The following is a 127,375-nucleotide window of genomic DNA, read 5'->3' as shown; positions in this document are numbered from 1 at the left end:
AGGTTGGGGCCATGTGAATACTTCGGTACGGGCTGGAATCCTGCAGAGCGAGTGCCTGAGAGCAGAGAGTGAATGGAAGGCATTAATATTAGTGCAGAACTGACCAGGAAATATAAAGTCAGAGCGTTAGAGCCAATCATCTCTGCAGGAGTCAGCACTTATGTTTTCAACTTGGTGCATTTAAATAAGTGTTGTTGGAGCTTTTCTTACATTTTTCTTCAAGGCATTTTCCGATTTCCCAGTAATTAGCCCACCACCAGTGACAGCAGCAGTAATCATGGAAACAGCTGTTAACTCTTGCCTTCATTCAGCCAAGTTTTGACGGCAGATACAACGTCGCCTCACTAAAAATCATAGCCTGTCTTAGATTCTTTTTCCTGGTAAATGAGACCAATGGGTGTGACCTGCTCAGGCAGACACCCTGCCTGCAGCTGAATCACAGGCCTTCATTACGCTTTCCTGTTAGCTCAGATAAACCGGGAGGAGAAAGGGACAGCCTAAAAGTAAATTTCTGTTTGAGATAAAATCCTCTAATTTCTTCTGTAAGCCTTTTCTGGTCCCCTTAGTTGTAGAGAGGGAGTAAATGCTTGGTTATTGAGGTGGTGAGAGCAGATGAAGTTGTTAAGAGGAAAAAAAGCCATGCCCCACCAGGGAGAATCAGATTCCTCCCTGTCCAGAGAAAGATGGATGGCAATAAATGGCCCTCTCTGCCCCCTGAGCTAAAGACAAACTAAGTACAGTGGTGGACAACATTGAGGTGGCAGTGATCTGGCCAATGCTGGACTATGTTGCATTTTAAAGTTCTAAATCTAGATATATTCGCAAGATTGAAATGCACATGATGAAAATAAGAATAATTTTTCACATATTGAGGTATATAGAGAAGCCATTCTGGTTTAAATCTGATTTGGCCTAAAACTTGTTTTTCCCAGAGCAGCCTGACTTATGGCCCACCGAACATGCATTGTACATCTGCTCAAACATTTTCCCAAAGCAAAGAATGCACTCCTTACAGAGATGAATGTCTCCCTTTCTCTGGCGCCACTACCAGTACTTCTCTGAAGATAAGTTTTTCTTCCCAGAGAACCAAGGTCAAGTTGAACTGCTGTGTACGTGCTAAACTGTGGCAAAACATCTCCTTGTGACTTTGGAAAAAAGATTCTCTACCTGTCATGCTTGATATCTGTTCTTTGTTCATATAACCATGCTGTAAGCCACACTTCCCTGAGTGCTTTCTTCCGGGGTGGAGACAGGGCTTCCTGGTTACTCCTCAGCTCAATAAATATCACTCTATCTTATCTATAGATTTCGGTTACTGATTATTTGCATTGACAAGTGTATTAAACTGGAGAGCTGGGGGCAAACTGTTGCCCTTCAGTCACAAATGTTGATCATCTAACAGTTATAAAAATGCTGTCCATGAAACTCCCGCAGACTAATCCAGCATATATTAGGTGCATAGTGAAAATCTGTCACATTGAGGTTGATTGTCATTGTTTTGCTGAGCAGCAGCATAGTACAGAAGAAAGCTTGGGTTCTTCTATGCGAATGAGTACAGCACAGCATCCAATAGGCATCCTTTCTTTGGGAATTGATTAGTCCTGGAGGTTGTCTTTAGGACTAGTGCCAGAACATCTTTCTAAATTCAAGTAACTCGGTTTGCCCTTCTCTGGGCCATTCTCCTGAATCTTCACTCCTTTGACTCAGCAACAAGTAACCCTAGGGCTACAGGAAACTGAGAACAGCTGAGGGAGGACACAAAACTAGAGGCCAGACTCCTCTCCCTAGAGTCAGCCCTTCCACTGTGCTCATAGACCTGGCAGAGGAGAAGCTTCTAGGTTCACTGGACTGGGGTGTGAGGATGTAGATTACTGTTACCTGCTTGGATTCTCAGCCACAGTACCAAGAATCTGGAGTTCAATGGTTTAACTCTTGAAGGTCATTTGGAATCCTAGGCAAGGTAGTATGTCAGCAAAGGATACGGGACCCAATCCTGGAGCCCAAAGACAAGCTTTGGCCCTGGTGAAGAGGGTGAGGTTACAGGCTTTACCATTACCTGACATCTTGACTTCTGCCTGAAACAGCAGTATTATTTCTCCCAGGCCAATACAGACTTCCAGGGCAGCTCATAGGCCCTCAACGTCAGGTTTAGAGCAGAAATGCTTCTCACTTTGGACTTTACATGCCCTTTCCAGAGCCAGACGAAGCAGACTTTTTAATTTATTCTGTGCCTTCCGTTAGACTCCCAAGGTCTCTTCAGGCCCACCAGGGTGGCACAAAATCTTAATTCCAGAGTTTCCCTCAGACAAATCCTGGACAGAAGAAAGATGGCCTTTTGGAGTTAGGGATAAACAGAGAACAGGCTGTCTGTGAAGGAGAGGAAAGGTTTCATGGAGGAAGAGACAAGAGAGTTGGTTATGATAGAGATGGGTATGGGAAGGAATAGTAAAGAATGTTTTCTGAATGCAACTGTGTATCTAGGTCTCTCCTCCCTCTTTTCTACCCCTACTTGAGAAAATGCCTCATCAGCACTTACAAGCAGGAGGGAAGAAGCTTGAAGAGTCCTGTTTATTCCAGCAGAAATACTCTCTCAGCCAAGGTGACCTTGTTAGCCGAGGACCTCCAGCAATCTTTCTCTAGCCCAGAACCACTAGGGCTCACAGAACAAAGCCTCTTTAGGGTGCATTAATCCTATCCACCAAGCCACTACCTTGGAAGCCCTGTGCTCTCTCCTTTTACCCTACAAGTGCAGCCAGAGCTTAGGCTCCCTACAATGCAAGTGGAATTGTAAGCAGACCCTGTCCCCTAAAGTAATCAAGATTTGGAAGAACAAGAAAGGCCTCAGTGAACAATGGATCAAGTGCCCCCTCCCCTAGCAAGTTCTGCTGCTGCAGTTCAAAGTCTGCCTTCTCCTTGACACGATACTTCTCATCTTCACCTCCACGCTCACTGGCTCCCAGCTAGCAGGACCCACGTATAGCTAGGACTAAGGAGATTGGGGGTTCTCCCCTAATTTTTATAGGCAATGCTTTAACTTAAAGGGTGGTGTCTCTGGCCCCACTGCAAGGGGATTCTGAAATTTGTGAAAAATCCTATACCAAGAGAGACTGATGCCCCTTCAAACAAAATGGACCGTACTTTATTCCCACTCCTTCTGGGGTAATTGTGTGACCAGTGAAGTTTCCTCCCACCACTCCCAAAGTGGTCCCAGAAGCTGAGACATCGCCCAAACTTCCACCTCAGAATCCAGCCTGTGAGAAGCTAGTAAGTAACCCAGTTATGACTCAGCACCAGACTCTTCCCTCCGTCTCCACCCCTGGCCAGAATGAAAGGCAGAATCAAGCAGAAGGCTCCTCCCCCATGGAGGGCCACATCCTCCCCACAAACTGAGTCATGGCCACACCCTGCCTGGATGGAAAATTCCCATGACAGGAAGCGGAAGTTTAAACTCCAGGCGTTTTTGAGTTCTCAATCCAGAAATCATAGCCATCTTCCCTCCACCTGGAACTAAGTGAGAAAAGTAGTTCTTTTCCTGGTCCTAGCCCTCACTAAGCACGTCCAGGTCTAAATGAAGTGAGGCTGCTTGAGCACGGGACTGTGTGGAATGGAGAAGGCCACTGTATTTGTAATAGCCTTGGCACCTGTGAAGGAAGAGCTCTTGCTCAGACCTGGCTTTCAGACCTCCTCACCTCCAAGGCAGCCAGGCCTGGGGTTGGGGAATGGGGCAATCCTCCCTCAACTCCCCCTCCAGGCTGCGGAAAGATTGTTCTCAGAAACTCAGGGCTCATCCCTGCAATGAAGCGTTTGTTATAGGAGTGCTGTGGGTTTTAATTAGATGTGTGTTACACCATAATCATTTGTTCAGATATGATGATGTATGTCTTTCAAACTTCTCAGATTCATAAAGTCCTGTTGCTTTTATTTGGAATACTATAAAATGGTATATTTAATTTCATTACAATTCTACTGGCATAAAAAAGTCATTATGCATATGCTATAAAAAAGTGACACCCATGAGGTTATCTCAAGTATTTGAGTTTTTCTGGTAATATATCCTACCTGTTCATTACTTCTCACTCCATCATTTGCTACTACTTGCTATATCAGCTACCACTGATAAAGAAAAACTATTAAGAAATGCTTCCACCTGAGAAAAATTAATAATTTCTGAAAATTAAGCAAAAATGTCGTTCCCATTTGAGTATCCAGGCACCTAGGTTTAGTTGCTGCAACACCAGTGGGAAGAGTTTGAGAAGCTCTGGGGAATTAACAGAATGGTTAAGAGCTCGAGTCCTGGAGTTGAGCAGATCTGGTTCAAAACCCAGCATTGCCACTAACCAGCTGTGAGACCTTAGACATATTATTTAAGATCTCTAAAGAAAACCTATCTTCCACCTTTGTTGTCAGGATTAATGAAAAAATATTTGTGAAGTTTGAACGGCTATTTGGCATAGAACCAGAACAGCAATTCTGGAGTCAGGTTGCCTGTCAGTCACTAGGCAAAGAATATGGGCAAATCACTTGTCCTCTGTGCCTGTTTTCTCATCTACAAAACGGGAATAACTGCATCTACTTCATAAGCTTTTTGTGAGAACTGTATTCATCAATACATGTAGAGAGCTTACAACAATGCCAAGCACATGTAAGTCAAAGTGTTAGCAAATTATTAAAGTGCTTAGCATAATGCCTAGCACCTACCTAGAAAGAACTAAAATTTGCTAGCTATCTCTGATAACATACAGATAAGCTGCAGGGGTCCTCCCAGGAGGCAGGAATTTCAGTTAGGTGGGTTCCCGGATGGGGTCATTTACTTAGTGAAGAGATACTTCTAAACCTGAAACCAGAATGGGGGAAAGAGCCTTAGGAGACTGAGTCAGAATGCAGTAGTCTTGATGAAGAAGGGATAAAGAAATTTAAGAAACAGCTCCTGGGGGGCACGTTAAGAATGGACTTTAAGGATGGTACTTTCATGGTAAGGCAGGTCTGACCTTGAGATAAAGAGAACAGATTAGTGGTTACCAGAGGGCAAGGGAGTTGGGGGGTGGGCAAAAGGGATAAAGTGGCACATATGTATGGTGATGGATAAAAATTAAGACTACTAGGGGTGAGCATGATGAATTGTATTCAGAAACTGATAAACAATAACGTACATCCGAAATTACACAATGTTATAAACCATTATGATCTCAGTAAAATTACTTGGGGGCAGGGAGGAAGAATGGTACTTCCATGTTAAGTTCAGGCTTTGTAGTCTGAACTAAAAAGCAGGCAAGGTACCCAGGCAAAGTTATCTCCAAAGCAGTGTGAAGCTAACGAAAAGACAACAGTAGTCTGGTGCAGGCTTTATAAATCAAGAAGCTATAAAATAATTAAGAATCTATACTTGAAAAGGAAGCCAGATTTATTTAATGCTTTTTGTATTTTCTGGGCTTATATTCCTGTTTTTCTTCATTAATATATTTTTTTAAAGATTGGCACCTGAGCTAACATCTCTTGCCCATCTTTTTTTTTTTTTCCTTCTTCTCCCCAAAGACCCCCCAGTACATAGTCGTATATTCTGGTTGTAGGTCCTTCTGGTTGTGCTATTTTGGATGATGCCTCAGCATGACCTGATGAGCAGTGCCATGTCTGCGCCCAGGATCCGAACTGGCGAAGCCTCGGGCTGCCAAAGCAGAGTGTGCGAACTCAATCACTCAGCCACGGGGTTGGCCCCTCTTCATTAATATTTCATAAAATATTTGGCAATGTCCAACCTATCTCTTAGAACTAACTTAGGGATTTAGATACATGGAGCATAGCCTACAGGGCCAGCAGAAAGTTGGCAGTGGGAATTCCAACAGGGAGATGGGTTTCACTGAAACAATTATGTCTCCTAGAAACAGTTGTCTTCCCTCACCTTGCTAACCTTGGAGAATTTGAATTTTGTTTCATTAAGGGAGGCTGCATATCCTTAGGATCTCTTTATATCAAGTAGACACCAACCCAACTTCCTGTACCTGCCAGTTCTCCCCTGACCTCCTTTATCACAAATAGCTGGCAGGAGGAAGAGAGTAGGGGCCCAGCCCCTGAGACACAGAGCAAGGGAGAGTGGCTAGGTTTTGTCCAGAAAGCAGAGGCCCTAAGAGTAGGAAATCTGAGCTTCTTTGCCCTCAATGGTCCTTTTAAATCTTAAGGAATAGTCATCAGTGGTGTTCTAGATCCTTCTCAGTTTGTGTCATCTGCATAACTGATCAATTTCCTTTCTTTATCTAATCCATTGATAAAAACTGTGGTGTAGTGATTAAGTTCAATGTGCTCTGCTTCTGGTGGCCTGGGTTTGCAGGTTTGTGGGTTCAGATCCTGGGCGTGGATGTACACAACTAGTCAGCCATGCTGAGGTGGTGACCCACACAGAAAACACAGGAAGACTGGCACAGATGGTAGCTCAGGGCAAATCTTCCTCACCAAAAAAAAAAAAAAAAAAAAAAAGTTGACAAATCTGTAGTACACTACACTAGATGGACTTGGTTGGCTTTGATTCCATCCAACATAAATAGTCCCAACCCTCAGGATCATCCATTATCCCCACCCCCGCTACCCCCAAGTGGGGGCTTGGGGTAGGTGCTGGGCCAAGGCTAGTCAGACCACAGTGATCATATCCAGTCCACAGCACCTTCCATTTTATTGTTTTATTTACAAACAGGGTGAAGTCAACTGGGAAAATCAGGAGTAGGGAGTCAGTCTGGGCCATCCAAATGTGGAGTGGTTCCTGGGTCAGTCTCCACCATGAAGGCCGCCTCTTCTATCCTTTTCCTGACCCTTGGTAATGGCCCCTTGATTCCTCAGGACAGCCTCGCCAGCTGCTCCTGACCCCTTTTATGAGGGCAGATGGATCCTGGGGGAACAGGGGTGGTACGAGGGCTGGGGCCCCCTCAGTTTGTGTAAACCTGAGTTCCGATCACACGCATGATTTCCTTCTGTATCTTGGGGTCCTGAGTATTAATGTTGGCATCGCCCACCTGACCATCCTCATATCTGCCAAAGATAGGGCAAGTGTGAGCATAAGAGGGAGACAATACCAGGATAATGTCAACCAATGGAACTGTATTTGGAGGTGTAGCCATCCCATCCCAGAACCCTTTTGTGCTACTTTTTAGGGTGGAAGAGATTCAGCTTATTTGATTTCCTCTAAACGGATCCTGATCTATACTCATCCCCATCCTCCAAGGGGAAAGTCCCAGTGCCAGCTCCAATGAGGCAGCCAGGGACAAGTCTCAGACTCCCACTTTCCCAGGAGTCACACACCATCACACCCCCACCCTCACTCCTCAGAGCAATGCCCAAGGTACCCTCCTAGACTTACACAAAGAAGAACCGTGTGCAGACATGGTCAGACACAGGGCACACCCAGATGTTCCCATGCTTCTGGAGGTCCTTAGATGTAATCACTGGGAAGAAGGGGGCCAGAAATTATATATATAATGCTTAAGTCACAGCATCGAGGCAGGGGAGAGAAGACATGATGACTCAATGTCACCCTTAGCTAGATCATGCGCCAAAGCTGCACCAAAAATAAAGGTTGGGGACCCAGAAAAACAGGGACTGGGGGAACTACCTACCTTCACAAAGTGCTATACAGTTTAGATTCCGACTCTGCAGGAACCTCGACTGAATGGATCGGGTCTGGAAGAGAAGGAGAGCAGAGCCAAGTAGACTGGTATAGCTTTCCCTGGAGAAGCTAGTTAGCTGGTGATGGTTGGGAGTGGGGCTCAGAGATGTCCTCGGCTCCCAGCCACCCTCCCCCCACCAAAATTTTGCTTTCCCATAATCAGTCTGGATGAGTCCACAGCTTCCATCTTTACATTTTCATGTCACTACATTTACACTCAGTCTCTGCTTCCATACTTATGACTGAGGCCATATATGACTCTGGAAGTATGTTCATCTAAGAACATACCTGATTCCTTCAAATGATCTTTAAAATACCCACCTCCCCCCGTACTGTTTCCCCATCCATCTCTGAAGCCTAAACTCATCCCAGGGGAAGGGTCCTGCCTCACTGGAGCAAGGCCAACTAATACCTGGGGAATGGTATTCATCCTGTTATATCTCTGGACCAGCTCATCCTTGGAGGGCATCCTGTGCTGTCCTTTTCCCATTCCTGTCACAGAACAACAAACCCAGTTCATTCACCCATTTCTTCATTAAATATTTACTAGAGTGCCTACTATGTGCCAGGCAATGAGCTAGACACTTGGCGATACAGCAGTGAATAAAACAAACAAGATATTTGCCCTCACAGAATTTAGTCTGGTGGAGATTACAGGCAAGGAACAAGTATTTATAACACAGCATGGTGGGGGTTGTGATGGGGAGAATACAAAGCAGTGTGTGAGGCAGCACAGGGGAACTAACCTAGCCTAGGAGTTTAAAGGTGGCTTCCTGGTGACAGCTGAGCTGAGAACTACAGGATTAGAAGAGTTATTATATGAAGGGGGGGAAGTGTTCTGGGCAGAGGTAATAGGATATGGAAGGCCTGGGGGAAAGAAAGCAGTGTGCGTTAGTTTGTATGGAGCATAGTTAATGGCAGAGGAGTGGCAAGAGAGGATGTGAATCAGGTGAGCTGGGATCAGATCATGCAGGCGCTGTAGGTCACGTTAAGGCAACTGGAGTTTATCCTGAGAACATCAGGGAAACATGTGGTTCTAAGACAGGGTAGTAACACATGAAATGAGCTAGGAATGAGGGGCCCAGAAGTGTGGTGACATCAACACCTAGGATCAAATGCCAGGCTAAGTGAAATGAGTGGAGAGGAAGCAAGCAGAGAAAGTCAGATCTGCTCTAGTCTCAAAGTTACACAAAAACTGACCAGAGTCATTCAAGAAAAAAGGGAGAGAGCACAGCAGTTAAGTGATGAATAATTTTCCACAGGGAGCTATCTTGAAATACACTGCTTCCTTCAGAAAGTCTTCCCAGACTCATTTCCATCTATTTAAATCCATAAATCCTCCATCATCCTTACCCTTAGTGAATAGCCCTGTTTTTAACATTTAATAGACTCATTCTGGATTTTCCCTATTTAAGCATGAAACAGTGCTTGTGTGCCCCTACCCCAACTCTTTGTGGCTTGTGAATAAGACTGCAGTCTCTGTACTCAGCTTTATCATAGGCCCAGCCCTTCACAGTTAGGGATAAAAGTCTGTGTGTATGAGACCAAGAGGGAGATGAAGATGGGAAATGATGCCATCATTACAGGCCATAAGCAGGGCCCTGATTTCAACACTCCACCCCAAACTTCCTATTATTACTAACTGCACTCTGCGTCAGTTCTTGGTTTTGTGATAGCCATGGTGTAGAGGTGGGGGTGACAACTACTGGACTGACACTCTTCACTGCTGAGGCTGTCAATGCATCATGCACTCACACCAAAGTCCTATGACAGATCTGAACAAAACTCAGGGCAACGAAAGCCTCAAGACTTGAACTGCCAATTTCCTTCTCCTAAAGGACACCCAACTCCTCTGTTTCACCTTCTCCCTTAGCCTTAACTAGGTTTAGCTCTCTATCCAAACCTCATGATCTTCTCAGCCTGGGTATTTCAATGAAAGGTTCTACCCAAGAAGATGAGCAAGAGCAATCTGATTTTTCTGGCTGAGCTTAGAGATGGCCCTTATGAATTAACCCAAATCTTGATCCACCCCAATCCTGTTGCACTGTCCTGTCCATACTGACCCAACGATTTTCTGTCAGTTTCCTGAGCCCAGACCCTGAGAACATGGTGGCTAGAATAATCCTTGGATACTTTGTGTTCAGAGTATATACTCATCAGAGGTCTCTAAACAGGGCTAAACAAACAGATGGAGTTTACCATCTCCTTTAACACTGTCTCTCGTTTTAACCTGCACACTATGGCCAAGTCATTGGAGGGTCTACTAGTCAAACAGGTGCTCTCGATTTACCCCCGCCCAGCGAAGGCACCCAATGCCACTAGGCCAAGAATAGGAAGAACAGAGAAAACCAGAGCAGAATAGGGTGGAAGAAACCTACAAAAAGATAGAGCTGGCCAAATGCTAGTGTAACTACAGTATGTTGGACATTTGCACACATCCTGCCCACTGTTACAGAGACTCTCACATATCTGTGGGGCCCTCAGAGACTCAGTCAGCCAGCAAAGCCTACTCTGTCAGTGCGATATACTAATAACAACAGTGGCCAAGAAGTTAGGAGACCTGGATTCCGGTCCTAGCTCTGCTACTCATAGCTGTGTGACTCTGAGAAAGTCATTTAACTTTTTTGTGTATCATCTTTCTTATCTATAAAGTAAAAGGGATTGGTCAAGATGATCTATAACTCCAGTAGTAAAATCCTATGGTATTTTCTACCTATAATCAATCAACCTCTTCAAGAGGGAGAAGGATAGTGTCATATGATGTTTTTATGTAATCAGTCAAGTGATGAAGAAAGGTAAGAAGTTAAAAGAAATTCCTGGCTTCATCAACTAAAGGTATTCAGGCACTTAGTGGTAAACAAAGGCCAGTGGGAGAGGCAACAGGGAGAGGCAGGGAGGAAATAGGAAGAAAGAATCTTGCGGGTACCAAGAGCCAGGAGAATCTTACTACTCAGAAAGTAATAAGTTAATCTACACAGAATTTGAAATACATTATGATGTACATACAAAAATAAACAAATAAATGAAAAAAAAAAAAGAAAGTAATAAGAGCTTAATTAGAAGGAAGCTCAGGCTGGAATAAAGACTGAAGAACCTAGACAAAGAAGCCAAAAAGACTACCCCAATCCAACCCCCACTTTGGACCCCAGGCACACAGAATAAGATTCATTCACACATGCAATACATATTTATTGGGCACTTATCCTGTGTGGATTAGTCATATAACCTTTGACACTACCATTTATTTAACAGAACAATGAATACCTACAGACCCAACCTAAGACCTAAATCCAAGAGCTAAAACATTACCAGTGACCTACATTTAGCTATGTACACCTAACCTATGCCAACTATCTTACTCCCCTTGGGAGGTAATCACTCTCCTGAAATGTAGGTTGTCATTTCTTTTTTTGTTGCTTTAGTTTTATCATAAAACACACTCATACCCCCCCCCCAAATAACAATTTTGTTTGCTTTTGAACAATATGAAAAAAGGCATCATACAGGGGGTCTTTTTTCCCTCAACTTATTACTAATATTGTTCCATGTTGTTGAATACCACTCTTCATTAATTTTCATTGCCGAATAATAATCCATTGTGAGAATTTTTTTTTTTAATTTTTTTTTTTTTGAGGAACATTAGCCCTGAGCTAACTGCTGCCACAATCCTCCTATTTTTGCTGAGGAAGACTGGCCCTGAGCTAACATCCATGCACATCTTCCTTTACTTTATATGTGGGATGCCTACCACAACATGGCTTGCCAAGCAATCCCGTGTCCGCACCCGGGACCCAAACTGGCAAACCCCGGGCCGCCAAAGGGGAACGTGCGCGTTTAACCGCTGCGCCACTGGCTGGCCCCCATTGTGAGAATATATTAAAATACATTTACTCATTCTCTCGATGATGTGCATTTGGGTCGTCTCCAAGATTTGCTGTTGCAAACAGCATTGCTTTGAACATTCGTGTACACGTCTCTGGGTGCACACATGTAGGAATGAAAATACTGAGTCACAGTGATAAAATTTCTCAGCTTTATGGAATTTAACACCAAAAATTGTTTTCCAAAGTAGTTGTACCAATTTATATCCCTATAAGCAATAAAAGAGATCCTGCTGATCTACAACCTCTGATACGATCAGAGGTATTATCAGATTTCTTAATTTTTGCCAATCCACATGAGTGCTAAATGGTAAGTCATTTTGGTCTTGATTTCACTGCCTTGATTAATAGGGGTTGAGCAGCTTTTCATATTTTTTGATCGTTTCCAGTGAAATGCCCAGTCATGTCACTTGCTTATTTTCATAATTTCATAATATTATTTTATAATAAGCTTTTGCTTATTTGGTTTGTCTTTTTCCTCTTAATATGTAAGAATTTTTAAAATACATTTTTATTACTGATCTTTTGTGGTTATATATGTTGCAGATGTCTTCCCCCAGTTTGTAGCTTATCTTTCTTTTTTCATTTTCTTAAAGTGTCTTCTGATGAAAAGAAGTTTTTAGCTTTAATATAGTCAAATTTACCAATCTTTCATGACTTGTAATTCCATCTTTTTCTATTCTCTGGATAATTTTGTGTAAGATTGGAATAATTTGTTCCTTGAAAGTTTGATTTAATACTCACTGTAAAACTAGCTGGGCTTGGTGGGGTTTTAGTTTGTTTTCTTTTTTGTGGAAAATTTTAAACTACTATTTCAATGTCTTTTCTAGTTTTAGGGCTATTCAAGCTTTCTATTTCTTCTTGAATTGATTGTGTTAAGTTTTCTAGGAATTTAAACCTTTTGTCAAAGTTTTCAAATTACTGGCATAAAGTTGACAAAATTCTCCCATTACCTTTTAAAATTTTGCTATATCTGTAGTTATGTTCCATTTTTCACTCATATTGTTATTTAATTGTGTTCTTTTCCTTCTTGATCAATCCAACTAGGGTTATCTGTCTTGTCAGTTCTTTACAAGAATCATCTTTTGGCTTTTTTGGCTCTATCTATTGTAACTGTCTTTATTCCACTACTTAGGTGCTCACCTGTGTTATCTGCTTTCTTCCACTTTGTCTGGTTTACTTTGTTGTTGGGGACTGTTCTAGCTCTGTGACGCTGGACCCAGGTTTCCTTACCTTTATGACATTTACAATTGCTCAAGAATACCAAGTAGTCTGTAAAGAATCTAGCACTGTCCCCTTCACAGACAGGCAACTACATGTGGCTATCCTTCACAGAGACTACATAGAACAAGAACAAAAGACTGGAAAGCAACTAAGACATGAACCTGGAACACTGAGAGAGCTCTAGGCCAGATTCGTTTTCTGAGCTGGACAAAGCTGGACTCACCTCCTGACTAGAATCTGGACCTCATTCATGACTTATCTTCGGAATAAAATGTTTTCTCTTGCATTTAATGTGCCTAATATAACACTGTGTAATTATAGACAGTTTAAATTTTAAAGGTGGTTCACAGGGAGAAGAGCAATGTCTCCCGAAATGTAAGCCAGTGGAAAGGACTCAAGCCTTCAAGTGTATTTACATATAAACTCAGATGCACATGTGCACACACACAATCTATGATGACAGGCTATTGCCAACATCAAAAATGTAGTCTAAAAAAAGCCTTGTTTCATCTCCCAGTTATTCCCTAACCCATTTCCAGAGACAAGCCCTTACAATGAATAAAACAATCCCCATGGAGAAGAGGACTACCTAAAAGAAAGGGAGATAACTGGCCTCATCTTGTAAAGAATCTAAATTCCTAATGAGAGAAAGCGGAGAGAGACAGACTATGTATCCATGATTGGGGAGAGAGCTGACATAGACCAAGTATCTATGATGGAGGAGGAGACAGCATAGATCACATAGTCACAAAACGGATGCAATGTAAATAGAGTCAAAGTGGCCAGAGAGTATTTCTTACCTGAGTATCCAAAGGAAATACTGGAGATGGGGCTCAGGTAGATGCCTTTGCCATAGGCTGCTCCATGCAGCTTGCAGGGAAACACCAGGATGAGCAATATGAGCCTGGGCCCTCCCATCGGTGCATATTACGCAGCCACAAGGCTTATCCAGCCCTCTGTCTCTCCATTTACCCTCTCATTCATTCAGATAACTCTAGGGACCTACTCTTAAAAAGCTGATTGGCTGAAAAGTGGATGCAGGTTAACCCCTTTGCCTATGAAATACTAGATACTGATGCCTTGGAGAGTAAGAGTGGCAGAGCCACTGAGTCAGTCCCTCAGAATCCATGCTCCTGTCCCCGGGCCTTGGGATATATGCAGATTCCACAAAAGGGCAGTACAGAATAGATAGCCAGGAAGAAGGACAATAACCATTCCTTGGAGTCTCAGAGGGCAAAGAAATAAGTCTCCTATATAAACTCTCTGAATAAAATAGACACATAAATTGAAAAGCTCTAATAGGTTAATTCATCACAGTGGCTGCAATCAGCAATTCATATTCCTGCCTATAGCTACATTCTCATTTCCAAAATCACCAAAAAACCCAGCCTGGGGTCAAATATACAACAGCGACATTTACTCTATACACGCAATTCCAACTTCCTCTCTAGGGAAGCCCCACGGCAGGCTAGGTTTGAGGATGCTGAGGCAAAAACAGCTGAGTACTCTAGAGCTGCCTTTCAAAACTTCAGTGGGGCAGGGAGGGAGGTTGAGAGAAAGAGAAAGGGACACAGCCTCACCTGCAGTTTGGTGTAGGATGCATTGACCAGCCCATTGCGAAGGATCGAATGCCAGTTCTCAATGTGGGACCCACTGTAAGGCAGGGTAGTATACATGTCTCCTCATTGTATGAGGTTCCCAGGAGTATTTCCAAGACTGCCACTCCCACCCATTCTCACTCACACGGGCCATGAAGACGGACACAGATACACCCAGTGATGGACATGCACGTGGATACAGTCACAGGCATGCAAGATGCCTGCATCTTGACTTCCAGTCCCATCCTCTGTTCTGCGTTTCAGCTAATCCCATCCTAAACCCTCAACTGCTGGTTCAGTATTTTCATGTGCTTATTCTCCTGATATTTCAAATTAAACAACTTCATCTCAAACTCAACAAACTTATCATTGATCCCAAATATGGCTTCCAATCCTGACTTAACGTCTATTTTAAGAAAAGGGTACCACTACTCCCTTTAAGTTGCCTTTAATCTCTCTCTCTCTTCCCTCCCACCATTAGGCATAGATTGCTGATTTCCTTCAAAGTAGCTTTCAAACCTATCCCCTCCAATCTGTTCCTTCAATCACATCTTTTTACATGTAAATATCATTTCTCCTCAACTACATCATAACAAGTTTGAGAGTTAAGACCATATCACATGTGTCTTTTTATTCTCTACAGCACCTATCACAATAGCATTTAGTAAATATCTGTTGACTGACTGGGTGACAGACATAGGTAACACAAACTCATACACCTCAAGGGAACTTGCCCTCCCACCCCCCTACATTATTCGTTGCCCTCCTCCCCAGGCTCCACCCCCTCACTGGAAGGCAAAGGTGCTGCCGTAAAGCTTCTTGGCGGTCCGGAACCGAGCCTCCTTGGCAGGAGGGCTGCTCAGCAGGAGGAACTGGTGTGAGGTGTGCATGAACTTCAGCTGCTGCCCAGGGTGGGGTGGGGTCAGGAAAACAGAGCAGAAATGGAGATCAGGGAGGGAAGGGCTGGGGATAGGGAGCAAATCAGGCTTGCAATGACCCTAAAGAAGGGAAATATGCTTAGGCCCAAAGACTACTGTTGATGGAAAGAGCCCACCAGACAGGTCTAAAACCAATGAGGTTAGCTGATTTGGAGCCCCTCCCTGCCCCTCACTAGAAATTTAAAGAGTTGGGGGAGAATGGTCACTTACCCTGCTGAGAGGTAGTTTGACAATATGTGACCTGTTGCTAGAGATGATCCTAGGATGAAACAGAGAAAAAAGGAAAAGGATAGAACAAGTACGTGGTTAGGCCATCCTGAATAAAGCAGCAACCCTGCTCTGCCCCTGGAAGAACAAACAAGGATTCCAGGGCTGTCTGAATTGTGTGAAGTGTCCAGGTCACTGTCTGGATATTCCTGGGGAGGGTAATGCCTGTGTATAAAAATGTAAAAGGGAAGCTACTGACCAAAGAGCTAAGTACTAGGTTTGTAAATAGTGGATGAAAGAGAAGGATGGGAGGTGGGCTGCTATATCTAGGGAGAGAAAAGGATAATATAAAAGAAGAGCACAAGAGGTCAGTTACAAAACAAAAGAAATTAGAAAGGAGGGGTCTGTATTAGGACGGTGATAACTTATACCTGGGATTTAGAAACTTAGAACTGAGGCTCAGGAGCCATCCCACCTGAGTTGAGAGGAAGCCTGAGGGCTCTCTCAGGGATGGGGAGGAATGGAGAGAAAGTTACTGTTTGGGCTGGAGAAGGAAACAGAAGAAACTAGAACAAACTTTCTGAGGATTCAGGGACAGACTGGGCTGTACAGAGCCTGAACTCAGAAGACAGGAGAGAATAAAGGCATAAAACATGGAGGGTTCAGCGAGGCAGCATTATCTCCTAGAGTGGATAAAGTTTACTTTTTGTGCTTCATCCATGTACCTATGATGGTACGTGTACCCTGGATGGTCTATACTTGGTCATTCCTCATGCTAAGAGGGAGAATGCTGCACTGATAAAGTACTGATGTCAAAGGCTGATGAGGAAGAGGGCAACAAGCTAGAAGGGGAAAGCTATGTCAGGAAAACAGAACAGAAATCAACATCAGCAGGGAGGGCAGCAGCGGACGGTCAGAGTCTTTGCTAGGAGAAGGGAATAACAATAATGTCTCAAGGCTCTGGAGAGTCTGTATCAACAGGAAAGGCACTGAGACAGGGAAAGGGAGTCTAAGCGGGAGACAGACCTCTGGGTACGTAGAAAACCCAGTTGAAATGAACAGTGTTAATTCTTACATGCAAGGGGCATTCAAAAACCTATTGGGAAACATGAAACATGTAGAGAGAACTTGAGACATCATGTTAGAATTTGTGGGCTCTTTGTAGGATCTGAGTTCTTATCAAGGCCAGGTGTATTAACAAAACCCCAAGAAAAAGCAGCCACATCTATAACCTCATTAAGGATGCTGAAACTGCCTCTAAGAAAAGGTGCAGGCTCCATGTCTAACACTGTGCCTCCCTCCCCACCCGCCCTGGGAAGGATGCATCATTCTATCCATACCACTGCAGGAGAGGATGGGCCAGGGGATCCAGCTTGTCCATCTGCTTCTTGATTTCCAGATATGAGCCCTGTAAGACAACGGCCCTAAAGTTATCTACCGGGAGAGGTGGGAACCCTCCCACTTTCCACAGACTATCAGGGCCCAGGGCAAGGTAGGCACTGAAGGCCATACAAAGGCAAGAGGAGATGGGGTTCCCACCCTTAAGGAGCCCAGTCAGGTTGGGAAGACTATAAATAAATATGAAAATGACCAAAGATGCTTACAAAACAACATGCAGGTGGGTCTCCCTCATTTTATGCAATTCCTACAGCCCTAAAAGGTTGATTATAAATCAAAAAATAAATAAAATCAATGTCCCAGAAAGATTTAGGCTAAGGAATCCTGTGGTAAAACTTTACAAAAAGCAAAGAGTCCTTTGACAAGTAAATTATCCCTGCTAGGTGTCACTTATGTGTTAATCTGAACTGTGATATATAGGATTTGCTGAGAAGAGGCCCACCTGTAAATGTGAGTACAAATGAATGTCTATTCATGCAGAGATTGCAGACGAGGGGTGGGGAAGTCTGGTGAGGGACAGCCTTGATTCAAAGGATGGTCACTGCTCCATGTGGCTGCCCCACCCCTAGAAGGATAGAAGACGTAGGCCCCTGGGTCTAGTTCCTTACCTCCAAGCCCCCCTCCTCACCCTCACAACCCTGGGCAGAGGTCTTTCCCTCACTTCTCTAATTCCCTAAGAATTACGGGAAAAACATTAAATATGAACAACTTGTGAAGGAATTAGCAGCAAAGGAAAAGGTTGAGAGAGACATTAGGAGAGAGAAAGAGGAGTAACAAAACAGAGAACAAGGATTGGGAAGGCTAAAGAGGGAAGACTAAACACAACACAGTGAGGAATTAAGTAGCATCTCTAAATCTCTAAGTTCCCATGACTTCCAAGCAGAATAGGGCACTTGAGTGGGGCAACATAGAGGGCAGAGGACAGGCAGAGGACAGAATACCTGGGTCATTTCCCGGATGGACATCACACTATCCAGAGCTTTCTGAAGTCGCTCATAATTCTTCTTCTGTGGGGAATCAATGGGAAGAGAAGAACCAGATGAACAAAAGTGGAGGAGAGTAAGACATGACAAAAAGGAGGGTCAGATACACAAAAGAAGTCTAGGCCCCAGAGAAACAATGTAGTATGTCATAGAAAGAACACAGATTTAATGTCAGATAGTTATAGAATGACAAGCTAGTTCTCTTTTACCAGCTTGGAGTTAATAGCATAAGTTACTTAACCTCTTAAAACCTCAGTATTCTTGTGTAAAGGAAGATAAATATTCCCACTACCTTCATAGAGATGTTCTGAGGATTAAACAACATGTCAAGAACCTGATACAGTACCTGATACACAGCACTGACAGTAATTGTGAGACACTGTGCTGGTACTTATGATGATTAATTTTGTCAATTGTTAATCGGATCAATTTGACTGGGCCATGGAGTGCCCAAACATTTGGCCACACATTATTCTGAGTGTCTCTCTGAGGGTGATTAACCTTTGAATCAGTAGACTGAGTAAAGCAGATTGCCCTCCCCAATTCCTATGGGCCTTATCCAATCAGCTGAAGGCCTGAATAGAGCGAAAAGGCCAAGTAAGAGGGATGCCCTCCTGCCTGATGGCCTAGAGCTGGGACATCAGTCTTTTCCTCCTTCGGACTGAACTGAAAAGTCAGTTCTTCTTGGATCTCAAGCCTATCAGCTTTTGGATTGGGACTTACACCATCAGCTTTCCTGGGTCTCCAGCTTGCTGACTGCCGATCCTGGTACTTCTCAGCCTTCATAATGACATGAGCCAATTCCTTACAATAAATCTCTTCCTATATATATTTATCTCCTATTGGTTCTGTTTCTCTGGAGAATCCTGACTAACTAATACTTTACATTTGTTATCTCTCATTTTTATAACAATCTGCAAGGTATGCCCTTTTTACAGATAAGAAAATTGAGGTTTAGAAAGATTAAGTGATTTGCCTAACTATGCAGCTAGAGAGCAGCCAAACCTCAAATGGAATTCAGGTCTGTCTGGCTCCAAAGCCTCTATTCTTCTCTATCATGACATATAATATTTAATTCTCCCTTTCTTCTAACAAACTCAGTTATTTATTCACTAAAACAGCTAAAGCTTAGGGTTCAAGAGTTCCCAAGAAACAAGTGTTCCATTTTTTCTCTCTCTTATTCCAAATTGTGTACACCAGAACGATGGCCCATAATCTCCCACCATCTTTTACGATTTCTGTTTCTTAGCCCTGACTTTCTTCCCAAGCAACTATACCTTAGGGTTAAAGGCCAGAGTCTTGGGATCAGTGGGGTCCACCACAGAGGGATAAGGCTCAAAGATGATGCTCTTTCTAGGGGATTCCAAAGCTGCCCTACACATGGCCACCAGCAGATCCACCACCTTAGCGGAAGGGAGAGACAGGGAGAAGAGACTAAGTGATTCCCCAGTGCTGAGAGTCACACCGTATCAAGCAGGGGTCCACCTGCTGAAGTCTCAGCATTTCTCTGATGTTCTTTTAAAAAGCGAACATGTTCATGGCCTTTTTGTTAGAAAATATAAGCACATTATAAAAATTCAAGTAACAATGATTAAAAAAGTGATTAAAGAAAAGATGAAAATCACCCCCTTGCCCACAAATGAATCTCACTCCTCACAGGTAACTATTGCTAAGTCTGATTTATATCCTTTCAGATATTTTTCCTATGGAAATAGTTATCTTATTATACAGGCAATTAAAAAAAAAGAATTGTACTATACACACTGTTCTATTTTCTATGTTATAATTTTCTACCCATAAATAGTAGCTGTATAGTATTTCCACTGTAAGGACATACCTTAATTTAACTAGATTCCCTACAGATGGAGCTGTACCCTTTTTATTTTTTTCCTATTACAAACAATACTGTAGTGAACTCCCTTACGTGTGAAAGCACTTCTGGAGGTTAAATTCTAAGAAGTGACATTGCTGGGTTCCCCACACTTTCTTGATCCCAATTCCCCAGCAGCTTTCCCTCTCCCATACCTCTGCTCCAGTGGCCACTTCCTCTGCAGCTCCGGACATGACTCCCAGTGTGTAGAAGGAGAAAACGCACAGTTCACGAGTACAGACAGCTGGCTGAATGGACATATTAAACAGATGGTGGTGGTAGCGAGTGTGCAGTAAGAAGGTGTTGTAGGGAGAGAGAGACAATCGCAACCTCAGACAATTCTAGAATGAAGTAGGGATCTGGGACCCTCTACGTCATGAGAAAATTATAAGTAAGCGAAGTCTTAATTACATTGCCTTACTGATAGTTTGAGAGTTAATGTTATGTCTTCCATGAAGCCTTCCATGGCCTCCCTAGATATTAGATGCTCTCTCTTCTGAGTTTCCACAACACTGCTCATATTTCTTCTACACACTTACAATGAAGTGTCTGTCTACTCACCTAGACTTGGATCCTTGAGGACAGCATCATATCCAATCATCTTGATCAGTATCTGATCCCTATTTTTAAATGTTGGGTGGGGATTATCTCCTCAAAAATAGTCACATATCCTCATATTTCCAAACAGGACTGCTGAGATTTGTTTTCAAAGAAAAACATTTCTAGAGTCTCAGGGAGTGTAGACAGAATTCTACCTTTACCACAGACCCAGGAAGAAAGGAATACAGAAGAGGTAAGGAGTGAAGGGGCCTTGGCTAAGGGTCCAAGGAAGAGGGTCACAGAAGAGGGGCACGCACCTTGAGCATGGACCCATTCTGGAAGACATGCTGCTCATCACACACCACACAGTACTCGTTCAACGTAGGAATCCTCTGCTCTGCATACTTCATGATCTGGGGAGAGAGGAGATTCTACTAAGTCTTTTGGAAGTACAGGCACAGATCTGGGAAAGAATTTTACCTTCTTTTCTGGCTACTCTCCTTCTCCCTCCTGTGCCTAAGGTAGAATCTACTCCTGGGCCCTGCACTTTAGGTAAACTGATGGCCTAGGTCTAGAGCTAAGACCATATATTATAGTAAAGATGAGACCAGACATGGTAGAAGAGCCAGGTTAAGAGTCCCTGCCTACTACTTAATACCAAATATAATTTTGGGCAAGTCGGTAAACCTGAGCCTTGGTTTCTTCATTTAGAAAGTGGAACATTATTCACCTCAGAGGTATTGAGATGATTTCTGTGAAAGTATTTTATAAATGGGTACTAATCAAACTATTAACACTAGTTGTAGTAACTATAGATTGTCCCTCTGGGTATTCAGTCTATGATCAGAGGGCACCTAAGAAGCCATTTCAACTATCTAAAACAATCAGCCTGTCCACTAGTCAAAACCATAGATACAACTATGTCCTGGGAAGACAGCACAAATCCAGAGCTCATGCAGCAATATCCTCAAGTATTTTTTTCTTGAGGAAGATTAGCCCTGAGCTAACTACTGCCAGTCGTCCTCTTTTTTTTTGCCGCGGAAGCCTGGCCCTGAGCTAACATAGTGCCCACCTTCCTCTACTTTATACGTGGGACGCCTACCACAGCATGGCATGCCAAGCGGTGCCATGTCCGCACCCAGGATCCAAACTGGCAAACCCGGGCCACTGAGAAGCGGAACGTGCGAACTTAACCGCTGCACCACTGGGCCGGCCCCTCCTCAAGTACTTTTTTAAACATTGTCTTAATACAGCTTTTTCAATCAGCCACATTTTGTATATAAATCAAGTTGCTCCCATTTCATATACCTTTGGGCTGGTAAAGGGACATGCAAGGGCTTTTATTCATTCATTTAATACAGATTTATTAAATGTCTATATGTACCCAGCTCAGGGAAAGGTCTCCTCGATTATGCAATAATATAAAAGATTTTCTTCTCACTCAGACCCTATATTCCAACAGGGGAGATGTGGCATGCAAATTAATTACAATTCAAGGCATATGCTATGTGAACACAGGTGTCCTATAAAACAAAAAGCATCATAAGAGTTCAGTGAGAAGAGACATCTCCTCCAGCTAATACAGCTGGGATAATGGAGAAGATGTTATGGAAAAGGTGGCATCTGAGCCTCAAGCGCAATGGGCAGATACGAGGAGAAAGGCCAGTGGAGGAACGACATGAACAAAGGTAACAGAGATGCAATGTGAAAGCGTGTCCAGGAAATAAGGAGATTTTAAAAGGAGCAAATGACCCGTAGTGGCTGAGCAGCGACAGAGGTCTGTGGGGAAAACAGAAGACCATTTGAGCAAGGACGTTGGGGATCATAAGGAAACTAGCATTAATCCCTGTCTCATCTTGATATCTATGCACTTAAAATTTGCAGTGCCTCTTGCTTTGGCACTTGATTTTAAGTTGTCTGTAAGTGTTGTCTTCCCAAAAATACTGTAATCTTCTTGAGGATGGAAACTATGCCTTCTTTACTTCTATCCACACAACACATAGTATAGTTCTGGGAGTAGACTAACTCAGCAAACATCTGTTAACTGGCTGAGGAGCTGGGAGATGTTAGCGGATCAGACGGGTCAGACAAGAGGGGAAAGGCTTTAGACTTGATTACCTGGACAAGGAATCCATATTCCAGAGTGGGGATGTTCTTGCAGTGACCACTGACCTGATGAGAGTGAAAAGATGGACCCTATGAGCCTCCTATGAAGCTGGTGCCTCAACAGACGTCGCTCATGCCCATCACCTAGTATTCTCCCAAAATAGCTAAGCCCTAGCTCCGACCAGCTTAAGTAATGCCAAAGTTGGACAGAACACCTTCAGCTATCTTTGCTAAAAGTTCTCAAAAAAAGCTCACCTGTCCTTAACCCTCTTCAAGGTAGGTGGAATAGGTTAGCACAGCAGCTGACTACCAAATCCTAACCACAACCTAATAAAATCATACATGACATCTCCTTGGGATGCCCCACCCCAGACTCTCTGCTCCATGGCCTACTGTCAGAAAAGTTTGCCAGATAGTTTAGATGTAAGCTTTCAGCTATTAAAAATTCAGTTCCATTCCACCCACTCAGGTTACATGTCCAAGTGTGATTTATGATGCCTGGACAACCATACTTCTACCCCATTTTGAGAAGCTATACTCCCACATTTCCACTCCCACCCTCCTGACACCCAAGTCAAACTCTCCCCAGCCCATGTACCAAAGGAGAGGTCCGTGCTGGGGGAGGGAGGCCCACGTGCTGGGGGCACAGGAGACCTGCCTGGGGGCTGGGAGGGTAGCCAAACACTTCGACTTTGGGGTTCTTCATGGTGCAGGAGATGGAACGGTTCATGAGGCGCCCAACCCGAAGCTCTGGTACACCCAGTTTGCCTTTCAGCATGGAGTCCTGTATGATAGGGAAACTGGGAGACCTGAAGGGACAGCAAACAGAAGTGAAGAAAGTGGGGATTCAGTAGGAATCATAGAAGAGGACTGGAAACAAGTGGGTCCTGGGCCAGGATGGATGAAGTGAGCTATTGTGTTCTACATAAAGGACGAACAATGGGTTAGGAATACAAAGAAAAGGATATATAAGGGATAAGACCACGTAGGTAGTATTAGTAAAGCAACAGAATTCAGAGGACCTAGGGAGAGGACAGACTAGCTAAGTTTGGGTAATCTAGAAGGTGGGGTGGGTGCTAAGACAAGATTAACATGATCAGAGATGATCAGGTCCTGGGGGAGCACTTACTTGGGGATGGGTGAGAAGATGCTGAGGCCAGCTCGGAACTTCTTGATGGTACCACTTGCCTTGAACCAACTGTGCCTCTTCTCCTGCTGGGTCTTCAAGAAATCGTTGCTGAGATGTTTCCATTGTTGGGATGTGAACATACCCAGGATCCTAAGAATTCAAAGAGAACAGGCTTAAGAAAGCTCAGGCAGGGTAATAGGTCATGAAATAGAGGACTATGAAAGGCAACTAATCCAAAATTCAGACCCAAGGGACTACAAAGCCAGTCGTGGTGGGGGAATGTGTGTTGGAAGACTCCCCTGATATGACGTTAACACACAGAAATGTACTGTCCTAAAGCACCTATTTACCCTAGCGGGTAAATACTCACTCCCATTACCTAGTCTAAAGGACCAGAAAAATTCTGAGATGCTTTGCCTTTAGAGGGAAACCTCAAAGGTGAGCAAGCCTTCAAAGGGTATGAACCTTGGAATTTACTGCCAAGAATGACTACACCGAGAGTGGGATGGAGGTAAGTATCACCCTCTGCCTTGTGAACAGTGAAGAAAAGCACTAGGAACATGAGGGGTACTAACATTGTTAGGTGAAAAATTACATCCCCAAATTTATGGTTTTCAACTTGAGCTGGGCCATCAGCTACTCTTCTAATCTTTTCACTTGTCCTTGATCAGTTCTCTCTAGCATTACTCTAAGCTATTATGCCAAATCCTTATCACCTTCTTTAAGAGTCTACCTTCACCTACAACCACTAACCTCTCCTCCTCCTCAAGAGAAAACTGAAGCCATCAGATATCAGCTCCTTTCATTTTCCAACCCTACTACAAAATCTATTTCCACTTCCACCCTTACCTCAATCCCTCCATTCTCTGGAGACAAGATGACCCTCCTATTAAGGACCAATTCCTCTATTTGTAATCTAGATCTCAGCACCTTCCCTCCTCTTTAGGGAGCTTGATCTATCAATTACCTCCCTCTCCTGTCAGCTCCTTTCCCAAAGTCTATAGAAAGTTTGAAGTTTCTGCACCTCAGTCTAACTATCTCTGTCTTTCCCTCCCATCCTCATCCAAATTTCTCAATCCATACTTACTGTTTCTACTTCACTGCCAACCACTCACTTCTCAACTTACAGTATTCTGGTTTCTACTTTCACCGCTCTGCTAAAATTGGTCTCACCTTGATGCTAAATCCAACAGAAACTCCCACGATCTCCTCTTACGTATCCACTCTGGCTCTTGCCTTCCCTGAAGAAACTCTCCTCCTGGCCTTCTGTGACACCATGCTCTTCCCATTCTTCTCCAGCTTCTCTGACCTATCTTCAGTGTTTCTTCTTCTGCCTACCCTGCTGTTTGTTGGGTATTTTGTCTGGGTGTTAAAAGGTGTTTTGCTGCTGTTCCTATTTTCTTCTCGCTCTATCATGCTCTCCCTTAACAATCTCATATCATATTCTATGCTGTTTGTAATTTCTACCCATACGCTGATATGTATCTTCAACCTCAACTTCTCCTGTAAATACCAAATCTACATATCTAACAATCAATTAAGCATCTCCACGTGAATATCCCAAAGTTACCTTTAAATAACATGTTTAAAATGGAACTAATTACCTACCCTCATCCCACAAACCTGCTCCTCTTCTTAAATCCCTAAATTGGTGGTATTACAATTTACCCAGACATCTAAGCTGGAAACCTAGGAGTAATTTTCTACTATTCCTTGGCTCTTATGACCACATACAATATATCCAAATCAGTCTTCAAGTCTTTTTTTGTTTTTCGAGGAAGATTAGCCCTGAGCTCACATCCATGCCCACCCTCCTCTACTTTGTATGTGGGACGCCTACCACAGCATGGCTTGCCAAGCAGTGCCATGTCCACACCCAGGATCCGAACCAGCAAACCCCGGACCACCGAAGCAGAACGTGTGCACTTAACCTCTGCGCCACCAGGCCAGCCCTTCTCTCTCATCTATCTCTCATCTCTATTCTTACCCACAGTCATACATTGGTTCAGGCCTTCATCATCTCATGTCAGGACTTCTACAAAAGCCTCCTACAACTAGTTCTGGTCTCTCGTCTCACCGCCTTCTACCTATTTTTCACAATGCTACCAGAATGGCTTTTCTAAAACTAAATCTGACCATGTTCTTTCTTTGCCTAAAACCCTTCACTGCTCCCAATGTCTACAAGACAAAAGCCCAAGATCCTCCCTGATTTAGACTTCTTCCTACTTCTCTGGTTTCAGTTCCCACCACTCTCCCCTTGCCTTTTACTAGCAAGATTTAACTATTTGAAGCTTCCTACACACATGCTGCTTCACACGGCTGTGCCCTTGCAAATGTTACTCTCAGAATCTGTCTACATAGGCAACTCTTATCCATCCTTGAAAACTATTAATCATCTCCCTTTCATTCTTTCATTCATAGCCTTCCATCTGCCCCTAGACTGAGTCACTGCTTCCTGTGTCCTTTCTAAATCTTACATATTCACTTCTGTTACAGTATGTATCCACTGGATTCTATTTGGAACTTCTCAGGGTAGAATCTGTAATTCATTTCTCTTTGTATACCAAATACTTAGCAAGGTGCTCAACACATTCAACAAACTAAAACTGTCTGAGCTGCTAGAGCCCCACTCTGAAAAAAACACAAAAGGAAATGGGAAGAACATGGCTCTAAGTCCAAGGCTGTACTTTTCCTTAAATGCTAAATACTGATGAGCTTCTCATGTTACTTCCAGGAAGTCTCAAGGCCAGATACCCCCAAACCACAGTCTCCCCCATCTAACCATAAATTTGACTCCCCCAATTTATTTTAGTCTTTCTTGGGCATATTTCAGAAAGACATTTTTGGAAGGAAACATTCCATGCAAGGGTCTGCCTGTCCATTCACATACAAACATGTCTCTTTCCCTCCTATGTCCAAGACCAGAAAGATCAAAGTTCTTACTTTTTCAACTGAAGACCCAGCCCAAACCCTTCCTTATTCGATGGCTGGAAAACCTCAATTGACGGTTCTGTAAAGAGAAGAGAAAGCTTCTAGTATATATATTTCTCTATCTTCCTGGGAGTCCAAAGGCACAGTTCAGGGAATTAGCTTCCTCAGTTCTAATGTACTCTAAACAATAATTGTGGAGGAGGAAAACATCTGAGACAGGGGGTAGATTCTGGGAGCTGTCTGGTCAATTTCAAATATCCTCAGTAGGAAGCTGAGGGGAAGGAGAGGAAAAAATGGTATTTGGGAACCAGACAAAATGATTTCACTAACCAAGAAGACTTTCAGGGGATGGCTATCAGGTGACAGGGAATGAAGACACCAATGACAGGAGACTGAACAGCCCCTATCTGCAGATTTCACCCAGGGGCCTTGTTCCTAGTTTTTCTCTGTCTCAGTTAACTTAGGAGTTTGGATTAGACCACACTCAGAGCACCCACTTGCCCAAAGTCACTGCCTTTACCTGGTCCATCAAGGTACTGGGAGAGAGAAAATCGCAGCCTCAACACAATAGGTTCTGTCCGGAGGACCTTCCAGGCTGTAGAGACTTCCTCCTAAAAAAGTAAAGAAGATAATTTCCAGTTTAGCAATAGAGAGTAATAGACTTAAAGTTTTCCCTGTATGACATACACATGCACATGGACAGTACACACCACCGTCTGCTGATGATCTAGGAAAGACAGGGATGAAGAACATGTGCTCCAAATACGGCACTCAGGAGTAAGACTCCTGGCCTACATGACAAAATCCACAAGTCCAGCTAGACATGTTGTTAGCAGATACTAGCACCACTTACATCGAGGAAGCTGATGTTGATGTGGAGGTCAATGTCCACGTCATCGATAGTTCCATATTCTCTACAGAGATACAGGCGACCACAGGTGAGACTCATTAAGGGACAAAGACGGGAACAGAGACTCAGATAGAAGGAGAACTGAGCCTGGGGACAGGGCAGAGGAAAGGGTGGAAGGTAGCTCTGTATCTAGGCTATTAGCTACAGCTTCAAGCCACTTAGTATGACTAGGGCCTTCTCCAAGCCACAAGCCCATCTTACCTCAAAGGTGAAACTATCAGCCTAGAAGGGTCTTCTCAGACCCTTCTAGGGTCTAAGTGTATAAGCGGGAACTTCTCAGAAAAGTGGCTATACTTTCCTACTTATTCCTGTCGGCAAGCTTAAGTATTCTGAGCAACTCCCACTATCATTAAGCTCATAATTTATCAATGTCCACAGAACCCCTATCACACCATAAATGAAGAAAAAACCTCTAGCCTTTTAACAACTCAAAGAAACGGCTTGCTGCCCTGCCATTCCTGAAGTGGAGTCCCACCTGATGGACACAGAGTTCTCACTGTAGATCTCCTTCACGGCTTCAATGTCTGCATCAAGCTGTGGGTGTCGATACAGGTCAGCTGCACAGCTCCCCTGAGTCAGCAGCAAAAATGGTGTGACGGTGGGGGGAGGGATGGGGGAAAGAGAGAGATGAGAACATGAAGAACATAAAAAGAACATGAAGAAAAACCAGGAACAGGGAAATCAAACAACAGCAGCACATACAAGCTCAAACCCACTTATATGAAGGGGTTCTTGGTGGTGGCCCTAGCTGGGGATTTTACTGACACACAGGTCTTCCTTCAACACCTTTCTTAAGAAGTTTTGGCAGACTAGCCGCAGGCTTTGAGGAGTTCACATCCTTAAGTCTCCTGCTTTTCCTCTCAGACTGTGACTAGGATCCTTACGTATCCCTTCTATGACAATCAGAACAGGCGGAAGAGAATTTAACTCAAGCTGGTTCTTTCTGCAAAGCCCAACAATCCTGCTGAGGATCACACCCTGGGTAGTGATGATATCAGGCAATGACTGGCAGGGTAATATTTTAAAAATCTGACCCAATCAATGAAATGACCCCCACTGGCTAGTGAGGGAAGGGTCAGAAAATAACTATTTCCAACTAAAACATATGGGTAGCCTCCATATACAAAGGGTATAGTTTACTCTGGGAAAGGTATGAGTCCCAGGCAAGAGCAAGAAGATGAGATCAGCTCTGCTAAGACCATGCTCAGACCACACCAACATTATATCCTCATCTCATCTCTGCTCCAGAATAATCTTTCACTCCTGATGTATCCAAAGTACACATCAAGACCATCCAACTTGGGTCTTAGGGGCTATAGCCTCACCTGAACTCCATAGAGAAATTCCTCTGATTCATTATCTCCCTCCGAATCATCATCATTCCAGAACTGGCCTTTGATGTCCTAGTGATGAGAAATAAGGATATAACCCTGTTGGGTCCCTGCTATCCCACAGAATGGGGTGGGGTTATAGGATGGGAAACACATTCCCACAAAGAATGGGAGCAGGTCCCTTGGGATAGAATAACTGAAGCCCTAATCCCTTTACTCCCTTCACCTCAACCTTTGGGAGTATCTCAGTCTCTTCCTGAATCTGGTCATATCCATGGCCTAGCTCTGACTTGGTGGAACAGGGGAAAACAATAGGGAATTTCGGCCTTCGTAAGTCTTGGTATGATGATTGAGGCTCTCGTAGCCAATGAGGAAGGATTCAGACTTCAATGTCAAGGTTGATTCCTAGGCAAATCTAGGTTCTAGTACAAGCTGGCCTCTTCTAGGATCATTACCCAAGGCAGCAGCTCCCACATATACCTAAGCTCTCTTGTCTCATCACTCCCTTCCTATCCCTTAAAGTATTCAATTCACCCCTTCCTTCCCAAGAAAATCCACCTACACAAACAGCAAATAATACTCTTTCCATGAACCTTCTCCTTCCTTTAACTTCAAATAGCCACTCTACCTTCCAAAAGGGTGGGAGGGAAAATACCAGGGAAATGTGAGGCCTGCACTTCGTCCCATCTACCCCCTGGAGGATCAGTTGTTCTCACCATTGGAGCAGTGGGTCACACACACTCCCAGGTCAGTGCTAGGCAGCACCCCTCCATACCACCGGCTGAACCCAGGCCAGTGAGATGGGCATTTAGGAGGCCACAAAGGGAGACGGGGGAGGGGGTGATGTCAGGGGATGACTGAAGATCTGGTGAGGATGGCAGGCTCTGCTGTTGTAGTGGTAACAAGTCACTGTCCTGTGGAAAGTAGACAATAGGTTTCGTTATCACTTAATGGCTGGGTGGTATATAAGCAGGCACTCATTTACGGATACACTCTTATTATACATATGTACAGACACTTGCACACAGAGACATACTTGCATGCATGTACACATACACTTGTACACATAGTTCTTTAAAGATAATGAACTGTGAAAGCACTATACAAACATAAAACACTGTTGTTCCATTTAAGCCAGAGAGCTGGGACAGGAGCAAGTCCCTGCTCTAGTTCATAATGCTATATCAACCCTGGAAGCCAAAAGTGATGGCGGCAGGACCAGATGCTTATGCTATTCTATCTAGTCAGTTCATTTTTGAACATTCTTCACAGTACTAACCCCCATCAGAATCAGATTTTTTTGGACTCTCTTCCTCTAGTTATTTCTCCAGATTGAGTCGTTATCTCTTTTTAAACATCACTATCACTAGCCGCCTTTATATGACAATCATAGCTAACTTTAAAAGTCCTCAACACTGAGCATCCTAAGGTAGACATGGTCTGAGTGGTCAGGGCCAAAATAATGCCCTGGACTCCTCTTGGAAACTACTCTTCAAATAAAAATGTAATCCTGATCCCAAAAAAACACTCACAAAAACACTAACCCCTAGCCCTTTCACATAGTTTCCCTGTTCCCTTCTAATCTTAAAGATCCCCAACCCTACACCAGCAAGTTTTAGTCCCACTGAAGCTTCCATATACAGCAGGAAAAAATATATCATCTGTCAATTTATGAAGGTTTTAATGGCAGAGGATGGCAAAGCTACCTTAGGAGCAGGCTAAAAAAGCTTTTTATTGCTCTCTAAATCAGTAGGTCATAAAAGTGGCTTTACATTGCAATCACCTGGGGAGCTTTAACACACATCAGTCCACAACGCCATCCCATAACCAATTAATTCAATTTCAGGGGCACGGATCCTAACTAACGAAATTGTAAAAAGTTCTCCAAGTGATTCTACTGCAAAGACAAAATTAAGAACCACGGTTCTAGGCCTTCCTGGCTCTGCACACACCTCAGTCTAACCTATTTCAACCTTAAACAGTGGTGTTTTTGGTCTCACATGGATCTACTGAACCTTAGGGTTCTAGATCAGTGGTTCTGATGGGGTCTGTGGACCCGCAGCATCAGTATCAACTGGAAACTTGTTAAAAATGTAAATTCTCAGGCCCTTCTTGAGACCTACTGAATTAGAAACTCCAAAGATGAGGTCCAGTAATTCGTGTTTCAACAAGCCCCCCAAGTTATTCTGATGCATAAAATTTGAGTACTGCTCCAAATCCTGGTGTGTTCCAAGAGACTGTGGTCTGTACCTTGGATACCAACTTAAGCCTGGTAACCGACCCAGGATGGGAACAGAAGGCACGAGGCAGGGCAAACAGCATGCAGTCCTCCAGGTGACAGTGCTGCCTGGCCCATCAAAAACAACACGCAAAAGGAAATTGCATCTGAAGCTCTTATAGATGAAATTGCCTGACATCTGAGATCTGCTTTAAAATACTACTCCAGCACACACAAAAAAGGGGGTAGATAGATTAAATACGGCAAAATGTCGATTATTGATGAAGTTGAGTGATGGGTCCCTGAAGGTTTCAGAGGCTACTTGTACTCTTGCAGGGGCTTTCCCTAGAATGTTAACTCTAAATGTGAACAGGAAGATTACCCAAGACTCCACAACTGCCTCCTTGCTGTTCTTCAACCATATTCCCACCACAGGGCCTTTGCCCCTAGCTGTTCCCCCTTAGAATGCTTCTCACCCAGATATCCACATGACTCGCTCCTTCACTCATTCAGCAGCTCAAAGGTCAACCTGACCATCCTATATAAAACAGCAACACCCCAACACACACATACTCGCACTAATACTAGCACTAACCACCTTCCCTACTTCATTTTTTTCCACAGCACTTACCATGCTGTGACATACAACTTGTATGTTTATTGTATTTATCTTCCACCAGAACATAAGCTCTATGGTGACAGAGCTTTGATTGTTTTCACTGTCTATACTATCAGTCTCTCAACATGTATTTATTCAATGAGTGAATGAATGAATGAATTGTCTGCTGGTTACCTAAGCCAAATGGGAGACACATACAAGAACCTAAATGCGTTCACACATAGACAAAATCACAAAAAAATAATTTTAAAAAGCAAGACTCCATTCACCTTCAAGAGCAGCTGACAACCAGAATATGAAGACCCAGGGGCTGGGTTTGTCAGATTTGAAAATAAACAGTCAGGTGCTGATCTGGATGATCACACAGGAATAAAGAGGGAGGCACTAATGTCCAGCTTGGGCTGTCTTGGGCTGGGCGGTAGGCCGATGGCAGCGTAGGCCAGAAGTACCAATTTTCTCAAGGTCTTTGTCACTGCAGAAGTCAAGAAACACTTAGCCTCTCTCCAAAGGCTGTTGCTGCTTGGCTTCTGCTGTTATCACAAGGAGAAAAATGTAGTTCAGAGGGAGTTTTTCTTATCCAGGGAAGAGACAACTCAGAGACTACCATCTTTTTCAAACCAGCCTGTTTCAGTGAAAGGGATGCCCACCTTCTACTCTCAATGCCCTTTCTTCTGGGGAGATGGAGAATGGGTTTAAAAGATGAAGAGTGGGAAAAGGGGAGTGGTGGGTCATGGAATTCACACACATTTTAAAGCCGAATAAGCCTGAAAGATGGCCTGTTTCAAAGCTTTCATGTTATACATAGAATACTCATGCTTAGGGAGGTCAAGCAACTCGCTTAAGGTCAGGAGTACAGCGGAACTGGGACTTAAGCACATTTAACAGTTCCTAATTACATCCAATCTTCTTGTGACGTGATTATAACTAATTAAGGGTCTCGTTAATGAATTAAGCAAGTAAGACCTATCTGACTTATCTAAATGAGGAAAAGGAGGGAACCTTTCAAGAGATGATGGGCCAAAGACAGATTGTGAGAACAGTGCCCAAAGAAGAGTGTCGTTCGGCTCAGTGTTTAGTTTGGATGATGGCAGCTAACATAGAACACTTTATGAATTGGCACGGGAATAGGCCAAATGTAAATAAGCCTCAATGTGGATCTCAAAGGTCTTTCCCTGGGTCCACGGGCGCTTCTCGGCCAAACAACTTCACATCTAGCCAAAAAAGCCTCGGATCTCAATGTTTAAACTCTGGATTTGACTCTCAGCTATGTGGTCCTGGGAAAGGAGGTTACTCCACTCTCTATCGAGTGCTCCCTTCTCAGGAAGACTAGGCCACTGAACAAAGAGTGCGGGGGAGCACCCGCGGCGGGGCGATTCTCGCAGCGTAGCGCTGTCTTGGATACCCAGTAGAGGGAGACGACAAGCTGAGCCCCCAAAACACTTTTAGGACAGGCCCTGAGGCCTCCCTTGGGGGAGCAGTTAGAGCTCTTCTCCGGTTTCCTCTGGAAACCCCAAAGACACCCAACACCTGCCTCCCGGGGAAGAAGCTCTGCCTCATCGGTGTCGCCAGCCGCCCGGCTTCAGCAAAGCCTGTCAAGCCTACGGGCACCTACGGCCACCCGGTCCAAGCCCCTCACTTCATCCACCCCGGCCGAGGCGGGGCGGGCCCCGCACCCTGCCCGCGGCCCGGCCGCCCCGCCCCGTCCCGTCCCCTCCCCGTCCCCGTCCCCGTGGCGGCCGCCGCAAAGGCGAGCATCGCGAGTACTCACGGCGACCCCGGGCCGCGCGCTGCCGCCGCCAAAGGGACGAGCGGCCCGGGACGCCCCGCGGGGGCGGAGCAGCAGGCCAAGGGGCGGGGGCCGGCCCGGAGGGCGAGGTCGTGCACCCCACGCCTCGTCGTTCCGTCACGGGCGCGCTGGGCCACTCTGCGCACGCTCGCGCAACGACACCGCGGCCACGTGCCCTGCTCCCAACCAACTGCCACGTGGCCCGCCCCTGGGCGCGGCATCCTCCCCGATGCCAGGCTTGGGGCGCCTGCGCAGTGGCCGCTGGTGGGGAGGGGTTGTGGAGCGGGGGAGGGCGCCTGCGCTGTGGGTCGGGGCGGGCGGGTGCATGAAGAAACAAGAGGGGCTCCGGGGGTGCGCGAAGGGCCCTCCGAAGAGACTGTTGGCGTTTGGCGCCCCGTGTGGTTAGGAGGAATGAGGAGGGAAGGAAGTCTTGGCTGCCTCTTGTTGGAGGCCTGGGCCGGGCCTTCTGAGACCCTGCTGACTCCAAGAATCTCTGGTTTGCAATGAGGTGTCGAACGCCTGAGGGTCTTTTAATTCTTAAGTTTAACTCTCCTGCGCCCTTGATAGCTGTGGTGTGTTGGGGGATAGCACTGTGGCCTTCTATTCAGACAATCTAGTTTCAAAGCTTGGTTTCAGCTGTCTGTTCAGCTTTAAACTAAGACTTTCACTTTCTGAGTCTTAATTTTCTCATCTGTAAAGTGGGGACAATAATAGCTACTTAATGAGGCTGCTGTGTGTGTGTGAGGTTCATCCTGAAATGAGATGGTAGGTTGAACTGGATGCAATTACCGTTTTGTGGGATATAAAGAGGCAAATACCCACAATTTCATATGGTTCAACCTCATACATATAAAGTAACCAGCAGAGGACTAGAAAGTAGTCCATAAATGGAAGCTGTAATTGTGGTTATTGTGTTTCTTAACCTCAGACATGACCAGACCTCCTCATCCTTATCAGAATTTGGTGTCTTGGGGCTCCCACAAGCCCCTCATTTCCATCAGCACGGATGGGGAAAGACTTGTCTTAGATCTACTCTCCTTTCTCACTCCCTCTGTTTTGCGGGACACAGCACACAGAAGGAAGGCTTTGGCCCTGAGTGATATAAACACGTGTCATATCTCTCCCTCCTGAGCCGGCCTCACTCACAATTTTCACAGTGGCATTTTTACATTTGAATATCCTCCGCATCTTCTTTCAGACTCCCTCTCCTTTTTATGCCCCTCTCTTCTCACCTTGCCACTCAGCCTGGGCCACAACACTGTCTCAGTATTGGTCTGTTATACCCGTTGCTTATAATAAGTGAAAAAAGTGAGGGATATAAAGTAACAGGACTTATAGTCTTAGTCTCAGAGTACAGAAATTCAGAGTAGTTGGGGCAGGAGTTGGTTCTGCTGCCTAAAACAACTCACCAGCAAGGGCCCCATAATAGCTCTTTGGAGCCCTGCATGCATAGAAGTGTTTGAACATTAGCACTTTAAGTAAGCACAGGGGGTCTGTCCCAGTGAGTGAATTGTCAAACTCCAGTATTCTCTAACCTTCCAGGATTTCCTCTCCTTACCCCCTCTCATCTCACACCACTAGCTCTTCTACTTATCATGAATCTCATGAATCTCCACTGCCTCATGGTTTATCAGTATCTTCCTGGCTTTACTTCTTTTCCTGTCTGGTCCAGATCCTATGGTCAGTTACTTTACTCACATTTTTGTTAATATGCTTGCCCTTAAAATCCCTGTATCATTCCGGTCATTTACCTTTTCTACTCTCACATCCTAAACCAGGACAAAGGAAATCACCCAATCCTACAGAATTGAGCTCGTGAGTGGACACTGTTTTCGGTTAGTCCAACCCATGAGCCCCATCCTTTAGGAATTATATTTTCCACACTCACCCTTCAGATCTACAGGCCTCAGGACTATATTTGTCTTGTGTGACCCCTGGGGCCCCGGCTGCAGTTTATTGAACAGTGAGTGGATTCCTAATCCAAGCTGTGCTACACAGATGGTATCAATTGGGAATCTTGGATTAGGGCTGAGAGATTATGATTTTAACTGGACTGCTTTCTTGAGTAGAAGAGACATAAACTTGGGAGCTATGGTGCATCCGCCTCCCAACTACTCTGAGGAATGAGAAATGGAGAAAGACTATCTACAGAGAGAGAATGAAGCATGGAGAGGTAGAGACTAGAAATGACGAGACTGCTGTCTGGTTGCTGGAATCTTCCCAGGCCCTTCCTGAGGCCCTCTGACCTTGAGGTCTATGAGTTACCTTTATCTAGAATAAAATGCTTAAGTTGACTTAACTTGTACCCACACAGAGCTACTACAAATTGTCTCCTCTGTTGGGCCCTCAGTGCATCCAGAGTCCTTCCATACATCAGCTTCTGCCACCCATCCCCCATTCTGCTTCACAGAGAAAATAAAGGCCATGAGGGGAGATGCTGTCAATTTTCAGCACCCTCCAAACATTTGAATCTCTCTCATCCTTTTTTCCTGGGAGGTAGAGAGGTCTCCCGTCAAATCCAAGGTTAATCCTTTCACTGTGATACGTATTTCATCCCCTTTTGCCTCTTAAATTAAGGAACTCTGCTCCTTCACTTACCCCTCTCCTTCACGGATATTCAACTTTTTTTCTTACTCTTTGACCCCAGCATATAAACTTGATCAATTTGCCCGATCTTTAAAATAATCCAATTTTAATCCCACACCTTACTGACTACTGCACATATTTTCTTGCCTTCAACCAAGCTTCCAGGGAGTAGTCTGCATTCTCCATCTCCACTTCCTCACCTCCCATTTATTCCTTAAATCTAGTACCATCTGACCTCTCCCCAAAATCTCTACCGAAAATACTTTCACCAAAGTTCCAAACTACTTCCAAACTGCCAAATCCATTAGAAAATTTCAGGCTTATTTGACCACTTCATGTCATTTGGCATTGTTGATCACCCTGCGCCTGCATCCCTTTCCTCCGTTGGCTTGTACGGGCTATGCTCTTCCAGTTTCTTCTTACACCTCATATGGCTCCTTCACAGCATCCTTAATAGACTCCTTTTCTGTCATTCACTATTGAAATTTTTTTATAAAAGAGTTCAGTCCACACCCATTTCTACTCTTATCACTCTTCCCAGTGACCTCAACAGCACCCACTTGAGACAGACCTTGGTAATTTGGGGCCTCCCAGAATCTGAATCCCCTTCCTATGTTACAAGTCTTGGAGGTAAGCAGAGCCCACTTTCCACGACAGACATTGAAAAGGTTGAATCTTTGCTTTCCCAGCTCTTTGGCAACTAAAAGAGAGGCATGTGACCTAGGCCTGGCCAAGTAGCCCCCAGAAATGTTAATAATTCAGAGAAACAGAACCATGGAGAACTCATCCTGGTAGCAGTGGCCATAGTAGGGTCAGCTTTATTCCATGCCGGGGGGCTGTTGTACGTGAGTACCGGTGCTAGTTTCCAGTGATAATGACAGTGGCAGCATTGTTGCTGGGCTGAGTCTGGTATCTGATTTTGGCTTTTGCTCTGGTGGATTGTCCTTCCATTGTTCCTGCTTATTTTCCAAGCTTGCGTCTCCTGCTTGGCAATCCCATGACCCAGCCAGTGCCCTTTCAACAAATGGCTTTTCTGTTTAAATCAGCCTGGGTGACACACTGACTGTGAGTGACTAGGACTCCCAAATCTCTATCTCCATCCTTTACCTCTTGAGTTTCAGTTGCCTTTTAGACAACTCTACTTGTATGCCTCACAGGCAAACTCATCTTCTTCACAGTCAGTGTTCCTTCATGTTCCTAGCTTAGTAAGTAGCACCTGTGACTTATTCAGCCTGAATCCTGAGAGAGAAGCATCTTAGACTTCTCCCAGCCTCATTTAAACTGAACTAGTTTTACCTCATAAACATCTTAAAGTTTACCTCTTAATACATTTTAAATCACTCCCTGTTTTAAATTCCTAATCCTCATCACCAGAACCATTGTACTAGCTTCCTAACTAGACCACCTATCCCAGTATATTGTCCCCTGATCGATTCTCCACTTAGCTGCCCAAAGGAATCTTTCTAAAATCCAAATCTGATCATGTCACTCCTCTGTTAAAATCCTTCAATGGCTCCCTACTGCCCCCAGGATAAAACTTATACTTTCTCTTTGGATCTGGCTTCTACGTGACTTTCACCGCTCGCTCACCTGCATCCTATACTCCATCCAGGCTAAATGACATGTTCTTCCAGACCATGCAGGACATGTCTTTATACTCCATAAGTACTTGGTGGAGCTGAGAGTCACAATGCCACCTCTGCCCCCCCCCCTTGTACCCCGTAGAGATAAATAAATGACCCATCAGGCCAGGCAGGAGACTCCATCACCCTGACCAAAGTGATTAATTCAGGTATGGGTTTGTGACCTAAATAGAGCCGATCATAATCTTCCCCTCAAAGCTCTCTCGCTTTTGAGGCCATGGTGCTGGGAGCATATGAGATGGAAGCTGCTGCTACCCAGCTCTCCCTGCCACATGGAGAAAATCTATTTATGGCAGGAAAGAGAATGGAACCAAGGCACAAAGAGAAGCAGAGCCCTGAGAGATGGAGTGAGAGAGCCCTGATGACGTTTGTTTGAGCTCTTGAATTCAGTCCCGCCTGAAGTCAGTAATACCACAACGCTTCTCAGTTCCCTTCTTGCTTCAAGTGGTCTGTGTTGGTTCCTATCACTTGTAATTAAACCAGTCCGAATAAAGAAATGGACTGGAGTGTGCAAACAACAGTCTCTAGAATGTGGAATTGGCAGAAGTGAAATGAAATGGAGGCAGTGGGAATCTGATGATCTTTGGCTGGGAAGTTGGAAATCCCTGTGGTGTGGTATCAAATCAGCTGGTTACCTTCTATTTTATCTTGAGATTTGTCTCATGCATCAATTATAGATGGAGATTTCAGGGACACACTGGAAAAGTGTCTGTATGTTGGAGTATTCTGGCCTCTGCTCAAGATTTTCCATAAGGTCCTGTGGTTTAGCTTTCTTCCATGCTGGCAGAACTGGAACCGTATATAGCTTTGTTTAGAGTTGCCTGTGGCCAGCAAGCTAGACTGCCGAGGCTCAGATAATCATGTGTCTTACATATTATAAAAGCCAGATCCTCCTCCCCAAGCTACAGTGAGTGAGAACAAAGGCATAGAGGTAGAAAATCCAATAGGAGATACTGGAGTTTAGGGCCTGGGAAATTCCAGAGAAAAAACCTGATCCTCCAAACCACACCTGAATGCTTTTTTCACCCAAATTAAATAATGTTTATTTCGCTTAGAGTTCAGACAGTGCTGGGGGGTTCTTGTGCCTGGAGACCTTGGCTGTGAATCTTGTGGGAGAGAGTAGGATGTATTGGTCACAAACCTCATGCACCTTCTTGGACTCCCTAGAGTCACCTCCTTTCTCTCTCTTGGTTTGCACCTCACCTATGCCAAGTAGCCCCTCCAATTCCACATGATGGTAGAAATGCCACATGGCAAGCCACTGGATCTGATTTCCCAAGCAGCTACTCAGGAGGCAAATGATACAACTCAGAAGTGCAGTGGAGTTAGCTCTCTGTGGGGTGCACCTTGGCCAAAGGAAAACATGAGATGAGAGGGGGACAGATATATAAATTCCCTCTCAATTCTCCTCTTGGTGAACTGCTCCAAGGTGCGGTTTCTTCCGGCAAACACCATATGCTTAGCAAACCACCTTGTCAGGTGAGCTGCTGTCTCCTCATGGCTCATGTGAAGCAGGGGCCAACACAGTAATCCATTGTCTTACATTCCTTCACATCTTTCCTTGCCTCACGTCTCCTCTCCCCTCTCACCATCCTGAGTTCTATCTCCCACAACAGTGTGAGCACTTTAATCCTTGCCTTACAGTCTGCTTTCTAGAGTACTTGGGTTAAGATATGGAGCCACAATCAAAGCCCCCATCTGACCACTGAGTGCCAACAGTGGGGCAGCAAGAAAGTCCTGAGGACACAACGGATTTTTCCTGCTGAAATACAGCGAATCTAGCCCAGAATGCTGGCTTCCTGTAGGGGGTGCAGTGCCAAGGTCACTATGTCAGGCTGTTTCTGTCCAATTGTCAAAGAGAAGCTGAGGCTCATTCACAGGCTCTCTTCGTGGGTCCGTGCATTTTCTCCTGGGCACCTAAGATTGCCCTTGGGAAAAGGCAGCCCCAGGCTTGCCGCCTACTCTGCCTTCTGGGTCTCTGTACTCTTAGGCAACTGGAGGGCAGGAGGCCAGAGCCTAGAAGTTCAAAGTCCCATCTACAGATGGCCAATCAAAGGCTCTTGATAGAGGGTAGAGAACACTTTGATAGCAATGTCTGAAATCAGGGCTGGGGAAAAAAAGAGTGGCTTTCTGCCCTCTCTGAGTCTGCGCTTGGCACAGACTTGGTCGCCTCTTTGTGGACCCCATGTTGCTCAGGCTGGAAGGGCAGCTGCTTGGCCTGCATTGGTTCTGAGCTCCCTGAGCCCAGGAGGTTTCTTCCTTCATTGGCTCTCCCAAAGAAGACAGGGCTGTGTAACACAATCGTGCAGATATACTGGCCATCAGGGGAGGCCTAGAGGCCAAAAATAGCCTCTGAGGCCCTGCTGGGTTTGGCTGTGTCACGATGTAGGGAAGTGCAGTCAGGACAGTGGATGCCCAAAGATTACAACCAAAGCTGGAAAAAGTTCAAGAGAGGTTCTGTGATCTCCATGTCCTTAGCACCCTCTTTTGGAGGGTATTGCATGCCTGTTCTGTTCCACTGAGGCAGAAGCGAGACTCCAGATCTGGTCAGAGCACATAGTGGATCCAGAGCTGCTTCCAGGGTCAGAGGTCATTAGTCTTATATCAGATCAAAGGTCTCTTCTCCCTGCATCCAAAACACCCAGGTTGCATCCAGAGAAAGAAAGAGATCCTGGGGGCCCTGCTGAAGGCTGAAGACTCTGCCCACAGTCCCCAAGTTATACAAATTCTCAGAGGGCCCACAAATTCAGTGTCCACTGACAGACTCCCCTCAGGAGTACTTTGGTGATGTGGTCTCAGTGTAATCATGGACCATGGCCAGAGGGTGAGGAGTAGAGCAAGCTGCAGGCTGGCCAGAATGAGTGGCTGAGTGATTGCCTCCCTCCTCTCCTAAGCATCTCCTTGGGGCTGAAGCCTAGGAGTCAGTCCTACTCAGGGATTTTGACTATCTGGTCAGGGCCACTGGAGCATGCGCCAGCCGAGTGTTGAAGAGGTAATCTCTCTCTGCGGGCATGGGACAGATTAAGCTTGACTTATCACCACAGACGGGCCATTATGGAAGCCATGAAGCTGATGGGGAGGGGAATGGACAAAGTGTGACCTGTAGCTAAGAGACGAAAACCACAAGGACCAGGTCCAGACTCAAGGACAAGGACTCAGCAAGATTCTTGATGATGGTTACTAGCTCACAGAGATCCCGGGAATCAAACCAATCAGTTTGAAAGGAATCGTATCGAGAGAAAATCTTCACACCTGGCAAACAGGGATCTGGGAATGCGTAATCTCTAAGGCAAACTTTAGGCCCAAAACCATGTCCAAAGGGAAGAGGGGTGCTTCAATTCCAGAAGGGGCATCCTCTCAGGGATGTCCATAAAGGACAATGGATAAAGGAGATATTTTCCAGTGGAAAGGACCAAGGGCAAACAGTTTTGTTGACAAGGAAACTTACTCCACTGTGTGGAAGGATGTGCTTTATGCCATAGATTAGTGAGCACTGTTTTCTCTTCTCCTCTATTCCAAATGGAAGGTGTTTTTTTCCTTTTAAAAAATGGTTATTCTATTACTCTCCACTATTTCATATTGGTTATGTAAGGGCAGCTAAATTTACCTTTTTAGCTGTAGATTGCAAAATCTTAAGAAGTTATATCCAGACCTGATCAAGAATTGCACATCACAAAGAGACCCTGGACTGAGGGCTCGATAAAGCAACTGGACATGATTCTGGTTTGTCTTCCATTGGGAAGTGGGTGTTTTTTTGTTGGCCCTAAGATCATTGCATTGTTAGGCAGGCACATTTTTGAAATTGTGTTTGTCAAGAAAAGTATAGGTGGATGCTGAGCAATAAAGGGGTGGAATGTAGTGGATGCCTATTGCTTATCTGCCCACCATCCTTTCCTTTGGGGACCCATTTCTCCCCTCTGCACAGTCCTGGTGATGTTGTCAACTATGGTGGCCTACTCTTCCACCCTAGAGGTGGCACATGTCCATTCTGGCCAAGGTCCTCCCTAGGACTTTAGAGATAGAACTAGTGAGGCCAATATACAGCGGGAAGCAGAGCCAAGAGATGGAGATATTATCATTTGGACCCTTAGATCCAGCTGTGCCTGAAGGCAGATACATCTTTTGATTTATCAATTATGTAAGCCAATTAATTTCTTATTGACTTAAACATGTTTGCGTTGGGTTTTTGACACCTGCAACTGAAAGGGTTCAGACTAATACATGCACACACAACAGAGACACAAACACCATGTTGTTCAAACTCAGTGACATTATACAAGTCTTCCAGGATCTTATAGGGGTCGGTAAACTTTTTGTTTAAAGGACCAGATAAATATTTTAGGCTTCGTGGGACACATATGGTCTCTGTCTCATATTCTTTTTTGTTTTGTTTTATTTTTACAACCCTTTAAAAATGTAAAAACCATTCTTAATTTGTAGGCCATACAAAAAAAAGTCTGCAGGTAAGATTTGCCCACAGGCCGTAGTTTGCCAACCCCTAATCTAGACCCTGCCAACTCCTTACACATTGGCACACAGTCTGCCAGTGCCTAATCATGAAACAAACTACTTTAAATGCCATTTTAGTTCAAGGGTCTTGACGTGACTTGACAATGAGTTAAAGTTCCAGGTAGAGTTAGGGATAGGAAAAGGTCTTGTCTTGTGCCCATTGTCTACCACATAACAGGCACTGAATAATTGGTATCATTATTATTTCTTGGTAATAAAGATAATTTATCAAAATGATGCAGCTATCCAAATGGCTTTGTCCAAAGGTCCCAGTTCATCCTCGATGACCCTTCCCCTCCTTAATTTCCTTCAGGAAATCTTTCTCTGACCTCCCCTACCAATCAAGTCTGAATTAGGTAGTTTTCTTGCTATCACAGACCCTGTGTGGCCCTCCATTATAACTGCATTCCCCCCTAACTGTCTTCCCCCCTAACTCTGACTACTTAGAACATGCCTGAGCCCCAGCTCCTAGCAAGGGCTTAGCAACTAGTACCTAGCACCTCCATGTGAATATATGTTTGAATGTGCAGGTGCTACATATCTTCATCTGTGTCCAGGGTAATCAGTCTATGTGTCAGCATTGTGCTCGTGTACAGATGCCCTTAGTGCTGGTTCCTCTCTCAGTTGGAAATTATTTGTTGGTATATACCACACCTTGCCTGGTAAGGTCATTATTGTATCTATTTTTCATTCCCATTCCCTCCAAAAATGAGTCAAAGACAGAGGAATAAGTGGGAACAAGTTTTCTTAGAAACTGTTATGAAGGAGGAACCCTCCACCCCCACCCCCACATCCTTTACCGTCTGATGTGATACCAGATGAGAGGCTTCCAGCCTCAGCAATATCTGGGGATCAGAGTGCCCATCACACAGCTGGGGCCCCAGACTAGTCTGATCCACGTCTATGGCGTGGAGGGGAAATTATCCTCCTGGGAAAAACATGTGCAAGCCCTGCAGGCCCAGGAAAGGCTGACCAAGGCAAAGAGAGTCGTGGTGTTCTAAGCTGAATCTTTTGCCCATCTCACAGAAGCAGGCAGGAAGCACCACCATTGATCAGCTTTATATGGCACCCACTGTATACAACAGACAGACAAAGACAGACAGACAGAGCACATACCACTTCTAAGCTGAACACTGCTCACCATCTAGAAGCACCTTGGATAAGCACATGTGAGACACTCTTGCATAGGAAAGATGTACTTTTTAAAGGAATGAAGAAGTATTTTGGCAAAACATCTACTTCCCTCCCAGGTCCTAGGTAAAGAGGGACCTCTAAATTCTGAAGCTTCTACATATTGAACATTACCCCCTTCTCAATGGCAGTATATACAGTAGCAAACCTTCCTAGTCTGTTGTCACAGCCCTCTACATATATCCTGAATCTACTTTACAGGTGGGCAAACTTAGACTTAGAGACAGAAGGTGGCCTGGAGCAAGGGGACACAGGGTCTGGCTCAAGGAGAGGGGAAACAGGAGGTGTCTCGGCTCAGCCAAAGGCAGGGCCTCTGTCTATCTGGATGGGGAAGGGAAAGGCTAGGGTGGCCAAATCTCCCTTTCTTCCTGCCTGGGGAAGCGGTGGTTCCACAGGAAAGGCTGTCAAGAAGGAAAGGCAGGTTCCCACTCCTGCTGGCTAGGAGGACTCTCAGGGTGGTAGAGGCCAGAGCAGGCCAGAGCGCCTCCTGGGTCCTCTTCAGGGATGCTGTCTGAGTTTGAGGATTGTGGGTTCACTGCTTCATAACTCTCTTATTACCTGTATATGAGTCTAGACCTCAAGTCCTTAATTATTTTAAAAAGGTGAGGGTTGGGGGAAGTTTAAGAGGGAATGAGACACAGAACAATCTTTCCACAGCCTCGCTCTGCCCAGGCTGGGGCTTTCAAGGGTCTCCCTCACCCTGGCTCCTAGGGATATTTAAAGGCAGCTTTTATGAGACTCTATACTGTCTTTTTTGTTTCTCTTGTGGTTTTTTTTGTTTGTTTCTTTGTTTTAATTTATATAGATATATATATTCTTAAAAAAGCAATAGTCCTTTGGTCCCTAAACTCTAAGGAATGATATGATTTTCAAAGAAGCAAATCTGGGCCTCCCTTGTGGAGAAGCCCTTGGCACCCCCAAGGCCCTCTGCTGGTTCCCTAGACAGTCAATCCTCAGCCAGCCCCAGTTGTCTTGCCAGCCTGAGCTCTATGCCACAGGCACAAAACAACCCACTCGGATGAAAACAATCCTTCAAGTGGCCTGAGCCCCAGGTGCCGGCCTTGGATCTGATCCACCTCCGTCTGTGGCTGCTCCTTCATGAAGGGCTGCTCAAGCGTTTCTGTGCTTTTCCTTTCCTTTCTTCTCACTCCCCAGTTTCTGTTGTTGGGTATTAATTGGTAAAGAGAGAGGGGAGGAAAAAAGGCAAAATCACTCTGGAGGGCAAGACAAGAATTGCAGCTTCTCCCATCAGTGACATCTTAGGTGAGTGGCTGGACCTCTCCTCCTGAGGAGCAGAGCTCAGCAGGGTTGAGACCACTGATGCCACACCCTGGATCCTGGGCAGATGGCCCCAGCCTGGCACCCCCTCCAGAAGGCTCCCTAGGGTAGCTCAAGTGAGGCAGGGCCATGTGGATCTTCTGAGACAGTAAATCTCTAAAAGTCGTAGGCAGCTGGCCCTGCCAGAAACCTAAAAGAGCTTGTCATTTCCCTCCCCATGGCCCAGCAGGCCCTGCAGATCCTGTTTCTTCCATGTATTTGCTTCTCTCCTCATCCCTATGTTCACTGCCATTGTCCCAGCCCTCACATCTTGTCCTTTCTTTGTTTAAATTCCTCACTGGTTCTCTACCATCTGTAGGATAACGTCCAAACTCATGGCCTTTAAGACCCTTCACAAGCTGGTCCAAACCTACTTTTCTAGTCTCCTTGTCCAAGTCCCTGCCCTTCCCACACATGAGTTCTCTACTCCCATGGCCCCCTGCAGCTACCTCTGGAGTAGAACTGGTTGGATCTTGCTGTAATTGTCTCTCCCAGACTGTGAGGGCAGGAGGGTCGTCTAATTTGTCTCAGTCCTTGGATTGAAGGAAAAACACAAGGTCTCCAGCTGAGGATCCCTCTAACTCCTGGCTCTTCCCTCCCAGACTTTTTCAGAGGTGGGTGCCCCCAACATCCCAAAAGGACCATCAAAGCTGAGAGGCCTCCATCACTCAGGCCCCATCTGCCTGGGGTCCACCAAGGACTCACCTTTCTGTGGCTGGTCAGTGAGAGTAGATCAGTAAGGCCGGTTGGCATCTTTGGGCCTCTTTAGCTGGACCTTGAGCCTCTTCATGCCAATTTGAAAGCCATTCATGGCCTGAATAGCTGTCTGGGCACTGGTTGGATTGTCAAAGCTAACAAACCCTAGGGGGTGTGGGCAGAGAGGTTAGCTGGGAACTCTGCCTGGCACAGCCTCCTTTCTGTCTGATCAGCCCCCTCTTCTCTCTGCCCCCTCGGGCCAGTTCCATCAAACATATACCCCTCCACCCTCCACTGTTTGCACACACACATGCACACACGGGCAAGTGGCCGGAGTTTCCTACAGGGATGATTCTTAGAAGGAAAGGAAGGGGGCTGGCCCAGTGGCACAGTGATTAAGTTCACGTGCTCTGCTTCGGCAGCCCAGGGTTCATGGGTTTGGACCCCAGGCGCAGATCATCAAGCACTACACATCAAGCCACACTGTGGCGGCACCCCATATAAAATAGGGGAAGACTGGCACAGATGTTAGCTCAGCAACAATCTTCCTCTCACACACACACAAATTAAAAAAAGAAGGAAAGGAGGCGATTCTGAGTGTGTGTGTGTGGGGGGGAGGGCAGGCAGTGTGTTGGCTGAAGTGTTTCCCTGTCCTTCCCTGGCATGGGTTGACTCTGGCTGCCTCTACTGCTCCCATTCTGGTCCTCTGAACTGCAGTTGGAGTTGGAGGGGATCCCTGGTCCCAGACCCAGACTCCTCCTGTCCAGGCTAGACTCTAAAGCTTGACCTGGTGGAACATCTTCTAGACACCTGACTTTCCCAGGTGAACCTGAAATAGACTTGTTCCTGGTCTAGGCGTCGCGCCGTCACTGGTCTGCCATGCTGCTTAATGCCATACGGTCAGTTTCTAGGAATCATTGACTTATGGAGGGATAATCTTAGGGTCTGTAGGGGATCTCAAAGTTAGGAGTGGGAGAGGCCCACAGATGGGGCTCAGCTCACCAAAACACTTGCTCTGGTTGGTGGCTCGATCCACAAAGACTTTGGCAGAGACAACAGCTCCAAAGGGTAGGAATGTCTGTATGAGTTCTGCATCACCGAACTCCTGAGGCAGGTGATAGATGAAGAGGTTACAGCCTTCGGGGCCTGCAGGAACAGCAGCAGGCTGGTTCAGGGGAGGGACTCTGAGTCCAGCCCCACCAGGCCCTGATCTCCAGGCCCCTGTCCCTCACCTTCTCTTTGCTGCTGGGGCAGGGCTGAAGGCTGCTGGGGGAAAGCTGTGCTCACGGGGGCATAGGCCGACGGATAGGCTGCTGGAGACAGAGGTGGGAGTGGGCAGCGATCCCCAGGAGCCATCTCCCATCTGCCTAACCACCTTTGACCAATTCAGACTAGTCCACGGTAACCCCCACCCCTAGAGAAGTCGTTCTGGGCCCAGGGGTCGGGGGATGGGAGAGTCGACTCCTCAGAACAGAGCCTAAACCCCCCACGAATCTCCCTATTCCTTTCTGGGGCCCTTCAACCTCCCCCCAGGCCGCGGAGCGCCAAGTGAAACCTGCGTAGTGGTGCATCCCAGCGTAGGCCTGCTGCAGGGGGTCAGCCACGCCGGGACTCTGGGCTGGGGAGAGAGGGGCGTGAGGCCCACGGTGAAGGTGGTCAGGTGGGCAGGGTCGGTGAGAGGCTCAGGGAGTGTGGGAGGTGGAGGGAGCCTGTGAGAAGCAGCAGGCAACGAGGAGTCCCTTCCCAGGGAGGCCGGTTCCCCCTCCCCCACGCTCCCCACTCCATTTCAGGGAGATTTAGGCGGAGCTGGGGGCCCACCTGGGTAAGGGGAGAGCCCATTACTGTAGAGAGTGTCGGAGCCCGGCTGTCCGTTGGTCTGGGGGGTCAGGGGGCCGAATCCATTGACCCCGATGGGCGCCGGAAGACCAGGAAGCGTGCCCGGGCCGCCGCCGGGCGGGGAGCTAGCTGCTGGCGGCGGAGGAGGTCGGAGAGTCAGGCCGCAGCCCCGCGCCGCCCCCTCCCACCGCGGCCCCCTCCCCTGCCCGTAGTACCTGCCGCGGGCAACAGCGGCGCGGCCACCAGGCTGAAGGCCGCCACGTGCTGCATCTGTGCCGCCACTGCGGCCACCGGGCCTAGGCCCGGGCCCTGCGCCGCCGCCAGCAGGGCCGCCTGGTGCTGCAGGATCTTTAAGAGGGAAGAAGGACGGATGTGGAGGGCCCAGCGGCGGGCAGCTGCCCTAGCTCCGACCCTGGCCCGGCACCCCGCCCGCCTACCCGCCCGCGCCCGCCGGGGCCCGGGCACCTACCGCCGTGGTGTAGGCTCCGCAGGCCCCGAGCGGCAGCGGCGCCGGGTGGAAGGCGCCCAGCTGGCCCGCCATCTGCTGCATCCGCCGCAGCGCGCGCTCCCGGTCTGTGTCCGCCAGCTTGACCACGAGGCTGGACGACGCACCCTGGATTGGGCAGGGGACGCCGCGGTGAGTGGTCCAGGCCCCAGCCCTGGCCCTGGGCAGAGCGCCTTGCCCATCAGGCCTTTTCCTGGAGCACCGATTGCATTTGGGGAGGAGGAGCCCGTCCCCACCCCCACTGGCTTCACCCTCGGCCCCCGGCGCCCGCCCTCACCGCCATGGTCCGGCTGCCGTGCAGACTCTGGATGGCCGCCTGAGCTTCCCCCTGACTCCCAAACTTCACAAAGGCACAGCCTGGGGCAGGATAGAGGGATTGGGTGGCTCAGGCCACAGGGGCCAAAGGGTCATGAGGCCCAGAATGAGACAGGGTCACCAGGAAACCCAGGGTCAGCTCATGTCACCTTTACTGGTGCCATCAGGGCTCCGCAAGACGGTGCACTCCTCGATATGGCCGAAGGGCTGGAACAGGCGTCTGACGTCCTCCTCACCCTGCTGCTTCCCCAGCATCCCCACAAACAGCTTTCGGTCCTCTGGGGATAAATCCAGGAGTGACCTGGGGACCCTAAGTCCTCTTGGTCTCCAGAGTACGAGGAGGAGCTCAGGAAGGTAACTCACCATCATCTAGCTCTGGGAAGAGTGTAGGGAGTGAGAGGGTCCTGGGGCTACAAAGCTGGGTTTCTTTGAGGGGCAGGATGAGTATAGACAGATCCAGAGGAAAGGAACTCAACCCAGATTTCCATCAGGAAAACCTGGGTCCTGGAAAAACCCAGAGAGACTCATTGCTGCTCTTGTGAAAAGTGATTGAGTCCATATCTCTGGTTGTCTAGAGCCCTATATGCATCTTTTATATGTTTGACCTTTCTGTTCTAAGAATCTGGGAAAGGCTATTTTGGACTGTTTCAGCCCTATTAAGGGGGGGGGGGGGGGGGAGGGGGCAGTTTCCTTAGAGAAGGCCTTTGTATTCAGACTGGGTTTGGAGAAGAGAAGTACACCATTGCCAGTCAGCCTGATGGCAGTGGCTAGAATCAATGCCCCTTCTTGCTCAAATCAGGGATGGTTCTGGATCAAAAAACAGTGAAGAAAACAGTTGTCTCATCATACTGCCTCATCCCCAGACAGCAAGCACTAGAATGATGAATCCCCACACCTAGCACAAACTGAACCTGGGTGTCTCTCCCAAAGGCCTAAAGAGGGCAGAAAGCTTGGGTTCCTGAGCCTTCAACATTAGCGTTTTCCCCACTACACTTGCTGAACCCCTGACCCCTTTTCTTAACTCCTACCTCCACTACCTCATTCACTCACTGAGCTTCCAGGACCCTCCCTGAGCCTTGCTGCCTCCTTTCTGACTTTCCCTGTTCTCCTGCCTTGATCCCTCTCCACCTGTTCATGCTTGTGGGAGAACAAGTTCTGCCTGTAGACCAGAACAAGTCTGGCCCCTACTTGTGTCCACTCTTCCTCAGGCAGCAGCAAAGATGCCAGGAAAGGGGCTGAGAGCTAGGCCTGTGTCCCTTGGAGAAAGCTGGAGAGCTGTGGTGGAAACCAGGGCTTAGCTGCACATCTGGCAAGTCAGACCTCAGGAGCACTATTCAGAGCCTGGGAAATAAAGAAGGGCCCAACCTACAGGGCCTGCTGTCAGAGCCCTGCTCCTTTCTGCACCAAGATAAGTCTCTGAATTCAGGATGGGGCTTCATCCTGGTGATACAAGTTGGGAAAGAAGGAGTGGGTTAAAATCTGGCTTTAGGCTTCATCTTCAAGATCCCGGAGCCCAAGAATACCCATCTCAAACTCCTTTACTCCTTGACAAGCTTGGCTAGGCCATTGGGTGTCCTTGGATCCTGAGTGCAAGGGAGACAAGGCTGGTGAGAGTCATAGACTGAAGCCTGGGTGACAGTGAAAAGGAAGAACAGACTGACCAAAGTTAGCAGTGGAGGAAATCTCCAGCAAGGCTAGGCGCATGTCCGTATTTCACCTGCATAGTGTGGGGTTCAGACTAGGCTGCCCTGGGTACCCTGAGGTATCTAACTGTCAAGGCTGTGTCTGTGTGGAGGCTGGAGGCTGTGGTTTATATGGGACAGGCAGAGTGTGTTTCAGCAGAATCATGCCCTCTGTCCATAGGATTCCTGCCCAACAATCCTGAGGGGGAAAGGATGGATAATGTACTTGTGGCTGGAATTCTAGAGGAGGTACTGATCGTCTGTGGTGAGAGTGCAATCTGGTGAATGTGCTTCATTTCTAGGAGTGTTAGCAACAGAACAGTGCCCTTGGAACGGGTCATTGGTTTCCTAACCTTTTTTAAAAGCTTTGGAATTCATTGTTCTAATAAAAATATTAGGATGAAGCTAAAAATATAACAGAAAAGCAGGGCTGCTCTGACTGAAGGCAGGAAAGTGGGGAGGCAGGGTGCTGGAGTTCCTCCTGCTTCATCTTCTTCTAGTACCCCCTAGAGGGGCTCCAAGGAAAGTCCTTTGAAAACCACTGACCTAAAAGACAGAGAATAGAGTTCCTGATGGTATATGAAGAAGGATCTGAGATCATCCTGTTCAGGACCCCGAGATCATGAATCTCTTGACCAGCTTGATGTTAGTAGCTTTGCCTTGACATTGGAGGACAGGCCCCATTTGGTCAAGGAATGAAACCCCAGAAGACTGTGTCATTGTTCTGAGCTATGACACTAAAATATGCTCATGTGGCTGCAGAAGGCCCAAGAAGGGCTGGACAAGATCCCGGGGCCTCCAGAGTCCCGAAGGTTAAAGGAGGCTTCATGATTCCCTAATTTATAGTGCAGCTGTGTCATTGAGTAGGGTCTGAAAGATGGTGATGGCACCTAGGTAAGATGTCATGCCCCAAGGACCAGAATCCAGGTAGCCCTACGTAGGAAGAGAGATATCAAGGCTGAGATGGAGCCCCAGGCCAGGAGAGACGTTTGTACGGACAGTGGTGTGATCCTTTGTCTGCTCTTTCTCTCGTTGCTCTTTTCTGCTGATGGTTGTCGGTTCAAGCTCATGTCACAGACCACGAAATTCTATGATTCTTCTTTTCCAGTGAGAGTCTCCTGAGTTAAGAATTTCCATTTCCATAACAGGGCACTAACCCTGTGGTTCTGGACCGTATGAAATTTGAAATTGAAATGAGGCAGAGCTATAGGCTGGGCTCTATGCCACCCATTTCACAGGTATCACCCTGAATCCTGGTATCCTCTTTGCCTTATGGTGTTTGACAGGAGGATGGTCTGGGTTACAGTGACCATAAGCCTCAGGTGATCTCAAAATGGTGGGATAAGTTTCTTGAGAGACCTAGTCAAAGACAAGTACAGGCTAGACCCCTGAAAGTAGCCCCTAAATCCATGGCCCTGAAGATTCTGAGGGCTGATCAATGCCCCCAGAGAGAGATGATGATGGTAATTCGATTTCCTCTAGATCAAACTCTGCCATTTGGTAGAAAGAGGACTCTGTAAGAGGTAGCTCAGAAATACCTGAATAAAAGCATCCCATGGGTTGTGGTGGGTCCCTAGAAAGATGGAATATCAATTAGAGAGGCTTAACCTTCCCAAAGTGGAAGGAATTGGAAGGTAGTATCAGTGTGGAGTTGAGACGTAGTTGGAAAGATACACAGTTGAATGGTATAACTGCATTTTCCTGATGGCAACGAATGTGTACTCCTTGTTCTTCTACCAAATGCTTTTTGAACCCAAACCAAGTTGTTTGGGCCCAAGAGGCCCATGTCCATGAAGCTGCAGTGCACAGCTGCTCATATAGGTCAGAGATTCTTTTTTTGAAGAAGAAGAAGATTAGCCCTGAGCTAACTTCTGTGTTCAATCCTCCTCTTTTTGCTGAGGAAGACTGGCCCTGAGCTAACATCCGTGCCCATCTTCCTCTACTTTCTATGTGGGACGCCTGCCACAGCATGGCTTGCCAAGTGGTGGCATGTCCGCACCAGGGATCCGAACTGGCAAAACCCAGGCTGCTGAAGCAGAATGTGCACACTTAACCGCTGTGCCACCGGGCCAGGCCCTGGTCAGGGATTCTAATACAGCAAATGATGGGGTTGAGAGACCAGAGCCAGAGTCAGTCCACTCCATCTTCTTCAGGAATGGCACCAAGAAGCTATTCAAGAAGGGAGGTTCTGCTACAAGTTGGCCCAAAGGAATTCCTGACGTGTCCAAGTTTCTGGCGTCTAGGCCCCTCACACCTACTCACCTCCATTTTGGTGGGATGTCACGATTGTAGGGACAGTGTAGGTGCTTTGGGGTTTCAGGATTGGGGTGCCAACAACCAAACACATCTAAAAATGCCAATCCACCTTTCAGTCCAAATACCAAGGCAGAAGGTCCTGCTGGTGGCAGCATTTTGAGCAAAGCATCTCTCCCCTGATGTTCTTGGTGATGACTGCAGCATAAGGAGCCAAGGAAGATTAGGAACGAAAGTGAAGGAAATATCCTGGCAGAGTCTCCTGGCCAGATCTGATGAGCATCAAGAAGGGCTTTAATTCCACAAAAAACTGTTAGAACTAATAAACAAATTCAGCAAAGTTGCAGAATACAAAATCAATAACATAAAAAATCAGTTGTGTTTCTATCCACTAGCAATGAACAATCTGAAAAGGAAATTGAGAAAATAATTCCACTTATAATAGCATCAAAAAGAATAAAATACTTAGGAATAAACTTAACGAAGGAGGCAAAAGATTTGTACCCTGAAAACTGCAAAACATTGCTGAAATCAAAGAAATTAAATTGTGTCTACAAATAAGTGGAAGACATCTGTGTTCATGCATTGAAAGACTTAATATTGTTAGATGTCAATACTATTCAAAGTGACCTACAGATTTAATGCAAGTCCTATAAAGGTCCTAATGACATTTTTTCCAGAAAAAGAAAAGTCCATTCTAAAATGGAATCTCAAGAGACCCTGAATAGCCAAAACAATCTCGAAAAAGAAGAAAGTTGGGAGTCTCACACTTCCTGATTTCAAAACTTATTACAAAACTACAGTAATCAAACAGTGTGGTACTGGCATAAAGACAGACATACAGACCAGTAGAGTAGAATAGAGAGCCCAGAAATAAGTCCTCATATATATGGCCAAATGATTTTCAACAAGAGTACCAATCTTTTCAACAAATGGTGCTGAGAAAACTGGATATCTATATGCAAAAGGATGAAGTTGGACCCTTACCTTACACCATATAAAAAATTAACTGAAAATGGATCAAAGACCTAACCATAAGTGCTAAAACTATAAAAGTCTTAGAAGAAAACACAGGGAAACCTTCATGACTTTGCATTTGGCAATGATTTCTTGGCTATGACGCCAAAAGTACAGGCAACAAAAGAAAAATAGATAAATTGGACTACATCAAAATTAAAAACTTCTGTGCATCAAAGGACACAATCAGAGTGAAAAGGGAATCTACAGAATGGGAGAAAATATTTGCAAATCCTATATCTGAAAAGGGATTAATATCCAGAATATATAAAGAGCTCCTACAACTCAACAACAACAAAACCCAAATAATCCAATTAAAAAATAAGCAAAGGATCTGAATAGACATTTCTCCAAAGAAAATATACAAATGGCCAATAAGCATACGAAAAGATGCTCAACAGCACTAATCATTAAGAAAGTGCAAATCAAAACAACAATGAGATATCACCTCACACTCATTAGGATGACTGCTATATATATTTTTAAAAAATAAAATAAAAAGTGTTGGCAAGGATGTGGAGATATTGGAACCCTTGTGCACTCTTGGTGGGAATGTAAAATGGTACAGCTACTATGGAAAAAAGTTTGGAGTTTCCTCAAAAAATTAAAAATAGAACTACCATATTACCCAGCAATACCAGTCTGGGTATATATCCAAAAGAATTGAAAGCAGAGTCTTGAAGAGATATTTGTACACTCATGTTCACAATAGCATTATCCACGATAGTCAAAAGGTGGAAGTCGATCAACCAATGAATGGGGAAACATACAATGGAATATTATTTAGCCTTTAAAAGGAAGGACATTTTGACACATGCTACAACATGGATGGACTTTGAGGACATTATGCTAAGTGAAATAAGCCAGTCACAAAAAGACAAATACTGTACGATTTTACTTATATGAGGTATCTAGAATAGTGAAACTCATAGAAACAGAAAGTAGAATGGTGGTTACCAGGGGCTAGAGGGGGAGGGAAATGAGAGTTGTTATTTACTGAGCACAGGGTTTGGGCTTTGTTAGATGAAAAAGTTCTGGAGGTTGGTTGCACAACAATTTGAATATACTTACTACTGAACTGTGCACTTAAAAATGGTAAAGATGGTAAAGTTTATATTATGTCTATTTTACCACAATTAAAAAAAGAAAGTAAAGAAGGGCTTTAAGGAGGGCTAAAAAGTAGGGATTTAGACCAAGGAAATAACAGAGACTCTACCGTCCTTTCATCCTGATCCAGGAGATCCAGGAGGCGAGTAAGAAAGGAAGGCCACGCCTGGGCTTCCAGGTCCCCTTGAGAAGAACTCAGCCTTCAGAGATGCATCTTCCTTCTGTGCAGTCTGTACACCTGTATCTGAAGGGCTTGTCAGAAGTTCAGCCATAGCCATGGCCTAAAAGTGTTACAACAATCAGATTTGGGTGATCCGTTCTGAGTCAAGCTGAAGGAAAGCCTCTCTCTTCACCTTCGGAGGTAGAATGCATTTAAGGAAGTAAAACATTAACTTGAGTAAAGTCTTAAGCAGTACTGTGAAACTTATCTAGTCAGGTCTTAGTTGGAAAAATACTTTTTAGAATTAAATAAGTATAAGGATCAAAGACAGACATGAGTGTCAATTGACTGGTAGAACAGTTGTTGCTAAAATCTATATCTGATTTAGGTCAGAGAATACATCTCAGTACTATCCAATTCTAAAAATTATAGCTCAAAATTTAGCTTTAAGTCAAAGATTAGTTGTTAAACACTGAATAAAATAGAATCAAATAAAAAAATTGGAGAAGATGGCTCACCTAGTTAGATAGTAATATCTGTTTATTACTCAAAATTCAGGCTGATGTTTAACCAAACCCTTGCAAATTCAGGTGGAAATCACTTAAATAATTATAAGATGGTGACAGAAGGGTTGGTGTGATAACAGATAATTGGCTTTTGAGTTAAACCAAATCTCAAGATTAAAAAAGAGATGCTTCACTCAGAGAATGTTTGAAATTTTAAAGTTAAAAAAAACTAAAGTGAAAAGAGTGTATGGATTGATAGTTAACCTATTTCTGTACCTTAGCCATCTTGGGTACATAAATATTTGCTAAGTAAAAAAATACAGCCAAGTTGGGGAATGGAACAAGCAGAGTAATCACCATTGTCATTTATGAATGTATTGATTTCATGTTATGAAATTTGAAAGAGAGGAAAGAATATACAGGAGTTCAACGATTTTGAAGATTTTGCCTTAGGAGTAAAAAACACTTTTCCTATAAAGTTGGTACTTACAGTTTAACTTATATTTAATGATTCCATAATAGAGACAATGTAAGTTAAGAAAAATCAACCACAGTCTCCATGCTGAGCAGCAAATAAAATAGACTGATTTAATTACCATTGTCTGAGGGATTTGGAGATCTCTAGCTCTGGCTTCATATAATTTGAAGTTAACATTTTGAAATACATGAACCTTAAATTTTTATCCAGGCAAAGATTTTAATGTTTACGTTCAAATAAATCCAAATGCTGAGGGAAAGGTTTTTGGCACTAGGTATGTTTAATGTAGAAATGGGTGCCGTTAGTATATTAGGAGATAATTTCATTTTGGAAAATTAGATTCATTTTCCTTTAAGAGTATACTGCTCAATGCCACAGGATATAAAATATAGGCATGGAGCATGGAGTATATGAATAGTGTGGAACTTAGCTGCAGAATTTATGGGAACTGGCTGGGATATATCAAAAGGCTGCTATAATATAGTCAATGAAGACCTGAAGACTTGCATGCCTGTCTGGCACTCTGTGAAAAGTGCCACCAAGGCTGCAGGGGATGGCTGTGGAAGAAGAGGAGCCCAGCAGCTTCTATCAGGCAGATCCTGTTGTGCTGCTACTATTATTGCATTGTAGGCATTAAATGTGCAAATGTTATCAGTAACTCCTAAAGGTAATACAACATATAGTATGTTTAACATATTGGTTATTCCAACCAAAAACCTCATGTCTGTTGATTAAAAATAAGAATACTACTACTCTGTTTCATTGGCATCAAAATTCAAAGGACAGAATGTAAAGTAACTGCTTTTGTCAAAAAGTTCCTGTGTGCACAACAGAATACTCCTTTATGGCAGATGGTCTTTGGGCAAAAGAAGCACACCTGATAGGTGTGGTTAGGCTCTCAGAGTGTTGGTCCACTTAAAAAAATGGAATTAGTTGCCAACATTTAATACAATTAAAATGTAAATGTTCCTTTAAATCATGACAGTCTCACCCATTTAGGGTTGCTGACCTGGCTCCTGTAGCATTGAAGTGGTGATCCCTGTTTTATGGGAATAAAAATCTAACAATTCCTTTTAGAAGAAAATGGCAGAATTTTGGACAGTTATATTTGCCTGGATACCCCTCAGATTATGTCTGATATGTATGATACCAGTACCCTTATCAGATGTAGAAATCATTATTAATCAATTGTAAACTAAGGGATTTAATTTCAAGAATAATAAAAAAAAATATGCAGGCTCATAGGCTTAAATATATCAGGACAGGTGTGACCATTAACTCTGAAAGTTCATAGAATGTTTGGGGTCACACAGATAAGACTTGAGTGGGATAAGCTATCCCACCTTGGTGTTAAATGCTACATTTCAAAAGCAAAATCCAATACCATTTTTAAAAGTTAAGTTTCTAGAGCATTAGCTTGTGTTAAAATTCAGGAGAGAGCTGAACTCACTTTAGAAGAGATATATGACAACATTGAAGGAAAGGGACACATTTTGATTAGTAACAACATTATCTAACAGAGATCAGTTGGTAGTAAAATACTTATAAATTGTAGACCCAACTGTTCTGCAGGATTCAGTACATAGGCCTCCGCTCTCCGGAATATGTGGCAGGGAACATTTGGTGACTCTGAGTGGGAGCAGGGAAGAATTGAGAGATCTGGTCAACCAAACCTGTGACAAGGATTATCCACGGATACATTTGGAGACTATGCTTACTAAGAGCCATCACTTATCAAGAAAATCTATGTAACACCTAACTACTAAAATTATGATTTCTACTGCCACGTAGACCTCTTTTCAGCTAGAATTGCTTTTCCTGCCCTCTTGAGCCTTCCCTGAATCTGAACAGGTGTAAAGGTGGGATGCCACATGTACAGAATTTGTCAATGACATGACACCTGAAAAACTTGTACAAAATGGGGAAGTGAAATGCAAAAACTCAGGCTGATGCTACTGCTTAGGGCCCAGAGAGGCAGGACACAGGGACCAGGCCAAGCAGAAGCATTATCGGCATGGAGGCCTCTTTTGCGCAGCTGCCCTCAGCCTGACAAGATGTGTTGGACTCCAAGCAGCAGAAGTAGTGCCCTCAGCAATGTGGACTTAGTCCCTGAACCAGACTCCAAGTTGCGTCATGTTCTTCTGAGCTCTGTACATGCTGTTCCCACTGCTTGAAACACTTGCTCCTTCACTCCTCCTTTATTTGACAACTGCTTGTTTATCCTTGAGATCTCAGCTTAAATATCACTACCTCTGGGAGCCCACCTTAATCTCTCTTAGGTGCCCCTTATTTTGTCCCCACACTCCCCCCCCCCAGGACTTGGAAAGCACTGATTACACTGAATTATAACCTTGTTTACTTGTCTATATTCCCTCATGGCTCCAGAGCTGGATGAGGCCAGGTTCCAGGTCTGCCTTGCTCACATCTGTATTCCTAATGTGGAGTAATTTAATCAGAAGATGTTGGTTGGATGGTCGAATAAACTACAGCCCAACCTGTTTGCTTCTTAGCTCACTCAAGTATTCTCAGCTGGCCTCTCAGCTGTGGGACTATTTAGTGTTTGTGGGCAGGGCTTACAAGATGGCCAACAATGGCCTTGATGCCTAACAGAGTTTTCCAAGAAGCAGAAATTCTTGGGAGAAGTGAACCAGAGGTTTGGTATGCAGCCTGGAACTTCTCAAAAACCTGCCTGGAAAGAATGAGATGGGAAAGGAGGATGTGCGTGTGGAGGGGAGGGAGGAAGCTTAGAAATATCTCTTCAAGACAAAGTAGGGATGATCACATCTTGACCAGAAATCAAGAATTAGAGACCAGAGGTTGGAGAATTTGAAAGGATGAAGGAAGGATTTCTTGTAGGAAAGAACTCCACAGTGGATCATGAAGCTACCAGAGCCCCTTGTAGGTATGAACACTGAGTATAAAGTCTGAGAGGGTGTGCAGAATTAGTAGGAGTTAATAAATGTCTGTCAATTGGCTTCCATTCTCTCCTTGATCTTGGGCAGCCTCTTTTGCCTAACAAAGCCACGGCTGATCTTGGGTAAGGCAGGGAGAGAGTCTTATCCAAGGGAGAGAGTCAGCAGACACCAGGGAGGGCTATAGGCAGATATCCTGGAATTATATAAGAACCAAGGGTGAGAAAGACACCAAGAACTGACATCAAAAGCTAACATTGCTTTTCCAGCATGGAAGCTAGCCAGAATGCATATGGTTGTTAAAAAGCACAAGCTCTTTAGCCCTCCTGTTCTTAAGGAGCATTGATCTTTCTGCAATAGGAAACAGTGCAGCTAAAAACTTTGAAGATTTTCCATGGTCCTCAGCATAGAGTCAAATTCCTTAATATGGCCTACAAAGTCTGTCTTACCAGCCTCATCTTTTACCATGAGTAACCAGGCAATTGCAATGAAGGAATGAGTGGCCCCAATCCAGAGTGGACTGGGTTATCTGTAAGCAGAAGAATCTGGAAAAGGAGAATAAAACTCCAGCCTGGCTCTTCAAAGAAACCTGGAAGTTCCACCTGGAAAAACAAGAATGACCTCTCTCCAGGGACAAGGTGGCAAGAGCTCCCTTCCTCTATCTCCAGCATCTTCTTAGGCCCTGTCTGCCTCTTCTGAAACTAGGGAACCCAGGACCCCGTCCCTCCTCAGTCTGAGCTGGGAAGGCCCAGCGTTTCTGGTGCCAAGCACTTGTCCCCCTGACCCAGGGAGACTCTAGTAATAAACCACAGCTACGACTGACTCCAGGACTGAGTCTACCATGCCCTACGTGGATAGTACCCTGAGGTTTGTCAAAACAGGGAAGTTACCTCCTCGGCCCTCACTGGCAGCCGGCTTCACTTGGATCGGACGATTCATCTGAAAGACATTGGACCAACACACCTAGTCAGCATGTCTGCCTGGCCCTAGGGCCCTGGCTTCTCCACCTCTGGACTTCTCAGGATCTAAGCCCTGGCCCCTTTGAACTCTGTACTCCATCACTCTCACACTGGGACTATAGATTTTCTGCAAGCTTCTTTCCTTAAACCCAGGTATTTAGAGGGTGCTGAAACCTGAAGGGTTGGGTGATAGGAAGCTCAGTGGCAAGCAGAGAATGAAGTATGGTGGCTAAAGAGATTCTCCTGCTTTGGGCTCTGGGCAGGGACCATGTGAGGTCTGTCCCTCTGGCTCCTGGACTTCCTTAAAGGCTTTGGGTGAGAGGAATTGGGTGGTAGGGTGGAATTGATACTGAAGATTTGTGTTTTGTGTCTAAAACTGAGAATATGATTCTATGTGTCATTTAGATTAAACAATCTGGGAATCAGATTTAGTGCTGTCTGCCTCCAACTCTGCCATTTAATGGTTGTATGACTTCAAGTAAGCCACCCTCTCTCAGATTCAACTCATCAAATGGAGAAAACCTTCCCCAAGCTTCCATGATATCATAGTTTCTACACTCACCCCCTCAGTCCTCTCCCTGGGTCCCCCTTCTCCTGAGGATGCTGGAGTTCTCCAGGGCACCATCCTCGGCTCTGTTCATCTCACTCTTCCCATCCTTCCTGGATAGTCTTATCCACACCCACAGCCTCAGCTTCTGTCCCCACAGCGATGACTCAGAACTCTGTGTCACCAGCTGACACCTCCCTCCTGAGCTGCAGACCCATGTGCCCAGCTGCTTGCTGGACATCTCAACTAGAAAGTCCCACTGGCACCTTCCACTCGATACACCCCAACCAGAGCTCATCTTTTTGCTCAAACTTTATCCTTCCAGTCATCCAAGCTATAAACCTGGAAAGTAGCTTGACTTCCCCCTTAATCCCCCCCACCACCACCAACAAATTTCACCTTCTAATTCAGGGGTTCCCTGATCAGACATAGATAAGAATCACCCGGGAACCATATCAGACTCTCAAGTTGGGGGATTGTATAATTTGTAAAAGCTCCTAGGTGATTTTGATATACACCCCACACATCCCCATCCCCCACCAACCTGAGAGGATTCATGATTGAATCCCCATCTCACCTTCCTCTCATGGGTGTTGTGGGGATCACATGAGATAATGGGGATGCAAAAGGTCTTTGTAAACTGCCAAAAGCTGGGTGCGTAGGATGTGAGGAATTATTGTTGGGGGGCAGACAGCTGAGCGCCGGGAGGAAAGAACAGCAGCCTTCCTCTTCGTGGAGGAAGGGGTACTGATGCTCATCTGGCCTGAGAAGGTGATGATCTGACCCCCTCCCCTCAGGAAATACACTGCTTCTGCACCAATCAGGGGCCACTCCATCCCCTACCAATATGCTCGTTGCCGAGACAACAGGCAGCTTCCTGTTACCATAGCCACAAGTGCTACCCGGTAACCATGGTAACGCCCTGGCAGTCACAGTTGAGCAATTTCCTTTGGATCAAATTTGGGGGTGGGGGAGTGGAGAAGGTTTATTTAAAATAAAAAAAAAAAGGAAAGGAAAACAGGCCAAGCCTGAACCAGCGCAATCCCCCTCCCGCCCAGGACTCAGATTCTTCTATGCTCTGACACACCCACTCGCTGGTGGTGGAGCACCTGCAGTGTACCAGGCTGTGGGTGGGGGCCAAGACACCAACAGGACTCAGGCTGCAGTCTAGAGGGGATGACAGATCAATCCAAGCAGATTAGGGCAAGCTGGACAGGTCTGGACTGGCCTGGACCAGGGACCATGAGGCAGGACCCATCCCTGGGCATGGCCACCTGTGATTGTGGAGGAGAGACCAAGAGATAGAGCCATGGAGAGCAGAGACACAGGGAGAGATGAAGAAACACAGGAAGACAGAAATGATGAGAGAGAGTAAGAGAGAGACCTAGAAAGGAGCAAGGAAAGAGAAATACTGGTGGAGATGGGAAGGAAACGAGGGGATATGGGATTAGGAAGGGGATTCAAGAAAGGTAGGGAGGAGTGTGGCAGGGAAGAAGGAGAGAGGGGTAGAAGTCTGGGGTGGGGGGCAGTGAGGGTGAGCAAGACCATCATTATTTTATTAGTTTTTAAATAGATCCTCAGAATTTTTCTCTGGAGCCTAGACTCACGAGCACATGTGACAGCAGTGGTTTCCATGGCAGCTGCCTCCCTGGCTGGGTTCCTGGGGAGATAGAGCTCATCAGTGCTCTGAGGGATGCCCCTTTGCCCCCTCCCACACACTCTTCGATGGACAGTGGGCATTAGGTGGTAGGTATACATCCCGCATGGACCAGGCAGAGTCTAGGTCTCGGAAGCTAGGCTCCTAGGCTTTCTACCACTTGGGCATGTTGCTAGCATTTCATGAACTCTGTGAAGACCCTGGGCTGGGCCCTTCAGGGGGGACAGCGATGACCCTGGGGACCCTGTCCTCAAAGGCTCACAGAGGGAAGATAATGCCACCATTTCCTGAGAGCCCACTATTCACCAGGCCCTTCCTGGGGCACTTTACATACATTGTCTCTAAATTCCTTCCAACATCTCTGCAAGGTAATTGTCCCCATAGTATGGATGAGAAAGCTGAGGCTGAAGGAAGTAAACCACTTGTCCAAGATCACATGGTGAGTAAGTGATTGAGCTGGAATATGCCCCCAGGTCTGTCTGAAGCTGAAGTCCATGATTTGTGCATTGTGCTGCTCAACTCTGTTCTTAAGACATGAACACAAATAATGAGGCACAGAGGGACCAGGGACTTAGGAGAAATGCAGGGTGAAATGCTTGGAGAGAGGCTGACTCAGGAAAAGTTTCATGGAGGAGGCAGAGTTTGACCTGGGCCTTGTGGAACTAGGGTCATCGGGCCACGTGGAGATCATGGGAGAGGTAGGGCTGGAGGCTGAATACTCCAAATGACTGGGGTATGGAGAGGGAGATGCAAGTCTGAAGGAGCAAGGATTCTTCCACTGGACACCTGGAACAGAGGTAGCCAGGGCAGAGCAAATTGCTTCTGAGTCAGAGAGTCATGGATTTAAATTCTGGTTCCAGCAATGGCAACTTCTCTAAGATCGCTGAGCCTCAGTATCCACATTAGCAAAAGGGTGAATCATGATCCTAACTTGCAGAGTTGTAGTGAAAATGACAAAGGCTAGATCTTAGAAGGTGTACCAGATGTAATAATTTTTTTAATGGAAGGAAGTGAAACTGAAAGATGGGCAGGGACCAGATCAAGGCAGATTGTGAAAACCACAACAAAGAATTTTGACTTTGTTGTATTTCCAGGGCAACAAGGATCCAGGGAAGGATATTAATTAGGGGAATAATCCAGTCCTTTTTGTCTTATGAAGGATCCCATGAGCTGTCACCACGCAGAGAAACGACTGGAAAGGGAAAGATTAGAGGCAGGAAGATCAGTGATACAGGTAAGGGGTGAGGTGGACCTGGACCAGGGCAGAAGGAAATGGACAGATTCAAGAGATGTTTAAGAAGAATTTACTAGACTAAAATTCTGTTGGATGTGGGGTCTGAGGGAGAGGAGGGAATGCAGGCTGACTCTCAGGGTTACGGCTTAGAGGTTGGGGAAGTTGGCAGTTTGGGAGTTTGGAGGTGCAGGGAAGTCCCAGGGGGAGGAGCCCAAGAGGATGAAGACAGAATTGGGGAGAATAGTGCTTCTCACGGCTCTTGGCCTTCAGTCCCTACTGGGAAGCGGTTAGGGAGGACATCCAGGATTTAGGCATGCTCTGTGTGGCTGGAGGAAAAAGAGAGCTGCCCACAAGAACTGCCTGGGCAACACTCCCCTGCCTTGTTTCTGCCACAGCCAGGGGAGGGACGTGGGAGTGGGGTGAGCTAACTATAGTTCCCCTTTGAGGAAAATAAGGCATCACCTCCTTGCCAAGAACTTGTCATGGGACTTCAGGTGAGCTCTTGCCCTTGGCTGAGCACCTATTCCCTTGAGATTTTCCCTGGTGTAGTCAAGGCCCATGTCTGCTTCAGGGCCCAGCCCTTGAGGGAAAATCAAGGGAGAGAGTGTCAGAAAGAGGTGAGAATGACATACTCCAGGCAACGGAGTGGGGAAGGTTGGAGGCAGCACAGACACACATGAGGCCCTGGTCCTTCTGCCCCCATGAGCAGAAGTGAAGGCAAGACCATAACCCTTCTCCCTCCTTGACTTGCCTAAAATTCCTGCCTTGGGCTCAGCATTATGCTCTTCAGACTCTTCTGTCCTGATTCCAATTAGTTCCTTCACTCAGCACTCATGCCCTCAGCCCCTTGCCCCGACCATGGGAAGAGTGTTTATCAGAACCTCCCCCAGAAAAGGACCACTGCTGGGTCTAAGAGAGGTGTCATGGACGAAAGCAAGGGTGGATCAGAGAAAAAGCAAACTTCACCATTTTCAGCACTTTGTTCTACCTTACCCTCCTCCTCTAATTCAATCCACTACCAAATCCCATTGATTCTAGAATGTGTATGGATATCCTAAATAGCTCTCAAGCCCATCCTCTCCTCCCCATCCCTGCCCTATCCCAGCTTCAAGGCAGCAGCATCATCACCTGTGCTCAAGCAACAGTGTCCTAAATAGTCATCTGCCCTCAATGTTACTTCCTCTCCAACCCAACCTTCACACTGTTGCCAGAGCGATCTTTTAAAACCAGTCCCTCACTCTTTCCTGCTGAAAAGCTACCCACAGCTGTCCATTGCAAGCCTCCCAATAAAGCCCAAGATCAGCCAAAACTTGTAAGTCCTGTCTACCCTGCTGCCCACAGGCATAATACTCTCCATTCACGTGGAAACTTAGCTGTTTTTGCTGGACACTTTCCCTGCCATTTCTCACACTGTCCCCACAATTCCAGAAGTGGCTTTTGTCTTCTAGATTTCTAGACCCTCAAACATGGTGAAATATGATCATGATTCAGCTCAGATAGCATCTCCTCTGCAAAGCATCTCCTCCCTCCTCACTTGTGATGCCTCTTTTCCATGCCCAGAGGTCAACCCCATGAGATGCAAGGAGTTTTTTTCTGGGCTGGAAGCTCCTTGAGGGCAAAGGCTCCAACTCCTTCACTGGGCAGCTGCTAGCACATATAGTGCCTTCATGTGAGTTACAAAAACACACTCCTCCAACCTTGCAGATGAATTAGGGAAAAAATGTGTCCCTTCCCTGGGCTGACACAGCTCTGTGATAATGTTCACAGCTTGGTCAATCAAGCATGGCTGGATTTTAGCCCACATATGCCCCCCTTTTTTCTTTTGGTGATGAAGATTGGCCCTGAGCTAACATCTGTTGCTAATATTCCTCTTTTTGCTTGAGGAAGATTGTCACTGAGCTAACATCTGTGCCAATATTCCTCTATTTTGTATGTGGGACGCTGCCACAGCATGGTTTGATGAGCAGTGTGTAGGTCAGCACCCAGGATCCAAACCTGTGAATCCCGGGCCGCCAAAGCAGAGCGTGCCAGACTCAGCCACTACACCACCAGCTGCCCTCCCCAACATTTTCCCTTTTTACTCAAGCTGTTTTGTGCAGGGCACAAGCTGCAAAAGCAAATGTACTCAATTATGTCTGTCTCCTTCACAGTGTTTGAAAGAATGGATTCCCAAGGGAAAGGGGGTCATGAGAAGGAAGGGAGAGAGACAAGTAGGAGGGCACCTTCTGAATCCCAGAAGGTGGGGCTGAGGTTGAACCTCACCTTCTTCAGGTGGATTTTGGAATCTAAAGTGAGGCTGAAATAAGTAGCTCCAGCTTCATAGGGAAGAAGCTACAGATGAGATGGACCACTGAGGTTTTAAGGAAGTCCTGAGAAGGGAGCCAAGCTTTGCTAGGTGTCAGAAATTAGCAGGAGGCAGGTGGAGGGGACCTAAGAGGGAGTCCAGTCCAGCAGATATCATGAAATTTCCCCTTTGGATCCAGGCTTTCTCTTTGAGGTTGACCCAACCTTTCCTGGTCCCACAGTGACAGTTCTGAGTGTTTCCAATAGGAGCCCAGATTGAAGTCTTGTCCCTGCTTGTCTGGCAGATTGCAGCTGTGCCCAGGACCCAGTGCCCACAGAGAGCTGGGCATCCTCCTCCCTCCATGCTGGTGGGCGTAAGGCCAGCTGACTAAACCTGCTGCTGGCCGTGGCAGGCTCAGAGGAAAGACTGATGGCACGGACATTGCTGGGGATGGCCAACAGAGCCATCGATTTTCGTTTAGGAGAATAATTAAATATTAATTTTCACTTTGTTAATCTGGGGAGGGTGATAGAGCCAATCCTGGCAGTACCAGAGGAAGCCAGGCCACGTTGGAAGCCTGCAGATGAAAGAGTTGGAGGCAGCAGATGTACCCAGTCACCATCCCCTCCAGAACCTTACATCTCTGTCTGCCACCACTTTGGCTCAGGTAACAGTGCAGTGGGTAAGTGAATGAGTTCTGGAGCCAGACTACTTAGGCTCAAAACCCAGATCTTTCCTTTAGCAGCTACATGAACTTGGGCAAGTCACTTCTTTTCTATGACTCAGTTTCCTCATCTGTAAAATGGGAATGCCAATAACAACACCTTCTCCATAGGGGATTAAATGACTTCGAACATGTAAAGTGCTAGGAACACTGTCTGGGATCAACAAATGTTCGTTATTATTATTTTTCTTTTTTCCCCCAGAAATTATCCCAGTATTCTAGGGCTTCACAGCTCTTATCTTATGTGCCCTCAGCCTCATAGAGTCCCCCATGTCCCCGTTATCTTGTGGAGCCCTGTGGCTGGTTGAGGAAGGATTTTGTTCTCCCAAAGTTCATCCTAATTTTTTCAGTGCCTTGCATTTGCTTTTAGGATAAAGTCCAAAGCCCCCAGCCTGGAATCCAAAGTTTCCTCTTCAACCACTGTCCTCTGTGGATCTTCTTTCCAGCCTGCCCATGCCCACATGGGCCTTCCGCCACACTCCCATCCCCATTTCACACCCATCCTGTTCCTTCTGTCTCTGCACCTTTACCATGCTGTTTCCCACATGGAATGTTACAGTTAATCTCATTGATTCTCAATTCTAGCAGCAGAAGTCATTTACTCCCATAGTTGGATGAATAATGACTTCTACTCCTCCTCCTACTAATGCTGCTGTTACTATTACTACTACTACTACTACCACCAGCTAACTCACCAGCTAAGTATTGAGTGCTTACTCTCTGCCAAGAACTGTGCTCAGCACTTTACACGACTTAGTTCATTTAATTATTACAACAACCCTGTGAGTTCCATTTTACAAATGAGGAGGTTTAGGCTTAGAGAGGTAAAGATTTGCCCAAGGTCACAGAGTGAGTGAGTAGTAGGGTCTAGATCCAAACCCAGGTCTGTCTGACTCCACAGCTTGCATACAGAAGGTTGGTAAGGGTGATAAGCTGGTGTTACTTGACACTGAGTCTTCAAGAGTAAGGCTTGAGTTGCTTCAATTACTGGGATTGGTTCTAGGATCTGACACCCCATTGCTGTACAGCTCCAATTCAGAGAAATGATTCCTTTATACTGATCTGAAATTAGTGTGTCTGTTCTTTATACCCACTGCTCCTGACTCTGCCCTCTGGGGCCGTCCATAAAAAACCAAATCCCTCTTCAGACTCTGAAGGTAGTTACCTCCCTCCCACCCCCCGCCAACAGTAATATTTATTGCGATCTTACTCCGTGCCAAGCACTTGCTAAGCCTCAGTTTATCCTCACAATAGTCCAGTGAGCTAAGTGTTAGTATAACCCACTCCTAATAGATGAGGAAATTGAAACTCAAGGGTCTAAGAAATGTATCTGGAGACACAGAACTTCTAAATGGCAGAGCTGGGACTCAAATCCAGTCTATGAGACTTGAAAACTAGTATTCTTAGTTATTATATTATGATGCCTCTCTATTAAAGCCCCCACCAAACCCTATCTTCTCAAGCTAAATATCTTCCAATTTCTTCAAACTGTCATCCCATGATATATTTTATGTCCCCATCCCATCTCGGTCTCTTTCTGGTAGGCTAATGACCCTCTTAAATCTGAAACCTAGAACTGGATATAATCCCAGGTTTGGCCTGCGCAGGCATTTGAATAGTGCTCTTGTTCTGGACACATCTCTCCTCCGACAAGAGAAAATGAGGCTTTATAGTATGACTTGCTCTTGGTGAACCCATGCTAGTTCCTAACAATCACTACTTTCCTCCTGCCATATAATCAGTAAATCCCACTTTGCCTTTTGTCCAGTGAGTTGCCATTAGCCAAGGCCATATCAGGTGTTATTGATACACAATGGCCTAGCTGCTCATAGAATCAGGTCTCTCTTAACTTCAGCTAAGTATTTGGGGTATGGAAGGAAGGCAATCTTGGTGAGCCAAGGTCCCCCCAAAAACCATTACAGGAAGAGGACCAGAGGGAAGTGCCATCAAGGACCTTAGGGCTGGTGAAAATGGGATACCAGCCCAGCAGAGCCTCTACACCATATATCTACATACATGCTCACACCAGTGACAAACACCTGAAGCCATGATTTTAGCTGAGGTGGACAAATCCCAGCATAGCCCACAACACTGATACGTGTCCTAAAAGATAGGGTGGAACACTTGGCCCCAAGGGTCTTGACTCCATTTTTTTGAACCAGAAGACTATTCAAAGAACCTGTAACAGTTCAGGGAATAGGTAAGCCCACTCCTAGAAAGATGACTCTGCTTCTAGTTTCTGGTCCCAACCCAGCCCCTACATGCTGCTTTGGCATGCACATAGGGCATGTCCCCAGCCTGAGGTGCTTCCCACCCCCCAGCCCTGTTGGACTTACCCCTGGCAGGGTCTTCTGCTCGTGCAGTGCACTCTGAGCCTTGAGAGCAGAGTCCCGGGCGCAGTAGGTGAGGAAGGCACAGCCTGGGGAGGAAGAGGCTGGCTCAGGGGGTTTCCTGAAACCCCCAAATACTTTTTCTTGGGAGACCCCATTAAGTTGACAAACTCAAGGCCACTCTCCTTTAAACAAGGACACTGCTTCTGAGATGCCTTCTCTGCCTCCCACCTTCTCTGAAGAGAGGGGTTTCATATGCCTGTTTCCCAGGCTCTGGCTCCCTCTCATTTGCTCCTGGCCTCTTGCCTAGGGAACATGTGTACTCATACCCAGTCACATGCTCATACAATCCCGCAGATCCCTGCCCCACTCCAGCCATAAGTCCTGTTGGGGTTAAACCTCCCTAAGCGGCTTTGCCTTCGGCTTTAACCTCCCTTCATTTTTGGATGCATACTCACTGTCTCTCAGAATCAGCCTAAATTCCTTCTCAACTCAGTTTCAGATGGGAGGAGGCAGAAAATGAGGAAGAGGGATGGGAGCCAAGCCCAGGACCCCACAACTCCTTCCTAACACCTCCTTCCTCCAAATTTGAAGCTGAGGAATGGACTAATCTGAGGCTTGGAAGGTGGGACTGGTTTATGGGCTTCCTGTAAGTGGGAGTTTCCAGGGACCGCCAATCCTATCCAAGGAGCTTGATCTGTCAGCTCTCCCAGGGCTTCAAGATAGGGCCTTTTAAAGGGTTATTGTGCTCCAAATCTGACTTCTCTAAAAGAGCAAGTAGATACAGGGCCAAGAAGGAGTCTGGGTTGAGCCAAAGGGTCAGTCCTATCCCTCTTTGTTTAGCCTCAGAACCTGTAGCCTGCTAGGAAGCACTGGGGCAGGGATCTCTTCCTTTCCAACAGTCATTGAGCAATAACTCATTCAGAAAATATTTATTGAATACTTACTTATCATTGTGAGCATGGGGACAAAGTGGCAAGGAGACAGACACATCCCTGCCCTCATGGGGATTATGTAAAAGATTATGAGAGGCACAGAATTGAGTCCCAAGAGTTGAGGAATGTCTCAAAGAAGTCCTCAATAACAAATCGGGGTTAATCAGGTGACAAGAAGGGCGGTTATTATTTCAGGCAGAGGGAATAGCACATATGAAGACCGAGTCAAGAATTTGGCATGTTGGGGAAATGATTGGAAAGCTAGTATGGTTGGAGATTGGTGAATTGGCACAGAGTGGCCAGTGAGATGTGCAGGGATCAGGTCATCTATAACCTTGTATGCCTCAGTCTGGATTTTGAACTTTTTCCTAAGAGCAGTGGAGAGCCTCTAAAGGGTTCTAAGCATGGTTGTGACATAAGATCTGTGTTTTCAAAAAGAGCCTTCTGAGTGTAGGAAGGAGAAAGACCAAAAGACGAGAAAGTGGATGTGGGAAGTTATTAGGAGCTTGGTGCAGTTTTCCACTTAGACCTCAGCAGACTAGAAAGGCAAATGGGAAGATTTTCTCTCATATCTCCTATGTGGCTGCCCTGTTAAAGTGGGTGGATATCTGTCACTCATTGAGTTAAAGAGAACTTAGAGAACTCCTGGGACAAACTCTTTTCATACCAATAGGGAAACTGAAGCCCAGAGAGTGTGTCAGTGGCAGGATAGGGTTTTGAATCTCCTAACTCCTAAGTTGAGCTTGTTTTCAAAGTACTGTGGCTGCCTCCCTTGGTACCCAGCCATCAAAAGGAAAATGAATCAGTCTGGCTTTTGGACATCACTGTTGCTGGGGAGAAGGTGGGGAAGATGTTGACTTGGAGACCCTCCCCAATCATCTTGCAAGGCAACCCTGCCTTAGAGAGTTGTGGGTTGTTTTGGGGATAAATCACCAAACACCTGATTCCACTTACATCTCTGCTTTATCTTCTGCCACCAAGCCTTATCATCTGATGTCAGAACTGGGCAGGGCTGGGGACTTGTCTGAAAGGCTCAAGGGCGCCGTTGCTGCCTAAAGGAGCCCTATGTGGACTTCCTGGGCTAGGGGGTGGAAGAATGGAGGGTGGAAGGCAGAGAAGCATGGCTTGAGAGAAAGATGAATGAAAAAACAGAAATAATTGGAGCTAAATGGAGGGAGAGAAAGAAAGGATGAGAGAACATTTCAGAGCTTCTGATAGTGTTCAAGTGGGAAGAGTGAGAATTAAAGGAGTCTATACACTTCCCTTATTGTACGGATGTCCCAGAAAGATTAGCTTGTGCATACATACTGAAATAAATGTCTAGAAAATAGGAGAATAAGTTGATATGGGGTGGATGAACAGCTGGGCAGCTGGACTGCATTAGAAAGAATCTGAACGGTATAGTCTTGTCCCTTCGTGCCCCCTTTAAAATAACCCCACCCCAAAGGGTGGAAAATTCAATGCTAACTAGCTGGTCCTGGACCTTCTATGCGTATTCTCCTGAAGTCCCTATATTAGTGTACCTGGGAACACTCCAAGGCCTCTCACTTTAAAAGAAGTGGCAGCCTGATTCTAGCTCTTAGCCCTTGGGAAAGTACCGTTAGCTGTTACTCAGGGCCCACCACTTCTCTCCTAGAAAGATCATGGAGGATAGTTGGTGGGCTCCCCCTACCCCAAATCCTGAGACTGCAGCATGGTGAAGCTGGGGAGAGATAAAAGTGTTTGTCCTCAACTCATTTCCTTTCCATACCCATGTGTGACATGTGACTCTGGCTCTCTCACTCCAGCCCAGCCTGGACAGAATTTTCTGCATGTAAACAAGCCTCCTCCCTCTCTCTACAGGAAGAAAGGGGTGTGGCTGGACAGGACTGTGGTGCCTCTATCTCTGTAGCAAGGACAGAGAGAAGACCCCTTTCTGCCTCTTCAACCTGACCCACCCTGAGGCTCTGGTCCCAGGACCAGCCTGTGAGGGAGGGAAAGCAGGAGGAGATAAAGAGGATTGGGGAGAGGCAAAGATGAGGCACAGGAGTGGGAAGATTAGAGAATGAAAGTGTGAGTCCAGCTGAAAGGAAACCTGAGATGATGGGCACAAGGTGGTAGGAGTTCCCAGCTGAGGTCAGGGTTCTGGACTCAAATCAGAAGATGCAGAGTGTTGGGATTCTGGGGGCTGGGGGGGGGGGGGCGGTAGGAGAGACTGGGGTTACTGTTAAACATGACAGTGGAATTTGGAGCTGAGAGCTTCCTGGGAGGGGAACTGGATTTTGTGAGTCAGCCAGGCCTAGGTTCTGAAGAAGGGCAGAGTTTGGGTTTGTGGGGTTTTAGGTTGGCAGTGTAAGAGTCAAAAGAAGGCCCTGGGGGTTGGCTGGGCTTGGAGGCCAGAAGAGGGGTGCAAGACAAAGATATGTGTGTGAGTGGTTAGGCCTGAGTAGGGTGGCATCAGATGTGGGGATTTGGAAATGACTGGCTCCAGGGTTTGGGAGATTGAGGGTATTAGAGATCTAGATGGTGGATAAGTTTCCAAAAATTCCAGGATTTGGGATGTCTGATGGGAGGGATGGAGGGTCCAACTGAAAGGTGGGGACTGTTGAGATGTGAAAGGTGAAGGGTAGGGAGTTGGAGGTTGGAGTGGAGAACACATTAGGGGACCAGAGTGATGATCAGAGGAAGATGTCAGACAGAAAATTCTGGGTTGAGGGCTCTGCGATCTGGGGAGGAGTCTGGGCTGAAGTGGGGTTGGTATTAGACTGGTGTTAGACTAGCTCTAGGTAGGGCTAAGGTTGGGGCTGCGGTTGAGGCTAGGATTTGGGCCGGGTCGCCCTCTAATCGGATTGGGGCTAGGCTGGGCTGGGCTGGGCTGGGCTGGGCTGACCCCGCGCACCTTTGTGGAGGCCGGTGAGCCGGTCCTTCAGCACCGTCAGCTCGTAGATGCGGCCGAACTCCTCGAACAGCGGCTTGAGGTCCTGCTCGTCCAAGCCCCGCGGGATCTGCCCCACGAAGAGCTTGATGGCGTCGTGGTCCTTCATGGGCACGGCAGGACCTGGGTTTAGCCCGCTCATGCCGACGCCGCTGTCCGCGGTGCTGAAACCCAGGCGCGGGCCGGGGCCGGCGGGCGGCGCAGACCCTCCGGGCGCCGCGGCCATACCCCCGCCCGGTCCGCCCTCCCGCCGGTCCCACCGGTCCCGCCTGTCCCACCGTCCCCTCCCTGGACCGGTGGCGAGGGCCAGGGGGGAGGGGGCGGGGCCCAGGCGGCGAGGGCGGGGGTGCTGCTCAGGGGGCGGGGTCCGGGTGGAGGGGCGTAGAGGGGGTGGGGCGGGCGGGAAAGGGGCGGGGCCGGGGGCGGGGCAGGCCCGGGCCGAGGCGGCGGGACGCTGGGGTCTAGCTTGAGGTGCCCGCGCGGCGCTCTCTGGGCTCCCGCCCGAGCTCTCCCGGAGCCGAGCCCCGAGCCCCAACCCCCGTGCTTGATGACGTCAGGGAGCTGGCCGCCGAGTCTACGCAAACGATTTGCATAATAAGGAAGCAGCGACCAATCAGAGCTGGAGTTGACCGGGTTCGGCCGGGGGCGGGAGGGGCTGCTGGGCTCACGCGCTCCTGCTCGCCATGGCAACCGGACCCTCGGTTGCCCTGTGTGTCGAGTGTGTGCGGGCGTGGTCGTGGATCGCGCGTGTGCGCCTTGGACCGCGTGAGTGGAAGTAGCTTCGTCATGAGTGGTGATGTCTGCGGGAGTCGGAGCTATCCCCCTCCTCACACACAGGCACACAGAGGCGCACACCTCCAATCACTGGAGCGTTTCCTGCGGGGGCGGATGGGGATTCCTCTTCTCCATTCCCATTACCAAAGCCAGTTCCTCTGAGCCGATCCCACCCCGCCCCATCATCAGGCGTCTCTCTCTTCGGTGGCTTCAACCACTTCCTTACCCACTAGCCTCAAACATGTTCGTCTCCCCTGCATCCCCCCCCCCCAAATAAAAACATTTTAAATAAATAAAACAAAACAAAAACTCCAAAACACTCCTTGAACACAGATTCCTCCTCAGGAGAGTGAGGGAATTTATATTAGCCATATTTGTTCAGGTGCCTGGTTCATCCCAATTCCATGAGCTTAGGAGTGTTATCCTCCTTTTCTGGAAAAGGAAGCTGAGGGTCTGAGGGTCAAGGAGGTTAGGAGCAGGCCCGCCCCTATCGTCTGCTGGGCCCAAGGCAAGAAATGAAAATAGACATATCGTGTGTCTAAATATTTTAAAGATATAAATCAAGTTACAATTTGTTAAATGAAATATGTTCGCCTCATTTTCACAAATGCACACATAAAAAAATGACAAATATCTGTAAAGCTGTTTTTTATATAACCGAAAGTTGGTAAAATAGAGCCGCTGGAATTTTATTACTCTTCCTCGTGTCTGAGTATTCTCATGATGGGTCGGTGACATTTGGACAGACGAGTAATATAATAAAGATAAATAATTGAAAAATTACATATTTATTTAATAAAAATTTTTTCTTGCCTTCTTTCAGTAAAATTGCTAATCTGTGTCCATTGACTACTCCAAGAAACTGCTGAAGAGCAGCAGTGGCAATTGGAATCAACAAAATATTCTTACAGCAATATACAAATTCAGAAATAAACTGATTTTTAAATTATTTTTTAACTTTTAATAAAAGTTACTCTTTGTAAGTACCTGATAATGAAACGGGTTACCAAAACATTTCACTTTCATTCAGTTCAACGTAGTTTTTAATTTCCTTGAAACTTACTCTATGATCCATTGATTATTTATAAGTGTATTGTTTAGTTTTCCAAGTGTTTGGAGATTTTCCTGTTATTTTTCTATTATTGATTTCTAGTTTGAGTCCATTGTAGTTAGAGAACATACTCTGTACAATTTCAATTCTTTTGCATTTGTTGAGGTTTTGTAACCCTCAGAATATGACCTATTTTGGGAAATGTTTTGTTCGTGGTTGAAAAGAACATATATTCTGTTATTCTTGGGTGGAGTGCTCTATAAATCCTGTTGGTTGATGGTGGTGTTGAGTTCTTCTACATTCTTGTTGACTGTATGTCTGTTTTATTAATTTTTGAGAGGGAGTGTTGAAGTCTCCAACTGTAATTGTGAATTTATCTATTTCTCTCTTCTGTTCTATTAGTTTTTGCTTCACATATTTTGCAGCTCTGTTGATTGGTTCATACACACTTAGGATTGCTATGTCTTCTTGGTGCATTGACACTTTCATCATTATGTAATGTCATTCTTTGTTCTTAACAAATTTTTTGCTTTGAGATTTACTTGGTCTGATATTAATATAGCCACTCTTGGTTTCTTTTGGTTAATGTTTGCATAGTATTTCTTTTTCCATCTTTTTACTTTCAACCTACCTATACTGTTATATTTGAAGTGAGTTTCCTATAGACAGAATATAGTTGGGTTATGTTTTAATTCAGGCCACCAATCTTTGTCTTTTCATTGCTATATTTAGACCATTTACATTTAATGTAATTATCAATATGTTAGGGCTTAAAGCTGCTGCTTAATTTTTTTGTCTTCTTTTTGTTCCTTCTGTTCTTCATTTCTCTGTTTTCTTTTTTCTGCCTTCCTATGGGTTACTTGTTCCTTATTCTAGGCATATTATACATACATATCACAGTTTGCTGGTGTTAACATTTTACCAGTTGGAGTGAATTGTAGAAAATGTATCTTCCTTTAAGTCCCTTTATCTTCCCTCCTTTACAATATAATTGTCTTAATTATGTCCTGTACATACTTTGAGAACCATATCAGAAATTGTTATTCAAAAATAGTCTGGAAAACTCAAGAGAAGCCATAAAGCCTATTGTATTTATCCATATTTTTCTTCTTTCCATTGTTCTTTCCTCTTTCCAGATAATCCAAGATTCCTTCTTTTATAATTTCCTTTACATTTTAAGAACTTCTTTAGCTATTCTTTTAAGGTAGTTCTGCTGGTGACACATTCTCTAAGTTTTCCTTCATCTGAAAATGTCTTGATTTCTCCTTCATTCCTGAAGGATATTTTTGTAGGATACAGAATTCTGGTTTGACAGTTCTTTTCTTTCAGCACCTAAAAAAATGTTGTGCCACTCCTTTATGACCTCCAAAGTTTCTGATGAGAAATCTGTTGTAATTCGAATTGTTTTTCCCTTATAGGTTAGGTGTCATTCCTTTCTACCTGCTTTTGTGATTCTGTCTTTGTCTTTAGTTTTCGAAAGTTTGACTATGATGTGTCTTGATGTGGGTTTCTTTGGCTTTATCCTGTTTGGGGTTTGCTCTGCTTCTTTAATCTATAGATGTCTTTTGCTAAATTTGGATAGTTTTAAGCCATTATTTCTTCAAGTACTTTTTCAGCCCCTTCATCTTTCTCCTTTTTCTTCTAGGACTATGATGACAGGAATGTTAGATCTCTTGTTGTAATCCCATAGGTCCCTGAGGCTCTGTTAAATTTTTTTAGAAGTCTATTTTCTCTCTGTTGTTCAGATTGGGTAAGCTCTAGTCTATCTTCAAGTTCACTGATTCTCTCCTCTGTCATTTACATTCTGATGTTGAGCCCATCCAGTGTATTTTTCATTTTGATTGTTGTATTTTTCAGTTCTAAAATTTCCATTTGATTCTTATTTATGTCTTCTATTTCTTTGCTGAGACTTTCTATTTTTTCATTTGTTTTGAGTGAGTAATTGCTTGTTGAAGCATTTATAATGGCTGCTTTAAAATCTTTGACAGATAATTCCAACATCTGTATCATATCAAGGGTGGTGCCTCTGAATATTTAAATTTTCTATTTTGGCAAGTATCCTTTGACCCTACACAAGTAGAGACACTGCCTTGTTACTGACAGGTAAGGATTGAAGTTTAGGTTTCCTACTAGGTCTCTGCTAAAATCACCTGGAATGGGAGGGAAGGCGGTCTCATTACTACTGGATGGAGGTGGAAGCTTTCAACTAGGTCTGTTTGACACCATTCCAGCAAGGAGGGAGGAGAGTCCCATATGCTCTCCATTGTACCCACAGTAGAGGAGCTTATTAATGCTGCATGGGGATGAAAGTCCCAGCTCCTGATTTGACCTTCTTTGACACCATCTTGGTGGTGAGGAGGAGAAAGAATACCTTGTTACAACCACAGCCTAGACTAATTGAATCAGAATTGCTGAGGTGTGACCTAGGCATAAGTATGCTTTAAAGCTGCCCTATTGATTCCAATGTGCTTACAAACAAGGTTGAGAGCTCCTGCTTTAGATGTTCCTTTAGTGAGGAGTTAATTGGTGGTAAACTCTGCTATGCTTATCTGGAAATTTTTTATTTTGGTGCACTTCTTGAATGATAGCTTAGTGAGTCTACAGTTATTTTCTCTCAACGTTTTGAAGATATTATTTCACCATGCTTTGGTCTCCATTTGGCTTCTCAGAAGTCAACTGGCTGCCAACTTCTCAACTCTCTGCAGGTAATCAGTTTTTCTCTATGGCTACTCTTAAGATCTTTTCATTTCTTTTGGTAATCTTTGCTTTCAAAATGATGTGTGTAAGTGTCTAATTCTTTTTATTTAAGTTGCTTGAAATTGCTTGTGCTTCCTAAATCTGCATATTTTAATTTTTCTTCAATTCTGGAGAGTCCTCATTCATTGTTTTGTCAACTAGTGTCTTTCTGCCATGTGGTGTAATGTGCTGCCGAGGCCTCCTTCCCTCCCCTTTGGTGAAGGATCTGTTTTTATAGTTGCTGGAAGTGCTGTGGGCAGACAGTCTTCATCTGACAGCCCCTTTAGAGACTGCCTGTGGGTCATGCCCCTTCCCAGGGTGGCCCACATCAAATGATTGATCAATATAGGATTATATATACCTACGAATCTCAGCTCAAATCAGAACAATTCTGAAGGCCAGAAGAGCTCCTATGGAGTCAGCTGTAGTTTTGTCGGCCCTGAATCACAGCTCATCTTCTCCCTCGATCTCTTCTTGCTTCCCCTCACTCCCTTTTCTGGAAATTGATTCCAATGGCACTCTTCAATAATCATCCTAAATGCTAAACTTGGTCTAAGAAGCAGCTTCCTAGGGAACCAAACCCGCAATATCCCATTCTTTCTGGTCATTCCTTCAGAAACTCTGACTAAATATGTCAAGTTGTCTCACCCTATCTCCCTCTTTACCTCTTTCACAATTTCCATCACCTTGACTTTAGTTTGTGTGTGTGTATCAGGAAGATTGTCACTTTGCTAACATCTGTGCCAATCTTCTATTTTATGTGGAATGCCACCACAGCATGGCTTTATGGGTGGTATTAGGTCCATTCCCAGGATCTGAACATGTGAACCTCAGGGCCGCTGAAGCAGAGTGTGTGAACTTAACCGCCAATCACTGGGCTGGCCGCACACTTTGACTTTCTTTGATGCATTCTGGGCAATTTCCTAAGAGCTCTTACTTTAGATTAACTCACTAATTTTCTTTTCAGCTATTTTTGCTATGAATTTTTAAAAAGATATTGCTTTACAAAATTTTCTAGCACTACATTGTCTTGGAAAAATTTAATAAAACATGTTCTAGAAAAAAAGTATAAAACTTTTATTTTAAAAGATTTATGAAATCTTCCTTGGAAGCCTGATGCATCTCTTTCACGCAAACATCTGGTACCACACAAATATCCTCATCCTTCTTCATGAGCCAGTTTTGGTAATTAGTATGTTCCTTTAAAAACTAGTTGTGTTACAGTGTTAAATGTATTTGCACAATGTCTTACCTAGAATTATTTTTCTCAATTTTTCGTCTCCTCTATTCCTGCAACTATATCTTATTTTTCATTCTTAAAGATTTTTTCTTCTCTCTTTTTTTCTTGATCATGGTTGACTAAAGCTTGAATTTTCCAAACAATGATCTTTATGTATTATTGATTAACTCTGTTGCATTTTTTTGTTTCATTAATTTCTACATTCATCTTTATTGCATCTTTAACTACTTACTCCTTGGCACAGGTAGAAAGAACTTCCCTGAAGCAACTAGTTGCAGCTACTCTGATTTCACTGGTGTATCTGATATTATGCATATTTTACCCTATATATCTACTCCTTCAGATACCCTAAAGCCTTTCTTACTTATTGCAATAATCTTTTTTGGATTGAGGCTTGATCTTTAATCCTAACCCATTTCATTTCTGTTTTAGAAAAATTACCCATATTTTTTTGTCCAATTCTCTTATCTACTGCAATTTGGAATATATATAATAATATTTTGAAGGAAAAATCAAAAAGTATCTGGAGACAAATGAAAACGAGAACATACCATACCAATTCATATGGGATGCAGCAAAAGCCATATTAAGAGGGAAATTCATCACAATACAGGCTCACCTTAACACACAAGAAAAGCCCAAATAAGCAATCTCAAACTAAACTTAACTGAATTAGAAAAAGAAAAACAAACAAAGCCCAAAGTCAGCAGAAGGAGAAAAATAATAAAAATCAGAGCAGAAATAAATGCTATTGAAACAAAAAAGGCAGTAGAAAGGATCAATGAAACAAAGAGCTGGTTCTTTGAGAAGATAAATAAAATTGACAAACCCCCAGCCAGACTTACAAAGTGAAAAAGAGAGAAAGCTCAGATAAATAAAATTAGAAATGAAAGAGGAGTAATAACAATGGATACCACAGAAATACAATGGATTATAAGAGAATACTATGAAAAACTATGTGCCAACAAAATGGACAATCTAGAGGAAATGGAAAGATTCTTAGACTCTTACAACCTCCCAAAGCTGAATCAAGAAGAAATAGAGAATCTGAATAGACACATCACAAGTAATGAGATTGAAACAGTAATCAAAAGCATCCCAAAGTATAAAAGCCCAGGACCAGACGGCTTCCCTGGGGAATTCTACCAAACATTCAGAGAGGATTTAATACCTACCCTTCTCAAGCTATTCCAAAAGATTAGGGAAGATGGAACTCTTCCTAACACATTCTATGAGGGCAACATCACTCTGATATCAAAGCCTGACAAGGACAACACAAAAAAGGAAAACTACAGGCCAATATCGCTGATGAACATAGACGTAAAAATCCTCACCAAAATATTGGCAACCCAAATACAGCAATACATGAAAAGGATCATACATCATGATCAAGTGGGATTTATACCAGGGGCACAGGGATGGCTCAACATCCACAAATCAATCAATGTGATACACCACATCAAGAAAATAAGGAATAAAAACCACATGATCATCTCAATAGATGCAGAGAAAGCATTTGACAAGATCCAACAGCCCTTTATGACAAAAACTCTTAATAAAATGAGCAGAGAAGGAAATCACCTCAACATAATAAAGGCCATATATGACAAACTCACAGCCAACATCATACTCAGTGGGGAAAAACCGAACGTCATCCCTCTGAGAACAGGAACAAGACAACAGTACCCACTCTCACCACTCTTATTCAACATAGTACTGGAGGTTTTGGCCAGAGCAATTAGGAAAGAGAAAGGCATAAAAGGAATCCAAATAGAGTGTGAAGAAGTGAAACTCTCATTGTTTGCAGACGACATGATCTTATATATAGAAAATCCTAAAGAATCCATCGTAAGGCTATTAGAAATAATTAACAACTACAGTAAAATTGCAGGGTACAAAATCAACTTACAAAAATCAGTTGCATTTCTGCACTCTAATGACAAACTTACAGAAAGAGAACTCAAAAATACAATTCCATTTACAATCACAACAAAAAGAATAAAGTACCTAGGAATAAATTTAACTAAGGAGGTGAAGGACTTATACAATGAAAACTATAAGACATTATTGAAAGAAATAGAAGACGACATACAGAGATGGAAAGAGATTCCACGCACACGGATTGGAAGAATAAACGTAATTAAAATGTCCATACTATCCAGAGCAATCTACAGATTCAGTGCAATCTCTATCAGAATCCCAATGACATTCTTCACGGAAATAGAGCCAAGAATACTAAATTCATATGGGGCAACCAAAGATCCCAAATTGCTAAAGCAATACTGAGAAAAAAGAACAAAGCTGGAGGCATTATAATCCCTGACTTCAAAATGTACTACAAAGCCATAGTGATCAAAAGGGCATGGTACTGGTTCAAAAACAGGCACACAGATCAATGGGACAGAACTGAAAGCCCAGAAATAAAACCACATATAGACGGACAGCTAATCTTCGACAAAGGTGCCAAGAACATACAATGGAGAAAAGACAGTCTCTTCAATACATGGTGTTGGGAAAACTGGACAGCCACATGCAAAAAAATGAAAGTAGACCATTATCTCACACCATACACAAAAATAAACTCAAAATGGATCAAAGACTTGAAGATAAGTCCTGAAACCATAAAACTCCTGGAAGATAAGATAGGTATTACATTCTTTGACATCAATCTTAAAAGGATCTTTTTGAATACCATGTCTTCTCAGACAAGGGAAACAAAAGAAAAAATATACAAGTGGGAGTTTATCAGACTAAAGAGCTTCTGCAAGGCAAAAGAAACTAGGACCAAACCAAAAGACAACCCACCAACTGGGAGAAAATTTCCGCAAATCATATATCTGATAAGGGGTTAATCTCCATAATATGTAAGGAACTCACACAACTGCACAACAAAAAAATGAACAGCGCAATCAAAAACTGGGCAGAGGATATGAACAGACATTTTTCCAAAGAAGATAGACAGATGGCCAATAAACACATGAAAAGATGTTAACATCACTAATCATCAGGGAAATACAAATCAAAACTACACTAAGATACCACCTTATGCCTGTTAAAATGGCTATAATCACTCAGACTAAAAACAGCAAATGTCGGAGAGGGTGTGGAGAGGAGGGAACCCTCGTACACTGCTGGTGGGAATGCAAACTGGTGCAACCACTGTGGAAAACAGTATGGAGATGCCTCAAAAAACTAATAATAGAACTACCATACGACCCCGCTATCCCACTACTGTGTGTCTACTCAAACAACTTGAACTCAACAATCCAAAGTAACACATGCACACCTATGTTCATTGCAGCATTATTCACAACAGCCAAGACATGGAAACAATCCAAGTGCCCATCCACCGATGACTAGATAAAGATGTGGTATATATACAAAGCAATACTACTCAGCCAGAAAAAAAGACAAAATCATCCCATTTGCAACAATATGGATGGACCTGGAGGGAACTATGCTTGGTGAAATAAGCCAGACTGAGAAAGACAAACACCAGATAATTTCACTCAGATGTGGAATATAAACAAACACATGGACAAAGAGAGCAGTTCAGTGGTTACCAGGGGAGGGGAGGTGGGGGATGGGCACGGCGGTGAAGGGGAGCACTTATGTGGTGACAGACAGGAAATAATGTACACCTGAAACTTCATAGTGATGTAAACCATTATGAACTCAAATAAAAAAAATTTTTTTAATTTGCTTATTTGGGCTATATTTAAAACAACTCAATGTGAAAAAGGTTGCTAGTGGGCTTTTGAGCTAATGGGTTCCAGTCTGTCTGAAGAAGTAAACAACACAGGGCTAATATACAAAGAGCTTCTTTGGCTAATTTATAGAACAAAGCCCCAGCACTGGCACTGCAGATGTGTGTCACCATCTCTTCAGGTGTGGATCAATCTGGGTTCGTTCTCCCAGGTGCTTGGGTGTCTCTTCAACCTGTAGTTTGAAGCCTTTTGATTTCAGAAAATTTTTTTTTTTTAAGATTGGTGGCTGAGCTAACAACTGCTGCCAATCATCTTCTTCTTCTTTATATTATTCTTCTCCTCAAAGCCCCCCAGTACATAGTTGTATATTCTAGTTGCAAGTCCTTCTAGTTGTGCTATGTGGGACACTGCCTCAGCATGGCCTGATGAGCGGTGCCACGTCTGCATCCAGGATCAGAACCAGCGAAACCCTGGGCCTTTGAAGCAGAGCGCGCAGACTTAACTACTTGGCCATGGGGCCGGCCCCCTCAAAAAATATTATTATATTTTTAGTACATGTTCTGTTCCATTGCTTTGGTTTTCCTCTTCAGTAAATTCTATCATACACACGTTAGATCTTCTTTGCCTACCTCCTTTTTCTATCACTTTCTCTCAAAGCCATTTTTATCTCTTTCTTCTATCCTTCAAAAATTGTCCTTCATTTAATCTTGTTTGTCTGAAGATACTATCCATTGTCATTTTCTCTTGTATTCGTTCTAGTGTAGTTTTCATTTTAGAAACAACTTTTAGTTTATTCTCTTTCCTGAGTTCTGTAAGCTTACTTTTTAAAAATCTCAGTTTTTCTAATTATCACATTTCTGAATTTTTCTAATTCTTACTTATACTGGTTTTTTTTTAACAGCTGCTTTCATTTTCTTGATGGTTTTCTTCTGTTTTTTTGCCCCCTGGGTAAATCGTTCTGTCATGCCTTCACTGTCAGCAGGGACATGACTGTATGCTTTGTTTTCTTCTTTTCTACAATGACTATGTATGGGATTCAATTGGACCAGTTTCAATTACTCATGCTTAAGTGCAATGAGTTTTTCTGTTTACAAGAAGCAATAGGAAGAATAGCATTTTCAGCTTTAAAGCTTTAGAGTTTTCTGCATTTTTCTTTAAAGAAGTGATAAAAATATCACCTCTGACTTCTGAGATCTGCATCCTCTACTGTACCACACACTTTTTTTTTAATTGAGTTAATGATAGGTTACAATCTTGTGAAATTTCAGTTGTTCATTAATGTTTGTCAGTCATGTTGTAGGTGCACCACTTCACCCTTTGTGCCCACCCCCCACCCCACCTTTCCCCTGGTATCCACTAAACTGTTCTTAGTCCATAATTTTAAATTCCTCATATGAGTGGAGTCATACACAGATTATCCTTCTCTCGCTGGCTTATTTCACTTAACATAATTCCCTCAAGGTCCATCCATGTTATTGCAAATGGAATGATTTTGTTCTGTTTTACAGCTGAGTAGTATTCCATTGTATATATGTACCACATCTTCTTTATCCAATCGTCTGTTGCTGGGCACTTAGGTTGCTTCCATGTCTTGGCTATTGTAAATAAAGCTGCAATAAACATTGGGGTGCATAGGACTTTTGGAATTGCTGACTTCAAGCTCTTTGGATAAATACCCAGTAGTGGGATAGCTGGATTGTATGGTAATTCTATTTTTAATTTTTTGAGGAATCTCCATTCTGTTTTCCATAGTGGCTGCACCAGTTTGCATTCCCACCAGCAGTGTATGAGGGTTCCTTTTTCTCCGCAACCTCTCCAACATTTGTTACTATTAGTTTTAGATATTTTTGTCATTCTAACGGGTTGTACCACCCACTTTTATTGATGCTTTCTCTTTCTTTTGCCCTTAATGTCCCTGCCCAGCTATTTGGATTCTACTGCCATGAGTTTCTCCTCAGTTTGGGCTTTGTCCTGGAAGGAGGTTTTGATTTGTTAGTATTCAAGAAATTATAGGGCTCAAACCACTTCAACATCTCCAGAAATTACTGAAGTTCCTTTGCATTCAGTTGTAAATCGAGTCTGCATTACTTCCTCCCAGTTTTGGTGCTATTCTCAGATTGTACTTACCATGTACTTCCTGTCGGTGACTTGGGGCCTCTTCTATTCTTGGGAATATTAGACCCCTCATTGCTTTCCCTTTGCTTTCTCCTGCACAGATGCTAAACAAATATTGGTTTTATAGGCATTGATGATTCATTCCCAAATGCGAGTATTTTGGGGTTTGTAAAGTGATGTCTTGTTTTAAAATAGCTTTATTGAGGTGTAGGGGAGGAAGACGATTCCTCTACCCATTCTAGGTCCTTCTGGCTGCTCTATGAATTAAGTTGACATGAGACAGAACAACAGGAGAAAATCAAACAAAGCTTTATAGCATGTACACATGAGAGAAACCCAGGAAAGCTGAGTAACTCTCCAGAAAGATCGAGATGCCAGCTTAAAGACAAAGGAGGGTGTTGGGAGTAGTGGTTTGGAGCTTCAAAGGGGAGGAAGGCAATTTCCCATGGAAATGGAAAAGCAAATGTTTGGCAGATAAGAACGGGCTTAGCACGGGCCCTCATAGTCTATAGATACCCAGAGTTATCTATGGTGATGGCCTGTCCTGGAGACAAGCCCTTTATCTTAAAATTCTTTCAGGTAGTTGGGAGAGGGGGAGGTCAAAGTTTCTTTCAGAGTCTTTTGTTCTTGAAAATAATCAAGGCAAGGCAAAGAGACATATTTTGGGGTGGCCAATTCTGATCCCCCACAGAGGTATGATTGAATACAATAAATGCACATATTTAAAGTATATAATTTGATAAATTTTGACATATGAGCCCACAAGATCATCATCAAAATCAAGATAGTGAAAAGATTCATCACATTCAAAAGTTTAGTTGTGCTCCTATATAATCTCTCCCTTCTGCTCCTCCCTGCCTTTCCCATCCCCAACCAACCACTAATACATTTTTGCCACTGTAGATTAGTCTGTACTTCCTATAGTTTTATATAGATGGAACCATACAACGTGTACTCTTGTTTTCTGGCTTCTTTCGTGGAGAGAATTATTTTTAGATTCACCGATGTTGTTGTGTACACCAATAGCTCATTTCCTTTTATGGCTGAGTAGTATTCCATTATATGTATGTACCACCATTTGTTTATCCATTCACCTTTTGATGGACATTAGAGTTTCCATTTTCTTGCTATTACAAACAAAGCTGCTATGAACGCTCCCATATAAGAGTTTTTATGGACATATGTCTTCTTTTCTCTTGGGTCAATGCCAAGGAGTGGAATGGCTGAATCATGTCATAGGTGTATGTTTAACCTTTCAAGAAACTGTCAAATTGTTTTCCAAAGTTGTTAAATTTTATATTCTCACTAGTGGTGTATGAGAGTTCAAGTTCTTCCATATTCTTGTCAACATTTGTTCTAGTCATTCTTTTTAATGTTAGCTATTCTAACAGGTGTGTAGTGGTATCTCAGTGTGTTTTTAATTTCCATTTCCCTAATGATTAATGATGTTGAGAATTTTTTCATGTGCTTATTTACTATATGCTGAAATCTTTTCCCCATTAAAAAAAAAATGGGTGATTGTTTTCTTATTGTCATGTTTGGGAGTTCTTTAGATATTCTAGTTCCAAGTTCTTTGTCAAATTTATGCTTTGCAAAGATTTTTCTCCCAGGCTGTGGCTTATATTTTCAGTGACTTTTAAATAGCAGTTTTTAATTTTAATTTTTATCATGACCAATTTATCAATTTTGTTGTTTAATGGATTATGCTTTTGGTAGCATATCTAAAAAATCTTTGCCTAAACCAAGGACACAAAGATTTCTCCATATGTTTTCTTCTGGAAGTTTCATAATATTAGGCTTTGCATTTAGTTCTGTGAATCATTTTTAGTTAATTTTTGTGTATAGTATGAGGTATGGATCAAGTTAATTAAAATTTTTTTTTTGCATGTGAATATCCACTTGCTCCAGCACCATTTGTTGAGAAAGGCTATCACTGAATTACCTTTGTCAAAAATCAATTGTATGTATATGCGTGTGTTTATTTATGGACCCTCTATTTAGTTCCATTGATCTATTTTTTTATTCTTTATGGCAATACCACACTGCCTTGATTACTGCAACTTTACTATAATTCTTGAAATCAGTTAGTTTTGGACCTCCAAGTTTGTTCTTTTTCAGAGTTGTTTTGGCTATCCTGTGACCTTTGCATTTCCATATAAATTTTAGAACCAGTTTGTAAATTTCTACAAAAAAGTTGCTGAGATTTTGCCTGGGATTGCATTGAATCTATGATCAGTTTAGGGGAAAACTGAGGTCTTAACTAAACAGAGACTTCTGCCCCTTGAATGAAGTATGTCTTTCTATTTGTTTAGACTTTTAATTTCTCTCAAAAAGATTTTGTAGTTTTCAGTGTATAGGTCTTTCGTATCTTTTGTCAAATTTCAAGTTTTGATGCTATTGTAAATGATATCTCTTTAAAAAATTGCAATTTGTAGTAGTTTGTTGCTTGTAAATAAAAATATAATTGGTTTCTGTATATTGATCTTGTATACTGCCTTCTTACTAAACTCGGTTCTTAGTTCTGTGGCTATTTTAATAGATTCAATTGGGTTTTTTCCATAGACAACCATGTCATCTACAAATAAAGGCAGTTTTACTGCTTCCTATTTAATCTGTAGGTCTTTTATTTCTTTTTCTTGCCTGATTGCAGTGACTAGAACTTCTAGTACAATCTTTTTTTAAAAAGTGTTTTAGTATTTATTTCTCTTTTTAGTTATATTTAGAAATAAATAATCAGGGAAACAATCACAGAATTACAATGCCCAACAAAATTTAGCTATATCTAGTCCAATTTCCTCTTTTTATATATATAAAAAATAAGACATTGTTGGAATTTATATCTCTGGACAGAGTTCTTTCCCCAAGTAGCGGCAACATTCATAACAGTCATGTATAATATTACCGTAGGCACTTTTATTTGTTTTCAGTATATGCTGTGTTATTATTTATTACAAAAACGTCTATAGCACGCGTCTTCATTAAGGGGTACCAAAGTTAAATTCATAAAACTCAGAAAACTGGAACATATAATTTTATTAGAGTACAATCTTGAATACAAGAGGTAAGAATGGAAAGCATTGCTTTGTTCCCAACATTAGGGGGAAAAACTTACTCTTTCACTGTTAAATATCATGTCAACTGTAGATTGTTTTGTAGATAAGCTTTATCTGGTTATGAATATTCCTTTCTATTCCTACATTGTTGAGAGCTTTTATCATGAATGGGTTTTCTATTTTGTCAAATACTTTTTCTGTGACTATTAAGAGGAGAATGTGGATTTTGTCCTTTATTCTATTAATATGTTGTTATATTAAGTGATTTTGGATGTTCTTATTTTATTTTATTTGTTTGCATGTAGGTGTCCAGTTATTCCAGCACCATTTGTTGAATAGAATATTCTTTCTCCATAAAGTTGCCTTTGTTCCTTTGTTAAACATCACTTGGCTAAATTGTGTTGGTCTATTTCTAGGTTCTCTATTCTGTTCCATTGATCTATTTGTCTATTCTTTCACCAAATACCAAACTTTCTTGATTACAGTAAGTCTTGAAGTTGGATGTTGTCAGTTCTTCAACTTTGTTCTTCTCTTTCAAAATTGTGCTGACTATTCTGGGTCTTTTGCCTTTCCATGTAAACCTTAGAACCAGTTTGTTGATATACATAAAATAACTTGCTTGGATTTTGGCTAGGATTGCATAGAATCTATGGATCATGTTGAGAAGAACAGATAACAATATTGAACCTTCCTATCCATGAACATGGAATATCTCTTAATTTATTTAGATCTTTTTTGATTTGTTCACCAGAGTCTTGTAGTTTTCTTCAAATAAATTTTGCACAATTTATTCCTAAATATTTAATTGTTTGGTGCTAATGGAAATAGTGTTGTTTTTAATGTCAAATCAGTTGTTCATTGATATATAGGATAGCAGTTGACATTTGTATATTAGTCTTGTATCCTGCAAACTTACTATAATTGCTTATTAGTTCCATTTTTTTTCTGTCAATTCTTTGTAGTTTTCTTTATAGACAATCATGTCATCTGTGAAAAAAAGACAGTTTTATTCCTTCCTTCTCAATCTGTACACCTCTTATTTTTTTTCTTGTCTTATTGCATTAGCAAGGACTTCTAGTATGATGTTAAATAAAGTGGTGACAAGGGACATCCTTGCCTTGTTCCTGATCTTAGGGTTAAAGCATCTAGTTTCTCACCATTAAGCATGATGGTAGCTGTAGGTTTTTTCTATAAGTTCTTTATCAAGTTGAGGAAGTTCCCCTCTATTCCTAGTTTACTAAGAGTTTTTATCACGAATGGGTGTTGGATTTTGTCAAATGCTTTTTCTGTATCTGTTGATATGATCATATGTCTTTCTTCTTTAGCATGTTGATGTAATGAATTGCATTAATTGATTTTCAAATGTTGAACTAGCTTTGTATCCTGGAGTAAATCTCATTTGGTTATGGATATAATTCTTTGTATACATTGTTGGATTTGATTTGCTAGAATTTTGTTGAGTATTTTTGCATCTGTGAGAGATATTGGTCTGTAGTTTTCCTTTCTTGTAATGTCTGTGTCTGGTTTTGGTATTAGGATAATGCTGGCCTCTATTTTCAGGAAGAGATTGTAGAGAATTTCAATTTTGGAACAATATTAATTATTGATTCAATTTCTTTAGTAGATATAGGCCTTTTCAGATTACCTACTTGTGCTTGTGTGAGTTTTGGTAGATTGTGTCTTTAAGGAACTGGTTCATTTCATCTAGATTATCAAATTTGTGGGCATAGAGTTGTTCATAATATTATTTTCTTATCCATTTAATGTCTACAGAATCAGTAGTCATGGTTCCTTTTTCATTTCTGATAAAAGTAATTCGTATTTTCTCTTTTTTCTCTTGGTTAGCTTGGTTAGAGATTTATTGATTTTATTGATCTTTTGAAAGAACCAGCTTTTAGTTTTGTTGATTTTCTTTACTTTTATTTCTTCTATTTCATTGATTTTTTCTTTTTCTTTTTTTTCTTTCCTTCATTTTTTTTTTTTTTTTTTTTGAGGAAGATTGGCCCTGAGCTAACACTGTGCCAATCTTCCTCTATTTTGTATGTGGGACCATGCCAAAGCATGGCTTGATGAGCAGTGTGTAGGTCTGTGCCTGGGATCCAAACCCACAAACCCTGGGCCACTGAAGCAAAGCACGCAAACCTAACCACTACACGGCTGGGCCACCCCCTCTATTTCATTGATTTTAGCTGTAATTTCTTTTTTCTTTTTTTAAGATTAGCACCTGAGTTAACATCTGCTGTCAATCTTTTTCTTTTTCTTTTTTTCTTTACTTTCTTTCTTCTTCTTCTCCCCAAAGCCCCCCAGTACATAGCTGTACATTCTAGTTGTGGGTCCTTCTAGTTGTGTCGTGTGGGACACTACCTCAGCATGGCCTGACAAGTGGTGCCATGTCTGCACCCAGGATCTGAAACAGCAAAACCCTGGTCACAGAAGCAGAGCACATGAACTTAACCACTCAGCCACAGGGCTGGCCCCCTCTAATTTTTATTATTTCTTTTCTCTGCTTACTTTAGATTTTTTCTTTTTCTAGTTTTCTAAGGTGAAAGCTTAGATTATTGATTTTAGATCTTTCTTCTTTTCTAATATATACATTCAATGCTATAAATTTCTAAGCACTGCTTTTGCTGTATCTCACAAAATTTGATAAAGCATATGCATTAAAGAATCTATTTTCTTAGAGAATTAACTCCTTTATCATTATATAATACCCCCTTTTTTCCCTGATAATTTTCCTTTCTCTGAAGTTGGCTCTGTCTGAAATTAATATAGCTGTTCCAGCTTTCTTTTGATTAGTGTTAGTATGAAACATCTTTCTCCCTCCCTTTACTTGTAATCCATCTATGTCTTTATAAAGTGAGTTTCTTGTAGACAACATGTAGTTGAGTCTTGTTTTTTAATCCATTCTGAAAATCTGTGTCTTTCAATTGGTGTATTTAGACCATTCATGTTTAAAGTGATTATTGACAAAGTTAAATTACTATCAAGCATATTTGTTACTGTTTTCTATTTGTTGCTCCTGTCCATTGTTTCTATTTTTATCTTCTATTCTTTTTCTGCCTTTTATGGTTTTAATTGAGCATTTTATATTATTCTGTTTTTCTCTCCTTTCTCAGCATATCAGTTATACTTCCTTTTTTACCTTTTTAGTGGTTGCTCTAAGGTTTGTAAAACACATTTACAACTAATCCAAGTCCACTTTCAAATAACACTATACTGCTTCATGAGTAGTAGAAGAGCCTTCTAACAGAGTATTCCCAATTCTTTACTCCCATCCTTTATAACATTGCTGTCATTTATTTCACTTATCCATAAGGTCTAATAACCAAATACATTGTTAGTATTATTATTTTGGAAAAACTGTTATTTGTTAGGTCAATTAAGAATAAAAAATAAAATTTGGATTTTAATTGGACTCACATTGACTCTACAGATCATTTTTAAATCCTTACAATGTTGTCTTCTCAGTCATGAACATGTTACATATCTACATCTGAGTCTTCTTGTGTCTTTCAAAAATTTAATAATTTTCTCTGTAAAGTTCTTATTATGTCTTTATTAGATTCACTCAAAGGATCATATAATTGTTGGCCTCTGTTACATGAAACAGTGTTATCTTTTTTGCTTAAGCCAGTTTGAGTTGTTTCCTTGCAGCTAAAGGAGTCCTAATACAGGTAGAGTGTCGGGAAATGATAGAGAGCTCAAGAGACACATCATCTTGAATGGAAGACTAATGCTAATACCCTGCTAAGTGAATTGGACAATGGGGCAACTTTGAAAAATTAGAAACGGGAAATTGAGGGGCTGGCTCCATGGCATAGTGGTTAAGTTTGGTGCGCTCCACGTCGGTGGCCTGGGTTTGTGGGTTGGATCCCAGGCATGGACCTACACTGCTCGTCAGCCATGCTGTGGCAGCAACCCAAATATAAAGTGGAGGAAGACTGACACACATGTTAGCTCAGGACTAATCTTCCTCAAGCAAAAAAGGAGGGGGATTGGCAACAGATGTTAGCTCAGGGCTAATCTTCCTCAGCAAAATCAAAAAGCAAAACAAAATAAAAAACAGGAAATTGACATAATCTGACTTGCAGTTTAAAAAGATGACTCTAGAAGACTTGAGGCATGTGTGTCAGGATCCCATTCTAAGTTGAAGGGAGATGTGACAGGTCTATACAAAGATAGTGGCAGTGCAGATGGTGAGGAGTAAATGGATCTAAGAGTTATTGATATAGAGTGGGCATGACTTGGTGACAGATTAGAAGGCAATTATGACAGGAAGGAATTAAATATGATTCCCAAATGACTAGCAGAATAGTGGTATAGGAGTAGAATGGGGAGCTATGAAGAAAGAAGATGAATTCTGCCTGGCATATGAACTTCAGGTATGTGACGGACATTCAGGTGATATGAAGTAGACGAGTTTGGAGCTCAGAGGATGTCGATTAGATAGATGACGACAGATAGATAGCTGAAGATTTGTTTGCATGTAAATGAGATCACTGAGAAGAAAGTATAAAAGAAGAAAGAGGACAAACCCTTAAAAACATGATTGGTTGTGGAATGGGAGTTTGCTGGAAAAATCAGTGATGCAGGGAAGAATGGTGTCACAGAAGTCTGGGAAGAAAGAATTTCAGAGGAGGAGTGATCCAAATCTCAAAATACAAGGAAATGTCAAATCATGATTTACTTATTGTTGACAAGTGTCCCTTGATTTGGCAATATGTAGGTTACTGTTGGCCTCAGTGAAAGCAGCCTTTATGAGGACTACAGCCAAATTGCAGAATCCTGCAAACTGAATGGGAAGTAAAGAAATGAGACAAAACTCGCAGTTGTTTCAGCAACTTGACTGAGAAAAAGCAGCACTGAGCTTTGAATTTGTGTGAAGACAGGGGAGACGTGCCTATTTGTGTGCTGAGAGAAAGGAGGCATCCATAAGGAAGAGCAAGGTGGGAGGAAATGGACTTGAGCCCAGATACAGCTGAGTACCCAGCTTTGTCTGTGTGTCCGTGTGTGGTGTCCAAGAGCAGAAAGATGTCTGGTGCAGTGCGGGGCGGGGCAGTGGCCGACGGCCAGGTGCAGTACAGGGTAGAACTGACTAGGTGAGCTTGGATCCAAATTCCCTGAGGACAAAGCCCGGCTCAGCCTAGCAGTGCAGCCATGAGCAAGTCATTTAACCTTTCTACGCCTGTTTCCTGACCTCTCAGAAGAGGATAATATTGATACCTACCTCACTGGTTGGGATGAGGATTAAATAAATTAACATGCAACAAAGGGCTTATACCAGCGCCTGACACAGCAGGCACATACAAATGACGAAGTGCTTTTGTTCCCCTAGATGGATCCCCACAGATGTCTTCATTCAAATTTCTGATTTATCTGACTCTAGATAAACCTCCACATAGTTTTCTCTGAATTTCTACGTTCAAATATATTCTCTTTTATAATACATAGATTATCCAGATACCCCCAACATGCGCTCTCTCACATTCAGCTGCACAGCAGCACAGCACAGACACGCCCCCTTCCCAGCCATGTCTGCCTGCCAGCTGGTCTGTCCCCTCTCACACACACTCCCTTTTTTTTGATTGGTTTCCAAAACGTCCCTTTCTAATTTGCTATAAAGTGAGCCATGAAGAATTTACTAACAATGAAGAGAAATCACAGCTTAGTATCAGCTATTTCAGAGGAAATGAGATTTAAAATAAATTCTAGAAAGTGGTTATTTTGGAAAGGAAGGGACTGGGACTGGAAGGGGGACAGATATAATCTTTCATCTCTTAAAAAGCAAATCGGAAACAAATACAACTACTGAGATGTGATAAAGCTGGGTGGTGGTTATACTGTGTTTATTATTTTATTCTTTACAATTTACTGTTTGAAAGACTTGAAATCATTAAAAAATAAAATAAGCAAGGTTCCTGGATATTTTCATTTTAAAAATCTCATTGAAAAATGCAGGAAAATACACACACACACACACACACACAAAGAACTGCTTCAAAAAGTATTTTTAAAAACAACGGTGAGGACTATAAGATTTATGTATATAGTTAGAGTGAATAGTAATGAAAAAATTCAGCAAGTAAATATTTCACTGAAATTAGTTAATATGTATTTATATGTTATACATATATTTATTAACAGTTGGTATAAAAGGATACGAATTTTCAAACTTTCAGAATTTATTTATTTATAAAGGAAAAAATACAGAATGATTTTAACAGACAAAGCACCCAATTCCTATTTATTTTCTTAGTGGAAAAAAAAGTACATGATACCATACATTGTCATGGCCTGTATTGATTAATCTTACAAGTGATACTGACAAAAACTATAAAATCCAAACTTTAGAGGGCTGTAATGTTGCCACCAGGCATGTATATCTACACTAATATAAATTCAGTCTGTATCCAAACAATCCTTTTTCACCCTTTCCCAGTATCACTTGGCTTTCCTCACCCTTTTGCTGTCATCAGTAGCGCTGTGGAGCACCTGTGCTCCCAAGTCCTCTGCTGTCCTATCCTTATGTTAATCCACTGACGTGCACCTGAAAACACCAGATTCTAAGAAGGGAGGGGTACCTGGCACATGGCCTCAACTCCTACCAACAGGGGGCGCTGACTGTCCTCCCAGCCTCCATTCACTCCCTTACTTTTACTCCCATTAGGCCTGCTTTGCATCCTTAGCAGATTCATAGGAGAGCACAGGCGGACCCTTTGTGCCCTAAGACGACTGGAGCTAGCACATCGGTCCAGGCACTGCCCCGCCCCCTGGTGGTGCACAGAGAACACAACCAGGCCCTGTGCAAGGTGGGGCACTAAACCCACAACCCGGGTAAAGGGAGACGAGGTGGGGAGGCAGTGATTCTGTGCATCGCAACAGACTGAGTGGTCGCTGCGGGGACCGCCTCTGACCCATCAGCAGGTCAAGGTCTGCTGATGATCTTCAGGTAAATGCCCTCATGATCAGAGGAACGGTGGTGGAGGTTGGGGAACAGCACATCCCATCACTGACAGTCTAGATCGGGCCACATTGATTTTTTTTTTTATTGTAAAAATAATAACATTAAAGAAAATGTTTATAACAGGAATAAGAAATCGTAGAAACTTATTGCTCTAACACAAGTGTTTTCATGGTCTCTTCCTTCATTGACTTGAGACTTCCAATTTAGGTCTACTCTTTTTATTTAACATTATCCCAAACAATAGCAATGTGACAGTTATGATCACGAAGGAAGCAGGGGCATTTGAAGTGTAGCAGCATTTCTGCAGGGCCCTTGCCTGGGAACGCCCCACGGCTTCTCTGGGTCACAGAAGGAGGCTCCTTTGGTGGGTGCAGATGGTAGACCTTAGCTTGTGTTTCTCTAGGCCTGAGCCCTGGGCTTGGCTAATCTGGGCTGTGTGAAAACCTGTCCCCAAGAGGACTCTGCAGGTAGAAGGTGCCCACCCTGTTCCTACAGAAATAGCACAAGAAGGCAGGGCTGGCGTAATTCCAACCAAGTCCCCAAAGGAGTATGATCGAGGGACTGGTGGATGCTCTTTAAAGACCAAATTTTACTGGGATCCCTCTCCGGCCTGCTTTCCCCAAGACTCTGTACCCACCAGGCTGGAAATTTTCTGAAAGAAACATCTGGTACCTCCCCATCGTCCCTGCAGCCCAGGACCAGGTAAAAGAACTCCATAATGATCAAAGGACTCCTCATCTAAAACAATTGCTGTCCACTACTGCCCCGGCCTTGGGGCTCCGCTGTCACTTCTGAACATGAAACCACCAGGAGGCAGCCTGAGCCCACAATGAGCCATTTCCTCCTAGAGAAAACGGGTCACTTGTGCAAAGACCCACTTCCAGAGCCACATGCCCACCTCCTGGCCCCGCAGACTTTCCTCTCACGGTCTCAACTATGCCATCAATTCTCTGAAGAGATGCTATTGGGCTGAAAATGGGTGGGAGGAGGGGGGTGGAAGTTTCAGGCATTTGGGGGAGTCGACTGGGGCCTAGGTACCAAGTCCTTCAAATTTAACACCTAAAATGGTGCCAAGACCACAATATGTGTTCAATAATATTTAAGTAATGGTTGCATGAAATTGAAGTAACAGGAAACCCAAAGCTGAAGAAAAGCCCTAAGGAAGGAAAGTGTGTGAGTATGCACGGGGAAGGGCCATTCTGTGACCAGGTTGGGTCTGGAGCCCCTGCCGCTGCCCAGAACTGGGGCCCCTATAATGTTTTATTCTGCATACAGAAGTCTTGGAAGTCTAAGTGACCTCCCCACTTGGAGGGAAGTGATGAGGCTGAGGATGGGGATATGTGTCTGGACTATGAGGGCGGTAGGAGAGACATCACATAATTCACAGGCTGAGCAGGACAGCACAAAGGCTACAGGTTCCATTCCCAGCCCTCGGCTTATAAAATCCCTCCAGAGGCAGATACTGAGCCCAACCTGGCGGGACCCTGCTGAGCCCTATTACTCTCAGTGAAGGCCAGTCCTGGGAGCTCCCCGACCCCAGGGCCACTCAACGTTTTTTTACACAGGTAATCCATGTTCATTATAGAAAAATGCTACATCACTCTTTATTGGACACCAGCACCAGCAACAGACCCCTTCTCTCCAGGTACAGGGGCATGTGGGCAAGGGGCTCCGTCCCCCGGCCAGGATGCAGTGGAACCCCACTACCACTCTCCTAGGGCCAGCACCCTCCTCGGTGCCTGGGGCTGCTTGCTCAGGTCTCTTCAAACTCCTGTTCACAGTAGCCTACATTGAGGGGCTGGGCCTGGATGCCTCGCCTGCAGGAAGACGTGAAGAAACCGGCCAAAATAAGCCACTCAGAGGGGGCAAGGCTTAGGCAACACCTTCCCCACCGCAAACAACAGTCTCCCCTTCCCCCATTTCAGTGGATCTCACACTGCTGCTCTACACCAAAATTACTTGGGATCTCACTTCCAGAGATTCTTGCTTGGGGTAGGGCCACATCTTGGCAAGAATCTGCATTCTGAACAAATGGCCTGGGTGATTTTGATACAGGGACAACCAGGAACTTTGGGGAGCACCTCCCTTTTTCTAATCTGCCTGTCTCTGTAGCCCAGCTCCAAGTAACTCAGTCCCTTTAGAAAAGAGGTAGATGCCTGAGGGGTGCCCAGTGTTCTTGGCCCACTGAGCCACCCTTTAATGGCTCTAAAATGCTGTAAAATGCAGTGGCAGTGGGGGACTGAGGCACTGTCCAGTCCATGCCCAGGGTGTGAGCATGAATTCTGTCCTTCGGTCTCAGCCTAGGTTCCAAGACCGGACCAGTCTCCTTAGGGCACCTCTAGGCACACCGCCTTTATTATCCAAACAAACAGCGTGCTTAGAGATGGTAAGGAACCAGCTCAAAGTCACCCAGTGAATTATAGACAGTTGAGGCCTAGACTCCACCAAGCTAGGCTCCCAACCTAGGACTCTGCCCTGCACGAGGCTGTGTCCCCCAGGTCCTCAAGACCTAGTCAATGAGTGAATGAGGGAAATGACCATCTTACACAGGCCCAGCCCCAAGAGGGGTGCAGGTGTCATGAAAGCCCATAAAAGCATGGCCTTGGCTAAGAGCACTGACTTTCAAGTCAGCCTGGTTCAAATCCTTGTTCTGAGCGACTTTGGACAAGTTACTTAACTTCTCTGTGCCTCAGTTGCCTATCTCTAAAATGGGGATAAAACTGTATCTACCTTACAAGGTTGTGGTGAAGATTCAATGAAATGATGCCTGTAAAGGGCTGAGCGCAGTGCCTGCCACACAGTAAGACTTTGTAAGTTTTAGCTATTATTAGTATTCTTTTCCTGTCAGTAAGGGGTCTCAAGCCCCCGACCTGCCCACCCACCTTGGGAAGGCCCCACGGCCTCTTACCTCAGCAGCTCACAGCGGAAGTCTGCCAAACGTTTAGAGGCAAAGTCCAGATTTGTCACCAACTTGCTGCTCCACAGCCTCTCGGCAACAGCCCCTGCTCTGGGCCTGGAAGAAAGGGGGCACACACCAGGTCAGGCCCTGTGTTCCCTGCAGGGGTGCCGGACACCCACAGGCTACTGTCTCTTGTTTAGGCGCCCAGGACTAGCTCAGGGCTAAGGGATGGGATCAACACCTTACTCAGAGTGGCAGCCTGATTGGAGGCGCCCACGGACTTCTAGGGCTCAGCTCCATCTTCAATAAAATGTGGAGAGTGATTCCACTTTCCTTCTCTCCCAAAGACATGGGGACCAGAGTAAGTCTTACAGGTGACCTGAACTGTTACTGGCAGCAGCAGGTGTTCTCAGAATGTCAACTCCACACCCCCACCGGGCTGCTAAGGAAACTGCACAGGGAAGTCTTATTACAGGAGTCAGGGACTTTCATCATCCACGCTCTCCAGGCCTCGTTATCTTTATCTGTGGGGATAACAGTCTCTATCCTCCATACTTAATGGGTTATTGGAGGAGCATATGGAAGTCGGGTGGGAAGTGAACACTCCACACAAACAGATGGATCACAGCAACGCCCCTTCCCTCTCAGGCCTGACAGGAGAATACTAGTCTGAGGGTGGCTGAACCGAATTGAGTCTGTAAGGGAGAACCCATGCCCTCCATTCCGCAGAAAACCCTTACCAGAGCCTGGGGACCAGGTTTGTGCTGTCCACATACTCCCCCCACATACAGGCCTCTCCACCAATCACCAGAGCCTTCTGCTCAGGGGTACCTGAGGGAAAACAAGCAAAAAGAGTGTGCAGGTGGTGATGGGGTACCTCTAGGGGGTAATCCTCAAATACCTTCCCGATGTGGCCCTCTCCTCAGATAGGTCGTTTCATCTCCTAACCTGAAATGTCTAGCCCAGACCCTCCTGCCTCCTGCCCTGTGCCCCAGCCCAACCCTTCTGGTCAGAAGGAGAGCCCCCTGCTGTTACCGTCAAATGCCAGAGGCTCCACCATGTAGACCTTCTCCCAGTCAGGGCCATAAGTGATGTGGTTCAGGTACCAGGGGGCAGAGAGCAGGGCCCGGAAGCTGGCATTGGTGACCAGTTCCAGCTCCTTCATATAGCTTACTGGTGCCTCTTCTCGCCATACCTGGATGATTGTGTCTGGACGAACCTGTTACAAAAGGTCAAATGGCAGTAATGGCATGTAGCTGAGGAGATTCCTGGGCCACATTCTTATGCAGGCAACCCAGGCCAAGGGGTGTGTGCCCCCTCTGCTCCCCAGCCACAAAGTATTTCTCTGTGACTCCTAACCATTGAGCTCCTAGCCCAGTGCAGAGGCCAAGGATTGCATGGGCCCTAGGAGAGCTCCCTGCTGCTTCCTCTCCCAGTCCTTCCACAGCCTCCCTGTTCACACTGAGATACTAATACTAGCTGTGACATAAGACAGGCAAGCAGTGGGACCCAGGAGACTCATCAGGAGCTACCATGTCCAAGAATCTCCAGATGTTTCTGAGGATGGGACAAGGTTCCTGAAGAGCCCCTGCATGTAGCAGGAGCCTGAGATCTTACTGATCAACAATGGAGAAGGGAGCCCTGCTCCCACAGACCTGGAAGACTCTAGTCTAAGACTCAAGAAGGAAAACCCAACCCATCATGCCAGTCTCAGGAATCCCAAGTAACCTAACAACAGAAAGAATTCTTGATTAGTTTGTAGTGAGGGAAGATAGACAGAGGCTCTAACACCCACATCCAGGGCTGGGACCTCTGCAACCTTTCTAGAAGGGAAAGGAGAGATGGGCCCTCAGTGCTCTGAACATTAAAGGCTAATTGAAACCAGGAGGATCAGTCTGTGTAGAGGTGGGGAAGGGCTGGGAGACCAGAGGGAGGCACCACGGGTGGCTCCTTCTCTCTCTGCCCCTGGCTCACCTTTACTTTATTATCAAACACCTCCTGCCACACCACATAGCCCTTGCCATAGGCAGAGACAATGTCCAGCAGCCTGGTGAGGAAAGAAAATGTCTGTTCAGTTCAGATAGGCTCTGGGCTGTCAGTGCCAGTGATTTAGGGTTGAACCTGGCTGGAGGCCCATTCCTGATCGAGCAGTGTCTTCCCCAGGTTGGAACGGACCACTCCCAACTTGAGAGGACCAAGGACCCTTTCAGGTGCTCAGAGAGTGGTCACGCAGGGCCTGGCCCTGGTATGCAAAGTGAGGACCCCACAGGAGGTGACCTCGAGGGACCCTGCCCACCCTCCTTCCTTCCTCACGTCTGGATGTAGAAGGATTCCAGCTTCTTGAAGTCATTACCAAAGCCCTTCTTCTTCATAAAGTCCTGGATGTCTGGGTTCGACTTCCTGAATCCCAAGAGAAAAAGAAGATTAATTCTTTCAACATCCTCAAAGCCCAAAACTTGAGGATTAGCCACTTGGCCTCCCACAATTTCCTTTTTCACCTGAAAAACCAATCAACCAAGGATCTCAGAAGCCCAAAATATGGAAGGTGTGGCTGAACAAAGCTATATGAAGGGGGCCACTGACATAGGGTGAGAATAGATAGGTCTGCAACTGAAGAGCTTTAAGTTCAAACTGTCAAAGAGAATACATATTAGTCTCTCTAGACTAGACATGCAGTTCTGAGGTCTTGGCCTGGGGCTCTGGCACACTGGATTCTGGCTTCCCTCTCTAGCCCTCCACCCTAGGCGCATATTCTGCTTTTCCCTTAGTATTTATTCTTTATTCCACCTAGATACAAGCACTCCTGTACGTCACCCGCTGCAGCTCCCCTGGCCCACAACGTCTACATCTTGCTCACATTTCCTCTTGGAATGTTTTTCCCTTCCTCTATGTCTCGAAATAGCCAAAGCATTTCCCTAGATCCAGCTCTAGTGCCCACTTCTCTAAAAAGCCCCTCGACCTCTTTTGAGCTAACGAGATCTGAGAGTTTGGACTTTACAACTTAATATTAACTAGACACTGTCATATATTAGTCTCAAACTCATCTGTCTCTTGACTCTTCAATGAGACTATTTTAAGCCTTCAAAAGCAGGGATCATTTTTCCTTATCCTGGATTTTTCCAAGACAATTCTGTGCCCAGAGCTGGTTTTTCCATAAATTTCTCAAGGATATGACAGGGGGGAGATAGAGTTTCACATTTACAGTCTGGCCAAAATCAGGGCGGGCCTCTCTGTAGGTGGGCAGAGGGAAGGCCCAAGTGCCTGAGGAGCCCCTTTCACAGGTAGCCTCCAGGGGCCACCCTCTATTCTGAGTAAGAAATTCGTCAGGCTGGGTTGGGAAGATCAAGGGGCTCATACCAGCAGGAGAAATCAACCTCATCTCCTCCAAGATGAAGATAAAAATCTGGGAAGACAGAGCTGACCTCCAAGAAGAACGTGCTCATGAACTCATAGGTACTGTTGAGAATGGGATTCACTGGTCCAAAGGTGCCAGAGGGCTGAGACCCAGAGTAGCAAGGAGTCAACAATCCGGGGGCACCTAAGCCAACAGACAATCCCACACAAGTGTCACAAATACACAGACCCCCACGCACAGTCATATACTTAAGGACATTAAGTCACCAAAAGTAAGACAATTGTGTTCATAAACATTACACACACACATGTAGGAACACACAGGCACTCACAGACACTGGTAATCATGAGCGTTTAGTCACAATCAAAGAGATACAAATATATCCACAATCACAAACAGTCCAAGGCTGGATTACAAGCCAGACAACTGTCAGCACACACACACTCTTGCCTTGACACACTGCTTCCAGCAGGGGTCACCCTTGCTCCCAAAGGCTGCTTTTTTCATGCCACCTTTTGGCAGAAAAGCAGAGAGCCCGATCCAGCCAAATTGGCCAAATCTTTTTTCCACTGCAAGGGCATCATTAAGACCAGGACATCTGTGAAGAATTTGCTCATATTTTAATAGTTAAGAAGTGGCCTTCTTTGCCCAAAGTAGGTTCTGCCTACTAAATTCCCAGGTGGAAGAAGTTGATGGAAAACATTCTTCTAGGGACCAAGGCCGGGACATGCCATAGCCATGAGCCAATGCCCTGAAGCCCCACTGAGGGGGATCAGTAGACTCCCTCTATCCCCAGATGTTATTCTTACCTGGTCCCCAGGACTGAGTGTGGCCAGGAGTGTCAAACTCTACCAACACACGGATACCCCGAAGCCGTGCATATTCAATCACCTCCTTCACATCCTGTGCTGTGTAGATGTGGGTGGCAGGGTTGTAGGACCCCTGAAAGGCAAAGACACACTTCAGGGTCTCATTTCCTGCAGGCTAGCAGAGTAGAGGGTACTCAAACTGCCTCTAGAACTCCCCAGATGTCAGAAAACCTACCCACAGCTGTTTGGTGTCAGAGACTATCTTCAAGGAACTTTATCACAATTTCCTACAAGCTATCACATCTATTATTTTAGCTGAGTGTCATAATGCCACTGAGATGAACAAGGTAGGTATTATGCCCATCTAACAGAACAGAAATAAATAAAAAGGGAATGAGACCAGGAGAGAGTATCTCCTGAAGGTCACAAGGCAAATTAATGGCAAAGTTTGGACTTGGACTCAGGTCTCCTAAATCCAAATCCAGAGCCTTCCCCTATGTTAGTGTGTCCCTAAAACTGGCTGGTTAGGATGAGAGCCAGTGTCCTTGCCAGCAGGGCCATGGCCAGGCTCAGACACTGACCTATAAACTTGGTCTTGGAAAAATTGAGACATACCTTTCTGGTGAGCTCTGGAAAAGTGAAGCTTTCATATGGGAAGGAAGGGTCATCGACCATATGCCAGTGGAAAACGTTGAATTTACTGTATGCCATGACATCCTGTAGGTCAGAGCACACACTGTGAACCCATCTCAGCCTCTCCAGTTTCAGTGTCAAACTTGGGAAGCTGGGCACACTGGCAGGTTGCTCCACACACCCCCATAGGCTCAACCTGCCCCAGCTTACTGTTAAGTGTTTATAGGGTCTCTCTATCACACTCTCCTATCAGCGAGTGCCTGGCATGGAGGAAAGAAAGACCCAGAACATTTTTTCTTTTCCTGGGGCACATCCAAAGATGGCTGACAGAAGCGGTGTCTCCCTTTTGAGATGAGTTCTAGCCACACTGAGAAGAGGGATGGTATGTGTACCCTGGAGTCTTCCAAAAGCCCCCAAATGCTCTGAAGACTAATTCTTCCTCCTGCCATTTGTTTTGGGTTGCCTGACTAGTGTTTAACCAAAGTGTGAGTTCTTTTGGGAATTTAGTAGTCCCATAACTCATAAATCTCAGAAGCCAAGACTGATGGATGTGTCCACTCCTTTGGTTCCAGCAGAGAGGCAAAGGAAAAGGTAGACACGTGAGAAGGATCAGTAACAGTCAGATAAGACCGCCCATCCAACCTGAGATAGTTAGGAACGTCCCCAGCTGAGGCTTTGAACATCTCTTTCCTATGACCTTGTCCTAACTAAATGAAAGTTACCCCGGTTTGGTCAAAGAAGCCAATTCCCCAAACCACCTTCTGCTAGCCTGGACATTGGTCCATAGTAGCCAGTGGGGTAGATTTAAATAACTCTTGTGATTTTTTTGAGTCCTAGAGCAGGTCATCTTCCACATTTTCCCCAGGAGCTCATAAAGTTACATAAATTCTCTGTAACTCTTTAGGAATATGGTACCTGGTTTATCCCTCGCCCCATCACCCCAGAACCCTAAGGGCAAAGAAGGCCTTAAGGCCTGGGTACCAGAGTGTTCAGGATGCTAGACAGTGGCAGGTAGTGGCGAGATGTATCCAACAACAAGCCCCGGTGAGGGAAGCGGGGAAAGTCCTCAATCTCCGTCTTGTTGATAAAGAACTGTGCCGAATAAACATTGAATGTGTCAGAATTCAAAGGGAACTCACTGTGGGGGTGGAAGAGAATGAGGAAAATCTCCCAGGATGCCCAAAAAGCTAATCTGTCACCGTTCTGCAGGGTAAGTATCTCCCCAACGCCCCACACCTCTACCTCAATGACCACAAGCGGGCAGTCTAGACAGCAACTGCCTCACGCTAGCCAAACACGGCTGTCCCACACACCACTCAGCCTACAAATTCTGGATTTTCACTGACTGTTAATATGTTTGCTTTTTTCAAAGAAGGTGGTCTAAGGTCATTAATAAATAATGACTCAGGGGAACGAACTAAGTAATTCCAAACAGGCCAAATCTCCCAAACCAGTTTCCACCCATATCTCCTTGTATACTCTTGTTGGGGCCATCTCAAGCCATCGGGACTCTGTCTAAGGCAAAAAAAAGATTTTTCCAGGACTCTCAACATTGGGAGCAAACCCCAGAGATTGAAAAGGAGCCCTTTTTGAGAGCCCACACTCACCGTGCCCTCAGGAGATCTCCATACGAGCTGGCTGAAAGTCTCCAGGCCTACAGGGAAGTAGGCAGAGCAAAAACTCAGGGAGGTGGGAAAAGAGATGCACCTGTTTGGAAGGTTCTCAGTGTGGCAGAGGATAATGCCTGGGCACACAGGAAAGTGGATGTGGTGTAGCCTGATGATTCTCAACACTTATGAAAAGAGGAACTAGGAAGCCAGTACCTATTTTCACTCTGTATTGTATTTTGGGAGGTGGCAATGTAAGGGGTTTCAGTGCTCCCCCTAGCAACACACTAACCCTCAAAACCCACATAACTCTTATCCATATTTCCTAAGCCTTGAACTCCCACGAATATTACGAAGCAAGGCCAAGATGTGTGCTTGTGAGGAGAGATGCAGGGACATGCCAGCTCGCAAGGGGTTAAGGCTTTCCATGGGCAATACCATTCAGGAGCTAAGGGAGCTGAGGAAAAGGGTCCCCAATCTGCTGCCCCTTCACTTCTCCCAGACTGAATGGTGAGAAAGTGATCATAAGCTTGAGTTTCCAAGAAGCCTGGGTCCACGGCTGGACCTAGAAGACAAAGAATCAACCACTTTTCCTCTTCAGAGCTTGAGAGGAGAACCAGCTAGATGGAGCTGAGGTATGACAGGCAGCAGCTGCCCCAGAGGACGGCTCAGTTTGCTGGATGCAGACTCCTAGATTCCAGCAAGGCCCAAGGGCAGGCATGTTGAGTCCAGAGCATTATATATTCCCAACTGCTGGGGCCCCACTACTGAAAACCCAGCAGAAGCCCCGTGAAGGACTCCCAGAGTCCCAAATTTTCAGAATGAAAGGATCTGTGAGACCTTCGTGGTCACTCAGCACCTAATTTGAGGCAGGCTGCTAGAATACTGTTTTGGCTTCTCTCTCTCATCATTCACCAGCACAGGTTTTACCAAAAGTAGTGGAGATATTGGGCTAACTCTGTATATGGGGACCAAATACCTTTCCAGTAAACCAAGAAGAAGGTCGTGGGCCTATCACTTATTAAGTAATAAAGTCCTAATTTTCTCCTGAAATATAGTTCTACGTATTTTTCTACTATTTACCTCTTTTTTGACATTTACCTATTTCTTTGATATAGTTTTCCTTTTTAAAGAACTTTTCCAATTACGTGGCTTTAGTGAGAGCTGAATAGGCAGTGTTTGTGGCAAAGCCAGCCCTCTTCGCCACTGGCACCCTCAGCGTCAGCCTGCAGCGGGAGCTGCTGCCACTGCACAGGCTGACGCCTGTCAACTTCTAGGACAGCTGTAAGGAGAACACTCCCATCAGGGAGATGGGGGAATACTCCAATGGTCTCCACAAAGGAAGCTTCCTAAAGTGGGGGCATTCACTGGGTCCCCAGTCCCGGGCCCCCACCCCTCCAATGCCAACCTTCCCACATCACCCTTTTCTCTACCTCCCCACAACAGCCCCACCTTGTTACCTCGGAGAGCTCCCCAGACAGTCTCAGAGAAGAGGAAATTCTGCTCATCGTTTATGGTTAGAGTGTCTGAAATGACAGAAATGACCCCATTTGGTTAAGGATTTCTACTCTCAGATTACAGATCACATGTTCTGTGTAAATCCTTGGATTAAAAACCAACAGCAAGATCACTGTTTTTTTAAATCTTTCAAAGAAGAGACGTCCCCAGAGCAGGGGCAGCTGCAGGGCAAGCAGGACTAGAGCCAGAGTGGGAGGGTGGTCACCCAGGGCCTCTGTAGAGATGACATGTGACAAGGGTCAGGCTGGAGCAGAGTCCTCGGCAAAGCACCACCTGCTTTGTGGGTCAGTTTCCCCCACCAGAAACGTGACTTCCTGCCAGCTCTTAGCTGAAAGGAAGAAGGGGACAGGGACATGTGGAGGGGTTAGTCCAGGTTACGATGTTCCCAAAGCCTTCATAATCACCCTCCTTTCCCTTTGTCTCCAGGCTGTGGCTGCTTCATCCAGGAGTGCGAGGGAGAAGCTGAGACTTGAATGTTCGCTTTGGAGACTGAGAAGTCCCCAAATGCTGCTGTTCATGGAAGACAGGAGGCAGTCACAGGACAGGGACTTGACTTCATCTCAGTACAAATGACTAAAAACGAATTCTCCCCCCACTGTAGAGTCACTTAGAGAAAAATCAGCAAAGTGTACAAATTCCTAAAATGGCAATGGAATTATACTCAGTCCAGAAGACGAGCGTCCTGTGGGATTCAGTGAGCAGCCAGTGTGATGTTCCACAGTCAGCCTTCAGACACTGGTTAGAATGCACAAGAAAGACTCACCTTCTAGGGCTCTCAGCACATGGTGACCATTGGTCCCCACAGTCTAGGAGGCTCCAGGCCTAGCATCAGCAACTTAGGCCAGGCCATCCAGAGTCAGAGCTCCAGACAAGTGCTTGCTTTTCTAGAATAGGGAACAGGGTGGTACTTACAATTCTCTGCTGACTCCAAAGAAGGAAGTTGGTCACACCCAGGAGTGGCCACATGGATAACCAACGAATTAATCTCCAATGTATGCTGTTTTTCTGTAAGGACAGGGTAAACTTAGTGTGGCTGACCTGCCAGCAGAAGCAAGAGGCAAAAACAAAGTCCTACAGGAGGGTCCCTAGCTCTAGCCCCTTTGGCTCACATGCTTGTGGTAAGAGGGAAGGGAGGACATTACCAAGGCATTACCCTTGGCACAGGCACTGCCTAGTCATCCGCCCAACTTTTTCATTTTGGCTGTGCTCCCCTCTCTCCCCAGTAACCAGCCCTGACCCATGTATACAGGGTCCAGCAGCAGCTCTTTGTGACCAGGGCTCTATATTTCTGGCTTGGTACCATCCAAGCACACGATTTTAGGACCTCAACAACTGCTTCTCAACTCGAGGCAGCTCCTCAAAGTGTGGTCTGCACATTAGCTGCTGATTTACAGACCGTGTTACTGGTTGGTCACTAGATAGGAAGCTTATATGACGCCAGAATGTAAATCAATTATGTCAAAGTAAACACTCTGTTTAGTTCTAATATTTTTTCCTAACAAGGTTTTCTTGATGAAGGGAACAGTTTTACACTGTGGTGCGTATGCTTCTCATCTCACTGCAGACTGGCGCATGAAGAAGCACTGCTCTTGAGGGCTTTGGATGAAGAGTTTCTAATTTTGTTAATTAGATGTGAGCAGATAATAGGAGGTTGTCTTATGCAAGGGGGCCTGAGATGATCCAGCTGGTGCTCCAGTCACCGGCCCATCCTGCTTCCTTCCCTCCGCTTCCTAAACAGGTTGTCTGTCTAAGGTAGACTTCTGCCCAACAGTGGAAAGCCACCCAGTATGAGCCAACCCACTATCTAATATAGTCCTACAGATCCCAGTCTATGCAAAAAAAAAAGCCAAAATACAAATGCGCTGTCTCTTCCCACCCTCCTACCGGTTCTTCTCCATGACCTTCAGGGGGTTTATAATTGTACCACCCCAAGCCTGAACCTCAATGAACTCACTCTATTTTTTTATGGAGCCACATGCAACCCCACTGGCACCACAACATCCATGACTTCCTATGGAACTACAAGGTCAGGAATAGGGTAGCCTGGCAGAAAGCACAGAGAGAGGATTCAGAACCAAACTGGAATCCCAAATGTTATCCGTATCTAGGCAGAAGGAACCCAAGAGCCTTGAACCATCCCAAACAAGCCTGCTCAAACCTCCTGAGCACCACCACATGGCTGCATCTCAGCTCTCAGCTCCGCCACGAAGCAAGCCAATCAGAGGCCCTTTCCTACCATCACATGCTCTCCCCTCCCAGTAAAGACCCTGTAGCCCCACTCTAATATTTGCCTAAACTCTGCAGGGAGAAGGGAACTTGAGGCTACTCTGGGCCAGGCCAACTCATAACTCTATTCCAAACCCTAAAAAATCACCCTCACAACAGAGAAAGACAACCAGGCTTTCAGGGCAGAGACCACTCTCAAAGCAGAATCTGTAGGGTCATTCCAAGCTCCCCAGGCAGACAGGCTACGTGTGCAAACCCAAGACCAAGGAGGGCTTAACTGAGGGGCAGGGGTGAAGAGCTACAGAAGAACATTCCTCCCGAGACTGTGTCTTCATCCCCTGCCTCCTTGTCCCCTTCCACCCTACACATCACAGAGCTCCAATGTCATCGTGCAGAGTCCACCTGCGTATCTACCCAAGTGGCCACTCAAAAGAGGGCAAAAGTCCTGAGCTTTAGTGTTTAGCCTCTGGACTTCAGTCCACAAATTGAGGAGAAATCACGACTAATCCATATGCAACTGCCACGGTAACTGCCCTGATGACAAGAGAGGTGCACAAATACCAGGTTTATCTGAACTATTACTTGCAAGAAAAAAAAAAATCTAATTGTTTTTATTGTTACTATTATATTTTTATTTTCTAAAACACCCTGCACTCCCTTCTATAAATCCATAGTCTTTTAGAGGGGAGGGCCACAGACTCCTTCGAAGATCTGATGAAAAGAAAGGATTTTTTTTCCCTAAAACAATGTCCCTAATTTAAGGGCTCACCCTTCCACCTCCTGCTACCAATCTTACGGTGAAGGGTCCCTGTCCTGAGTGCTCTCAGTGACTCATCTGGGTTTGAGCTGATAAGAAGAGACAGAGCCATGGTTGCTGTTTGAACAAGCAATGAGGGGGAGGGTTTGGAGGAGGCAGCAATGTGAGAGCTGGCAAAACAGGAGGGACACTGGGTCATTTAAAAGGATGTAAATAGAGTGTCATCATTGGAGTTTTCCGCCTCCAAGTTGCTACTCTGAAGAGAGCAGGAAACAAGCAGGGGACAGGCCAGCCGCCTCTGCACACACCCACACCCTGCACTGAGAAGGACAGAGGTGTGGGAAGCACGGCATGGCAAACAGCCCGATCAGCCAGCAGTCTCATGGGCACGCTCACAATGAGCCCAGGTGGGATGGCAGGAAATTCTAAAGCCTCAAGTGCTCAGGAAGCAGCATGGAAAACAGCAGCGAGCTGGAGAATCAGGAAAGGTTGGTTCTGGTTCTGGTTCTGCACTGCCAAGCTGCATGAGTCTCGGGCTCCTACTTGCTTGCCTGTAAACAAGGGCAGGGTGGGTCCAGACTCCAGCCCCTCCTCTTCAGAGCCAATACTTCTGGTTCCACAGACAGATCATATACTCTAGGGTCCCATTCCTCAACCACTGCCTCCTATCTCCGCAGCTCCCTCATCCCCCTGCTTTCACACAAACCTGCTCTTTTCTTTGGGTTCACTGAAAAGCTTGTATTTTTTTAAATTTAAGAACTGAAAAAATTCAAACAGTACAGAAGTGTTCACAACAAAAAAATAAAAGTTATCTTTAGCTCCCCTCCTCAGTGCCGTCTCTGAAGAGATAAGTGCTGTTAGTTTTCTACCCTTGTATCCCTTTTTAAGCAGAATTTAACCTTGTTCATGACAGACAGGTCCGCTCTGGATGTGGAACTCTGAGAACAAGGGAACTCTGAGGCCCTTTTACTACCCAAGTCCCACTGTTGAACTTTCTCCAGAAGCCAGTACAATGACCCTTCCATCACCTTTCTGTGCTCAGTCCTCTCCCATCTTCACTTCCTTCCCTGCTGGCATAGATGTGGTGATTCACCATCTCAAACACAGTCTACCAATACTCTCAACAACCTTTTTTTTTTTTTTCTCTTGCACCCAGTGGACAGAACCCTCAACCCTGGATCAATCTAACATCTGCCTTCTGTGCACCTAATCCTGGCTACCGTGCCCCATGGGAGGGAAGGGAGAAAAATCACATAACAGCGTGGTTGGGCCACTGTAAAGTCAGGATCTCTCATCTTGACTGGGACCTCAATGCTGCCCTGAAAATCCATCTCTACCACTGCTTTTTTCTATTTTCTGCAACAGCTGTTTCAAACTTGTACCACTTTCTTCAAGTGTATGACTTGATCACTGCCTCCCTTACTTTCAGCAGACAATCAGGAGAGAATGCCCGTCTTCCCCTGCTCTCCCCTCTTCTGACAAAAATATCTGCAGCACACACTAGGGCTTTACCTTCGCCTCCTGCTACCTCGACGGAAGGGGTTCCCTTTCACCTGTGCTCTGGATCTCTCCTCAGGCTCCTTCGGTATAAATTGTTTCTCTTTTCTCCAACATCTTCAAATTATTTTTTCTGCTGATTCTTTCCCATCGGCATTAAAATATTTGCAAGTCTTCCTGGTCTCAACTCCACATCATCTCAGTCACTCCTTCTCTCACCTTGCAGTCACAAACAAACTCTAGAGGAAATGTAGCCTGAGCAGTTAGGTTCTGAACTTCAAAGTCAGACAGATCTGGGTTCGAATTTTGGTTCTAACACTTTCTAGCTGTGGGACCCTGGGCAAGTTATGTTCCCTCTCTGGGCTGCAGTTTCCTCATCTGTAAAATGGGGATCATGACAGCACCTATCTTATTGAGCTGTTGGGAAGATTAAATGAGTTAATGCATGTGAAGTGCTTGGCTCAGTGCTCGGCACATGACAGTGCTCATGGAGTTGGTCATCCTTAGTCCTCTTTTTGTACCCACTTCCTGACATCCTATCTACTCCTCAGTCCACGATAATCTGGCTTCCTTCTCCACCACTCCTCTGAAAATGCCTTTCCCAAGGTCCTGTATTTCTGTAACTAAGTTCAAGGATCCTTTTCAATTCATTCATTCATTCATTCAACAGCTATTTACTGAGCACTTACTATGTGCCAGGCTGTTCTAAATGCTGGGGATACAACAGTGATCAAAACAACAAAAATCCCTGCTCTCATAGAGGTAATATTATAGCGACCACTCACTTCTTCAAAGACCTCTTAGCAGCATCAGACACCCCTGACCTTCTTGAAACTAAACTCCTTTAGCTTGGAGGGCACTGCTCTCTCTTGGTTTTCCTTCTAACTCTTTGAATATGTTTGCTCATTCTCCTTTTCCTTCAAAAACCCTCACATGCTGGTTTTCCCCAGGGTCTCCAGGGTCCAGACTTCTTTTTTCCTCCTCGCTTACACTCTCCCTGGACAATGCCATCCATTCCCACAGAAGCCTGATGATTCTCAAATCTGCCTTTCCATGCCACTCTTCTTCTGGAGCTCCAGACTCATGCACCTCCACTCAAATGTCTCAAAAGCACATCAAATCTGAAATACAAAATTGAACTAATTCTTCATTCCTCTTCCTGGCTGATCTTCTCTCTCAGTTTGATAACAGCACCATCAATTGATTTACCCAGACCAGAAACCTCCTCCTTCTCCCATCTTTATGAGTAGATCTCAAGTTCATTCACTCATAACATTAACTGTCTACTATGTGTCAAACACTGCTAAGCACTGAGATTACAACAGTAAAAAAGAAAGACCCAATTAAGTCTTATAACTACAAAATCCTTATTATCTCTTAACACCATCACCACTTTTCCACTCCCATTGGGTCAAAAGCCTTAATCCAGCCTCTCACAAATTCCCACCTGGATAACTGTAAAAAATCTCCCAGTTCTCTCCCTGCTTCCATATATGCCCCATTTCAATCTACTATCCTCTGTGATCTTTTAATATGAAAATCAGATTATGATAATCTCTGCTCAAAATCCTACAAAGGTTCCCCATAGCTTTCAGGATAAAGTCCAGAATCCACTGGATGATTATAAGAACTCCAGCCTTGTATTTCTCTGTTCGTGAGCAGGAACTCTCACAGTTAACACAATGAACTCTTTATAGAACCATGAAAATGCCACATTTTCTCCATACTTTTCTTTACATATATTGCTTCCGTCAGTTGAAACAACTTTGCATTGCCTCCGCATCTCACCTGATTAAGAAACAGTTCTAGTTTTCCTTTTATAAAAATTTTCTATCATTCTCCCACCCTTTCCTAAGAGACTTTCCTATGTGATCATGAAGCAACATATACACACATTTTCACAACACTTATCTTAATATATGTTGCTTATTGGTCTATCTCCTCACCAAGCCTGTAAGTTCCTCAACAGTGGGGACCAATCCCAGTGCCTCTGTATTCCCAGTGCCTGACATATGGTAGTCATTCAATAAATGTTTGCTGAAGAAATGAATGAGGCTAGAATTTAAAAAATGCATATTTAATGCTATGTATGCAAAATGATTATCCACATGATAATTACTCATAAATGGCAAACAGTTAAGATAGAGATTACTTTTATACACCCGAACTTAGTATTTCTGAAGTCCTGGGATTGAAGTGGGGAATGGTAAGAAGACACCCTGGCACCCAGAAAGTGCCTTTCAAGACACTGCTCTGAAGACCCTTGGGTCCATAAATCCAAAGACAGCTCTTTGTACTTCTCTGGGAGGGAGAACTCATTCCTGTATTAGGGGACCTGGAAACTGTGCCCAACAGCCTCTCCCTCTACCTGCCCTGCTCCTCCCTGAATCCAAACGTTTAATTCACAGAATCTCAGCAGCATGGAGAAAACACATTCGTTTGGGTTATAAGTGGCATTTGGTTTGGCTTCTGGAGTGAGAACTGGGAAAGTCAACTCAGCTTTTGTCAACCTTCCCACTCTTTCAGGTCTACCCTGCCCCCATATGTCCTGGCTCTCTCCTAGGCTGGTGCCAATATTGGTCTCCACATCCATTTTGTCCCCCCTCCTCTTTATATACATCACATCTAGGCTTCCTCTCCCGATACTCAGCCTAATGAAAGCCCTTGAAATCATGCATTTCCCACTCATTTCTTCATTCCAACCAAGATATATTGAGCACTTACTGCGCATCAGGAACTGTGCTAGGTGCTGGGGCAGTTAAAAAGAAAAACAAGCCCTGGGCCCTGCCCTTGAGGAGCTCACAGTCTAGTGGGAGAGACAAATACAAACAACAATTACAAAACAGTGTGATAAGGGCTTCGGTAGATATTATAGCTACCTCCAGAAAGGGAGGAAGGCTGAACCTTGGAGGGCACCTCTGAGCAGGACCTTGAACCCTGAGTTGGCATTTGCCAGGCTACCAAGAAGGTGGTAGGTATCCCAAGCCTGGGAAACAGTCGAAGCGAAAAAACATTGGTGTGGCTAGGGGAAGAGGCAAGGCCAGCCCTGTCAAATTTCTCATCCCAGCAAAGCGGGCATCTGAGAACCCAACTGCCCTGAGTCTGGAGCCTCTGCATAGTGCTGAACTCAGCCTGGACCACGGTGCCTCCTCCCAGGGGTCTCAAGATTTTCCACCCTCCAGAGACTACTAATGCCTACTCAGAAGTGCAACCTCCCCAGCCCAGAGACGAATCCTGAATGTTCTCCCTTCCATCTTCTTTTGTAAAAGTTGTAGTTAAAAGTTTTCATTTTCCTCCTACTTTTGAAACTTAATCCATTCTCCTCCTCTCCCCCGACCCTCCCACTAGAAAGATAACATCTCCCTATAATTCTAGATCCCAAGAGATAACTTTGGTTGACATTTTGCACAGTCTTTCCATTGTCTTGTAGATACACAGATTTACTATTTATTTTTAAAACAAAAATGAGATCAAAATGCATAGCAGTTTGTAACTTTTTTCCACTTACCAAAATGATCTGCAGATCTTTTAATGTCAATATACATAGATTTATGTCATTATTTTAAGTGCTGAGTAGAATTCCATTTTTGGTATATACTTCAACTTTAAAAAGTTGGGGGCTGACCCCGTGGCTGAGCGGTTAAGTTCGTGCACTCCTGCTTCAACGGCCCAGGGTTTCGCTGGTTTGGATCCTGGGCACGGACATGGCACCTCTCATCAGGCCATGCTGAGGCAGCATCCCACATGCCACAACTAGAAGGACCCACAACTAAAATATATACAACTACGTACCAGGGGGCTTTGGGGAGAAAAAGGAAAAATAAAATAAAATCTTTAAAAAAGTTGAAAGTCCTAACTTCTCTCCTCTTTGTAGGCATTCGGGAATGCTTCTAAGTTTCTGATATTATAAACAATGCTCTAGTAAATATTGTCATATATATTCTTTTTTTAAACAGTTGTGAGAGTGCTGTAGGAAAATTCCTAGAAGTGGAAATGCTAGGCCAAAGATATGAAAATTTTTTATTTTGACACTGCCAAATTACTCCTCCAAATTACTGTAATGATCTATATCTAAACCAACATACAGGGGCCCATCTCTCCAAATCTTTCCAAAACTAGATCGTCTCAATTCTTTTTCACTTGTGCTATATATATATTCACTGATAGATAAAGAAAGACCATTGTTTTAATTTGTATTTCTTTAATGTATTAATTAATGTATTTAATCTATTTAATGACTGAACTTGAGCATCACTCTGCATTTACTTTATTTGCTCATTTAGAAAGGCCTCTTCTACTCCCTGGGACTATATGAACAGTTTCCTTTATTTCCTTCTACAGTTTTATGGCATATCTTTTATCTTTAGATCTTTAATCCACCTGGAATTTACTATTGTGCTTGACATGAGGTGAAGATTTGAATTTTTTCCAAATGGATAACCAGTCATCCCTACATATTTATTGGCTAATACAGCTTTTCACTGGAAATGTTTCTTTTATCATATATTAAATTCTCACGTGTATACGAACTCTTGCTTGTCTCTCAAACTTGTTTTCTTGGCAATCTTACAGTCAGGGAAATCTACCGTGTCATATTGCTATTATCTTTTGTCATTCTGCCCAATATATAATTGTCCCTGCTCATTTCTGGACCCACACTCTCATTCCCATAACTGTTGTTTCCTCTCCTCTGCCAAACCACCTGTATATCACCCACCCCCGGCAAACCCTCTCGAATCTCGTTCCATGGTTTTTTAACTACCAACATCCTCAGTCTCTTCCACTTCCTCCTTAACCAAAGCCTGGTTCTGCCCAGCAATACTACTTCACCTAAGACTTGCTCTGAGAGGCATCTCCTTCTCACTTCCTAGGGTTGACATATGGGGCTGATTCCAGGCCACCCATTCTCTACCATCAAGTGAAAAAAACACCTCTCATCTGTGGCCCATGACATTCGGCTGTAAAATCTTGAGCCTCTCCTTGTCACAACACTGCAACTGCCTAGTCACTTCTTTATTTACCCAAGACTTTGGATGCTGATGCTCAGTCTTCCTCTCCTTCAAGGCTGGCTATCACCCTAGGTGATTTCAACACTCAGGAGAAAGAAGTAACCCACGTTCTGGCTTAGCAGTTATCCAGCAACATTCTCCTCGTCCTCCTCAACACCCACCCATGGTCACATTTTGGACTTTCTTGTCCCCTAGAAGTGTTCCAATTCATTCTCTCAAGCTTCAGCACCATATAGCTAACTGCTAGATACTAGATACCTTACGCTCAACAGGTCCAAAATCCAACTTACTTTTTATAATTCTTACCCTACCTTTAACCTCTTAGTCAGTCTCTCCCTCTGTCTCTCTTTCTCTTTTTACTCCTTTCTTCCATCCCTTCTCTTCCTCTCCTACCATTCTCCCTATCTTTGTGAGAAGCAGCAGAATGCATTCAAATTGCTAAGCCATAAATCTGGAGTCAAATTATAGTTGCTTAATAAACACTAGTTGTACTAAGAATGGATGGAAGGAAGGAAGTCAGTCAGAAATGCTACTGGAATCTGATAATGATGGGTCGGGGATCAAAATATTCATAATTTGAGTGCTAACGATTAAATAATTAGATGTTAGAAGTTACTACTTGAACTAATTAACCCTAAAGTACGATCAGGGTTTAGTGTATTGGAGGCCAGCAGTTTTCCAAATCGCTAACAGGTACAGTGCTCAGTGAAGGTATTTATGAATAGATTGCCTCAAGATTGCACAGTGAAAAGAGCAAAATCTTTGTGGACAAACAGGCCCGACTGGAATTTCTGCTCCATCACTACTAGCTGTGTGACCCTGGACATGTTACTTAGCCTCAATGAGTCTCAGTTCTGAAACACAAGGTAACACCAATCTCACAGAGCTGTTATGAGGATTAAACGGCAAAACATACAACAAGTGCCAGACACTCAATAAATGCTCGTTTCCTTCCATTTTCTACTTCCCTTTTCCTAAAAAGTCCTTTTTGCCACTTGGCTGGAGGAGCCCAGGGACAGGGTGCCTTGTGGGACAACCATACCATAGAAGCAGCTTCCCTGAGGGCTTTTCATGAGTCTCCTAGAGGAGCCTGAAGGATCCACTACTGTGTGGTGCCACCTTGTATGGCAAACAGGCTGACACTCCCACATACAAAAGGGACATGAGCTTAGAACTCTGAATCCGCTGCAAACTAGGACTGCGGCCCTAGTCAAAAGACTAAAGCCATCACTGGGGGATCCTAGTACTAGCTACCACCAGGACAAGGTTGACTAAGACAGTAGCTAACCTTTTCATCTAGGACACAGTGTACCTAGTAAGGCTTCTCCCTCGCTCCCATTCCAAAGCTGTACAAAAGAAGGGGAGGCTGCTTACTGACACCCGAGCTGACAAATGCCCAGACTTCCTGCATCTGAGCATACAGTTCCAGAGGAAAGAGCTCTACATCAGACCCAACCAACCTCAAGATGTGGACACAACAACAGCACACCACTGCTGGCTAGGGATCAGGGTTGAGTGCACGGCCAGGAAGCTTAAGCAATAACAGAAGCTTAAAACAGAAGCAAAGGAAATGAAAGCGAGAAGTTCCTGACCTAATAAGGGGTCTTACTCACTATAGCCAGGAATAGAGAAGAACAGCAAATCCATTTCTCTATTACAATGAATTAAAGCGCCATAAACCTTGAGCTAGATCACAGAAAATCCTCCCCATATACACCTGTCTCACCTCGACAGATCCCATCTCCTCTCTTCAGCTGACCTTGATGTCAGTGGGCCCACAAAGGCGGGAGAAAGCTCCTATTCCAATTGGTTAAACCTCTTGATGATGCATACTGACTCTATTCTCATCATTTATTTCCAAGGCCAGCAGAGGAAATTTAGGAAAATGCAGAAAAATAACAGTAACCTCTTTCATTTCTAAAAAAAAGTATTGGTTGGGCAGTAAAACTCCTTACCTTCTGTATAATCCACAGGAAAAGGATTGAGGTTTATGCCTTTAACAGGCTAAGAAATCGACAACGTGCCCCAGCAAGAGGTTGTGCAGCTCTAAGGAAAAAAAGCCCACACCTGCTATTAGATACAAAACAAACCAAAAGAGAAGGTATCAACTGGCAAAAACCCTGCAATGCCCTACTTTATTCTCCTGTTTGGAGATGAGGAAGTGGGGTGGAAGGAGAAGGGAGGAAGGCAGCTCTGGGGCTCATATTGTTTATTTTTAATTTGTTTTACTTTTAAAATCACCAAGTTCTTCCTTGCATTGTACCCTCCTTCAAAGATTGTAAGGATATTCATCACTATCTCCTTATCTTCAGAAATGCTTGGAATGTAGGCAGCGGAGGAAAAAAAAGCAACAGCAGCTGCGTGGAAATTAGACGATTTGCCTGAAGGCAGACAGTTAAGCAAGAGGTTAATAAACATTTTCTGGCTGACTCCTGAATAAAATATGTTTGAGACCCTGAGTCCTCCACTGTATGTGGTCTTCAAGCAGAATATCCAAGGCAGGGGGAGCGATATCTACCACGTTCCAGCCATAGTTATAGAAGGAATGGCTTAAGAAGGTATTTTAGGAGATTCAGATTCTAATGCACCATGCCTGTTATTAACTTAGTCACTCATTTAATATCTGAGGATGAGCAAATCAAATATTGATAATGGCTGCAGAAGGATCTAGATACTCATATAATAATCTTCCTTCCATTCTAGAATAAAAGGACTGAGGAAGCGGCTGAGGATTACTCTGTTCAGGGACAAGGCATTCTAAGTAACTCACAGGGAGGTGCATGTGAACCTCAGAACAGGATGGGAACTTTATATTAGCCATTAAGTACTATGGCTTAATCAACTGGTTTCAGGAAAAGCAAAGAAGAATGCAGTCAAATGAAAGAATCAGATTTAGCCACTTGACCTGAAAAATTCAGGCTTTATCAACTCCATCAAGCACCCAAAAAAGTATTTGGAGCAACATTAGATGGGTGCCCTCCCAAATGATCACACCTTTGATTTGCAAACAGGATGTGGCTTAATAATCAAAACAGAGAACTAGGTTCATCCAAGTATCTAGAGCCTAAAATAATTCCATTTAACAGGTTTGACAACATGCAACACACACCCTCCAGTAGGCAGAAATGACATTTGTCATTTGTCAATGACAAAGACAATTAGCAAACACTAAACACCTCCACAGGTGTTTGGCAATTGGTGGGACCACAGCCAACCCTTGAAGGCAAATTCAGAACAGAACCAAACCTCAGTACCAGACTTGTTTTTCAGAAAAGAGAAATATGAATTTCACTGAGTTCCAAGTTCATATTAAAATCAGAAGTTGTGCTGCATTACAAAAAACACTGACCCATAGCCTACAAGGAAGTTATTTGCAGGAAGGGGGTGGAAAGTAGTTAGCTAAGATTTAACTTGCATATGTTGTTTTCTTTACTAAAATCAGCACCACAGAGAAATATACTGTGGTTCGGGTTCTGCGGATGTTGTTTTTCTCTCCATCAATTCATCCTTGTTTTTGCAGAAATAGGATTATAGCTCAAGTTACCTGAAAGCCTCCCCAGAAAACTATGTTCCAAATGGAAGGTGCTCCATGGGAAGAACCATAGAGAAGGAAGTTACCTGAATGTCTTTGGTCAGGTTCATCCAAACCAGTTTTCATTATCTCTCAATGGACAGGGACCCTCAACCAATAGAGCAAATTCATTCATAGGAAGGTAATAAATGGAAATAAACATCTTATTGAGTTTCTTATCTGTCTCAAAGTCTTTTTCATTAGGGAATTTACGGCACCCATTGCCACATAACCTCCTCATTTCTACTGTAGTGCTGGAGCAATGGAGATAAAGGTTTAATTTAGAAGTACAGAAATTATCCTAATTTATATAATAGCAGTAAACATTCTGATTATCTCCTGAGCATTTTATAATACATTGTGTACTTTTGCTTCATATTTCCCCAAGTGGACTGCAAAACTTGGGCCTACATCTTATAATTTCCTTGTAACCTCCAGAGTGCCCCGCACTAGGATAGCCACATACCAATTCGATGACAGATCTATTTTTTTTTGCACAAGCCAGACCCTAACTGTTCTATCCAAAATAAACATATTCTGAGTGCCAATCTTGTATAAGGCATTCTATTAATTGGTCATGAAGGATTCAGAGAAAAACGTGATCTACCACACCTACAGGGGCAGGCCTTTTATCCTCCCCACCCTAATGCATCTTTCCAGTTAAGGACTACCTTGATGCAGAGACTCTGTTTCTTTCCCTAAATCATCTGTCACTCTCTAAGCGCCATCTGTTTAATTAAATGCTCTTAATTCTGTACATCAAATGAGAACATTTGTCAAAGTAATTTAAGCACACTTGAAACATCATACAAAATGATGGCCCACACATAAGTAGGGCTCCCCCCGCCCATAAACACCTATACATCATAACCAGAGAACTAGATTCCAGGAGAGTTTCAAGAAAACTCCAAATTTTAAGCCCATAAAGTAATTTTATTCCTTTAAGTTGCTGACTCTACTTATGACTCTACTCATCAATTTTCTGTGAAATAATAACCCTTAAACACAATTTTCAGCAGCTGCCTTAGAGAAAATTGTCAGCCCTTGCTATTTTAGATGAATCCAGTATTCAAAGCACTCTTGACTTCGTTGCAATCCCACACTTTCCCAGACCTCATTCCTCCCCACTACCCAGCCCCCACTCTCATCACACACATTAGCCCAGCACTTTGAGCTCAATCATAATCCTTTGTGCTTCTGCTCAAGCCTTTCTTCCTTCCTGGAACACCCTCCTTTCAGTCCTGGCCAATTATATCCACCACCTCACTTAAGTGGCTGCTCAAAACTCATTGCCCTGTGGAAGTGTTTAAAGATTTACTGCACAGCTATGTAATTTTGCACAGGTCAATACATTTCTCATGGTTTGTCTCATCAATTTTGGGTGTCAGCTCTGGTCTCCTCTACCCAGCCCTGGTCACAGCCTCACTAGGACCCTGTGACACTTGAACAGGGTCAGAGGGATCACCTTAGATGTCTACTGGCACTGTATTTTCAGTAATTTGATATCCTGATTGAACAGGAGTTCGACAGCAGGCATTTTTGGAGAAACACAGCCTAGCGGCAGGACTTTGGACAAATCCTGGCCCCGGAAGTCAGCTCAGTGAAAGAGTGGAGGTGGGGAACTAAACGTTGGGGAGGCTGAGAGTACAGCTGGAGAAAAGGGGCACAAAGAAGCGGAGACTAGAGGGTGTGACTAGACTAGAGGGTTGGGCAAGAGAAGGGCGTCTCAGGCGCTTTTGGGGAGTTGTCCCGAGGCGGGCTCTCCCAGAGCGCGGAAACGAGGCCGGGCAGGGCCGACTCACCTGCGGGGTCAGGACGGTGCCAAAAATCCGACCCGAAGAGCAGGTCACGGTAGCGCTGGAAGGCCTCGTCCAGGACGGAGCAGCCCGGCTGCGCGGCCGAACTGACGTGGTACTGGAATTGGAAGTTGTGCGGGAAGATGGGGTAGCGCAGGTCGGACGTTTGGATGTACTGGGGCCAAGGCCATAGGGCTGTCGCCCGCCCAGCGAGCGCTGCCGCCAGCAGCAGAAAAAACCAGAGCGCGGAGCCTGCCATGGCTCGCCGGCCTCCTTCCTCCCAGCTGGCCGGGCCACGTGAGACCCTGGTCAGGTGAGCGGCGGCCGCGTGACAAGCGGCGTGTCACGTGACCGGAGGCGACTCCGCGCCAGCGACCCCGGACCTCGGCTCCGGGCGTGACCAGGAGTTCCTGCTGCGTGCCTCTGACTCTGCTGGGCTTCGGCACGGCTCTGGTGTAGGCGGCTAACGGGCCTGGGGGAGCAGTGGCTAAGGTGCCACCAAAGACGCCAGGCCTGCGGACCATGGAACTATAAACCCACCAGACTGTAGAAGCGCCAGGTGGAGAGGGGAGTGGGTGAGCGGGAAAGGAAAGTTTCCCAGACAAGAGACTTCTAAGACGAATCTTGAAGCAGGAATGAGAATTCACCAGGCCTGCTGGGAGTTAAAGGGCGTCCCAGACCACGGGAACTTCGGAAGCAGAAAAGTGGAGAATTAAAACCACAGGTCATTGTGATGTGAAATGCTGTAAGGTGGAAAGACTAGTCTGGGTGGCTCTGCCAGAGAGGGAGTCACAAGACCGCAAAAATGTGATCTACTTATGACTGGGGAAAAAACGTGTACTTTCAGAGCAAGCTTGCCGGCATCCCATTTCCTGCCTCTGGTGTGGGCTCTTCCCTTGATGGTTGATAATAAATCTCCTAGTAACTGCCCCCAAATCCCCTCCCTCACACAAAGTCCCACAAACCAGAATCTGAACTTATTGCAAGCAGTAAATTATTGCTTGGACTTTGGGCGCAAGATGGAGAATGCCCAGAAATAAGACAGGGGCCTGGTCCCACAGGGGCTTACATGGAAAGTCCAAGAGTCAGGACTTTATTCTGTGGGCCATGGAAAATCACCCCAAATATTTGCATTTTAGAAATCTTATGGTGAATAGTTGCATGGATAAGAAACCAGTTAAAAGGCCCTCTTTTGTTGGAGGTGGAAGATGATGAGAGCTGGAACTACAGCAGTGGGGAAGGAAGAAAGCTGTCAATCCAGGAAATAGTGGGTAACGGCAAGCAGAGGATTAATACAAGAGAGGCCAGAGGGCTGATCAGTGAGAGCTGCACAGACACTTATTGAGTCAGGGACCCTGTCTTCCTGGTTCACCACTGTATCATCAGAGCATCCCTGACTACAAAAGGAGGAGAAAATAATGCTATTGTGGCATTATTTGGCTCGTAGGTAATTTTTTTATCTTAAAATTACACTTTAGTATTAGTATTGTAATTCCCTGTCCGTTTGTCTGTCTTCTTCACTAACGTAAAAGCTCCTGCAGGGCAGATTCTGTGTTCACTGTTGTATTCCTAGTTCCTGGCACAGTGTCTAGCACACAGGAGATGTTCAGTAAAGACTTGTTAAATGAACGACTGAAGGGTCCTAATATCTCTTGTCCTATGTAGCATCTACTTATCCTTCAGGTCTTAGCCGAGACCAGACCAACAGGTGTGCTGTGGATGGAGTACAGGTGTGCTGAGACAGTGATCTCCTCAATCCTTAGGGTGGCCAGGCAGAGCCTGGGGCAGCTGGACATCCTGGCCAGTCACCTCTAGCCAAGACCAATCTCCTGTACGTGCTGTGACGTGAGAAACTTTGAGAAGCACTTGGACATCACCTCCTTTGGGGTGCTTCTTTATAGTACCCTCATTTTAGCATCTTGTCCGTGTCCCCCACAGACCACATGCTGAATGAGAGGTATACAGTAAGTGTCCAACAAGTATTGCTGGGGCTGGCCCCGTGACACTGCAGTTAAGTGCACACGTTTTGCTTTGGTGGCCCGGGGTTCGCGGGTCCGGATCCCGGGTGTGGACCTATGTACCGCTTGGCACGCCATGCCGTGGCAGGCGTCCCACATATAAAGTGGAAGAAGACGGGCATGAATGTTAGCTCAGGGCCAATCTTCCCCAAAAAAGCCCCCAAAAGACAAAAAAAACCCCAAGTATTTGTTGAAAGAATGCATGAATGAGGAAACGTTTGTATTAAAAATTGCAAGACGGTCAGAATTTCCATGTGTAGATGAAAAGAGCAGTCCAGGAAGAAGGACTACAAGTCAGAAGGAAAACTCCGTCTAACTTGTTCACTTTAGGGTCCGCAGGTCCTGGAGCAGGGTCTGGCACACAGACGTTTAACGAATATTTTTGAATGAATAGAATGAAATGGCAAATGAACCTAGACAGAGATCTTTGAAGAACCTGGAGTGATACCAGGGAAGTGACCATTCTGTTTGTCAAGAACCAAGAGTGCATGAAGAGAAATACTGATAGAAACAATGTTAGTTCCCCTCTCCCGTAGGAGCTGTTTGATTAAAGCTCTTGCCCACTTTAAGCTTATATCTAAGTCAGATAAACTCATGGAAAAACATCAGAAATCCTATCCAGGGTTAGATCAACAGTCCAGGGCCTCTGATGTTGGGATTTTTAGACCAAAAAAGGGCAAATTTATATAGTTAGGGCAGTTATGTGGTGTTTAAGGCCCTTTCAATAGGGACTCCTTTCGCTTAAACTACATCCTGCTCCCCGCATCCTGACGGCTGCTCTGGACTAGGATTATCTTGTCTCTAGTCTGGTCTCTTAGGCCTTCGTGCCTAGAGCCTCAGTGGTTATAAATGCTCATGCTGGTGTGGGGACCTGAAATTGGCCACCCCAAGATATGTCTCTTTGGCATCAGGATTATTTGAGGCTGATTGCTTTTGATAAACTGGGACAGGGAAGGAGGCTCTGAGGAATGGAACTTGCCCTTCGTTAGGACACATTTACATTTGTAAGGTAAATCTCTATCTGTAAAAGTTGCCTCCCTCTCTGTACCAGGAAGAAGAAAGGAGATGACCTTCTCTCTAGAAACTCTTAATCAATACCAAAGGCAAGGACTTAAAATCTGCATTTTATTGTGCTAGTCTGGTAACCTCCTGTAACTGACTTCCCTCCCCCTCCCAATGTTGGCATTTCTTTAAGGATTAAGCGTCTTTCCTTAGGCTAGGAACTGATTGCTGTGCTCACCTGTGACCGCCCAGCTCCCGACAATCGACTTGCCTCCTGCTACGCCCACCACCAAGCTAGCAGACCACTACCTGCTGTGTCCATCAAGCCCTGGGCTGACGGGGCAATCTTGTGACTATTGTGGGAGGGACATTTCAATCACATGTGAAACACCCTGTTTGGGGGTATATAACCACTATGTGCATCCGACTTCTTCAGTGCCCTTTCTTCCTTCGGGAAGAAAGGCCCCGGGCCATGGTTCCTCATAAAGCTTTATTTAATTTTCTCCTGCTATTCTGTCCCATGTGAATTTAATTCGTTCTCCAGCCAGACGAACCCACATTTGGGAAGAGGAAATGTCTTCCTCCCCTACACTGGCCAAATCCACAGAAATAATCTGAAACTTCCTTGAGGGAGGTGGGATAGTGATGAAACCTGAAACTGGGTATATAAGTCCTTTACAGAAAATCATTCAGACCCTACATTATTGCCCACTGGAATTCCCCAGGTGGCCCTAAAGATTTATCATTTCCTGCATGGCTTCCTCCCATTCTCCCCCTGCATGTGTCCGCCATATCTTATTTTCCTCCCTTGACTAATAGGAAGGCTACAGCCTCGAAAAACCCTAGAACACAGATCCTTTCAACTTTTCTGTCCTTTGGCCATCTGCTAACATTTGGCTTCAGAAAACATCAGTGGGAGGCTAGCCCAGTGACACAGCGGTTAAGTTCGCACATTCCACTGGTTCTCGCCTGGGGTTCACTGGTTCAGATCCCAGGTGTAGACCTACGCTCCACTTGTCAAGCCATGCTGTGGCTGGCATCCCGCATATAAAGTAGAGGAAGATGGGCATGGAGGTTAGCTCAGGGCCAGTCTTCCTCAGCAAAAAGAGGAGGATTGGCGGCAGATGTTAGTTCAGGGCTAATCTTCCTCAAAAAAAAAAGAAAAAGAAAAAGAAAATATCAGTGGCACATTACTGTGATATAGGTTTTCAAAATGTCTAATTTCACTGATGCTACAGGCAGACCTCTTGGTGTTAAGAGCACAGTTAAAATGTCTTCTGTTGAGAGTGCCTTTTGGATCTTTCTCTTGGATTCTTTTTTTTCATGTTGGGGTTGATTATCTCTCTTAGAATTTGTCTCCCATGTGGGTGGCACAGAAAATGCCCTGGGGCTTCCTCCCACTTAGGAGAGAACTGGAGAGAGGAGGCAGGAGGTGTCCAGAAGAAGGTGGCCTGGAGCAGGATGTAGTCTAGGCAGAAGGACTCCCTGTAATACCACGATGGGGATGCCTAGCTTGCCCATTTAGAGTATTCATTAGAGATGTGGGTCAAGGCCCCAGCTAGAGTGCTTCTTGCCCTGGAGAGTCCTCAGTGTGTCTCTTCCAATGGGACCTGGCAGGGTTATAGCCATATTAGGTAGTTGGTCAGAATTCAGTGGTTTGAAGATTCTGCTCTCAGCCTCATACTATCTTGAATAAAGATCAAGCATCCATAAAATTCCATAGAGAAAGAATCAAGCTCTAACAAAGATTTAGGGAGAAGCATTATACTATTGAACTCAAGTCAATATATGATGTTTGTAATGCAGGTTTGAAAACTTTGTTTAATCCCCTATTTTAAACTTCTGTTTGAACTGAAACAACAACAAAACATTCCCCTCCCCCCCCCCAAAAGGAGTACATGATAGAGATCTAGGGGAAGTTGTTGAGGACCATAAAAGTTTAGACCTAGAGGTGATCCTAGAAATGATCTAGTTTCCTTCTCTCAGTTAAGATAAGAGAACTGAACCCCAGAGGTGAAGTGCTGTTCCTCAAGAGCAAGAATAGGGTATTATTCAAAGTGGTACTTCCAGCACCTAGCACGGTGCCAAGTACATAGTGGGTGCTGAATAAATGTTTGTCAAATGACTAAATTCATTCCCTGCTATGCATAGTACAGCACTTTGCATGCAGCAGGCACGCCAACAAATTTTTACATTGAAATTGTTCAACCAAGTGCAAATATAGCCAGAGAGTGGTAAGGCTGGAAATAGACCACCAATGTGTGGCTTTTGCCACCAAGACTCTCTCTATTGCACAGGATTGTGCTTCTGGAAGTTCCTGCAGTCATCTAGTCTCCTTGAGATTGAATGCAGTTTGGTCCTGGAGCCCACTGTGCATACATCCTATTCTTAGCCCACTGCCTTATTCTAGAAAGGAATAATCATTAGATTTGAATGTGCATGCCAACTTTCAATTAACTTTAGAACTAGGAAGAAGCAATCATGCAGATAACTTAAAAGTCACTGTGTGTGGCCAATGCTTTTCTCCCTTGGCAGTAACTGATTTATCTTCCTAAAGAAAGTTTCCTTAAGAAAATATTAAAATCCATTAACCTTCCTTGAGTTTCCAGGAGACCAGTGGAAGGATAAAGAATTGTTCAGAGCCAACAGGTGAACACAGGGCTAATTAGTTGTTATGAGTTAATTAGAGCTCTAACTATGGAGACAAAGGTTAAAAAAACAGTGATCCTTCCCATTACTATGAGTGATGATATGTAATACAAGAATGCTTCAGTAATTAAAAAGATTCATGTTCTAGGTGCAAAAGATTAAAGACTTGATATTCTTGTTAGAGATCTTTAATTTGCAAGGAAGAGAACCCTAACCAGCTCAACAGTGAGGAGATTATCATCTTCACAAGCATCTAGACATAAGAAGCTAATTATAGCCAGGGTCAGGTGGGATAGAATATGTATTAGGAATCAGGAACTACCCTTGGTCTCTCAGGACCCATCTTGTCTCTCATCCCCACCCCTGCAGCTGCTTCATTCTCCTGCTATTCCTAATTTATTCCCTTAGTTTTCCAGTTTCAAATTCTCCAGAGAGAGAATGTGATTGGCCCAGCTAGGAAGAGATATCATCCTTGATCCAAACAGCTGTGACTATAGGTAAGGCATGGCAGGGTCATATAATCTCTAGATGGTCAAAGCTCCATCCTTGAACAAGTGCTAGTGTGGGAATAGATTCACTTAGAAAGGAATATGTGGGGAGGCAATGACTGTCATTTCTTTATTATAAAAGCAATACATATTTATTTTTGAAAATTCAAACAACACAATGTTGTGCATAGAAGGTATGGCTCTCAGTTCACAAACTTGGCTATATAGGGATTAAAAGTTTGTTTTCCAGAATAATTTATTTTTTCACTTCATGACCCAAACCCCTGATCTGCTGCATTTACAAGGAAGTGTCATGTAGGGGAGGAAGAAATCCCTCTGCCTTCTAGGTCCTGCTGGCTGGCCTAAGAATTAAATTGACATGAGACAGAATAACAGGAGAAAATCAAACAAAGCTTTATAACGTGTATACGTGGAGAAACCCAGGAAAGCTGAGTAACTTGCCAGAATAGCCAAAGCCCCCACCATAAATACCATCTTCAGCTAAAGACAAAGGAGGATATTGGGGTAGTGGTTTGGGGCTTCAAAGGTGAGGAAGGCAATTCACATGGAGATGGGAAAGCAAATGTTTGGTAGACAGAACTTTGGTAAGAATGGGCTTAGCAAGGACTCTCACAGTCTACTGATACCCAGAGTTATCTATGGGGATGGCCTGTCCTAGGAACAGGCCTTCTATCTTAAATTCTTTTAGGCAGTTAGGGGGAAGGCCAAAGTTTCTTTCTGAGTCTTTTGTTCTTAAAATAATCAAGCCAAAGATACGCATTTTGAGGTGGCCAATTCTGATCCCCCACAGCTACCTCAGTTCTTCCTGATGTTTACACCCTTCTCTGGGATTATTTCACACTTTTGAGCCATTTACAGTGCCAAGGGACCACATAAAAGCCAGAAAGATAAAGACTACTGGCACTTTAGCACGTATTTCTATGTATGTATATGTATGACATAGTATGTATGGTCATTTCTGTGTATGACCATTTTCTATATACACACATCTATAATTTTTAACAACAAAAATTAGAGCATGATATAGCCACTATTCTACAAATTTTTCAGTTAACAATATATTGTATTATGTAAAAGAGCTAATATTCTGGGGCTTTTTCCCAGTTTTATAGAGACACAATTGATATATCGCACTGCATAAGTTTAGGTTGTAGAGCATAATGATTTGACTTACATATATTATGCAATGATTACCACAATAAGTTTAGTTAACATCCATCAGCTCATATAGATACAAAAATATAAACATATATATTTTTCCCCTTGTGTAGCTCTTACAATCTACTCTTTTAAGAACTTTCACATATATTGTTTGTTACTGTTAGTGCCATTGAGTTGATTCTGACTCCTAGCAACCTGTATATAGGAGAGGTCATTGCTACTGTTGACGCCTTGAAATTAATTTTTAAAAAGATGTCTCTAATAATATTGATAAGCTCTAGCAATAAAGGAACAGTATACATGACTTCCACATCATTATAGAAAAAGAAAAGGACCAAAGAAAATTATGGATCATTCTGGAAAAATAAAAGAGAGAGGGGAGGAATCAACAAAAATGTGTAATTAACAGAAAATATAAAGAATAAGCGGATAGGAATAAATCCAGTCTATCTAAACTATCACACTACAATCATGCATGGCATAAAAACATTTCAGTCGACAACAGACTGCATATATGATGGTGGTCCCATAGGATTAGTAGCATATAGCCTAGGTGTGTAGCAGGTTGTACCATCTAGGTTTGTGTAAGTACCAGAGGGGAGGAAGAAGTTTTCCTCTACTCTTCCAGGTTCTCCTGACTGGTCTAAGAATTAAATTGACATTAGACAGATTAATAGAAGAAAAAGAAACAAAAGTTGAATAACATGTACACATGGGAGAAACCCAGGAACAACAAGTAACTCACCAAAGTGGCCAAAGCCCTTACCTTAAATACCATCCTCAGCTAAACACAAAAGACGGTGTTGAGGGCGGGGAGGGTCAGGGACTCCAAAGGGAAGGAATGCAATTCACAGGGAGGTGAAAAGGAGCAAACATTTGGAAACAAGCATTGTTTGGCCACACAGAAACAGAAGATCACAGAAGGAGCCCAACAAACAGGCTTTTCTAGGTTCCTCCCTGTCTGCCACCAAGTTCATATTATGCTAACAAGACAGCTCACTTCCTGAGACAGGTTTTTTAAGTCAGAATTCTTTTAGGCAGTTAAGGGGGAGGTAATAAGAAAAACTTTCTGAGTCTTTGGTTTCTTAAAAATAATCAGCCTAAA

At 44.5% G+C, this 127,375-nt stretch overlaps 3 protein-coding genes across 51 annotated transcripts; all 3 read right to left on the bottom strand.

Annotated features, from left to right (window-relative positions):
- Nucleotides 1-6,637: 6,637 nt before the first annotated feature.
- PARP6 (poly(ADP-ribose) polymerase family member 6) lies at nt 6,638-33,644 on the bottom strand. 29 transcript variants are annotated; one of them, XM_070234026.1, is made up of 24 exons: nt 33,300-33,545; nt 31,801-32,003; nt 29,411-29,608; nt 28,689-28,766; nt 27,839-27,933; nt 27,307-27,367; nt 26,974-27,064; nt 26,466-26,532; nt 23,523-23,672; nt 23,052-23,202; nt 22,406-22,459; nt 20,605-20,700; nt 19,903-19,995; nt 19,155-19,280; nt 17,836-17,901; nt 16,837-16,904; nt 15,500-15,548; nt 15,141-15,253; nt 14,334-14,406; nt 13,554-13,623; nt 8,061-8,140; nt 7,599-7,662; nt 7,343-7,427; nt 6,638-7,014 (listed from the first exon to the last, which is right to left on the bottom strand). In XM_070234026.1, exons 3-24 carry the CDS (start codon nt 29,411-29,413, stop codon nt 6,912-6,914), a joined length of 1,836 nt encoding a protein of 611 aa, XP_070090127.1. In that variant the 5' UTR covers nt 29,414-29,608; nt 31,801-32,003; nt 33,300-33,545; the 3' UTR covers nt 6,638-6,911. The 29 variants fall into 29 exon arrangements, 17 of the variants coding, with proteins under 17 accessions (XP_070090127.1, XP_070090132.1, XP_070090126.1 ...); XM_070234031.1 differs by having other exon boundaries at nt 15,141-15,250; XM_070234025.1 differs by having other exon boundaries at nt 31,801-32,058; nt 33,300-33,526.
- A 9,139-nt stretch (nt 33,645-42,783) lies between these two features.
- CELF6 (CUGBP Elav-like family member 6) lies at nt 42,784-71,994 on the bottom strand. 17 transcript variants are annotated; one of them, XM_023654208.2, is made up of 13 exons: nt 71,579-71,994; nt 67,772-67,854; nt 58,921-58,969; nt 48,065-48,193; nt 47,878-47,957; nt 47,565-47,708; nt 47,311-47,443; nt 47,078-47,227; nt 46,815-46,877; nt 46,492-46,572; nt 46,262-46,405; nt 45,269-45,424; nt 42,784-44,404 (listed from the first exon to the last, which is right to left on the bottom strand). In XM_023654208.2, the coding sequence occupies exons 1-12, from the start codon at nt 71,838-71,840 to the stop codon at nt 45,297-45,299; spliced, it is 1,446 nt and encodes a 481-aa protein (XP_023509976.1). In that variant the 5' UTR covers nt 71,841-71,994; the 3' UTR covers nt 42,784-44,404; nt 45,269-45,296. The 17 variants fall into 17 exon arrangements, with proteins under 17 accessions (XP_023509976.1, XP_070090241.1, XP_023509991.1 ...); XM_070234140.1 differs by having other exon boundaries at nt 46,492-46,569; nt 47,102-47,224; nt 71,579-71,961; XM_023654223.2 differs by having other exon boundaries at nt 46,492-46,569; nt 71,579-71,960.
- A 22,839-nt stretch (nt 71,995-94,833) lies between these two features.
- HEXA (hexosaminidase subunit alpha) lies at nt 94,834-119,644 on the bottom strand. Of its 5 annotated transcripts, none has more exons than XM_001494311.6 (14): nt 118,938-119,644; nt 104,988-105,080; nt 104,018-104,083; nt 102,558-102,604; nt 101,932-102,042; nt 100,933-101,034; nt 100,318-100,450; nt 99,511-99,691; nt 98,467-98,553; nt 98,128-98,200; nt 97,189-97,372; nt 96,894-96,984; nt 96,163-96,267; nt 94,834-95,071 (listed from the first exon to the last, which is right to left on the bottom strand). In XM_001494311.6, the coding sequence occupies exons 1-14, from the start codon at nt 119,188-119,190 to the stop codon at nt 95,008-95,010; spliced, it is 1,590 nt and encodes a 529-aa protein (XP_001494361.1). In that variant the 5' UTR covers nt 119,191-119,644; the 3' UTR covers nt 94,834-95,007. The 5 variants fall into 5 exon arrangements, with proteins under 5 accessions (XP_001494361.1, XP_070090075.1, XP_070090046.1 ...); XM_070233974.1 differs by lacking the exon at nt 118,938-119,644 and adding an exon at nt 115,520-115,610; XM_070233945.1 differs by lacking the exon at nt 118,938-119,644 and adding an exon at nt 111,280-111,356.
- Between the last annotated feature and the right edge of the window lie 7,731 nt (nt 119,645-127,375).

This window comes from Equus caballus, chromosome 1 (assembly GCF_041296265.1).
Source record: "Equus caballus isolate H_3958 breed thoroughbred chromosome 1, TB-T2T, whole genome shotgun sequence".
Classification (NCBI taxonomy): domain Eukaryota; kingdom Metazoa; phylum Chordata; class Mammalia; order Perissodactyla; family Equidae; genus Equus; species Equus caballus.
This window is presented reverse-complemented; position numbering and strand designations above follow the sequence as displayed.

What these genes read in the sequence shown, in the direction of transcription:
- PARP6 (XM_023654245.2), bottom strand. An exon ending in CCAGTACCTTGATGGACCAG is followed by an intron (nt 26,533 to 26,973) that starts GTAAAGGCAGTG and finishes TTCTCTTTACAG; the next exon opens with AACCGTCAATTGAGGTTTTC. An exon ending in GGATGAATACCATTCCCCAG is followed by an intron (nt 7,663 to 8,060) that starts GTATTAGTTGGC and finishes CTTCTCTTCCAG; the next exon opens with ACCCGATCCATTCAGTCGAG.
- CELF6 (XM_023654208.2), bottom strand. Translation starts at nt 71,840, where the DNA reads ATGGCCGCGGCGCCCGGAGGGTCTGCGCCGCCCGCCGGCCCCGGCCCG. An exon ending in GCTCACCGGCCTCCACAAAG is followed by an intron (nt 67,855 to 71,578) that starts GTGCGCGGGGTC and finishes CTTCCTCCCCAG; the next exon opens with GCTGTGCCTTCCTCACCTAC. An exon ending in GCGGAGCCTACACCACGGCG is followed by an intron (nt 47,444 to 47,564) that starts GTAGGTGCCCGG and finishes TCCCTCTTAAAG; the next exon opens with ATCCTGCAGCACCAGGCGGC.
- HEXA (XM_001494311.6), bottom strand. Translation starts at nt 119,190, where the DNA reads ATGGCAGGCTCCGCGCTCTGGTTTTTTCTGCTGCTGGCGGCAGCGCTC. An exon ending in CTAGCATCCTGAACACTCTG is followed by an intron (nt 101,035 to 101,931) that starts GTACCCAGGCCT and finishes TCTGACCTACAG; the next exon opens with GATGTCATGGCATACAGTAA. An exon ending in GAGGTTGATTTCTCCTGCTG is followed by an intron (nt 98,554 to 99,510) that starts GTATGAGCCCCT and finishes CTTGGGATTCAG; the next exon opens with GAAGTCGAACCCAGACATCC.